Source organism: Chelmon rostratus, chromosome 6 (assembly GCF_017976325.1).
Source record: "Chelmon rostratus isolate fCheRos1 chromosome 6, fCheRos1.pri, whole genome shotgun sequence".
In the NCBI taxonomy this organism is placed as follows: domain Eukaryota; kingdom Metazoa; phylum Chordata; class Actinopteri; order Chaetodontiformes; family Chaetodontidae; genus Chelmon; species Chelmon rostratus.
In genome coordinates, this window is record NC_055663.1 from 25,328,940 (window position 1) to 25,473,118 (window position 144,179).

Genomic DNA, 144,179 nt, shown 5'->3' on the forward strand with positions numbered 1-144,179 from the left:
CTGATCCTCGACCCTCACCTGCCCCTGATTGACTTTTTGATTTTGATCCCTTCAAATGGTCGATCATTTTCCTGCCAGTCGTCATGTGTCCATCCAAATGTTGCACAGATTTTAACAGAGTTTCCATCTAAAGAAAAGGTGAGGAAGGTCACCGTCTCCTCATCGCTCCACACGGATCTGACGCTTAGATCACATGTTTAATCTACATCAATATTTATTATTTAAAGGTCCAGTGTGTAGTATTACAGTGTGACATCTAGTGGTTAGTTTGCAAATTGCAACCACCTTCACCCTCCTTTTCCAAGCGCGAAGGAGAAGAGTCAGCTTCTGCAGAAACATGGCGGTGCAACATGGACCTGCTCCCTCTATAGATATAAAGAGCTCAATCTAAGGTAACTAACACACAAGTTCAGGTCTACACTGATGAAAGCTAACGTTTTAAAGATTAAAAATGGAAATCAAATAAAAGCTGAAGTAAGATGGAAATCTATGAATAAAAACAAAGTGACTGTGCAGCTTTTCGTCCTCTCATCACGTGTTTGTTTGAGTCAGTGTGAAGTGAAGCTGTGAAGCTGTTTGTCATCATGTTGGATGATCTGAGTCACAGAGTCCAGCAGCTGTTAGTTTAAAATGACATGATGTCTTCAGTCAGAGCTGCTGTCCTGCTGAGAGCACACACACACACACACACACACACACACACGCACATGCATGCATGCACATACACACACAGAGGCATTGTTGTGCAATTATGTAGCTCCTCTTCAGGGCTTCAGTAAATCACTCCAGTATGATCGATGGCTGCATCCTCACTGTGTTTGCTATGCAGACACACACACACACACACACACACACACACACAAACATGTTCATACTCCCATACTTGTGAGGACCCTCATAGTCCATTAAGATGATTTCTTAAACAGTAAATGAGGACCTTGGTTTCTGTAATCAGGCTCAGGGATCAAGGAAACCTGGTTCCTGCAGTTTATGGATGTCTGGGTTTCTTGAATCTGCTTTCTGTCTGTTTGCATGTGCAGGACCAAACACTGCAGGAAGGGAAAGACAGCTGAGTGATGAGTGACGGGAGAGATTTTCCTATTTAAAATGATTCCACACAAAGTATTTTAAACTGAAACTAACAAAAACATTAATAAAATCAGGGCCGATGCAGCGGCGTCTGTCACCGCTGTAGTTAGAATAAGACAGTTGTGCTTCAATCAGGTCAGGAGTTGAAGTCTGATCACTGGCCTGGGATCAGTGCATGTAGTCAAAAAATTGGTCCTCACAATGATAGCAGAACACCCCCCCCAACACACACACACACACACACACACACACACAGCTTGGCGGTCTGATCCTGGATGAGCGGTTTGTCTCGGAGATCTGAGGACGGCTGCCGTCCAGACGGCCGCTCAGCATCCAAACACACAACAACAACGAGTCACTGTGATGTCACAGAGCGACCTTTGACCTTTACATCTCAGATCGGCGGTTCAGAATGAACGCAAATAAAAAGCTCCGGGCCTGCAGACGCTCCGCAGGGCGAACTTAACCCACAGAATATGATTATCAGTGGTAAAACTACGACTGCTGACATCACACAGTCACCGCCACAAAGGTCACGAGACTTTAAGCTGTGACGTTTAATATTCCAGTGGGTTGCCATAGTGATAGACATAAGATAAGATAAGATAAGATAAGATAAGATAAGTAAAGGTAAGATAGACTTTATTAATCCCCGGCCGGGGAAATTTGGGTATTACAGCAGCAGGTAATGGCAGTTGGAAAAAATAGCAACAGAAATAGAGAAATACAAAATACAAAATAAAAGCTGACTATATATATGTACATTTATACAAAGGACTATATAAAAGAAAAATATATACATATATATATTGCCGCCAAGAACTATGAGAAGAATTACTATAAAAATATACTGACAAAAATACTATAGAATTCCATAGATTTTACACAAATTGCACAACTGTGGATCAGGTAACTACAACATTTATGATATTGCACAATAATGAATACATATTTGTCCCATTAGAATACCAGTATGTATTGATAGGTAGAGTACTCAATGAGAGTGAATAGAGAAAGTAATTATTGTAGGACAGTTTGTGTATGATAAATCACACATCAGTGCAAAAAACAGTCAGAATATGGACTCAGTGCTACATTAAGCACCGCTGGAGTTGAACTCTCTGACAGCTGTTGTTATGAAGGACCTGTGGTAGCGTTCCTTCTTACAGGGTGGATGCAGCAGTCTGTTATTGAAGGAGCTGCTGAGGGCCCCCACTGTGTCGTGCTGTGTCATCCTCCTCTCACCTACACCCTCAGTGGTGTCCAGAAGGCAGTCCAAGACAGAGCCTCTCCTGACCAGTTTATTGAGTCTCTTTCTGTCCCTCTCAGAGCTTCCACAGCCCCAGCAGACCACTGTGTAAAAGACTGCAGATGCAACCACAGAGTCATAAAAAGTTTCTAGTAATGTCCTACATACTCACAGACCTCAGTCTTCTCAGGAGATGGAGACGACTTTGGTCCTTCCTGAACAGGGCATCATGGTGGTGGACCAGTCTAGTTTATTGTTTAGGTGTACACCCAGGTATTTGTACTCCTCCACGATCTCGATGTCCAGACCCTGGATGCACACCGGTGTAGTCTGTGGTTCTCTCCTGCTGAAGTCTATCACCATCTCCTTGGTCTTGATGGCGTTCATGTGCAGGTGGTTTAGTCCACACCAGTCGACAAAGTTAGCGATGACTTTCCTGTATTCAAAAAAGGTTCCCCTGTGATACACATCCAACGATGGCTGTATCGTCGGAGAACTTCTGGAGGTGGCAGCTGGTTGTGTTGTGTTTGAAGTCCGATGTGTAGAGGGTGAAGAGGAAAGGAAAACATGACCCTCACTGTGTTCCCAGTGCTCTCCAGGTGGGAAGGGGAGAGATGGAGCAGGTAGATGATAGCGTCTTCAACACCAATGCCTGGTCGGTATGTGAACTGTTGGGGGTCCAGCTCGCTGCTCACCATGTGACGGAGGTGGTAAAGTATAATCCTCTCCAGAGTCTTCATCAGGTGGGAAGTTAAGGCTACCAGCCTGAAGTGGTTGGGCTCCCTGGGATGCACAGTCTTTGGCACTGGAACCACACATGAAGTTTTCCACAGAGCAGGAACTCTCTCCAGACTGAGGCCCATGTTGAAGATGTGCTGAACGACCCCACAGAGCTGATCTGCACAGTCCCTGATCAGTCTGGAGCTGATGCCATCCGGGCCAGTAGCCTTCGTCGCCTTTGTCCTCCTGAGCTCCTTCCAAATATGTTTGTTTCTCACTATCAAATAATACTTAGAAACATTTAACTCCTTCCTGTAAAGGGTCTCGAGAACACAGATGACTTCTGTTTGAGTGTGACTGAGGAGGGAAACCTTGTCGTAAAGGTTGGCTGATCACGGTTGTTGTTGCTTGGACTGATTAGCGACTGTTGTTCTTTTATAATTCCAGTAACCGTTTGTCAACGTGTTATTTTTGTGTTTCCTCTCTGTTGCTGAAGACGAGCGGCATCCCTGAAGCCTTCCCGCTCCGACACACACGGCATGCTGGGACGCTGGCCGGTTTCATTCCACTGAATCTGCCTGAACTGGCGTTTAATTAAGTGACGAGGAAGCTTCCCAGACCCCCGGCAGGTTTCAGTTCGTACAGTTTTCTGTGGCTTTGTTAGAGGTGGAGTCTCCGACTGCATAAACTGTGTTTTTAAAACCTTCCCATTAACTTCACATCAACTTAGCGAAGAGGCAGACGGACGAATCAAAGGAGAGACAGAGGACGAGAGAGAGCGAGATAAGCTGTTGATGGGAGAGAGAGAGAGAGAGAGAGAGAGAGAGAGCGCTCTGTGCAGAACACTGTAATTATGTCTTCTTGTCCCTCGATCGCCCGCTGAGAGGAGCGTTTAGTGGAAAGAGATGAATCAGCGTTTCCTTTGAGGAGAAAAATAACAGCTCGATAAGGAGACCGCACAAAAAAAACAAGAAAACAAAAACCATTTAACCCCCCCCCACACACACAGATATACACGCACACGCACACACACATACACAAACACACACACACGCACACAAACACACACACACAAACACACACAGACACACACACAGACACACACACACACACACAAACACACACACACACACACAAACACACAGATATACATACACACACACACAGACAAACACACACACACACTCACACACAGACACACAAACACACAGCTATACACACACACACAAACGCACACACACATACACAAACACACACACACAGACAAACACACACACACAGACAAAGTCACACAGACAAACACAGACACACAAACACACACGCATCCACAAACACACACACACACACTCACACACACAAGCACACACGCGCACACACACATGCACACACACACACACACATTGGGAAGATAAACAGCCACCTTTGAATTTAAACGCTGCCTTGATGGAGCTCTGATGGAGCTGTGATGGAGCTCTGATGGAGCTGTGATGGAGCTGTGATGGAGCTGTGATGGATTTCTGGTGGAGCTGTGATGGAGCTGCGATGGAGCTCTGATGGAGCTGTGATGGATTTCTGATGGAGCTGTGATGGAGCTGTGATGGAGCTCTGATGGAGCTGTGATGGATTTCTGGTGGAGCTGTGATGGAGCTGTGATGGAGCTCTGATGGAGCTGTGATGGAGCTGTGATGGATAACAATGCAGATAAAGGTTGAGCACCTTCTACAATACATGTTCTGTCTGTCTGCAGATATCTTCCATATATTTACATAGATGTAGATGTTCTAGAACGTTTTTCTCATCTTTCATCTCTTGTATGTTTTTATTCTGTTGAATTCTATTCTATTGAACTGAATGTCATTCATTTACATCTCTTTAATGCACAAGCCTGATTCCATAAAGCTGAGAGGCTGTGGAAAACATCAATAAAACAGAATGTGATGACACTCTAGGTGATAATATCATGACCGAGCCTCGAAAGGTTCAGTCGTTCACAAGCAAACGCAGTTCAATTGTCATTCTGGTTTTATTTAGGTTTTAAACGGCTATAATCTGGGTTGTATAATTGCTGAAGTACAATACAATACAATACAATACAACAATACAAACAAGACAGACGTGTAAAACAAAGAGACTCAGTCTGGATGCTGTCAAGGTGCTTATATTTAACCAGGAAAGTTCCACAAAGACATTAAAAATCTCTTCTAAAGTGTTTTTTCTCAACGCTGTGTCTCCATTTTAACAATTTCCTGTTACCTCTAACGATCACATAGATTTATGTTATAACTCTGAACTCTTCGTTCCTGAGAATCGTGTTCTGTCATTTTGACTGATGGCTCTAAATTCTACATTACCCATCGGCCTCAGCCTGCAGTTGCCACGGAGAAAAAGTGAATCAGAGGCTCCAATCAGAGCTGCAGCAAATTAAAAATGCCTCATTCATGACTTCATCCAAAACTGACTCCAATCAAAGTCAACTGATTAAAGCCGCAGAATATGAAACCTTTAGCTTCTTCACACACAATTTTAAATCAGCTGAAATGCACCTTGGGAGTCGTAGTTAATGTTTACATTGGAGTTTTTATGCCTGCAATGTCGTAACTTATGTATACAGATATTTTCTGACACAGTTGATTTTTTTTGTGTTTTGTACTCACAACTCGACCAATGGAACAGTCGTTAAAGTCTGAATCCCAAGTCCAACACATCTCTAGAAGTCAGCATGTGGTTCTCCTCCGACTCCTCTCGTCTCCTCTAAAGTGTTAATATGCTTGAAGTTCAGGGACTTGCCATGTGAACACCACTTTGCTGCAAGCGGCCATGTTTTCCCAAGTAGATGCACTGAATATCGGCTCAAGAGATATTTACTTCTGACTTCCAGCAGCATAATTACACTGAACAACGTGGCTGACGAGAGGCGTCCATGTTTGTTTGCATTTACAGACACTTCCTTTTTATCAAGCACCAAGTTTTCCAGCCGTAACTACAAACGAAACGACATTTACGAAGCAGTAACATTAATGTGACATCAGATATCCACGGTGTGAGCGGACCTCAGCGCTCACAGCGGCCTGAGGTCACCTCCTGACCCTCCTCATCCTTCGGTCCGAGCCGAGCGAGCTGAGGCGGCAGGAACACGGCTGAACGGGCCATTAACCGCCGTCTCACCACGCCACGCTACAGTATGCCGCCGCTGATTTATGACACTGCAGCGGGCTGGTGAGGGGGAGCGGTAAATCAGAATAAATGGATGTGGCGGTGGTGTGTGTGTGTGCGTGTGTGCGCGCGTGTGTGTGTGTGTGTGTGTGTGGGTGCTTGAGGAGGAGGCACACACTGCTGCGAGGACGACAAAACCAAACATCTCAGCGTGGTCTCACCTGCAGCCAGACACTCACCCAGGAAGACATGAATATGTATGAACACACACACACCAACACAGTGTGGTGTGTGTGTTGGGGGGGGCGGTACTGAGGCTGAATGCTATCATTAGTGTTGGAGGGGGTGAGCGTTAAGTAGCAGCTATATAAATGCAAATGCCTCATCGTTCCCTTGCCGTGTCTCTTCGCCGTGCTGCGTCTGGGTTCACTTCAGCCATGCTTCCTCCTCCTCCTCCTCCTCCTCACCTTCTTCTTCCACGGGATTCCTGCCGCTGACACGACTCTCCTGCTTTAAAAAAACAAAGCAGACTCCTGATATCACTGGCTGCAGAATAAAGGATCTTTGAACAGATCATTGATTCCTCCCTCTGCACTAGCGCGCTGTATGAATGTGTTTGTCCGTGGTGTTTACTGATGTTCTTTGCTGCTGTGTAATTATTCCCATCAGGAGAACAGCCTCTGAGTTCTCTAATAACACCATCAGGGTCTGCAGCAGTACAGCGCGGAGCAAATTAAAAGCCTAATTAACACCGGAAAGGCCTTCGTCTCTGTGATTCTGAGCAAAACACTGATGCAACTTCAAGTATGGATTTTTTTTTGGATTTCATGCAGCAGCAGTGGTGCAAAGGAACCCTGTACTTCACTCATGTACTGTGTTTTAGCAATAATTTTGATTTATTTTTACTTCTACTTTGTATTTGACAGCTTTCATCACTGGTTAGTTTGCAGGTTCAGATTTCACATGAAAGAACAAAAGACATAAAAATGTAATGTTTTGTTTAAGATTTAGTTTAAAGCGTCTTTCAGACTCGATGGCACTTTAACATGTTGACATAAAGGCTGCAGCAGCGGCACAACACAAAGAGAGAGGAAAGTGTGTCTGACATCACCGTAATAAATCTCCATCTTCATTTCTTATGCACAAAGAAAAAAAAAATCATTTGAGGACATTACGAAACACTTTGAAAGAGCCCAATTTAGATGTGTAAAGCAGCAAAATTCAGGGCTGAAAAATGAAATGCCAAAAACTGCAGCTCCTCAAATGGCCACGCTTCAAAAGTGAGTAAATCCCCATAGACCCCCATATTAAAATGTTTAACTTAACAGCAGATATAAACATGTTCAGAGCCTGGTACAAAAAAAACTGTTCTGGTCTCTGTAACTAAATTCTTTGTTCATGACAAATGACTCTTCAGAAAGGTGTGGCCATGTCACATGTCACATGTCACATGTTGCAAAGACTACAGCCATGTTTTATACAGTCTATGGGTGCAACCAGAGAAAAAAAGGTTACAAAAGAATCTGGAAAAACTCCAGTAATATTCAGTGGTGATGACGTATTTAGAACCAGAAGAAGTACCAGACTGTACAAGTACTCTGTTACAAGTGCTGCATTCAATGCTTTACTAAAGTAAAAGTATTAGCAACAGAAAGTCAGAAAAATATCAAAAATAAATGTAGCCATTAGGCAGAATGGCCCTTTTCACTGTGATGCTAATGTATCATACAGTATATTATTCTTTTATTATTACTATGATTTGAAGCATCCTGGTTATGTTTCGGCAGGGAGATGATCAGAAACCTGGACACTGTTAGCGTCATGTTTACATGGCGAGTATTTTGCTTTTGATACTTCAGATCATTGTACCGCTCACTCTTCTGTACTTACAGTTAACGTAGGAATAAGATGAGATGGAAAAGACGTCTGTGAAGATTCTCAGTCAGTCATCCAGGTCATTTTATCCAAGGAGGGTTGAATCTGGGTCAACTGGACTCGATTGTAGACACTTGGAAACGTTTCGCTTCTCATCCAAAGAGCTTGTTGAAGAAGAGGAGCTCCTTAAAGGCTTCTGTCAAAACGTTTTCAAGTATCGTCGAGTCCGGTTGGCCTAAATTCAACCCTCCTTCAAAGAAAAACGTTTTCTTCCTGGAAAAAAGAACCTTTTTTCCAGTGAACATTTATTTCTGGCATGAATAACCATAGTTGTGCTGTGAAATGATAATTTATTAACCGTCCTCTATTTAAGTTTTATTTCCTTCACAGGGACACATCAGGGTCTGAGAATAACAATGGCTCCAAGAGAAAGAGCTTCAATAGCTCATTTGAAATATTTTTTGATTTAAAAAAGATGAAAGGATAAAAAGACGGCAGATACTCACACTGTTACTGTGTTTTTTTACACGTCACATGTTCATTTGACTGCTGTGGCCTCCGGGCTTCCATAGACGATGTATCTGATTGAATCTGTGCGTGTAAAACTGTGATTTAGTGTTGTTATGTTGTTATCATTCACCCGTGCAAACCTTCACCAACACTGTTACTGACACTGAATACTTTTAATTCAATTTAAATTCAGCTCTTGACCCTGCAACCCCCCCCCCCCCCCCCCCCCCCCCCCCCCCAGGATCAGTACTGAATTCTGGATCTCCAAATCCTAATTAGCTCCTTGTGGCCTGAGGCTGATCTGTCCTCCAGATCGGAGTGAAAGCTGTTAAGTTTGGGAGAAATCATGCTGACAGACAGACAGCAGTTTAACCTCACAGAGGTGATGAAATTTCCCTGAAATGACCAAAATATCCTAAAAACCAGGAAAAATAGGCTTTTAATTTCTAATGCTGCAGTCTGATTGGATGGATTTTAATAATTGAATCAGGACCAGGCTCAGATGTGGTCTTACTTAAATAACCAATTATTTTGTCATCCATCTGAAGCAGAATTCAGATTTTGTTGAAAAGGCCTCTTAGATCTGCTGGTTCTGCCTTTAGCTGCTCCAGAGTCCAGGTTCAAGTCTGGAGTGATTGTGCTGTTCTGGTTCTGCAGCTCGAGAACTGTCTTCCAGTTAGTGTTTGGTCTGTTGACGCCGTCTCTGCTTTTAAAACAGGCCTTAAAACACACCTGTGACTCACCTTTTGTTGACATTTTTGGTTTTGAGTGAAATGTCTCAGCTGCTGACTGGATTGTCATGAAATGATCGTGTGCGCCTCAGGTTGAACTGCAAAAATCACCAGGACAGGAATTTGGTTTATGACCAAAAACCTGCAGAACTAATGACGTTCCCAACAGCCCTGCTGGACTTTGTCTTAAATGCTTATTAGCGAACGTTAGCATGCTAATGCGCTAAACTACAATGATGAAAATAATAAAAAAAATATTAAAAATTATATATATGCTAGCTCAGCCTTTGTGAACATGTTAGCATGCTGATGTTAGCATTTAGCTCAAAGTACCGTTCACATTGGCAGTAGACTGTTTTTTTTAATCTATTTTATGTTTTAAATCTAGTTCAGTAGTTTTCATGCACATGTATATATTTTCAAATTGTGTTTTTTCTAACCCACCTCAGCAACATTTTTCTCAGCTGACAGATACGTTAATTAATGTTTCCTCATTATGTTAATATAAAACTTCATCCAGACAGAGTTGATTAGTTTTATAAAAAGTTTTCTTTTATGCTGTTGTTTTTATGTGTGAAGGACTTTTTCTGCTATCTCTCAGCAATGAGAAGTGTTCTCCATTATTATTACTTTACTACTACTAATAATAATACTATTATTATTATTATGAATTTGTGTAGGAGAGGTTTACTGGGCTTCACAGTATATGTGTTAAGAGTATCTTTAACATTAAATCCACTTTAAGTGAGACCATTATATGTACGATCACTTTATTACACCGACAATTGAGCCTGATTCCATTTAGACCCTCCAAAAGTCTGTGGACCCCAGTGAATCAGGTTTTAGCCTCTAGCTGTCCAGAGAAATTTTTTTTTTTTAAAGTGCAATAACTTTTAATTTAGCCACTCAAACAAGACCACAGTTAAACAACATCTTCATTGAATTCCTATAACAGGAGGCCCTTTAAATGCTGCTGGAGCTGCTGTGTAATTAGTCAAGTGAATTGAGATCAATTGAATGGGAGAGGTGCTCCCGCAGCCTTTAACAGCGATGAGGAGAATAAAGACAGGGGTGGAAGGTGTGTTGAAGGCCCCTCAGTAGACCCAAGTCCAGACTGTTGCACATAAAATCCAAACGAGCCTGAAGGACGTTTTTTACAGGGATTAGCAGGACTTCAGAAGCCGGTTGTCTCAGGTGCTGCTGTGATATCTAATTACACAGATAAAGCAGCAGCGTGAGCCATAAAAGAGTGATCCAGTGTGATCCCAGCTCAGAGGAGCGGCATTGTCCTGCAGATCAATGGTCACGTTTAAAGCTTTGCTCTTACACAGCTCAATAAGAAACGCACGGCCGAGCCGAGGCCGCGGGTCAGCCCCCGGATCGATACCGCCGTTAAACGCTGATTAATATGCTGATTTGTCTTCACGGCTGAGGAAGATGAAGGACGGCAGCAGCAGGAGCGACGATAGGACCACTTACAAAAACACTGGAGGGATGTGAATGTGGCACCGAAGCAGCTGTTTCTTTTTTCTATCAGGCTGATCTGCCTCCTCTTCATTAGTCTGAGGCCTCAGCTACGCTTGTTGCTGCTGCTGCTGTGTGTGTGTGTGTGTGTGTGTGTGTGTGTTTGTGCGTATGTGTTGAATGGACATTGATTCCTCCTCGGAGGAGGATAAATAGTGCCACGCTTTGGAGTTCAGTCTCCATTATCCATCCAGCTGAGCAGAGGACTGTTTTTTCTTCTATCTTTGGAAGCTCTACTTCCTCCTCCTCCCTCTTGATATTGTCTGGTGAATCTGGACCTGCAGCCAGTCACAGTCCATGTGGTTATACTGTATGAAGTCTGTTTGTTGTACATGTTGAACTAGTTTGTCATGTTTGTCCACAGCTGCTGTCTGTGTCCTTGTTGTCAGAAAGGTCGTGTTTTGTCTGTCAGAATTCAGCAACTCAATCAATTATTTTAGTATTTAATCACTGGATGTCGATGACCCGTAGAGAAGAAGTCACTGTAACTTTCCTGTTTGGGTAGTTTATTCGACCGATAGTCGAACCTCGGATTCAGGAGGAACAATGTGGTTTTCGTCCTGGTCGTGGAACACTGGACCAGCTCTACATCCTCCGCGGGTGCTCGAGGGTTCGTGGGAGTTTGCCCAACCAGTCCACATGTGTTTTGAGGACTTGGAGAAGGCATTCGACCTTGTCCCTCGTGGCATTCTGTGGGAGGTGCTTCGGGAGTATGGAGACCGGGATCCTTTACTACGGGCCGCTGGTCTCTGTATGACCGTAGCAGAGCTTGGTTCGCATTGCCGGCTGTAAGTCGGACTTGTTCCCAGTGCATGTTGGACTCCGGCAGGGCTGCCCTTTGTCACCGGTTCTGTTCATTATTTTTATGGACAGAATTTCTAGGTGCAGTCAAGGGCCGGAGGGAGTCTGGTTTGGGGACCACAAGATCTCATCTCTGCTTTTTGCGGATGATGTTGTCCTGTTGGCTTCTTCGAACCAGGACCTCCAGCATGTGTTGGGGAGGTTTGCAGCCGAGTGCAAGGGGCTGGGATGAGAATCAGCACCTCCAAGTCCGAGGACATGGTTCTCGACCGGAAGAGGGTTGGTTGTCCCCTCTGGGTTGGAGGAGAGCTCCTGACTCAAGTGGAGGAGTTTAAGTATCTTGGGGTCTTGTTCACGAGTGAGGGAAGGATGGAGCGTGAGATTGACAGGTGGATCGGTGCGGCGGCTGCAGTAATGCGGTCGTTGTACCGGTCCATCGTGGTGAAGAAGGAGCTGAGCCGAAAGGCAAAGCTCTCGATTTACCAGTCAGTCTATGTTCCTGCCCTCACCTATGGTCATGAACTTTGGGTCATGACCGAAAGAGTTGGAGATAAGTGGGAGAAAATGGATGGATGGATAGTTTATTTAGTGAGTTGTGAGTCGGTTTGTTATTTTGGCCTAAACGCTCCCTGATGTAACATCCAAGAATCTAAATCTATTAATAAACAATTGAAATACTGAACAAATTGACTAGTGCATAAAAAAATATAGTACTTATTTATTCTCTGTAATTTTAGTTAAGATGTATCAGCAGTGAGGATAGTGAATATTTGGAAAAAGTAAAAAAATAAATTAAAATGAAGAACCAGCACATCACTAAATAAGAAAAGATGCAAATCATCCCTCTGTCTCCAGCTCACACATGCTAACGGTGCAGCTAACTAGCATTAGCCTGTGTGAAGCGAGGACCCGTCCCAGCTCTCTGTGGTTTTATTGACCCAGTAAAACTGTCTCGGGGTGCGCAGGGTTGCCAGTTTTAGTGCACACTCCGCCGCTGTGTGCTGCCTTGCCCACAGGCTCTTTGGCACTGTGGTAAGTGGGTCTGAAAGCCATCTGCTCTGTTCAGCTTCAGCCTGCAGAGCTGCTGCAGAGTGAGCTGCACAGAGGAAACGCTGCGTGATGATGGTGATTGTTTACTGGAATAATCCGTCCTCTCTGGTCTTGTTGTTCCTTCCACACTTTGCTCCACCCACCTCCACCTGCACCTCATCCCATCGTCAGTTTAGTTCGTTTTAGTCCAGCTTTCACTTCGGTCTCTCAGTTTCTGTTCATTTTTGTTTCTGACGCCGTCTCCTCCGCCCGATTCCACCTGCTCCACCCTGTTTGTGACAGAATGATGTGTAACATTTTCAAAGCCTGTTGTAGAAGCTGTTGGATTATTTTGTGCTTTTCTCTATTTTATTCAGTTTTTGCGAACACTGTAAGTCCTGTTTAAGACCCGTTTAAGATTTATAGGCAGAATATAAACTGTTATTAAATGTCTTTATTAACGTATTTCTCAACATCTATAACTCGGAGACGTACATTATGAAACACTTTGAACGTCCTTAAAGCTGCATTCAACCACATTATTGTGTGTTCATTCATTTATTTATCAAATGTTTGTTGTCTGAGGTCTGAATGCAGCTCAGAGGAGACAGGAAGTGTTTCAGAGCATCAGAAAACGAAACCTGACAGAGCGACACTGATGTTCTGTCTCATTCTAAAGTTGTTTTAATCATCATTTCATGTATAAATGAATTACAACAGATGTAATATCAACAGATTTCATGTGTCTCCTCTCTGCAGGTCTGACTATGAGGTGGAGTTCGATAGATACCCTGATGACCACTACAACAGGTACTGAACAGCTGTCGTCCTTTGTTCCATCTCCCATTTCATCTCTTAAAGTTCGGCTGCTAATGCCGGCTCCAGTGAGCACGAGTCTTAAGTCTTGGTCCTGATTGGTTCACACTGCGTGCTATAAGTTTCTGACAGTTGGGAGAGGTCATGTGACCTGACATCCACCACAGGTATCAGACTAAAAAGACGACCTTCGGCATTCGCTCGCAGCAGCTCCTCTGGAGTCTGATGCTTCAGTTATCACGATGATCAAGTGGCGTATTAAATAATGAATATTATTTACGTTCATCACAAATAATTAGTAAACCAGGCATCGCACTGATGGTCGTGTTACATCCCAACATCACAGAAAACTAAAAACTCCAGAAAACAGCGAGAAAGAGAAAAGTTGTGGAGTTTAAATGAGTGCAGAGCAATTTGTAACGGGAAATAAGAAATAACACAAAACTCTTTAAACTGAATTAAATTTGCTCTGATGCAGAAAATAAATAAGCAAATAAACCTTTTTTTAACTAAATTACTTTCAATTAAAATAACCCTGATGCAGAAAATGGGAATTGAGCTGTGTGTGTGTGTGTGTGTGTGTGTGTACTGCTCAATCAGTTTTTGATTTGTTTTATTTTATTTTATTAATATTTATTTGTTTTTATTTTTCAAAGCTTACAATGACCTGGATGAATGAGAATATTCACAGGTATTTTTCATTTAACTTTCTTCATTCTCTCGCTCTTGTTTTTACCACTCTAACATTCAGATGACGGCACTGATGGAGTGATTTAACAGATGAGAGAGAGGGAAAGAGAGAGAGAGAGCGAGGGCGCAAAGACAGGAGAATGAGAGGGAGATAAAAAAGAGGGATGGACTGTAGGAAAGAGGAGAAACATGAAGGTAAAGTGAGGTAGAATGAACAAGGAGGTGAAACGAAAGCAGAGTGACATGAAGTTTCCATCCAGGACTGTTGTGTAAATATGTGCAGTTCAGCTCCACGAACAGCAGGTGGCGCCGAGCCCAGCAAACAGGTTTCAGCCAGTGGATGGAGAGTGTGTGTGTTTGTCTGTGTGTGTGTGTGTCTGTGTGTGTGTGTATGTAGAAGTGTGTATGTGTGTCTACGTGTGTATGTCTGTGTGTATGTCTATAGGTGTGTGTGTTTGTGTGTGTGTGTGTCTACGTGTGTTTGTGTATCTGTGTGTGTGTATGTTTGTGTGTGTGTCTGTGTGTATGTGTCTGTCTTTCTGTATCTGCTTGTGTGTGTGTATCTGTGTGTGTGTGTGTGTGTCTGTCTGTCGTTGTGCGTCTGCGTGTGTGTCTGTGTATCTGCGTGTGTGTGTGTTTGTGTGTCTGCTTATGTATGTGTGTGTGTCTGTCTTTGTGTATCTGTGTCTGTGTGTTTGTCTGTGTGTGTGTGTCTGTGTTTGTGTGTCTGTGTTTGTGTGTCTGTGTGTGTGTATGATGGAGACACAGGGACAGTGTGTTGTCCTCCCCCCTCAGTGCTGCTGTCCATGAACCTTGACGTGTCCTTTCTGTAGCAGACCCACTGCAGCTTCTCCTGCTGCTCAGATAGATGATGTGGACTCTGCTGGACTCTGCTGGACTCTGCTGGACTGAAGGTTTCAGGGGCTGAAACATGTATTCACAGCAGCTGATGCTCTCTTTCAGTGGGTGTTACCTCAGAACAGCGTTGCATTATGGGTGGCTCGTAGCTTCAGAGCAGTTAGGTCAGCGAGCTGCTGGCCTGACGATGATGATGTTCGACGATGCAGCAGAAACATATCGTCTTCTTTTTTTACCCATAATGCAACTGAGAGGCAGTCTGAGTTTCAGGTGTGTAATGCTAGAAGCCACCAACAGACCTGTTTCACTTTCAGACTCATCGTCTTCAACCGACTCAAGTGACATCACCTGAGGACATTTATCAGACTCGGTGCAGCTCCCTCTGGAGACGAAAAGGCTTTTACTTGTTTCACACAACTTTTGAAGTGAGTTCAACTTTGAAGGAGGAGAAACTTTCTGCCACCGCCAGACCTGAACTTTAAAGACAAGCACATGGTCCTGAAATGATGCGTCTGGCTGAAGCAGACTCAGGTGTGGAAGTGTCAGTTTGGTTCTGCAGGTACCGGTTCAGGCATTTATTTATCAAAACGCCGCAGTTCCAGGTAATTCTTCTCAGCAGCAGCACATTCTGCTCACACAGGAGTGAGAAAATCGTCTGGAAACACAGTTTTACAGGAGTTCTGCTGCTTATTCGCAGCCTGTGAAACAGCCTGACAGCACCGAAGGTGACACGACTCAGGAGGACTCGGCAAATTCTCGACAAGGCAGAAACAACCACAAACACTCGGCCGTTTGTCGGGGGAAATGTGCCACCACGCCGGTTTAGTGCGAAAGAGCTGACAGTTCAGTGAAAGCAGGCGTCGAGCTGGTTGGAAATCATTTCCTCCGTCTCAGCCTGTAAATCCTCCTCCATCAGCTGCTCCGAGCTCACCTGAGCTGCTCGCTGCCTGCAGCTCAAACCGACTCCTCTTCCTCTGAGCAGACGAAGGCTCTCAGTCAGGCTTTTTGGATAAACCGTCAGCTGCTTTCCAGAAGTATTCCACATTTCTCTTTTTTAAATGAAGTGAAAGTGTTTGTCTCTACAGCAGGAAACGATTTTAATACTTGTTCCATTTTTCCTCAAGTTGAACCTCGAGACTCTTCTGCTCATCATCATCATCATCATCACCATCATCATCATCATCATCATCATCATGAACATGACGCCACAGCTTGGTGAGGTTCGTGGTTTGGTTAGAAGAAGTACGTTAGTCACATACGTGAATGTTGTGTATGCGATAGTCTGCGTTGACTGTTGGTTCCACGTGGGACACAACCGTCGTCTCCTGGGTGACCCCCTGTGTTTTACTCACCCCTCCCCCGCTGCGTCTCATCCGGATGCTTCATTGAGCTTCTTATGATGAAACGTTGGTATACGATGACCTGAGAATGAGGGTCTGGGAGACAAACGGCGAACTTCAGGTACCTGTGAGGTGTGAAATACAACGCCGGGAGTCCAGTTTGACTGAACAGACAGCGGTTTCCAACACTCTGAGACAGGATTTTATAACTTCATATCACCGCTGTGAAAGTGAAACAAGGCGATTCTGACGCACGCCGACCTTCCTTCCTCGCTTGACTTTCCCAGATAAAGGTTAAAAAGAATAAACGGCTGAGTAAAATGCAAAAAACTGGAAGCAGCATTGGACTGACAGCGCCTGGCCGCCCCGCCACGGGCCGCAAACACAGTTCACTGCAGGCAGCCAAGGACAGGTGGAGGAGGAGGAGGTGGAGGAGGAGGATAACTGTATGTTAGCTGTAGAATAAGAGACAAAGGATGAAAGGGAGGAGCAGAGGAGAGGGAGAACAGCAGACGAGTGGAGGGAGAAAGAGGCTGACAGCATGAAAAACGAGTGTGTTGGCAGGCGGCAGCCGCTCAGATAAACGCTCCACTCAGTTTCCATCCACGCTCCACCCTCTGTTCACTCGTCTGCATCATCCCTTTTGTCTTTTCAACACTCGTTTCCTCACACAAGCCCTCATTTCACACCCAACAGAGAGTCCCGCGTGATGCATTTGTCGAGTGCAGCTCTGATCCTGGTTCAGTTGCTGCAGGACAAGAGTCAGATTCTGGTCTATTGCCAAGCAGGTTTTCACACAGAAAACAAAAAAATGCTTCAAAAGTCAAGAGGCATACATCTAAAATAGAAATTTCCAACAAAAACATGAAAAAATATATAATAATATGTGAAATGTATCTGTTTTAAAATGAAAAGAGCTGCACTGTGTTTAAAATGGAGGCTGGAGTGTGCAAATGTTCACAGTGTGAAGAAAAACTAGTAATCCAAAGTCAGACGTGGCGACTTTAATGTGTTTAATGTACATTTTTCTGACTCTACAGCACCTTCGGTCAGAGCATGTGATCACGTAAAGAATGACTATCCTCTTCAGAAAAGGTCATCAAAGACGTTTCTTTACGTGAAAGCCCTCTAGTGGCCGCAGGAATTATGACTCCTGCACATGAGACATCGGATTCTGTTTCCTGTTTGGTAAAAACAGTCAACATTGATTTCTTTTAATCATAACCACAACCGATCCCTAACCTTAACCAAGTCAATCAATACAACAATGGTTCCTTAGACCTAACCGAGTAGATCTGGGCCTAAACTTAACCAACCTGCAACCATCTCTGCAAGCTTTATTTTGAAAGTCCAACTGGAAATTGACTATTTATTATCGCTGGATCGGTGGAATGAGAAGCTGTTCGTTTCATGTCTATTTGAGGCAAAACGTGGCGCTGACACGGTGGACCGGCGGGTCTGTCTATGACACGGGGTACCAAGTTGTAGTTCTAGTCTTTGTCAGCTGCTTTACGATGAATTCACGTGAAGTCATCATGAACTCATGAAAATAATAAAGTTGTAAACTGCTGTCGTGATGAATAATGAGCGTAAACCTGCAGCAGCCAATGAGAGCGAGCTGACCGGGATGTTGTTGTTACTCACCTCCACCTGTCGCTGCAACATGTGCAAACCACGCTGACTCCGCCCTCTCAGCCATGACTTCATCCACAGGTTCTTTCTCTCTCTTTTTTTTTGGTGCAAAACATCGCTACACAAGTGCAGCCAGTTTGTTTGTTTTCAGTGAGGCGGTGCAACATGCTGCACCCTTACAGGAGTAGATATAAAGAGTCTGTAGATGTAAAGAGGTGAGCTAATGAAAACCCAACAGTTCATGTTTTCACCTGATTATACACTCATGAAAACATGAAAATTACTGTCGATCCAGCTTCTACACACCTTTAAATCTGCAATCCCCCACATTTTAAAGTCAAATCCTCCCGTGTGCGTCCTCCAGGTCGTGGAGTCTGTGATGCTGCGGGAGCAGTGCACTGTGGGATTAGACCATGTCAGATGCTATTTGGTGCAAAACACCTCAACAGATGTAACAGAATGTTTGACCCCTCCAGCCAGCAGAGGGACGGTATCTCACGCAAACCGCCGGCTCTGAATGTGTGTGAGTGTAACTCCGCAGCCGAGCCGCCTCGCTCTTTGTGACGGATGTAAAGCTGCCGAGCCGGCCGTGTCAACACTGCCGTCCTGTAAATATTTATAGGTGTTTATCTGCTGGCCTGCGGATTATCAGCTTAGCAAGGTACAGTAGCCCCCGCCGCCAACACACACTCATTCACACACTCACCGGTTATCCTGATGTGTTGAGACTGCAGGGACAAACACAGCAGGAGGTCTGTGTGTGTGTGTGTGTGTGTGTGTGTGTGCTGATCATACCCCCCCCCCCCCCCCCCCCCCCCCCCCCACCACATGAAAAAGTTGCTGATCGTATGTTAATCCTCTGCTGTGCTGCTGTATTTCTGTGCCGCTGCAGTAAACACTTTGTGTCACACTGACAGAGCAGCACAGCTCAAAGTGTTTCACAGGAGGTCATAAAAATAAGAATAGTGAACTCTATACGACGGAGATAAAAATAAAGTCTCCGTAAGGAAAGTCAGATCTCTCAGGCGCCGTCAGACCTGCAGGCTGGAAGTTTGTCACTAATGAGAAAACCCTCCTGTTCTGTTTGTACGAGGAGTTTTCTGTATTTTTGGCTTGTTTTCTCCTCAGCCTTCCTTTTACCTTCTACTGAGCTTGAACACTTTTAAATTTTAATAATTTTCTTGTTTGACACGAAGTGCATGCTGACAGGAAGCGCCGTATCTCCGCATCGCTGATCAGAATCCCACGATGTCTTGTGGAGCGATTCGGTCACGTCTCAAAGTAAATGGATGGAAGTGAATGGCAGCTCTTCATCATAAGGTTTTCCATTTCTTCAGAGTTGTTCTGTTGACCTCAGCTGTATTAACTCAGCTCAACAGTGGTGGAAGAGGTATTCAGATCCTGTACCTCAGTAAAACTACAAATACCACACTGTGCAAAACTACTAAGTAGAAAAAGTACTTAAAGTAAAATGTTGCTGTCAGTGTTTCTCTATCATATCTGATGTTTGTGGATTAATATTCCTGCTGCATTAATGTAGATGCTGCATTTTACTGCTGTAGATGTTTCAGGTTGAGCTCATTTGAACTACTTTATTTACTGTTGGCTGGTTTAATCTACAGCGACGCATCATATTCCATACGGTCATCATATGTAGCCTGGCTGTGCTGTGAGAACCTTGTATCTCAGAAAAACAGCCTGTTTTCAGCTTTGTGACGATGCATTTTCAGCTGATCCAAGAGGCTTTTTAAACAGTTTATTTAGCTGAAGAAGAGAATTTTCTCAAGACATGAAGGAAAACTTCATCCTTCAGTGTAGCACAAACATTCAACACATTTGGAGATACAAGCTTTTCACTGGACAGGCAGGCAAAACCGTAATCTGAAAAGTAACTAAAGCTGTCAGACAAATGTAGTGAAGTAAAAAGTACATTTACCAGTAAGATGAGTAGAAGTATTAACACGCATAAATGGAAACACTCAAGTAAAATACTAGTACACTGAATTTGCACTAAATTCGAGATATTTGTACACATGTCAGCTACATTCAAAGTACAAATATGAGCTACGTAGCTGAGCCCACGTGTTCTGACTGGCAGTCCAGTTTTATTCGGTGACAACTGTGACTGAATCCAGATTCGATCAAGCTCGTCAAAGTGCCCACAGAGGAACCCGCGGCCTTTCATCCCCCGAGCATTGTTCCGCTTCCTCGGGCCTCTGACAGGAAATGTATTCTCCCGCGCCGCTAAAGCAGCTTTGAAATGAATTGAGTGGGTTGCGTGCAGGTGTGTGCTTGTGCATGTTTGTTTGTGTGTTTGTGTGAAAGCGATGGAGTGCGTTCATGTTTCTCCGTGCAGTCAACCCTCCTCCAGCTGTAGATGGCTGCTGTGATAGACGGCAGAGGTTGACAGGAAGAGGAAAGGCTGCTCGTCGTCCTCCCCGTCGCCTCCTCTATCGCTCTCTGCATCAAATTGGAGCTGTCAGTCAGCACTCTCTATCAGACCGCAACAACCGCCGGAGGAAACATGGCGCCGGCGAGCGACGACGCCTGTTAGGAAGAGGAGCGAACGTTGAAGGGAGGGAACGTGGGATTATTTGATGAAACGAAATCAGTTGCATGTTTTTATAAGATAAATTGCTCCGTCCTTCATAAGTTTCAGCTCACCTCGAGCCAGGGAACAGCTGTGCTGCAGGTTTAAGACCAAATTCACTTTCAGTTGACTTTCAGCCGCAGCTACATCATAATAGGAGAGCTTTCATTCTCAATTAATTTCCTTATAGATCATTTTAATAGTTTTCTAAGAATTAAGGGGTGTTTTTTTCTAGGTTAGCAGGTTAGTGGATGAAGCAGAGAGAACGTCCTTCAGGCAGAGGAGCTGCGTTTAAACGAGTCTTTAAAGGACGAGGCTGCATTATTTCTTTGTGTTTTGGACTGTGGGCGAACAAAACCAGCAGTCACCAGACATTAGACAAGTAATTAGACAAACTGATAATTATATTTGCTGCACTAATATCCATCATCACAGATAAGGCTGTGACTTGGCAGTGAGGTGAGAAATACAGTACATTTGTGGCATTTCCCATAATTAAAGGTTATATCTGGGTTTTGAAATGAGCTGAATGTCACGTGTCTTCGGGTCAAAAAGCAGGTTTGTGGGAAACGCAGGAAATCGTTGACAGAGAAGAAGTCCGAGGGGAAGCGGGTTTAATAAAAAGTCAATTACAACAGCTCATTACGAAACAGTTCTGCTGCTGGTGTGACTAAAGAGGAGCGAGTGGAGCTCTCACACTGCTGCTAATCAAACTAATGGAGGAGGAAGTTTAATACGCACGTGTGCAACCCTCACAGCAGCAACGTGGACGCGATCCAATTACATCAGACTAAAGGCTCGAATGTTAACGAGCAGCCAGAGTCTCTGAGTAAACAGACAGGTCATCCTTCACCTCCGGACCCTCGCATTCATCTTCCTACACGGCATCAGTGCTGCCACAAACACTCACTACAGCACCAGATGTGGATTCATCCGCCGCTGAAAATAGTCCCAACAAAAGCTCTGTTTCCTGCTGTTTGAGTAACTTTTGTTACAGCTGTAAAAAATTATTGATCCTTTTTTAAAAAAAAATGAAACTATATACCGTGTGTGTGAGGTGTTTTTAAAGATTTACATCTTCAGGAGGAACCAATGAGCTTGGAGCCACAGACAGGAAGTCAGACAGTGTTGAGAGACGGACCAACACATTGTTGGAATTTAATAAAAATATAGAAAAACACCAGAGAGTGAGTAATTCAGGTGACAGCATGTCTTGTGGTGGGTAAATTTTATAGCTTTAACATTTAAAAGTAAAGAAAATGTCAGTTTTCATGAATGTTTCAGCTCCGGGAGGCAAAAGCTTTCTTTGTATTTTCTCCTCAACTGGTTTATTTGTTTTATTATTCTCTAAATCACCTCACAGACTCGTCCCACAGACTCAGCTGCTCTTCAGTTTGTTACCAACATAAAGATTAAATCTGTTCGTGACATAAATTACCCTCCACTTCATTACTGCAATAATACAGTAATAAAACGGTCATGACAGCAGCGAGCAGCAGAACAGCGCGGCCTCAGGCAGTGGTGCTTCATGGGACTGTCTGTGCTCTGTGTGTGTGTGTTTTGCAGGGTGTTTGACTACCAGCGTGTCCCCTCGTCAGTCCCGGTGGATCCCAGCCCTGTCAAACGGCCCCGCCCTTCGTCTTCCTCCTCCTCTTCCTCTTCCGCAGCAGCTCTGAGGATGAAGAGCGGCAGAGCATCCAGCAGGAGCACGAACACACACGCCTCCTCCTCCTCCTCCTCCTCCGGCAGCAAACGTAAGCGAGATGCTGTGCTCACATATTTGTGTTACCCTGGTTACCCCCCAGCTAACGTGTCCCTGAACGTCTCTGGAGGACACGTTTCATCTGCTGGACCAGCAGCAGAGCTGAGGACGGTCGGCCGTCTGTCCACCGACGTTCGTAGGAAACATGAAGTCACTTGTAACAAGCAGCACTTTATATTTCAACTGAATGAAATGAAAAATGTTCACAGTGAAGTGGTGGAAGAAGTATTAATATCCTTAACTTGTGTAAAAGTGTGTAAAAATACGCCATCGGCCGGAAAAGCTCTGCATGAAAAATACTACTTCCAGAAGGTACAACTTAAGTAAAAGTACGGAGCAGCAAAATGTACTTAAAGCGTCACCTGCAGCAACACCTCACAGCCTCCGCAGTGATGGAGGTCAGTGAGGAAAAGCAGCTGAACCTTATAACGAACATCAACGACACAAAACGTACAGTTATTGAAGCCTCTTGACTACATTCATGATGCTCTTCGTCTCCTCTCAGAAGTAGTTTCCTGTCAGAAATCACATCCACCAGCGTGTGAATCGTGTGTTTTTATCTTCTAACGTGTGATGTTTGACACGTTTCATCTCCGCAGAGCCAGATTTCGAAGGACGGCCGTGATTTATTCAGATTTTTCTCTTGTGCGTTTTCTTTGTCCGAAGCGTTGTGTCATGACCCGAGCTGTGTTTTGTTGAAGATTCCCCTTGTGTGTCGTCTTTGTCTGTTTTTTGTCACGTCCTGTTTTATTTTGAAGGTTCATGTTATGTTTCTTGGTTTGCTTTGCTTCCTGTGTTTTCCCGCCCTTGTGATTGTCTGATGTGTTTTACCTGTGTGTCATCAGTGATCCTGCCTTGTGTCTATAAGTCAGTGTCTTCCCCCCAGTCTTCGTCAGGTCGTTGTCTGCGTCTCCTTGCTCTTTAGAAATCTTGCCCCATGCCACGTTGTTTGTCAGTGTGCTCCTTGTGTTGTCTTTGTTTGTGTCCGTGTCACCTTTCTTGTGAGTGTTTTTCTTGGTGTTGTCTTTGTTCTTGTCTTTGCTGCGTTCTTGTAAATGTTCATGTCCAGCGTCTTTAGTATTGTCTATGTTCCCTAGCCATGTCACAGTCCCTGTAAGTGTACTTCTAGTATCGTCTTTGTCAAGCCATGTTTCTTGTTAGTGTTTTTCTCGTGTCGTCTCAGTCCATTCCATGCTACGTTCGATGTGTTTGTTCAGTGTATCCTTGTGTTGTCCTGTCTTTAGCGCATTTATCCTAGAGAGTGTTTTTCTTTCATAGTTCCCTGAGTTTTGGTTTCTAGTTTCCTTTAGTTAAATAAATTTGTTAAATTGAACCACCACCCCCTTGTGTGTCTGCATCTGGGTTCAACCCATATCTCCCTTAAATCCCCACCTCCCTGTCATATTGAAGCGTGATTTGTGATCGCTGAACCAAAGCGCCACATCCGCGATCGCTGCGGTTACAACAACAGCAAGTACTCAGATATCTAGATGTTGCACCTCCTGCGACTGTGGCACAAACAGTTCAGACAGTCGTGTGGGTTTGAATATTAAAAAGCTTTTAACCGGCGAGGGCAGAGACTACGACACCCTGCTGATGGCAGAGGTCGACACGCAGGGGTGTTTAACGACGCAACCCTCTCCAATTAAAGGCTTTTAAATCTCAAACCCACTCAGGAGCCTCGACCTGGGTATTCACATCCGTGGCCCTGATATTTGGCTTTTTTTAAATCTTTAAATCTGACACGAGCTCCTGCGGAAACCTGGAGCGCTCGGAGGCTCGTCCCCGCTCGCGTTATCTCCCGCCTGTGTGATGGCTCGTCTCAGCGGTGGGGCCCCGGGGTGCTGGAGGGAGGCGAGGGGAGGGCGCGCCAGATGGTCTCTTCATTAAAGGCTTCTGTACCACAGGGCTCTCCTTCCTGCCATAACCCAGCTGAGCCTATCAGCACTCGCAATTAGACTGAGTTAATAGTGCGTGGCAAATAAGAATTGTTTATACTAGTTTATTACAAGCCTTAATAGTTTTTACTTCGCCCCATCACAAGAAAATGAGATTGCCTTTGCAAGCTTCCGAGGTCGAAAAGCTTTGAGGAGTGAAGTAGTTTTCAGGGTCGTTTGGCGAGCTGTCGGCGGCGCCGGCGGTCCATTACAGAGCACAGCGAGGGCGAAGGCTCGTGCAGAGGAAGGAGGTGGGAGTGCAGCCCTGAGAGTTATTGATGGTGCAGGGCTACAGACTTGATGACTGCAGGGGTCACTGGATGACATTTGCATCTGCATGGAGCTGTAAAGCCAGAGTCTGGGCCAAGCCGTCTTCGCCAGACTGCGACACCCGTTTCTGCATGGAGCTGCCTTTGTGTACTGTGGCGTCGCCATGTTGAAACAGGAAGTGGACAAACACAAACAGTCTATAATATATGGTCAAGTTTCCCTGCAGTGGAGCAGACAGGTGTCCACATACTTTTGGCAACGTAGTGTTTCACTCACTTATGTTCCGCTCATATTGTCCCCATTTGCCTCCGTCTGTCTGTCTGTCTGTCTGTCTGCAGTGAAGATGGCGGAGCTCCTTGCTATAAAGAGGGAGCTGACGGTGATCAAGGTTCAGATCGACGGCCTGTTGGACTGCGTGGACAAGATGGACGGACAGAGGAAGGACTGCTCAGGTAGGGACAACAAGCAGCCGGACAGCTTCCTGTCCGTCACGACCTTTAGCTGTCACCTGTGCTAAAGCCAGACCTGCAGCCTGCAGGGTCAGAAAGACCTGAGACACAGTTTGACTTATAAGATAAGATAAGATAAGATAAAACATTACAGCAGCATGTGTAGCAGCGGGATGACAAATAGCAGCAGAGATAGAGAACATTTGAAAAAAACAAGATAAAAAGTAGACTATGTACATATTATACAAGCAAAAAGAAATTTGACTATATAAAAGAAAAATAAGGTATGTAGAAAAAAATATATAAAAAATATGTAAAAAGTATTTATTGCCCCAATAGCTGTGGAAAACAAACAATCTAAGCTGTGTAGGAGCCGTATTGTGTCACTGGTGGATTATTTGTCTCTTGATTTGCTTGGGCTGGTTGCCACGGTGATGCACAGGGCTTGGGTCACGTGGGCACTGGGGATGATTGCCGTAGGTGATATAGGGAGCTGGTTTACCTGCACGGTGGAGGAGAGAGAGGAGTGTAGGTAGCCGCAATTTTTGTTGACCGCCTTTGTTCAGTTTATTGTTTTGTTACATGTTCGCCACCAGTGCACGTTTACCATCCGTCAGGCGTGTGTAACCTGAAAGCCGCTGAAGTAGCTGTGATGTTCTGATGTTTTGAAGTATTGAATGATTGAAAGTTTCCTGGACTCAGCGTGCTTATGAACCAGCAGCAGCGCGTCACACACAAACACACAGGACCTCGTCCTCTGAAACGACTTTAATGACAGGCAAGTCGTTACAAACTGCCTTCAGATTAAAAATAATAATAAATAGTGTTACTGCTATTGCACAGAAAATAAAAATATACAAAACAGTAAAAGATATGTAATATTGCACAAAATGTAAACGGAAAATGTAATATTGTACAAATAGTGTGGACATGACACATCAACACAGTCTTCTGTTAAGTGATGCTGGAGTTATGAAGACCTATCTCGGGTTCCCACAGTTCTCAGGACGAATCTGAATTCAAGCGTCCAGCGTTACAGAGCGAAGACCTGCGTTAGGTTCACTGCACAGTGTTTAGAGGATCTATTCATCCTTTGTTGGGAATTTATACATTTTATGTGCGATCCAGAACCACTCAGGACGGACAAAGAGGTAACTTCAGATCACTAACCTGGAAGTCTGCAAGGGTTTTGGTCTGAAAATCAGCAAATCAACATCGACCTGATAAAATAACAGTTTCAACTCTTGTCTGATACCACGCTGTCAAAAGGTCCTGCATTGAAGTGCAATCATCAAAAAGTACTTCAAGTATTACAGTATAAGTACTGAGTGCAGTAAAACCTCCCTGAGACTGTTTTGTTCTATCTGATCTCATCAGATTATTGTGACTCAGTCGTTCATGTCAAAGCAGGATTTTACTGTTGGAGCTGGTTGAGCTTCATTCCAACAAATTATTCTTTTTATTCTGGATCAATCTGCTGATTATTTCCACCATTAATCGATCAATCGTTGGGTTTGGAAACATCGTGAAAATAGTGAGAAATGTGGTGACCATGAGGCCAAAGTGACGCCTTCACAGTGTTTGTTTAGTCCGACCAACAGTCCAAAGCTCCACATTATTACAAACACATTCAGATCATTCAGAGGAAAAGCAGCAAATCAAACATCTGAAGCTGAAACATCAAAGGATTTTACAGCAAAAATCACTGAAACCATCATCAATAGATGATCATTAATTTTCTGTCAATCCACTGATTGATTAATGGTTTCAGTTGTTCTTGTATTAAATGTAAAGTAGCTCAATTTAAAACAGAACATCAGATTTTCTAAACTCTTCATCTGTTTTGTGTGTGACAGTAAAAGTGATGGCATGTCTGACTGACATGTAGTGGAGCAGAAGAGGTGTGAAAGTATGTCAAATATGTAGTTAAGTAGTTGAGTAAATGTGCTTAGTTACTTTCCAGCACAGTGAGGATGTGGGCTGACGATGATGTCGCGCAGCAGAAGCTTCCAGATGTCAGTTTTATTAAAAAGAACAATATCAGCTTTGATCCAGCAGAGACCGACTGGAGACCGAACTCTGAACTGGAGTTCATTACTGCGGCTCGCGTGCGAGGGACTGCTGAAGCGGAGCGAGCCGGTTTGTTTACCATCAGATGTGATCCGCTATCTGTGAGTAATGGTTCAATGACAAAACCGCCGCCAGCCGAGCGGGGATTATGACAGCGAGGTAAACAGCGATAAACGGCGGCCTCATAACCTTTCAGAAGCTCCCCTTCAGCGCTCAGCAGCTATCATGCTGTCCGCCAACTGTGTGTGTGGATATGTGTGTGTGTGTGTATGTGCGTGTGTGTGTGTGCGCGTGTGTGTGTGCGTGTGTGTGTGTGTGTGCTCTACTTTGGAAGAAGCAAAGATGAGGAAATGATCCAAAGTGACACGTTGACAGTCTTCACTTCTTCAGGTGATTTGAAATATAAAAACTTGGTGATGAAGACGAGGCAGTGAATGATGAAACCCTTCATGTACATTTACTCCAGGTCTGTACTTAAGTACAAATTTGAGGTACTTCTACATCATTTACAATTATTAGCTTTAGTTACTGATTACTTTACAAGATGAGATTATTAAACACAAAACACATGAAGGCTTCATGATGTTTTGTTATAAATTGAGTACAGCTGAAACAATCGATTAATCAATTAGTTGATTGGCAGCTATTTCGATAATGTAATCATATCATGTATTACAGTAGAACATTCTCAGGGGACATTTTACTGCACTCAGTACTTTTACTTTTAATACTTGAAGTACATTTTCCTGATTTTTTTTATGAATTACTTTTTTATTACTGAGTATTTTGACATTGTGGTTTTAGTACTTCAGACCTCCTCCGTGCCTGATCCAGGACACCATCAGATCTCTGTCTCATAAGAAAACATGGTTTTTCAGGGGACATCTTTGCCTTTATTGAGATGGAGACAGTGAAAGACCGACAGGAAGAGGACAACAAGCTACGATTATAAGGTCAATGTCTTAAACTGCTGCAGAGATCTGCAGACCTCTACGAGACGCAGTCCTGTTTAATACGGATAACATGAAGGAACATGTCCAGGTGAGACGTCAGGAGAGACCGAGACCGAGGAAAGACATGAGATAACACAGAGTCCTGCAGTCCTGTAGTCCTGTAGTCCTGCGGTCCTGTAGTCCTGTGGTCCTGCAGCCCTGCGGTCCTGTAGTCCTGTAGTCCTGCAGTCCTGCAGTCCTGTAGTCCTGCAGTCCTGTAGTCCTGTGGTCCTGCAGCCCTGCGGTCCTGCAGTCCTGTAGTCCTGCAGTCCTGTAGTCCTGTAGTCCTGCGGTCCTGCAGCCCTGCAGTCCTGAAGTCCTGTAGTCCTGTGGTCCTGCAGGCCTGTAGTCCTGTAGTCCTGTAGTCCTGCAGGCCTGTAGTCCTGTAGTCCTGTAGTCCTGCAATCAAAACCTGCAGGGTAAAATCCAACTTTCTGTGTGTGTGCGTGTGTGTGTGTGTGTTCGTGTGTGTCAGAGTGTCCTCAGAGCAGGGAGCCCAGTGTGTCTCCTCACCGAGGTTCAGTCAGCAGTCTGGAGAGAGAAAGTCCTGAACCAGGAGAGGCCAGCGAGGACGAACCGCTGCACTACCAGCACTACTACCCCCACAGCTACCCCCACAGGGTAAATATACACCACTACTACCCTCATGGGGTAAATATACACCACAACTACCCTCAAAGGGTAAATATACACCACTAATACCCTAATGGGGTAAATATACACCACAACTACCCTAACAGGGTAAATATACACCACTACTACCCCCACAGGGTAAATATACACCACTAATACCCCCACAGAGTAAATATACACCACTAATACCCCAACAACTACTCACAGGATACAGAGCCACCTCTTCTACCTTTCAAACATCCACACATACCCCACATGAGGCAAACGACAACCTCAACATCTGCCCCCCTGCTCTGAGCTCCACCACAGAGGATGATGTGATACTGCCCTCTTGTGGATAATCTATTATTAACAACAATATTTGGACTGATGAACAATCCAAACCTCAAACACGTGACACTGATAGAAAACCAGACTTGAATGAAGAACCAGTGAAACTGGAATAAATAACTTCAGTGATCAGAATAGTTCCAGATTGATTTCCTGTTGATCGACTAATCGATGAATTCATTGATTGACTGTTTTTTTTTAATGTTGTTTGTTTTACTGGTAGAAATAAGAAATGACTGAAACAGCTTTCTAAAAAGAGGAGGGACAAATTGATGTAACTGTCACTCTGTACCTGCCTCAGTCCACCCCCTCACCTGTCTGTGCAGCCACGTCCAACACCTCAGGCGACGGATTCAACCCCGCTCCACACCGCACAGTGGCCCAAACACAATTTGCATAATCTGTGGGGAGCGATGTGTTTCCCGTCGCCTCGCAGGTCTTTTTATTCAGCAGCTCATCGGTGTGAAGCAGATCAGCCTCTCGGAGAAACGAAACGCTTTCAGTGTTCCTGTTTCTTCACAGGGAAACATAATGATATAGAATTAGCCTGCAGGCTTCGTACCTGCCTGACGGAGCAAAGCCGCCTCATTAATCTGAGCGCAGGCAGAGAACAGACCGGCCCTTAATCTGCTGCATTGTTCCTCTGACAGGAAGTGTGTCTGTGAATAAGAGAGAGTGTGTTAGTCGTTACTGTGTGTGTGTGTGTGTGTGTGTGTGTGTGTGTGTTAGTAACAACAGGGTTTTTATTGTGGACTGTGGGTACAGATGACTTGTGCAGAAGTGTGTGTGCAGAAGTGTGTGTTACACTCAGTGAAGGGGAGGCTGCATCGATGATGATGATGATGATGAAGAAGAGAAGCTTGTGTTAATGAGGGCTAACTGCAGGGTGCTTTCACTGACCCACCGTCTCTGTGTGTCCAGATAAAGCAGCATCAGTCCGATCTGGATGACGATCTGTGACGCTGCAGCTCAGGTACGCACTCTCACCAACCACACAGATGAGTTCAGATGATTCAGCCCATTAAAGGATGATGTTATATGTGTTATATTCTATTTTTTTTTTTGTTTTGCTTATTGTCAACACTTTGAATCCTAAATCCACTGGTTCCTGCTGTGAATCTTGTGCTCTGAATTATAGCATCTCATGCTCTGTGGCTGGAGTGTTAGAGGGTTGGTCGGTTCCCCGCTTTGCTCCAGACTGAAATCCAAAACCGTCAACATCTAACACATGCCAAGAAACTGGGTGCAGACATTCATGGTCCTCAGAGGATGAATGATGACTCCTCTTCCTCAGAGAATGAATGTTTCTTCCTCCTCTTGACATTTTTGTTTGATGATGAAGAAGATAGCTCAACAACTGTTAGATGGATTGTCGTGAACTTCGTGACGTTCGTGTCCCCTCGGGATGAATACCTGCAAAACTGATGACATTCCCATCAGCCTCAGCTGTGCGTTGTGTTCAGTGCTAATTAGCATACGTTAGAATGCGAACATGCTAAGATCTGATGTTCAACATTACCTTCAAAACATCAGCATGTTAGCATTTTTATTTTGAGCGTGTTAGCATGCTGACTCAGAGTCTTGTTGGGGACTATTTTCAGCAGAGGATGAATCCACATCCACTGCTTGGAGTGTTTCAGACTGTGTTCAGTGACACGAATCAGGCTTTGGATACACACACACAAACACACACAAAACATTTATTTCATTGTTGGTTTTGGTGTTTTTATGGGATTTGTTGACAAAAAGAAAATTATAGTCTGACCCTCATAACTTCTAACAAAGGTTTGAACTGATTCCAGTTTTCCAGGCAGCTGTTGGTTTCAGTTCATTTCAGTGTGCCATGAAATCCTCTTGACAAGACTTGAACTTGTCTTGAAACTTTGTCATTTGATTATGCAGCTGAGAGCTGAGACCATTTTTAACTCTGTGGTGCATTTAAGGAAGCTTGGACATTTGACATTTTATTTTTTTCTTTTGCATATGTGGAATTAAAAGGTAGCTGTTCAGCAGCTGACTGAAATCTCAGGTGTGGAGGTGTCCTTACATGCAACAACAGCAGTATTTCACGACATTTGTCGCTCGCAGCTGGATCACAATGTGACAATAGCATAACTATGATAAAGATAAATAAATGCAACAGACCTCCTGCAGAATGGTTTAAGTTGCTCTTCACGGAGCCGTGAAATGAAGTGAGTCCAATAGCCGCCTGGAGGGAGAAGCTGATGGTATGCTTTGGAGAACAACAGTAATGTAAAGTGCTCTTTACACAGTCTGAAGTTAATTAGATCAGAGTGGCAGAATCTGATGTTACGATGAAGACGGCGACACTTTCCCGCTGAGCTCTTCCTCTTTAATTACCACCTAACAGACTCGTGAAAACATCGGAACTTTTTGGTTTAACTTATTTTGGGGTAAATTATTTGATTTGTAAGCAGAAATGTGGATGTTCCCTGATGTCTGGTGGTGTTTGCTTCAGTGATGCAGGTGGATTCTGTTGTTAAAATGTCGTTCATGTTAAACCTAAAAGGAACAGTTTGTATTGATGGAAAGACTCTGACGTGTTTCTGACTACCTGGAGGTCATTTCAGTCTCTTCTTCTTTTCCAGATCTTTCCAGAAACAGAAGCTCCGATAGGTATCAGCTGGGATGGAAGATGCTTCGTGGAGATGTTGGCAACGTGAGCTGCAGTGGACTGACTCTCCTCCGCTCCTGGATTTGCCTCTTAATGATCGCCACTGATTTTTAGCCTGTTTTGTTCTCTCCAGTTCTGGTTTCCAGTCCACGTTGACGTGTTCCTGGTTTATCGCTGACTCTGTTCGGCCATTCTAACACACTGACAGACGGGACAACGTGGCTAAACGTCTGTGTCTTCATTAAGCATAATTCTGGTGTTTTTATAGTTTTTAGATGATTTCCTAAACTTCAGGCAGCCATTGATTTCATTTACAGTCATTTCAGAATGACTTAAAGATTAACTCAGAAACTTTCTGCCAACAAATAAACCATCAGAGCGAGCAATTTATTTCATTTTGTTTTGGCCTCTCTGTAGTGAAACTTAAAATGAATCGTGTGATGATGTAATTTCGACCCCATTCATCACCCTGACCTTGCCTCCCGTGTCGGGCTCCTCTCTGACTGATGTTAATGACGTGCAGCAGCTGGCAGCTCCTCGTCACACACTTTATCTCCACCAGGTGTGTTGTCGTTATGTGCAGCCAGATGTGTACAGGACGGCATCATGCGTCTGTGTTAAAGGCTCGGAGAGCGCGGCTTTATGACTGCGGGTGAATTACAGTTTAATTCACGCAGGAAATCAGTTATGAGGTGATGCATAAACAATTTCCTGTAATGGCCGTTATAAATCTCACATAGTGGTTGTAAATGGGGACGATTACATTTTTCCACCAGTGAGTCAGTTCAGTGGTTCGGGTTAGCTAACGGATCAGTTAGCTAACGGAGCAGCTTACTAGCATGAACAGGTGGTTGCTGTTAGCTAGCGGATCGGGTTAGCATGCAGTTCTGGTCCAGGCTCAGTGGGTTCATGTAAAGGCAGCAAACGTGTCATTTCCTGAACCTGACAAAAACAAACTAGAAAAGCATCTGGAATCGTGTGTTTCTCGCCTCGCTTGTTGTCAGAATAGCAGTGAATTTATTTGCACGTTTGTACAATAGCACAAGTTTTGTATGGATGTGTCCTTCCACCACAACCGTCCACGGTCAAACCACTTCCTGTTTTCCGCCATGCCGCCTCCGCCATGTTTGATGACTTTGTGTTTGTTTCACCGCTTTTCGTTTGGCGGGTTTTACGGAGACGTGTTGTCGAGTCTAACACGTAGAAACTTCTCCTCCAGCATGATTACCCAGCAGGACAGTGTGGACGACCGTGACTGTAAATATGTTTCCAGCTCACATGTAAAATATTTGTCAGTTTGAAAAATGAACAAATATTAATGTGTACAGTCGTTGAAACTTTAAAAAAAAAGTGTTTTAATAAGTATCCTGATGCAGCAGGTAACAGAATCGTTTGGCTTTGCTCTAGTTTCTGCTGCTTCTGTGTTCGTCCTCAGTGCTAAATGTCATCTGTTTCAGTGACTGTAGTAAAAGTATTTTTCATAATAACACGATTCTGTCTTAATGTGTGCAGTGATTAAATCTCTCTCTAAAGGGAGACTGGAGGTCAAAGGTCAGGTTTGGTAGAAATTTAACATCTTGCTCAAGGCTGTTCTTTTTGTTTTTTTAACACTCAGGTATCTATTAACCTTTTTTAACTGATGTTTATCAGCCAGGTCCTGCCGAACAGTGGTGTGATGATGGTGTAGGAAAAACTCAGCTGATACAAGCTTGAGTTAAAGAAAACTTCATTAACAAGCAGTATCAGATCAGGCTATCTGCAAGCTATATCTACCTCTTTGAGAGGTTTACGTCCTAAAAGCCCCTCTATAAACTTTATCACCTCTGGTTTCCCTTTCCTGATCTGACCCTGTGTGGCCCTGCATGGCCTCACATACCACAACTAAAAGTGGTCAACATTTAAAAATCTCACATATATTTGATATTTGATTGATCTGATCATGTACCTCACAACATTTTCACTCTTCGTGCGAAGCTAAGCTAACTTGCTGTTGGCTGCACCCTTATGTTCAAAACTAAATCTAAAGATATCTAAAGCAAATGAACACATTTCCCAACATGTCAAACTATTTCAATTTAAATTCCTGAGTTTTCTTCCAGCTCGCTGTGTTGGAACTGGACTGTAAACTGTGTTAGAGGAAGTAAACTGAATTTAGAGGCGCTGCTGGTGCTGTAAGAAACACTGGAAGTGTCTGAAGTCAGTAATGCTGGTCCGGCTGTGAGACCGGTCTGATACCTCATGATCAGTTTCAGAACAGTTGGAAAACGCTAACCACATGAACTGTTTGTTGTATGCTGACACTTAAGTTTTTCTATGACGAGCGTGTGATGAGGCTTTATATGATGTTATACTGTCCGTGTTTTAATGAAATCAGTCGAACCTTATCGCGTGCAAACAGTTTAATGAACCACAATCAAACAGCGGGTCACATGTTGTTGACTGAGGGGAAGCTGCTCTCTGCTGGTTTTAATGATTCATCGGAGCCTGGGCGACCTTTGACACCAGGCCTGTTTGCAGTGCATGCTGGGTAAGTGGCTCTCAGCTGTGGGCGTGTGCAGCGGCGGTACAACTGGTTGGACGAGGTTCGGGAACTGAATGAAGCTGCTGCAGCGGAGAGGTGCGTTCACACACAGGTGAGATACGAGGTTTCTTCACACTGATCTGCTTTAGTCTGTGTTTAAAGTATCTGCAGACTCCAGAACGTGGATTTAAACAGTTCAGCATGTGTTTGATCCACATTTTGTTCAGCCAGGATCATTTTTTAATCTGTTTCTGATCTGCTGAAGCTCAGAATTCTTTGTCTTTTTAACTTTCTGTCCTCTTTAATCTGCATGTTGTCAATTACTCCTCACAGTTTTCCTTCCCTCACAGTTTCTCAGCCTTTAGGTTGAGGTCCTTCTTGTGGTCTCTTGATTTGCACAGCAGGTCATCCTGTATGTGTGTGTGTGTGTGTTTACATTTTTAATATAAGCTACCTGTGCTGCCTCCTCTTGAAGTCTTCCAAACTGCCAGATTCACCTGCACACGACAGCTCGACGGCTCTGATCGGTGTTGATCGTGAGATTTTGGTAAAAACTGGAGGAGTCAAGGGTCAAATGGCTGAAAGTCCTGGTTTGTTTAACCAACAAGCTCAGAGCTTCAATCTGCTGCTCCACTATTGATTTTTCTTCAGTCTTGAAATAGATTGAACAGCTTCCTGCGACATGTTCCCAATACCTGTAACAAACTAATCTGATCTAATCTCATTCTAGATTAAACAGTCGTTTGGATCACGTTCTGTTTAACGTTGAGGCTGTTTCTCAGTCTGAGTCTCTTTTTGACTCATATTTCCTCAAAGACATCACGTTTATAGAGTGAAGATGTAGAACTGTGGATGGTGTGTATGTGGATGGTGTACTGATCCAGATTTACAGCTGCTGTTTCATTTGATGATGATGATGGGATTAGATCAACGGGCATTGCAACATTATCACAGGTGTTGGGGAATAGTCTGCAGTCTGTGCACGAGATAAATGTTGTATAAAGACTTCAGTTTCTCCACTGTGGAGTCAGACCTCTGCAGCTGCTCCTCAGCTCTGCTGCAGGATGGCAGAATAACCGAAATTGACCCAACTGTTGGCCGTCAAGCATTGTGGGTAATGTAGGCAGTAGGTATTCTGGATAATGAAGTCCTCAAAACTTAAATAATTATGTTTTACTGCCAGCCTCACGAAGCCAGACCACATTTGTGGGCTCAGTTTGGCAGTAAATGTTCACGTAAATCCACAGAGAACTGTTTGAGCATGGCGAGATACGGACTGGACCAATCACAGAACTGAACAATAATCTCATAAGAACTGATTAAACCAGGTGATACAGGTAAAATAAGGCCTGGCCCATTGCATGACACAGACTCATCAGGTTTTATCCAATCATCTTGTGGTTCCCCTTAAAGGGATTTAATAGCCAAAGAAAAAAAAACATGCTTTGGTTTTATCCCACAAGAGATTTCTGTGCTTCTTTTTCTTCTCTGAGCTCTCCTCACTGGTCTGGAGAAAGGTGATGTCACAGGCCTCTCTCCACCAATCAGGATTTAGAAATATTTGAATCAAAATGACAAATGACAGTTGTTGGGTTGTCGATCACTGTCACTCAGGTCTGAACAAACCACACCCTCCGTCCTGTTCAACTCAGCTAACCTTCAGATTTAAAACCAGGTTTTCAGGGACTTTAAGGATCCTTAAAAACTTAATTTGGCTTTACATGAAAAAATTGAGTTAACATACTTTAATTTATCTGAAACTTCTCAACGAGCAGCCCTCACCTCACTCTCCTCTCGGTGAAAGTGACCCAGACAGATTAATACTGGAGGTGGAAATGACTTCATCGTCATTTATTGTTCCACACTGAGTTGCCATGAAGCCCATTGAGACTGTGGCTGTAGCTGAAGGCCCCACAGGTAAAGCTGACCCGTCCACACCTGTCCAGCAGATCATGGCGGTGGCAGAGTCCAGCCCTCTGACCACTCACGTGCTGAACACCGGAGACGGCGTGCCGGCGGCCAGGATGGCCCTCAGTCTGCACCGACTGGACTCCAAGCTGCTGATCTGGAGCATGCTGAGTGTCGGGTAGGTTTCAAACATCAGAATCTGTTATTTTATACATGAGCTTTACACCTGTCCCTTTACGTTCATGTTTTTATTATTAAAACTTTCTATTTCTGTGGGGGTTTTTTTGGGGGGGGGGTTCTGCATTCACTTCAATGCAGTTTTAGTTTGGGCCAGCAAGTAACAGATCCAAAGATAGATCCGCTGTGGTTAAAGGGGGTCCACAGGTCAAGGAAACGACTCGGACTCCAAATTTTGCCTTAAAAAACAGCACAAGGTGGCACATATTTGTGATCAGCCTGCATGAGAATCTTCAAAGGTCAAAGGTGACGAAGAGGATGAAGAAACCGAAGGAAAAAAGAAAAAGTTTTTGTTTGTTAATGAGAGAAAACTAGAAGTTAATCATTTTAAGCAGTCAGACTTGTTCTGAGCTTTGATGAAACTTCGCAACTCAGCAGTTTGATGATTTTTAGGACGACAAATCAAGATGGCCGCTGCCCAGGACTCATCAGCCCACAAGCCTTCACCCCCGGCATGTACAAGCTGCGCTTTGAGACGGGCTCGTACTGGGAGGCTCTGGGTCAGACGTCTTTTTACCCGTATGTAGAGGTGAGCTTCAGGGTTCAGGAGGCTGCGCTGATCCGCGTCAGGACATCATTTACATACACAATATGCCCTCAATCATTCAGCTGATGGTCCTTGTACCTGGACCTATGGCAAACTACTTAATGCTGGATTGTCTTCTGAATAAAACTGGTTTAACTGTTTTTAATAAATAAACGGAGGAATAGGTGCTTGTTTTTACAGTTTTATGTTGCTATTATAGTTATAGGTTAAAATGATTGCAAACAAATCCTATGGAAAGACTGTTAGTTCGTACTGCAGTTGAGTTTCACTCAAAGAAGGCCAAACACTCACTGAAACAGAGGTAACTGTAGCTTTCAGCAAACGTCAGCAGTGTCATCCTGTCAGGTGTCCTGCAGCCTCACAGCAGCTGCTTATGAAAAGACTTTTGATGTGACCAGTGATCACCACTAGGTGTCGCCAAAACAGACTCCTCAGAGTAACACACCAGCATGTTTTAGTTGGAGAATATATGTATATATATAATATGAAATATGTTTGTTGTCATCAGTTTGGACACCGTTCATCATTCTCACCAAAGTCAGAATAATTTGGTTTGAATTATACTTTGTACAGATCAGTTTGTATTTGAGTCGTTGACTTGGGGTATGTGTGTGTGTGTGTGTGTGTGTGTGTGTGTGTGTGTGTGTGTGTGTGTGTGTGTCCAGGTTGTGTTTACCATCAGTGACCCTGAGCAGAGGTTCCACCTCCCTCTGCTGATGAGTCGGTTCTCTTACAGCACCTACAGAGGAAGCTGAGACCTCTGAGGACGACCAGCTTTTACCAGTGATGGAGACAGGTGTTTCTGTCGTCATAGAGATTTTATGACTTGGATTCATCCTGTCATATCTTGTCTTTGACCTCGTTGCAAAGTTTCTGTTACATTCTCTGACTATTGAGTTTCAAATACTTTGTTAATGTGAAGATGTTTTCCCCTATTGAAAGTTGCGTATTAAATGCATGTTAACAAGTATATCTCTTTAACTGGTATTTCGTGTTATTTCTTAAAACACTGCAAACCAAACTGTTTTTTCAGAATAAAATTTTAATTTACATATTCATGCAAAACACTAATTTGTCTACCTATGTCTGAGACTGATATGATTTTGGACTGTTGAATATCAGAATAGGGTAGAAAAATTGGTCGTTTTCCACTACTTTCTGAGATTTAATGAACCAATGATTCATTGATTTATCGAGGAAAATCGTCGGATTAATCTGTAATAAAAATAATTTACTTTTGAAGCAACAGTCATAGTAATGTGATGTATTGTCCAGTGACTTTTTACATTTTCTATTCTCCATTTTAGTCTTTATAAACTTGTATTTACTTTTATTCCTTTTCACAAACTGTTATATCTGTTCAATATTTTTACACTTTGGTCAGTTGTTAAACCGTATTTTTACATGTAGTATTAGAAATGTCTGAGGGAAAACGCACCGTCATGCCATGTTTTGGTAACAGTTACATGAGCTTAAGGCAAGCACTCGAGAAAATGCCTTTGTGTCTTAGCCAATCAGAGAGAAGGTGCGCTGTAAGGACCCAGGATCGCCTTTTCTGATGCCTGAATGTAATAAAGTAATTTTAAAAGAAATTTAAATTGTTTATTGTTGCCAAATCTGTAACATGTCTTTTTTGCATTATATTGACCTTTTATGACCTAAATCTTTTTTTAGAATTAATAAATCATTTTCTCCTTACAGTAATTTTCGGCAGGTATTTGCAGAGAGATCTTTCGGGTCTTTACATCATCCTCATTACATCCTCTCGTTGACATTTCACACCGTGGCTGTTATTCAATAACACTTGTAGGAGGTAGATGATGAAGTTCAGAGGAGGAAATTAAACAAAAAGCGTTGTGCGTGTTTTGGACTGAAAGACCGGGCTCGCGGTGCGGGGAGGATGTCTCAGGTCCTGAGGCTTCTCTCGGCGGCCGCCCTGCCTCTCTGCCGGGCTGGAGGAGCCCGGGTTCGGCTCTCCACGGTGACAGCAGGTCGGCTCTTCACAGCCGGTTACCGAAGCTCCGCTGCCCAGGTTAGTGAAGGTTTTCTGTTGTCTATAAAGTGCACGAGTCCTTCAATGACTTAAGACCCAGATTTCCTCTTCTCTTTGGGCTGGAAGTTAGATTTTAACGCAAATGTTTTTGTGTAGTGTAACAGATATCTCGCTAGCCTGAATACGTGCCAAATCCCTTCGAAAAACCATTCAGTTAGAATGTCGTCTGCTTAGTAACGAAACAGCATACCCCCGAAAACTCCATGTGAGACTTCATCTGCCTGATTAGAATCTACTTTTTAATTCGGGATAGATCCGATTTAGTCAATAACATCTGGTCAAGCATCCATATACTTTTTACTGTTTGGAGACAGTGCTCGCCAGTTAGCAGGCAGACTTTGGGAATTACACGGTTCAGATTTAAGATTAGAGCGAATTTTTCTGCTTCCGGTAAATGTATTCGGATCATTTTAAAATGTGCCCTTAATGTAGTCGAACTGTTTGCTAAAGTTTTTCTTGAGGTTCCTCTCAGAAAACAAGCTGACGACATTCTTCGTTTATGCTAGTTTGCTAACGTTAACCGCAGTTGAAGCTGTGGCTCGTTAAAGTAATAATATAGTTTGTGTACTTTACATAGTGGTGAGTGACTTAGCCTGAAAACTTAATTTGTAGCGATATCAATATCTCACTTTGCTTACGACATCAAGACAGTTTTTGTCTATATCAACTTAGAGTAGTCGATCATTACGCTCTTAAAGACCACAATGCAGTATGCAGTATTACTGTCTCTATAACACACATTTTTTATCATCATATTTATTCAAGCCTGTCTTAATACAATGGTCACCTGCCCATGTGACCATTCATATCACATGACCGTGAACGTCTCATCGGCAGCTGTAATTGTTCGTCTTGTCCATACAGGCCACATGTTTCCAGAATACACAGCTCATCCACTCAACAAAAAACAGCTGAAGTTCATGTGATGCTTCATGAGTTGAATTATTACATTTCTTCTTTCCACTTTACTGCAGCTCAGCTACACGATTTTTGGAAGATACACACTTTGGTTTGTGTAACTCAGACTGCTGAAGCCTCATATTAACTCCAGCTGAACTGAAGACTGGACTTAGTCCCCCGTGAATTTCACTGAATTTGCTTTAGGAACAGATCTTTTCATGGCCTGTGTGGACAGGAGGAATGAGCAAATAACTCTTTTAAAGCACATATGAGCATGTGACTATTGTGTAAAGATCAAATTGCAAAAAAAGTGACTCAGTCCTTGAATATCAGCACATTTATCACAGCATGAGATATCAGGTATTCAGATATGTTTTTGAAATACTGAATAGTTAAAACCATAAAAAACGTTGGCTCATACGTAGAACTGATTTTTAATTTTTTTTTACAATGTGTTTTTTTTTTCAACACCTTAGTAATCATTGTGATGTACACCACATGGACAGATGCATGTATGGCTGTGCACATGCTGCAGCATGTGATGACTGAACCTGTAAGTCCAAAATCACGGACATTAATCTGCTGTTAGATCAGCCTCCACTCCTCTGGGACAACTGTCCAGACTGTCAGATGGGGTTGAGGTCAGGACTCTGCAGAACAAACTTCCTGTATCGAGCTGCTGTTATCGGGGGTATTATCATGTTGAAACTGTAAAGGGTCAAACATAAACTGAAGAACAGACGTAGAACATGAACCAAGTTGTCCACATACTTTTGGCCATGTATTATATCAGCATCATGATCACTCTGAGCTTGTTTGGCCGTATTCATCCTCATCTTAATAATCCACCGCTCACAGAGTCTAACGTAGATCAGAACTGACAGGTCAGGAGTTTTAGATAAATGTGACCTTCAGCGTCAGAGTCGTGAGCTGGTTCTCAGCAGACCCTTCAGGTTGTTGGCGGCGGTGTGTATTCAGCCGTTCTGTGGTCTTTTCCAGAACGTCAGCCGGACTCCAGCGAACTTCCTGTCCTGTCGCAGATTCCAGGCAGCACAGCGACGGCTGTACTCCACTGAACCCAAAGGTGAGAGCTGCTGTGGCCGGGTCACAACCGGAAATAATATCCTGATAAATTCAGAATTTTGATTCTGGGATGGAAACCAGAGAGGAGACGCTGCTTCGTCTGACTGATGACATCATCTGTGAGTTTCAGATGGAAAAGGAGGAAAAGGAGGAGCAGGAGGAGGCAAAAGAGGAGGAGGAGGAGGAGGAAAAGACTGGTGGAGCCGAATGCAGAAGGTTTGTCAAAGTGTTCTGAACAACTACTTCCTGTTAACCTTTTCCTCTGTTCACATCCACCCTCACTGTTCTGCCTCTCAGTCTCTCTCTCTCTCACACACACACACACACACACACACACACACGTTCGTCTTCGTCATCGTCATCGTCATCATGTGGCTGTTTATTACAAGAAGCAGACGAGCTTTGTTTGTGTTTGCTGGAAAAACTGAAGAGTTGGGCTCAGCTCCACTCCGGTCTGTGGAGTCGATGGAGGAGGAGCAATCAGGTGGATGTGAGTTTTTCTCGGTGGAGGTTTGTGTGGATCCACGTTGTCGTTCTTTTTGTGGTTGTGAGCTGGTTTGGACTGAAGTGTTTTGGGGTTGTGGGGAAACAAGACTCTCACACACACACACACACACTTTCCAGTCTCTTCCAGTTTTCAGCTCAGTTACTTCACTTTTTGCTGTGTGACTTGTGGTTTAAATGGTTGTGTTGTTGTATTTTGTAGTTTTACAAAGCTTGAAATGACTTTTTGAATTAGTTGATTAATATTTAATGAGTGATGCTGCTGTTTGTCAAACATTATCGGCGTTAGTGAGTAAAAATAAAAATTTACGGAGCGAAAGCGTGCGTTAGAGAGGCTGTTTTGTACGGATATGAACACACATGTGCTTTGAGCTCAAACATTTTGAAGACTCCTCAGCTTTTGACAATGATACGTGAGCTCCAGTGTGTCACCTGACCGTCTGATCACCTGTAAATGTCCACCCGTGTCTCCGTTGGCCTTCAGGGCGACTTCCCCTGGGACGAGAAGGAGTTCCGTTACCTGGCGGTGATGGCGGCCGGCGTCGGCTCAGCTCTGCTCTACTTCTACTTCAGAGACAACGGCAGAGAGATCAGCTGGAAGGACCTCGTCCACCGTTACGTGGGCAGAGGACTGGTGAGCGCTGAGATCTGTACCATCGTGTGTCCTGTAGACCTGCTGCTGAGTTTTTTGGTAAAAAAGAAAGTAAATTTGAAAATGCATTTTTAAGCACTGACCGTCTCTCCTGTCCAGGTGGATCGGTTAGAGGTCGTCAACAAACAGTACGTCAGAGTCATCCTGGTGCCGGGAGCCGACGTTGATGCGGTGAGAGAACAGAAATGTCTCTAGAGATTCAGAGTTTGTTGATGCTCGGCTTACTTTTTAAATCGTCAGATCAGATAATGCAAAGGCACAGAACACAATCTGACGTAGCACAGAGCTTCTTCACAGGCTGACAAGGTGGAGGATGATGCTGCATCTCTTCATAACGCTCGTGTGAAACGTCGTGTTTGAGGTTAAAGCGTCGTGACCTCTCGTGTGACCCGCAGAGCTACGTTTGGTTCAACATCGGCAGCGTCGACACCTTCGAGAGGAACCTGGAGGCGGCGCACGTGGAGCTCGGCCTGGAGCCGTCGCACCGACCTGCCGTCGTCTACACCACCGAGAGCGACGGGTGGGTCGAATGCGCCCGCTTCTCTCATGTATCTACGACCAGACACCACCCGCTCCGCCCGTGATAACCTCCTCCTCTGTCCCCCCAGCTCTTTTCTGCTCAGCATGGTGCCCACCCTGCTGCTCTTCGGCTTCGTGCTCTTCACCCTGCGGCGGGGACCGATGGGAGGAGGCCCCGGCGGCGGGAGGGGCGGGCCCTTCAGCATGAGCGAGTCGACGGCGAAGATGATGAAGGACAATATTGAGGTGAAGTTCAAGGACGTCGCCGGCTGCGAGGAGGCCAAGCTGGAGATCCTCGAGTTCGTCAACTTCCTGAAGAACCCGCAACAGTACCAGGACCTCGGAGCCAAGATCCCCAAGGTCAGCACAGACACACACACACACACACACACGCGCACACATACACACTCTCACCTTAAAGCTGCTGCAGGTGAATTCAGGAGGAAAAAATCAGCCCGAAACAAAGAATAAAGCTCAAAAAGTCCATTCTCAAATGTTCATCAGATGCATCTATTTTAATTATTCTGGAGGAAATTTTATTTCATTAAAATAATTCTGTCTGAATTCTGGAGTTTTATACAAAAAAGACGTATTAACATGTTTTACGTTTTACAGTAAACAGAATTTAGATATCATCCTCTAAGTCTTCATCAGGTCTCTTGATTATTAGCTTCAAACTAGAACATCAATCAATTGATGTTCTAGTTTGAACACACACACTAGTTAATTAACACACACACACATTTAGTGGATATAAGTAAGACGAAAGACGAGGACTGAATGTTTGAAGAGAGAGTTTTTTTATTGCACAGTAAACCTGCTCAGTTCGTTTGTTGGTCCCACTTCTTCAAAACCAAATCAGAAATTAGATGTTATATTTAATTTAGAGATGCACGATAATTATCGGCCCGATTTATGACGTCATTCCGATAAGTCCGATATCATGATGAACAGCCCCGATAACATATGTGTTTTTGTCAGCACGGCAGTGCCTCGCTCCCACTATGAGACCCGAATGGCCTGCAGTGAATGCTGCGTTCAAGTGACGTTAGCATAATCAGACAAACTCTTTCTCACTGGGAAAAATCAAGAATACCCCCTCATGCCAGAAAACAACTTGTTAACTCGCTAGTTGCTGACTTGAATTAACATTCGCAGTATTTCTTCACGTTACACACAAAAAATAGAAACATGAACTTAAATAGGCCGAAAGAACGTCTGGCAAACGAGGGAACGGGGGGATGTACGTTACACCTTGAATGCAGCATGCGGTACAGCGTGCTTATGAAAACAGAGTTCAGACTTCTTCAAAGTTTCCAAAGGAGACAGTTCGCTGGTTATTCGTAACAAATGTTCCAAGCGAGTTCCACTAGGAGTGAGAAATGGCACATGTTGGAAAAGAAGCACTTCATTTGTTACTTTGATTACTTGGAGGCAGAGTTACAGAAACAGAAACTGAGCTGTTAGATCAAATGTAAAGAAGTTACAACCACTTCCTGTCAGTTTTCACTTCTGATAAACTGGAAATATTTCATGTTAAACCCTGTTACCGTGGTTACTCAGTGTGATCTGTGATGTCACAGTGTTGTCTGTGATGTCAGTGTGTGATGTCACAGTGTGATGTCACAGTGTGATGTCACAGTGTGATTTCACAGTGTGATTTCACAGTATGATGTCAGTGTGTGATGTCAGTGTGTGATGTCACCGTGTGATGTCACAGTGTGATGTCACCGTGTGATGTCACAGTGTGATGTCACCGTGTGATGTCACTTTGTGATGTCACAGTGTGATGTCACTTTGTGATGTCACAGTGTGATGTCACTTTGTGATGTCACTGTGTGATACTGATTAAAACATATTTTATTGATTTAAAATGAGCCTACTCTCGCCTGTCACCGCTCTCACTGCGCAGCGGCTCTGAAAGTAAACAGGTACGTTGCCTAGCAACCGCCTCTCACTGTGCGCAGGCCGGCAGGCAGGAAAACTTATTTCTTTACAGCTATTCAGCGAAATCATGTCAAATATCCCAGACCCGAGAGAGACGTAGCTGGAGACAGAGTTTGGTTTACCGCTGTTTTTTTGGACTGATGGATAAAAGTCCTGCATCAGCTGATTTCTGCTTTCAGCGTCAGACATTAAAAAAATCTGTCTCCAGTTTTGTCTCCACTCAGCAGTCTTTTAGCAGACCGATCGTCCATGCTGTGCTTCTCTTGGTGTTTTTTTCATGTCTGTCGGCTTCAATCTGGTCAATCTCTGCGTCCTCAAGTCTTTTGTGTCTTAATATCGCTCCTCTTGTCGGTCCAGCGTTGTTCTTTACTTTTCTCATCTTTTTTGCTGGGGACATCATTCTCCAGCTAAGTGTTTGGTCCTCTCCAAACAAATTAAAAATAATGTACGGAAAATGTTCCATATTTTGCCTCTCAAATCAGTTGGCGATGTGTTATTGAGCTTGGTACATTAAGGGATTGCCCCTTTAGTCTGACTGTTAGGAACACCGCTGAATTTTCGCGATTGACCAATCAGAATTGAGTATTTAAGAGTGCTGTCTTCTAACTTCTGTCAGTACGATATGCACTGTGCACTATTTTTGTTGTCATTGAGGAATTAGCTAATGGATAGTGGATAGGAGCCTTTAGGAGCTGAAAGTTATCGGTTATCGGTATCGGTTTTAAAAAACAGTTATCGTGCATCCCCAATTTAATTGTTTAATCGATCGTTGCATGTTGATGTTGAGAATAAAGGGACAAACTGATCAGATTTTGGTCAAAGTTCACTGTGACCTCACAAAACACATTTGAGGCCATAAATAAAGAATTTCTTCACTAATTATGACATTTTCACTCAAATGTCTCACACATAAAATGATGGAGTTTAAAGGTCAAAGGTCAGCTTCACTGTGACATCATCATGTTGTCCATTATTCTTCATAACTCAGGACCAGAAGGCAGATTGTCACCATATTTCACATTTGGTCTGATAATCTTGGGCATCCACCTTGAAACTGAGCTGATTGTATCTTCAATGTGTGTGAAGTTTCACAGTTTGTAGCTTCAGCGTCCATATTTGAAGCATCGTAGTCACCACGAGCTGATTGGTTGTGCTGATATTGATTTTCAGGTGATTGTTGTTGATCCATGTGATGAAGCTGTCTATCAGTCCTCTGTCCTCCTCTGGACGAACAGTCTCTTAGTGAAGACAGCATGTTTCTCTCTGGAACATGTTCATATAGTGAGCCACCATGAATAAAAACCAGATCCAGATCCAGAACGCAGACTTCAGAAGTCCAGAATCAAAGAATATCAGTTCACTGAACTTACAGAAGTTCTAATAATGCAAAATTCATAATCATGAAAAAACAAACTAATGAAACTGTTGAACTGCTTGTGTCTGGATTATACATGATGCTCATGGTCTCGTCGGTGTCTCAGGGTGCCGTCCTGTCCGGACCTCCTGGGACCGGGAAGACTCTGCTGGCTAAAGCCACAGCTGGAGAGGCCAACGTGCCCTTCATCACCGTCAACGGCTCTGAGTTCCTCGAGATGTTCGTGGGCGTCGGCCCCGCCAGGGTGAGCAAAGCTAAGCCAATCGGACGCCCGCCCGAGCCTCGACTCCGCCGAGGAGGATCAGACCGTTGACCGAGTTCTCTCCTCTGTAGGTCCGGGACATGTTCTCCATGGCGAGGAAGAACGCCCCGTGCATCCTCTTCATCGATGAGATCGACGCTGTGGGGAGGAAGAGGGGCGGAGGGAACTTTGGCGGTCAGAGCGAACAGGAGAACACCCTGAACCAGCTGCTGGTGGAGATGGACGGTGAGCTGCAGAGACGCTGAAGGCGTTTCATCTCTGAGGCTTCAGGTTTTCACCGCCGGGTTTTTCTCCTGCAGGTTTCAACACGGCCACGAACGTGGTGGTCCTGGCTGGAACCAACAGACCCGACATCCTGGACCCTGCACTGATGAGGCCGGGACGCTTCGACAGGCAGATCTACATAGGTAGAGTTCAATCATCGCTAATGATTTTATTAATTATCTGTTAATCTGATCATTTCTAGATTCCTCAGTTCTTTAAAACATCAGAAAATAGAGAAAGATATCGATCATATTTGTCTGGTCAGTTATCCAAAAAAACTCAAAGATATTTTATTAATTATAAACAATCAAATGTCAAAAATGATTTAAACGATTAACTGATTATCAGAAAAGCCTGCTGGTGATCATTTAATCCACCAGTTGTTGCTCTACGTCTTTACACTTTTTCTTGAACAGAATATTTATTTATACTTTGAATTGCATCATCATTGGTTCAGGGTTAATCCAACATAATTTCCTTTGAACAACTGTGACATTTCCGGGATGATCAGGATACCAAAATCTGACCAATTAAATGAAGCTTCTTTATCCAGTTGAGACGGCCATTTATCCACTAGCCGCTAATGCTAACTGTAGGTAATAATGTGGACGGGGGCGCCGCTGTCTGACGTCTGCTGCTCTGATCAATTATATTTCATATAGAAATCAATAGGTTTGTTTTCTTCTGCGTGTCATCAGAGACGAGTGATCGTCTTTCATTCTTCAGATCCAATAATTAAATGATCATTGATTGATTGATTGATTCTGTGTCTGAGCTCAAATCAGTGAACGTCACACTGTTTCACTCCTCTCAGGGCCTCCGGACATCAAAGGCAGGGCGTCCATCTTTAAAGTCCACCTGCGGCCAATCAAGCTGGACCCTGAAATGGACAAAGACATCCTCGCCAGGAAGATGGCCGCCGCCACGCCGGGATTCACCGGTAAGTTACAGCCGTCGGTTTGATTTGAGCGACAGCAGAGAAACTAACAAACATCTGTGGAGCAAACTGAGAACAGCTGAGCGACTTCTGTCCGTCAGAAAGTGAAAACGTGTTTTTCTCTGAATGATTCAGGAGCCGACATCGCGAACGTCTGTAACGAGGCGGCGCTGATCGCTGCCAGACACCTGAACGCATCCGTCAACGCCAAACACTTCGAACAGGCCATCGACCGGGTGATCGGAGGTCAGCGATCATCCACATGTCACCACGTTGACGTTAAAAGTTTTTCTGCTTCACGGTTTCTCGTTAAAGCCTTTAAAACTTTAAAACAATGAGAAACAGGAAAAACCACTTCGCTGACTCTCAGTCCTGATGTGTGTTCAGGTCTGGAGAAGAAGACTCAGGTCCTGCAGCCCACAGAGAAGAAGACTGTAGCGTATCACGAGGCCGGGCACGCCATCGTGGGCTGGTTCCTGCAGCACGCCGACCCCCTGCTGAAGGTATGCCTTCGCCTGTAGCTGCTGACACACACACACGAACTCTGTCTGTAACTGCTAACACACACACTCTGTAGCTGCTAACACACACACACAGACACTCTGTCTGTAGCTGCTAACACACACACTCTGTAGCTGCTAACACACACACACAGACACTCTGTCTGTAGCTGCTAACACACACACTCTGTAACTGCTAACACACACACACACTCTGTCTGTAGCTGCTAACACACTGTGTGTGTGTTCAGGTCTGAATTATTGACGGTTTCAAACTTGATGTCAGAGTGAACATTTGATTATCAGGACAAAATGAGTCTGTATTGAAAACAAAGATTTAATTCATCGTCATGGAAACGCTCAAAATACATTCAAACTGCAATTAAAACTATTTTAATTGGAGCTTTAAAATACTGATAATAAATGATGAAAAGTCTAAAAAAGAACAACTGCAGTAACAGAAATATGGAATAATTAACATGATGATAAATATACTAATAATAACTTTTCCAGCATAAAACTCATCATTTTCAAACAAAATGAAAATAAACTTAATAAACATTTGATAAAAACATTACCAACAAAACCAGCAAGAGTAAAAGCCTCTGTGTGTCTGTGTCCAGGTGTCCATCATCCCGCGGGGGAAGGGTCTGGGCTATGCTCAGTACCTGCCCAGAGAGCAGTACCTGTACAGCAGAGAGCAGCTGTTCGACAGGATGTGCATGATGCTGGGGGGCCGCGTGGCCGAGCAGGTCTTCTTCAGCAGGATCACCACCGGCGCTCAGGACGACCTGAAGAAGGTGACGCAGTCCGCCTACGCTCAGGTACGACCACGCACCTGTTGGGGCTGCCGGTCCTGTTTGATTCTCGACGGCTTCTTGTGTCGTGACTCCTGCTTTCCCGGCGCCTCCCTCAGGTGGTGCAGTTTGGGATGAGTGAGAAGGTGGGGCAGGTGTCGTTCGACCTGCCCCGGCAGGGTGAGATGGTGATGGAGAAGCCGTACAGCGAGGCCACGGCCGAGCTCATCGACGAGGAGGTCCGAGAGCTGGTGGAGCGAGCGTACGAGAGAACCATGCGGCTGATCGAGGAAAAGAAGGAGCTGGTGGAGATGGTGAGACTCTCTGATGGTTCTGGTTCTGGTTCAGGTCTACTGGTCCTTTATTGGCCGTCAAAAGTCAAAGCGTTCCAGAAACTGTGAAGGAAAAAACAATATATTATAAAAATATACAAAAACTCTCAAACGTGAGTTTTACCTCCACAAAATTCCTGGATGTCAGACGTGTTTTTCAGGACAAGAGTCAGAAAATTCTTTTTTTTTTTTGTCCTCAGGTAGGGAAGCGTCTCCTGGAGAAGGAGGTCCTGGACAAGGCTGACATGCTGGAGCTGCTGGGCCCGCGGCCGTTCGAGGAGAAGTCGACGTACGAGGAGTTCGTGGAGGGAACGGGGAGCTTCGAGGAGGACACGAGCCTGCCGGAGGGCCTCCGAGACTGGAACCAGGAGAGAGGAGGGGAGGCCGAGGAGGCGGGCCCGACTCAGGACAAACAGCAGGCGGTGTAGAGACGCTTCCCGTCACCGCTGACGCTGACCACAGAGTCCGGCAGCTGTCAGAGGACGCTTTGATCAGTTAGTTCCACTTTCCAGATCACTTCAGCTCAGGTTCATAATTCAAACGCTCAAACCATCAGGTGTCATCCAGCTCGTCTCCTCGTGGATTTCATTTAGAGACGTGTGGACATTCAGCTTCTGTCTGTCTCAGATGGATCAACACAAGAAGGTGGAAACAAGAAGGAATCATTAAGGAGTTTGAGTCATTTCAGATCATAAAAGTCATTTGAGGGAAGTTCGGTTCCTGCTGAGAACCAGGATCTCGGGCTACATGTAGAATTTTATCACTTTGAGTTTGTCAGTGTTCGGACAGGAAGTCGCTCCAGCCTTAAACAGGAGACCAACAAACAGCAAACTGTTCTAATGTTCCTGACTGAGTGTGAACTTTCTATTTATTTCATAAAGAAGGCGTTTTACTCCCTGACTGAGGTCCGGCTTCCTGACGAAGTCGATGCAGTCTGAAGAACTTTAGAAGCTTAAAACATTTTTACAGGTTGAAATATTTTGAGAATTGATGTGAAGTTACTTTTGTTTCCTGTCGCTGTTTTTGCATCATTTCAACGTCCCTGCAGGCGTTTGAACACCACGGTGACTCTGATGACACTGATGCTGTAGTAAGATGATTGTACACATTTTGTAAGATACTGACTGACAAGAAACTGCTACGTCACCACTGACCGACAAGAAACTGCTGCGTCACCACTGACCGACAGGAAACTGCTGCGTCACCACTGACCGACAGGAAACTGCTGCGTCACCACTGACCGACAGGAAACTGCTGCTGTAAAGGAAAAATCCTCCACAAACATTCAAAGTTGTGATGTCAGGCTGCGTCTTCAGTCCCTGAAAAACCTTCTTCTGGGTTAAAATGCGGATCACAAACCAAACTCAGGTTATTTAATGTTCATTTAAAACAGAGAAAATTAGGAAAATGTGAGGATTGAAAGTTTTCGCTCATTCGACTGTTTCCAGATCAAAATTAAAGATTAAAACCTCAAAGTAAGACTCGCTGCCCCCACATGAAGGCTTCATTCATCAGTAATAATTCAACAACAGTAACTGAAGATGACTAAACGAGAACACATGGACGAGAATAAAAAGTACAAACATTAAGATTTTTGTGTAAAGCCGAAAAGAAAAATTTAAAATTCTTTCAAAGTTTCTTATTGTCAAACTGGTATGACATTGGAGTTAAATTGAACACATATAATTTACATACATTTAGTCACTTTAGACTCTTCAGGGCACATTTAATAATAAAATCAAAGGTTTGTACTATTAATTACTTTCCATCTTAAACTGTGACAAAATTTATCAATAATAATATCTGCAGTGGGAATTTTTTCTGTTCACATTATTACAGTTATCCAGCAGGTGGCGTCCTCACTGCACTGCTGTGAATCTGAACCTGCAGTGTGTTGAACGCTTCGACTGACTAATGAACAGACTTAATGTTAAAAAGCTGCTAAATCTGAATGGATTTAAGGTTTTCCTGCTGAAGCCCCGCCCTCCTGTGACCTCACACCTTATGACAGAAATTATAATAATTATTATAGAAATATTTACCTTTAATCTTGCTAAAGTGAAACAAATCTCATAATAAAGGAATCGTGAACATTAAATGTTCCAGAACAGCCTCCTTTGTTGAAGAAATTTGGGAAACAAACCAAACAAACAAATGTTTAATTTACTCTGGAAGTTTAAAAAGCTAATCCAGAAGCTAATTTTCTTTTTTTAATTTCTGTATTTACTTTTTGAATTTGTTTATCTGGAGGCTTGATTACCTCAGTTTGTTGTTTTCACTGGAGTCGTGCTTCCTGACTTTCTACAACGTTAGGAGGACACACAAGCAGGAGCAATGATTAAAAACAGCAGAATTTCCCTTTAATTAATAAACTCCACTGGTTTATCTTCTCACTTGGCAGCAGTGATGCACAGGTGTACTCCAGGACACTGTGACATCACTGTTGGGCGTGGTTACAGGTGCAACAGAGCAAATAATGACAACATAAACATAAAATAATCTCACTAAATGTAGGATTAAGCAAAAAAATAGCTCAAATTTACTTGTAATCTGACTCTGACATGGGAGGAGGAGGTGGTTGTCGGGGCAACCGGTGGAAGATAAGAGACTGAGACTCACCTGAGGTCACGGTGTCCCCAGCAGCACATCGAACTCTTTGAAACGACCACACCTGTCCTCGTGTACGAGCCTCCGTCTCTGCTGCATCAAGGTGTTCCGTTGAGAAGTTTTCGGCCTGTAAATTTGATTTGCTGGCAGAAATTTTCAGCAACTGTTTGAAATGACAAAGTGAATAAAAAAAAACAAACGTACCAACATGCAGAAGTGAAAAAAAGTCACATTTATTGACGTTTTTGGGCAGTTTTCACACCTTTTTAACCCACTGAAATCAGACTTCAGGTGGCATCTTAACAACATGTCACACAAAAACCACATGCACACCTTTTTCCATATTAACTGTGTTTATAAAGGGAGACTGTAAACGCCTCACACAGACCTCAGACCAGCTCAGACGGCTTTCCAGAGACTCTGTAGCTGCAGGTGAAATGAAGGTGATGATGTGACCTGAGAGGAAAACAATGGTTTGTTTGCCAGTGTCACTGATTGTGTTGTTATTTGTCAGTCGTTCTGTAAATGTCACTCAGAGGCGACTTTATAAACTTGAATTTAAATTATTGGTGAGCGATGAATTTGTTTGGTTTTTTTTTTGGCTCCATCAGCCAATAGAAATGTGTTTGGGAGTGAAAGTGTTGCTACATGACAGGACAGCAGCTCTGCCTTTAGCTGCAGTTTAACCATCTGAAACAAATCTTGTTTTACTGACTTACAGCTCAAAACATGTTGAAAACTGGGCTGAATTTAAAACATAACAATCATATAATTATTGATCCAGTTCAAGTTCAGCCTTTTCATCTTTTGACCTGGAAATGACCAAAACAATTCTCACTGGACATTTTCCTGATGACTTCCTGTGTAACATGTGACTCCTTCTTACCTGCCGTTAGCGCTCTGTTTGTATCACAGGTGTCAGCGTCACCTGCTGCACAGGTTCGCCTGAAACCTCTGTAAACCACTGCAAGTCTAAATCTTCTGAATCTGAGATAAACCTGATGTGTTTTTACCAAACAATCAAGACCAAAAACGAAGAGTAATCAGGTGTTTTTGAAACCTGGGCCCTGTTTTTACACATTTTGTTGCAAGAAGTTCTGGAATTAGCTCAGTGGATCATCAGGTACGACCAGTAAAAGCGCTTGTTTTGCCGCTGACGGCTCAGGTTGTCACTGTGTTTAATAGACGGACCTTTTTGTTAAACAACCGTTACAACGTCTGTTCAAAGCCACCAGACTCCATTAACAAAAACAGTAATTTTACCACACGGGAGTTTCTGTTCTATCGCTCGGATCGGGTAGTAAAAATGTGAAAACAGGCTCAGGTTCCACTTTATCTGCATGTAAATATTCGTGACACCACGTGATGAACATCTGGTCCATTTATATTTGGCCACTGTATTTCCTGTTGACCTTTGACCTCTCAAACAGCTGAGAACGCCAGTGTTTAAAGCTGAAATCAACCCTATTTTTTCATTTGAATGTAAAACTCTACTTGTATACAACGTTTCTGTATCAAAAAGCTACAAAGATGCTACATTCTTCGAGTGCAATGGCAACATTTCTCCACAAGCTGCGCTGTTCGCATCTGTCCGGCAGACTCGCTCCTCCTGCGGCGACGTCAGAGTTTTCATCGCCGTTGTCGTGATTTCAGGAGGAGGAATTAGATTCAGTCTTTAAAAAAATTAAATAGCCCTTTAATCTCCTCTGCAGGCCGAGCCGAAGCTCGTCTGAACGACGGGAAAGAAAATCTGAGATGTCCCGTTGTCTCTCGTGGAAAGTAAAAAAAAAAACAACAAAAAAACAACATCCTTTGGCTACCTGTTCGTCATATGTTCGAATCCTCGCCGCCGCCTCCTCAGAGCCTCCTGATTGGTGGCTTTTTTACGTCCAGCGGTGGAGCAGCGACGACGTGAGCAGAGAGGCCGAGAAGAGAGAGAGCGACAGGGAGATGGCCGCCGCCCCCCCGCAGTCCTTCGCATCTTCCTGTTGGAGAATTCCAACACTTTTAGTAAACGTGTTTCTTTATTGATTATTAATGTGCAGCAGATCTTTAATTAAAGTGTTAATTCATGATTGATCAGATTTAACGTGTCCGTGCAGGATATTGTTGCAGCAGCCCTTCTTCAGTCCGTCACTAATTAATTCATTAATTATGAATTAGTTGCACCATTAAAACTTAAACATCTCAGCTAACAAAGACTGAAGTCAGTAAATGTGTCAACAGGATGTTTAGCATCATGATGCTAAAGAGACCTTCGTTCATGTCGGTAAACTAGCTCCCTAACAGTTACACCTGTTACTGACGGTGGAGGAAAGTAACTAAAGTACATTTACTTAGAGCTGAAGTTACTTTTTAAAATCAGATTTTATAAACGAACCGTGATGAGTTTCTGATTCGTTGTTACAGAATAAACTAGTAAAAGTTTGACTTTAAAATACTGTTCATGTAATAATATGAGAGTAATAAAGTATAGACAGTATCCAATCTCATAATGAGTACTTTTACTTTGCATACTTTAAGTACATTTTGTTGCAGATACTTCTGTAGCACTGCGTTGAGTGGAATCCTGCTGGTTACCGTGTGGAGATATTGCTGCTGTGCAGGAATCGGTTTTAATTCATTGATGAATCCCACAGAAATCTGCTCTGGGATCAGTTTGAACAGGTGTAACTGCCTGCTGGTATCACAGCCTCAGCACTCACCTTTGGGTGGTAGGCGTGGCAGGACTCCGGACGCCGCCGCACCTTCTGGGATTTCATCCTGTTGCACTTCACTGTGGCGTTATGTTCACTGTCGTTAAGGAAAACACACCACTTAGCTTAGCATCGTCTGGTTCTGATACTAAAATGAGCCTTTTTCATGACCTGACTTTGAGGAATTTAAGCAGCTTCTGCTCAAAAACTCATCAAAAGTTAGAACTCAGCAAGAGCAGAAAATGACAGTTTCCATCAGGAACTATTTGATCAAGTCCAGACGACATCTGAGCAGACGTGACAGAAAGTTTTGAGGTTTGACTCCTGATGATAAGAGACAGAAGCATCAGAAACTCTCAGCTGCAGCCGCTCGAGATGAAGCAGCGTCTGCACTGCAGCTACTGTGGCCAGCAGGGGGCGCCGCTGCTGCTCTCATGAAGGATATATTTGATCTCTTTGGGCTCCAGCAGGATGGGTCCATACTGACGAGAACAGTCACAGTCGGCCTGAGTCACAACCAGAACCAGGTTACTGTCGGGAATCTGCTGCACCACAAACATCCTGAAACACAACGCAAACAAGTTCCAGCTTATCAATCAATCAATCAATCAATCAGTATACAACCACTCCCTCAGTACTAACCGTGTTACCTCTGACATATCATCATTAACAACGAAGGAGCCAATTTACAGGTAATTAACAATCAATCAGCTCGTCGTTTAATCATCTCTGGTTTTTAACTTTGGGAGAAATTCCACCCAAAAACTGAATCTCTTGTTAATGTTGTCGAGCTCAGTTTTAATGTGTAAGTCTCACCTTCACGTCAACTTTTTAATTAAAGAACAGATTTTCACTTTTTTACAAGTACTCAGATCTTGTACTAGTACATGAAGTTGTACTACAGAGTAGAAATACTCGAGTAAAAGTCCTGCATTCAGAATTTTACTTCAGTAAAAACACAAAAGTATTAGCATCAAATATACTGAAGGAAAAGTACTGATAGTGCCAAATTTCACAATAACATATATTAAATGACTGTATTATAACGAATGATGCTTGAATATGTTCTTCAGTTTCGTGGTGCAGCTGGTAAAGGTGGAGGTTTTTAGTAGTATCTGCTGGGAAGCTTGTGTATTTTTAAAGGTTACTGGTTAGATTTCAGATAAAACAGAACATTAGTTTAGAAATATAATTCACTGTGACTGAAAAACTAGTTATTAAAATAAGCATGTTATTGCACCACTAATAATACTCCTGTAATATGTGAATGATACACAGAACACTCTGAATAATACTCTTACATTAGTACATTTTGCTGGCAATACTACAATAAAAACTTGAATGCATTACTTTTACTTGTAGTGGAGTATTTATAATGTGGTATTTGTACTTAAGTAAGACTTCCTCCACCACTGGGTGGTGTGTGTGTGTGTGTGTGTGTGTGTCGTACTTCTGGCAGCGTCCACACTTGATGAGGCTGTTTGCTTCTCTGACAGACGAGTCGTACATGAAGCCGGGATACGCCGTGTCGCAGGGCTGCAGAGCCTCCACCTTCTTCTGCTTATGACCTGACACGCACACGCAGAGACAGACAGACAGACACACAGACACACACACACACATTATTACACTCCTAATTTTCCAAACTCACACTGATCCAGTGAATAAAGACGACCATCAAGATGTCCTCAGTGTGGACAGATCTTTCTGTCTCTGTGAGGACATTTCCTCTTTACACACACACACACACACACACACACACACACACACACACACACACTGTACTCACTTGTATGATAACCAGCCTTGGCTGAATGGATGAAGATGGATGATGATGAAGACACAGAGAGCACCCAGATGATGGGGACGATGATGATGAGGATGGAGATGATGATGAAGATGTGGCCGCCGTTTTGAAACAGAAAATGAGATACATGAGTGATGAAGAAGACGGGAAGACCACCTGTGTGTCAGCACCGTCAGACCTGACTCTGTGTTTTTTATTTCACTGATTCTGTTTATTGATCTTCATCCTGATCTGCTGCTGTTTCATTGGATGTTTCAGTGTCTCGGCCTGTTTGCCACCTGTCAGGTGTGTTCAGGCTCCGGAGGACTGAACCCTCAGTCACATGTCTGATGAAATGCATCACTGCTGAGATGATTCATCACATAATAACAACACAATAAACAAAAAGCAAGACGACTGATGAAGAATAAAATCCCTGAGTGTTTACTCTCCAGTCAACGATGCATTCAAAGACACCTGGGAGTTTACAGCACTCAGGCACAGAGCTAAATGCTAACATGTTAACAGTGACATGCTTACATGCTGATGTGTAGCAGGTATAATAAACACCATGTCCACAAGCTCTGTTTAGCATGCTAGCATGCTAACATTTGCTAATAAGCAATGAAAGCAGTCCAGCAGAGGCTGCTGGGAACGTCATTAGTTTTAGATTTGACCATAAATTAAAGCGTTGGACAATGAAAAGTCAGAGGATCATTATTACAATTCAGCCTGAGGTGAACATGAACGTCTGGATGAATAAAATATTTAATAAAAACACATTTCATAATGACTCAGTGACCGACAGGCTCGTTTGACCTTCGCGTCGTTCTGCGGTGACTTCAGTCTGATGAGCATCAGAATTTCTTACCGTCCACAAAATAATCAGAGTGCCAGAGACCGCAGAGATTAAAGTCCAGCAGGAACCTGAGGAGACACAAACACCTCGTTAAAGACAAAAAGCACATTTAACAAACGACCCAAAGTCCACAGAAGCACTGAGCTGGACTTCATGACCCCAGTTACACCTGGATTTAAAATGTGATGTGCATCAACAAACACATGTTAATGTGACGTTTAAATGCAATCTGTACAACATGCTGGGATCCACACACAACATAACTGACACAGATTTTATATTATTAGTTGCTGTTCAAATTTAAAGAGCGAGCAGTCAAGAATGCTGAAAGGGAGACAGATTATACAACCCTGATCCCAAAGAAGTCTGTAAAACATCAATAAAACCAGAATCAGTCATTTCTAATCAAACTGTGTTTCCTGACAGCAGTTTCCTGAAGTGTTCCTGAGTCCAGGTATTAATCTCTTTATCCAATCATGTGTTCACAAAGTGTTGAACCTCGCTCCATCCTCGCTGTGAACCACTGAGCCTTTCAATCATGATACTATCACCTGTTACGAATCAACCTGTTTACCTGTGGAATGATCCAAACAGGTGTTTTTGGAGTGTTCCACATCTTTCCCAGACTTTAGTTGCTCCTGTTTCAACTTGTTTGAAACGTGTTGCTGCATCAGATTCAGAATAAACAGATATTTACAAAAATCAATGAAGCTGATGAGCTCAAACATTAAATTTCTTGACTTTGTGCTGTTTCCAGGTGAGTTTATGTCAGAAATGATCAGCAGGTGATCACATCCTGTTTGTTTTCCACAGCGTTCAGACCTTTTGGATTCAGGTTTGTATAAAACTGTTCACGTGCTGCAGCTCAAACGTCTCAGCAGCTCTGTGCTGTGAACAGTCAGCCAAGAACTGATCTCTAATCTGTTTCATTTCTTTAAACCAGGTGGTGAATTTCATTTCACTTTCAGACTCTTTGTTTGATTTATGCTTATTAAAAAACGTTGAATTCAGCACTTTGGCTCATTAATATCAAATATATTCACAGAATATATTTCACATCCATTTAAGGTTTGAAACAGGCAAAGATCCAGAAGTCTCACTGCTCTGAAACACGACCTGCAGCTTCCTGCACACGTTCAGTTCACTGACACTGACTGAATCTGAATAACGACCACGTGAGCGTCACAAACAGATCGACTCCAGAACTGAACGAGCACTGGTCAATTTCACTCGTATTTATACCTCATCTCACCTTAAAAAAAGCTGCTTTTTCTTTGCATCTCACCTTCAGCTGTGCTCACTGGTGTTTAAAAAGTTGTTAAATTTCCATCTTAAAATGAAATGCATGAGAACAGCAGCCGACACTTACATGAGCGCGTTGGAGAAGAACCATCTCATCAACGCTGCGATGCTGTAAAACGGCTGCAGGAGAAAAACGAAGAAGTTAATGCGAGAAACACCGAAGCAGAACGAGTTCAAACACAGTTAGACAAACTGAGCTTCTCTGGTTCTTAACAATGTTCAGATGGAAGAACTATTCAGATCCTTCACTGCAGTAAAAGTACTAATACCGCTCTATGAGAATACTTCACTACAAGTAAAAGGCCTGCATTCATAATTTGACTAAAGTTTCAAGTATCATCAGTTAAATGTACTTCAAGTACTTCGAGTCAAAGTGTTGGTGTATCAGTAAAATGTTGCTGTCAGTGTTTCTCTATCATATCTGATGTTTGTGGATTAATATTCCTGCTGCATTAATGCTGCATTTTACTGATGTAGATGTTTCAGCTTGAGCTCATTTGAACTACTTTATATCCTGTTGGCTGGTTTAATCTACAGCGACGCATCATATTCTATAAGATCATCATATGTTTGTCCTGTGAGAACCTCGTATCTCAGAAAAACAGCCTGTTTTCAGCTCTGTGACGATGCATTTTCAGCTGATCCAAGAGGCTTTTTAAACAGTTTATTTAGCTGAAGAAGGAGAATTTTCTCAAGACATGAAGGAAAACTTCATCCTTCTGTTCATCGCAAACATTCAACATCAACACATCTGGAGATACAAGCTTTTCACTCGACAAGCAGGCAAAACTGTAATCTGAAAAGTAACTAAAGCTGTCAGATAAATGTAGTGGAGTAAAAAGTGCAGTATTTCCCTCTGAGATGTGGTGGGCTAGAAGTATAAAGAGGCATAATGAAGTACAGTTCAGCTGCGTCTCCTCTTCAGGCCACTAACAGGAACTAAAGGCAGAGCAGTAACTGACAGCAGTACTCACACTGAGCAGAGGGCGGGCGCTGCTGGCGTGATGGTGGCTGTTCTTACACATCGCCTGGTAGTCAAACAGCGACACTCTGCACACAAACATTCAGAGACTTCAGTAACATCAGCTGACAGAAAAAGCAACAGAATCATCAGAGTAACTTCCTGATGGTTGTACTGAACGCGTTTCAAAACACCTTCCCGACATCTTAATTAAAAATGTAAAGAACTTTTATGTTTGTTGGTCGTACTTTTTGTACATTCCCATCTTGATCAGCGACGCCATGACGGACCCGTCCACCTCGCCGAAGAAACGACCCACCTGGAAAAGACCACATGGATGAAGTGTGACTGTTCTTCCAGTTCAGCAACATAAACAGACAGACCGCTGGACAGACAGACAGACGGACGGACGGACAGACAGACGGCTGGCTGGACGGACGGACAGACAGACAGGCAGGCAGGCAGACAGACAGACAGTGAGTCAGACAGACAGGCAGGCAGACAGACAGACGGACAGACAGACAGACAGGCAGGCAGGCAGGCAGGCAGGCAGGCAGGCAGACAGACAGACAGACAGGCAGGCAGGCAGGCAGGCAGGCAGACAGACAGACAGACAGGCAGACGGACAGACAGACAGACAGGCAGACAGACGTCATAAACAACACTGGTTAGAACAAATAATCTGCGTTGTGTTGTTGTTAATTTAAACACAGTGTTGTTTCATCTCTGCTGCTCCAGTCGGTCAATCAAAACAAAAACAAAGATGTAGTTTGATGATGTCGTGAAGCAGCGTGGGATCATGGGAGTTGTAGTCTTCACTGATATAATAATCTCGTCAACATGTGCAATAATTCAATGGTGCAATACTCTGTTTATTATTCATACTGCAATATTCTACTACTACTACTACAATTATTACTACTATATATATTATGACATTATTACTATTGTTATTGTTATAGTAATGATTAGCATTTCATATTGTTTATTATTTATGGTTGATCTTTATTGTAACATATTTTTACATATTTCACCTGACCCAGTTTCCCCTCTGAGACGAACAAAGTTTTCTGATTCTGACTGAACAAACTGCTGATGAAGCTCTTATGCGACTCAGGCAGAAATCATGTTCGTATTTTCATTCACGTTATTCATGTTTAATCACCGTTGTCAACGAATCATGCGATGTTTCCCGTATCGCCACCAATGGGAAGTGAACCGTTACGTTGAATAAAAATATTTCTCTGGGTCTGAACATTGTTGGAAACTTTCCTACCAACAGCAAAGACTAAAAACCAAACAGATGGATGCAGAGAAAAAACAAGGAGGAAACACCGGGAGGTTCCAGCAGGCGTGAAGCAGATGGTGTGAAGTGTTAAACAGTGATTTAAAGTCGTTTCCGTGTTGCAGCGTGTCAGCAGCAGAGTCTCTGAATTATTCAGAGCGTTTTTGTCTCAGCGGCTCAGTTCACGTTTACAAGCTGCCCCCCGCCCACTCCTCATCTCCGTCTGGACGGGATTCAGCCAGCAGCCTCAGAGGACTCGCAGGTTGCTGAGCGTTAGCAGTCAGATGCTGCTCACGCTGAAACTTGAGCCCCGTTTACCTGACAGCAGCAGTAAACCTGCTGGAGCAAACAAAAAACTACAAACGGCAGCGAAACACAGGTTCTGCTTTCAGTCTGTAGGAAGCTTACAATGTCAGCAAGGTACCATGTTAGCATGGTAGATATCTGAATGTTGCACAAATGCTAAGCATTAGCATCTTGCTATGCTAACATGATAATATACTAAATATTATATTCTCAACTTTATTAGTCGAGCCTCGAGGCCGAGCTCAGACTGATGAAATTTTAACTCGGGCTTTAACATGCATGCTATCATGCTAACTGCACGAACCTTTGCTATAATGTCTGTGTGTAGATGATCTATGTAAATTTCTATTTTAAAGCATATGTTAAATTATTTTGATGGTGTACATGTTTGTTAAAATCTGGCGATCCAGTTACAAGCAGCGGGTTGGTGGTTTCATGTTAGATTTAAACTGGGGTGCCGTTAATTTCACACATAGTCGATTTAAAATGTGTTAACAACTAAGAAAAGTTGAGAAGCCTAGAGCGGATCCTGACAACACAGGCTAGCATGCTGTAAGCATGTTAGCATGCAATGCTAGCATCCAGCCAAGAGCACAGCTGAGCTGAAGTACAGTTGAGTCTGAGATGTCCTGAATGGCCATCGTACAGAGGACACAACCTTTTATATACTCACTAGTAACAGCAATATCAACAGTAACACTCTTATTAAAGACTGTAAGAAGGCTGAAGTTGTCTTTCCTCTTTTTGTCCCTCCGGTCATTTAGTTTCCTGCTGTGACTGACATTAATTTCAGGACCTTATTGGACATAAGAGGTGGTGTTTATCAGTCTGAGCCCTGAGGATGAACAGTGGAGTCCTGCAGCAGCGTCTCAGACGGGATCATTGATCAAACAGACATTTCCTCTGCATGCAGCCAACGCCACCAATAACCAGCCCCGCGTTCTGCACCGTCACCCTGCTCACCACACTTCCTCACTCTGACCTATTTCTTTTAGTCAGCACTGACTTAATTTCTCCACTGATTAAATATTTACGGTGCCCTGCAACGCACTACGATCTGCACCTTCACACCACAGCAGCTTTTACACTGGGGAGGTTTCTGGGTGTTTCCACAAACTTCCTGTAAAGTCCAGAGCTCAGCAAAACAGCGAGGAGGCACTTTATCATAATATCTGCTTAGTAAGGCCACTGGGAACGCAGGAGACATGCAAATAATGAAAAATGAGCTCCTACAGTAAATGATTCTTGCTTTAAGGTTGCTTTATACCCGAGCATTTTGCTGCTGTCTGTAGAGGCTCGATTTCATGACAAATCTCACCACTAACATTTGCTGGTGTTAAAAGTTACAGTCATTTACAAAGAAAAGGAAATTAAATAAAGACTTTCAGGTGATTAAGCGCTCCCCTCTGGCGGCCATATTGGATTTGGCTAGTTGGTTCCTCAATGTTATTGCTCAGATATGATAAATTTCCAGGAACTAATCATTTGCTAATCGCCTTAAGAACTGGTCTTTGTTGCAACTTTGCATTTGCTTTTGCTTAAAGTTTAACTGAGTTGCCAGTTTATTAGGTACACCAAGCTGAAACTAATGCAGCCCTGGAATAACTCCTCACGTCATGAAGGTGTTAAAGTTCTGTTGTTCTTCACACTGTTTTAGAGACGTGTTGATTGAACATAACGGTCACTTTGGAACCTGTAGTTTGTGTTTCTGTTAGTCGTCCCTCAGTGATTTAAAGGACCAGTGTGAAGGATTTAGTGCCATCTAGTGGTGAAGTTGGAAACTTCATCCCTCCCTCTCCGTGTAGGAGAATCCACGGTGGCTGTGAAACTGGTGTGAAATGCAAAAGTCTCTCTCTAGAGTCAGCGTTTGGTTTGTCCACTTTGGATTACTGTAAAAACATGGCAGACTGTGAAAGAGGACCTGCTCAATCTGAGGTAACTACAACACAATTCTTATTTTCAGGTGATTCTACATTCATGAAAACATACAAACAACAAAGCGAAACATCAGATTCATTCTCTATTATCAGAGTTTCCCTGCTCACCATCTGTCACACTGTGTGGTTTTGCATTATATTTAAGAGATGAGCTGTTTGGTGTTTCTTGCAGAGTAGAGTTACATCTTCAGATCAAAGACATTCAGATATTAAAGATAAAATCATTTCAGAACAAGAAGAAAACACCTGACATATTATCACCTTATAAAGTTCTAAGTTGTGAACTTTGGCGTTCAGCAGACACGAGCAACGTCATCCTACAGGGCTTGTGTTTGTCCTCCTGATGAAATCCAATATTCAGCCTTCTTTTAGCTCTGATTTCAGTCTCTAACGACTCCTGAGAAAAATATCTGCGTCTTTAGCTAATCTGCGTCTGACTGCTGCTTGAAGCCGAGCAGGCCGAGCTCGGTGGGTTCCTCAGAGCCTCACTGGTTTCACCGCCAGCTAACACATTTACAGAAATGTTGATTAATGTGTGTTGTTATAAATGACCTAAACTGACTCTCGTCTAGTTCAGAGTAGAAACTAAAGCTAAAGACAAGACGTCATATAGACTCTCACTAGCATCAAACGTCTACCTGATCAGCCTGTTGGACACAACCTGCTTCAGCTCTGTCTGGTCACACTCACACATTATTATATAACAGATAATTCTACAGTGCTCCTCTGTCACCAGCCCTGCATTAGCAAGAGACCGTGGACTTCACATATACATTCATCCAGCTGCACTCAGGCTGAGGTCCATTTGACCCTGACAGCCTCACAGATGTCACGGGATGACAGCTAAAGCTCATCTGGCCTGAGCACAGCCGGCTGCTGCTGCACAGCTGGCAGCCTTACGGACGCTGAGAGCATCCTGCAACACAAACACCACAGGTAACGAGTCCTGAACCAAACAACAGCAGCTGAAGCTGCAGAGAGATTAAACAACTGACACAGAAGTAAACATGTCGGCCGAAGAGAGGATGTGGGGCATGGACAGGGTGTGGCTGCTCATCTGAATGTGTGTGTGTGTGTGTGTGTGTGTGTGTGTTTATGGCTGCATGGTGGGCTCTGGATTAATCCTCTGTAATATGGCTCTTAACAGGCTGAGTTAATCCGGAGCTAACGAGCAGCTGTCAGATGGACAGCAGGCTCACAGTCTGCACACATGAAAACACTTCAAAGTCCTTCAACACATATCTGCAATGTAAGGAAATGAAATCACACGAAAAGGAAACCAAATATTCTTGCATTCATGTGAAATAAGTAGAAACTTTGAGACACTAAGTCAGTGAATAATGTCCAGAGAGAAACATGCTGTCTCCACTTTGTCCAGAGGACTGATGGAGAGCTTCATCACATGGTGCAACAACAATCACCTGAAGATCAACATCAGCACAACCAATCAGCTGCTTCAAATACGGCCGCTGCTGCAGAGAGGCTACAGACTGTAAAACGTGGAGGCTTCACACACATGTTGAACCTGCAGCTCAGAAAATCTTTACAAGCAGCTCAGTTTCAAGATCAGAGTCACAAATTCAGCATCTGACCAAATGTGAAATATGGTCACAACCTGCCTTCTGCTCCTCAGTTATGCTGCTCATTAATGGACCGAAAAGAGTTTCTGCACAACATTATGACGTCACAGTGAAGCTGACCTTTGACCTTCTGGATATAAAATGTCATCACGTCAACATTTTATCCTCTGAGACATTTGTGTGAACTTTTGTTGTAATTAGCATCTGAATTCTGGTCCCAGTGACCACTGACCACCAAAATCTAATCAGTTCTTCCTCGAGTCCACATGAACGTTGGAAGAATTCCCTCGAGGTGTTTTTGAGATATCGGGTTGAGGATGAAACGGATGTAATGTAATGCCTCTGGCTGCAGCTGTTTCCGGCGTGGAGGCATAAAAACACATCGATGATGAAAACAGTCGATAGCTGCAGCTATAACTGGCTTAACCAAAGTATTTTTAGCTTTATCGTAACAATGAATCAATGATTTCTTAATTATATACCATGAAAATGGTCCATGGCTACATCACTGACAGTAACACCATACATAAATAAGAGCAGCTGACATTCGAAGAAACACAAATCATTGCTGAAATCCACAGACTGCACTCAGTTGCTGAACGAGGGGGGAACGAGAGCAATAACATGCATCGACTCGACGTTTATTCACCTTCACTTCGAGACTGGCACATCATGGCTACCGTACCGCCAGTACTTGATCGTCTCTCTGCTGCTTTGGCCGTTAGCAAATGAGAAATGGTGCAAAGCAGCCGACAAGTGTTGCACTCAAGACTTATAATCAAATCCTTCATGTCATTCAAAGGAGATCAAACTAAAGGATGTATTCAGTCATCAATGAACAACCGACATTTTCAAATGCTGCTTGGAACTCAAAACAGTCTCATCGTAAAGTCAAACTAACTCTTTGAAGACTTTGAACTACCGGAGGGACCGGGCAGCTCGCGGCGGCCTGGCTAAGCTTCACCCACGTCAGATGATCACAGATTAAGACCAAAAAACTGTCCCCTCAAATCCTGTGAGCCATCCAGATGTTGTTTATGAGCACATCTAAAAAGTCACCTCCAGACTCTCGCTGCACGTCCACGACACGAAGCTCATCCCAACCGCTAAAGATTTAACTTCCTGACCCCAAGCAGGTCGAACCAAGCAGGCCAGACAAGACTTAAAGCGTCTGATCAGCAGACTTTCTCATGTTTTCAAATCTTTTCCCCTTCAGACAGATCAGAGCCAGCTCAGGTCAAGGATCTTACCTCGCTCCTCTCTTTGGACAGCAGGATGAAGCCGTTGTTGTCGACCAGGAAACAGTTCAGATCCTGAACAGGAAGCAGGAAGAAGAAGTGTGTGTTTAGGGTTTTTCAACACGGAGGACTGCTGTGTGGCGATGAGCAGACAGAGCAGGCGGGATACTTACAACACTCTCACAGCTGAGAGGACACACGCCTTCGATGTTTGAACACTGCGGGAGACAGAGAAGAGGCAGGGTCAAAGGTCATCAGAAGGAGCTGCTGCACTGTCCAGAGTTTGACAGATAAACCATGAGCTGTCATGTTCACATTTAACAAGTGTTAAAAGGCAGCGAAAAACAGGTTCAACTCTGCTTTCAGTCTGTAGGAAGCTTACAATGTCAGCAAGGTACAATGTTAGCACGGTAGATATCTAAATGTTGCACAAATGCTAAACATTAGCATCTTGCTATGCTAACATGATAATATACTAAATATTATATTCTTAACTTTATCAGTCGAGCCTACGTAAAGAGAACCTGTCCGAAGCTTAAAGGATAACTTTTGGTTTTTACAACCTGGACCTTATTTGTAGCATTAAATACGACCATTTACTCACCCAGACAGCTTTGGTGGCTATTCCCCTCTGAGTCGGCGGTGGCATGTTATCAACATCCGGCGTCTCTAAACAACTACCTCTGACGTGGATGATGTCATTACCGAACGCCGGACGCTGCGAGCAGCCAGCCACAACACGGCTGACTCTGAATAACCAACCATAGCTGTGCCAAACTACAGCTAAACTAGCCGACCACCAGCTCAGAGGGGAATAGCACCAGCATATCATAACAAAATATTGGAATATGAACGAGTTTCGCCTCAGATTATGCGTTATATAGAGGCTGCGCATGGATGCCCCGAGTACTTGCATTATACGGATATATGCGCCGCTCCACTTCTTCAAAACGACTCCAAATGCCACCAAAGTTGTCTGGGTGAGTAAATGGTCGTATTTAATGCTGCAAATAAGGTCCAGGTTGTAAAAAACAAAAGTTATCCTTTAAGTAACCTGATGTTAATAAAACACAAAAGATTTAAATCAATGATCAATAATCAGGGTTTACTTACGTCTGTGTCGCTGGGCTGGAAGCAGCAGGGTGGAGAAAAAACACAGTGAATATGAATCAAACAAATATTTCAACATCATAACAATGTTTTCAAAATGACTTCCTGTTTGGTGCAGTTAACTTTTCACTGTCAACAAAAACAGCAAAAATCAAACCCAATGTTTGAAAGGAGGATTCTGTTTTGTGCTGTTGGTCAAAATCGAGTCTTTCACCATTTTCAGTTTGGTTCTATTTTACAGTCAAGACACAAAACTGGGTTTAAAGATTTAACTCAAACAGCCACAGAGACGCTGAGCTTCTATAAAATGTGTTTGTTTTTCATGGTAGATCTGTAATAAATGATGGCCAACAGCTTTGGTTTCTTCGGGCAGGGAAACAGATGCAACAGGCCACAGAGACAGACGATAAATACACTGAAGTCCTGTTTCAGGATGAACCTCCAGCGAACAGATAAAATCCTCCAAAACACAAAGCCTTACATAAAGCCCGGACACCGTCAGTCAGATGAGCAGCTGATGTCGGCGGTGGACACGTTACAGCAGCTCGTCACAGCTGTCAGATGAGATCTCATTAATAACGTTATCTGCACCATCAACCTCTGCAGGACATCTGCACACGTTGAGCTGCTGCTCTGCTTCACTGAGCTGCAGGAGACGCTCGCAAGGTCAAAGACCTGCAGAGAGCGACCGAACGCTGGCCGCCGTCTGTCATATCAGGGGACACGTTTTATAACAGGATTAAAAGTCTGCAGCCAAACTCGGATCCCGGAGGCTGCAATACTCGCTGCACGCCACGAAACAAAACTGCTGGTGGATACAAATGGAGAGTCTTCTGTTATCGGATCCCGACCACCAGCAGCGTGTAAGTCAAGTTTATCTCAAGGAGGACGTCAAAGCTCAAGTTGGTGCCTGAATCTAAAGTGTTTATGGTCATTTTATGACATTTCAGACTCAGCTTAACTTCCATCAGTCTGAGGAGAATCAATCAGGCGAACGAGCAGTAAATCTACTCTGAGCTTTCATGTTAAAGTTCAGTTCTGATGACCTGAATATTTGTGTTCTTGACCTGCAGCAAACCATCCTGACAGCGCTGATCTGTGACGGAAGGAAGAGCCTCAGAGTCCAAAACGGAGGACAAACAAGAGGTCCACAGTTCATCCTCAGACAGGACCAAGCCAGTTAGCCTGGTGGGCTATTGTGACTGGCCTACGCTAGCATGTTAGCAGTTAGCATGTCAGCACCACAGTAGCTCTCCTGCTGCATGCTGCATCCGTAGTCAACATAACTGATGCAGATTTTTGTTTTTAGCAATCATAAAATACAGGATTGTTAAAATGTAAAGAGCAAACAGGCAAGAAGGCTGAAAGAGAAACAGGCCACTAATTACTGATTAGAAAACCCAGATTCCAAACAAGTCTGGACTCTGTAAAACATAATCCAGAATCAATCATTTTCAATCAAACTGCTCCCTGAGAAGTTTCCTGAACTGTTCCTGAGTCCAGGTATTAGTCTCCTTTATCAATCATGTGTTGAACCTCGCTCCATCCTCGCTGTGAACCACTGAGCCTTTCCAAGCTAACATTTAGCATGTACATGTAACATGTTTGAGCATGTTAGCATTACTTAAGGTGCCATGGTATTTTGTTGAGCATTAGATGCCTTTAAATATATAAATTTAATTCTCAGTTTCTCAGATATAAAATAATGAAAAGTCTTCTTTGCGTGAGAATAACTGAAGCACGTAAGAAACGTTCGTCTTTACTTTGGTCTCTGAAGGGTCTCGTCCAGTTGCTTTACATCTTAATGGAACCTTATTCTGTGCACATTCCACTTTCATCTTAATATGAAAAGTCCAGGAGACTTAATGAACACAATTAATGGGCTCTGGTCCCTACTGAAGGAAATGGTAAATTGAAAAAATGACCTCTGAATCCAGAGGATTATTATTGGACGGTCAGAGCGAAATTCATTTGTTCGTCCTTGGAAACTTGGTGCAGCTTTAAACTTGGTGACACACTTCATATTTTCATGCTCGGTCGCTAACGAGTTAGCTCCTGTCCGACTGCAGATCATGCTGAAACTCTGCGTGGAGCAGTTAATACACAACACACACACAACAGGAAGCAACACAGCTAATGTGATAATGTGCTTCCTTCATTTTGGCCTCTCCGGCTCTCTGTAGCCTAAAGCTCAGCTCACAGTCAGGCCTTTCAAACCAAAACCTGCAACAGCTAATAGTTTAACGAGGCACTGAGCAGCGTGAAGAGCAGCAGCTAACGAGGACGCTCGTAACTCTGGGAATTAAGAGATATAATTAAATTGTCCTCCAGATCCTAACTCAATGTCACTGCTGAATTTGTGCTATTAGTGGTTTACAGTTGGTCAAGGACTCGACTTTGCACGTTAAAGTTAACTAAAGTTAAACTGTATACGAAAGCGCCACATAAATTGATCTCGCCCGCCCAATCACCCGCTCTCAAGCAAATCCATCAATCTCTGCAACAACACTGAAATGAAGCCGATTCAGTCCAACATTACGCTGCTCTGTAAAACTCTGGTGTGACCGAGCACTTAAACGCAACAACCTCAAAGTTTATGTCCCCAGCTGATTTTCACAGCAGGTAAACCGTGGAGTCTTTGACCTACAGGTGGCAGCAGAGCGCACCAAGAGATGCGCTGAATGTAAACAGAAACGTTGTTTACAAGAAAACGCAGTTAAAACCTTTTATTTTCTGTTTTCCACATCAATTCCTCTGGATTCTGAGTTTAATCCCGTGGTGGATGAACAAAATTTCAACAAATTCAATAAGAAAATACTCAAAATTGATCTGAAACAAATCTTCGACAGTCGGGTCAGTGTGTCAGATGGAGGCCACTCCCACGTTTCCTCGTTCCTCCTCGTTTACAACACTTCTCCAGAAACTACCGACAGAATATCTGAGTCTGCACATAAAAGTCCTCAACCAACTCACGTCTGTACCTGTGGTATAACATGTTTATGTCACAGTGGTCGGGTTGACGGTAAAGAGTTTGTTATCAGTCAGTTACAGTGAAGGTTAGTATCAGAGAAGGTTAGTGTCAGAGAGATAAACACAAGTCAATGAAAAGTCCCCATAAACGACATCAGGCAACATGTGTGAGAGTGAGTCCGGTCACCTGCTTGGCGATGGCCCAGAACTTCTTTTCCAGCCAATCCAAGGAGAACTGCACCCCGATAGCTAAAAATAGAAAACACACAGACACACACACACACACATACACACATTAAAGACAGATGCAGGACAAGATGGAGTCTGCAGAGGCGAAGCTGCACAGTTTGCTGTGTTTGTGGAGGAAAGGAGGACAGGAAATCAATTCGACCCTGCGTTCACCTCTGCGGTGTCCTGACGCTAATGAAGGGATGTAAACACTGATGAGCCGGATGGTGTGCGTGCTCCCTGCAGACTTCGTAATGACGCCCTCAGTCCCTCAGTGATGCACCGAAGCAGCTTTATTACTCTGATGTCCACACGTACACGAGCATTTCTTAAAAACCCCTACCAAACATGTCCGCTGTTTTTTTCCCATGAAATCTACGATTTAAAAGAAACTTGACCCCTCCCCTGAGCGACAACTGTCCAATCAGAGCTCAGCAACTCTGTATCAATAAAGTGTCTTTTTCACCTTTTTAAAACCAAACATAAAAGAGCCTCGATGTAAAGAAACAGAATAAACAGAGCATTTATCTGCTTTAATACAAGCTGCTAATGTTAGTATGTCTGGGTGACTAACCTACCTGCAGCACTAACCTTAGTGCTTCTTCCAGAGTTAGCATATCATTAGCAATCTATATTATTATTATAATTAAAAAACTTCTGGACTGGCTGCTGCTTTAGCAGAGTTTAAGCTAACATTAACATCTGTCTTTCTCTTATTGGATTTGGGAAAGTGAAGAATATGGTTTGAAAATATGAACAATAAAGCTTAAATTGAGCCTTTGTTTTTCTACAGTTAGCATCTTTATTGACAAGCTTCCAGCTTACAACTCGGTCACAGTGTTAAATTTAAGTGCGCCGTATCAAGAACATTTTGTGTCAACGATGAATATTGGCAGATATATCGTTATTGGATTTTTAGCTCTCAAACAGCCTCAAACCTCCAAAGTCCCTTTACGATCAGGCTGCAATTTAGACTTTTCTTGCTAATGCTACCTGATTAGCACATTTTAGGTACATTAGAGAGAAAATGACACAGTCCGCCTGCTGAAACCCAAAGATCCAGTTTGATCCAGTGAGCGTCCACAGCTGCCCGTCAGGAGCCACCACAGCGTTACAGGACCAGGGAGGCTCGTTTCCACTCACAACAACATAATAACTACAACTGTTTTTGTCACTTTGATAATGAAAACTCTTCTTCACACAGACAGCTGGTCTGCAGCCACACACACACACACACACACACAGATGAGTGATTCGAGGCGACATGTCGAGCCTCTTGTGTACTGGTGTTATTGGAAAAGCAGAGCAGCTGTAAAACCTTTATTTCAGGTCATTTCTGGCTATTGAGCTTCTAGTTATTGAACTTTTCCTCCGACGATGCATCACAGGAAACAACGGCTGTCTGTTCAGAGCATGTAGGAATTTAGCTGTGACCAAGTCAACGAGATTAACTTCCTGATGTCATTGTAAGAGTCCTCTCATCCTTAAGTCTGAAATATTACATTTGCTTTATTGGCAAATTAAATGTTCTCTTTATTCTTCTAAGATCAGTCTGAACTGGAAGTTATTATTGATGGATGACAGCATGTTTGCAGAGGAGAGTCGATCAGCTTCTACATTGTGCAGCAGCATCATCAATAATCACATAGTTTATTATTGATTACTGTTCAATTCCACGCTCTGAAGACAGTCTGTCTCCTCGGGGATGTTTGTGTGTGTGAGCAGGGGAGTTTTGTGTTTCTCTGTGTCAAGGGTTCAGCACTTGCTTGATGCTGAGGGTAGTGAGAATCCCTGTTTGCAGGCTGAGGAGCTGAACCATGTTCTGAACTGGGTCCGCGTGCTCAGTGTGAAGCCGCAGGGTTGTAGCAGAGGGGAGAAATGTGACGCTGCATTTCACAGAGTTGTGACCTTTGTGTCCTTTAAACCTCTTAAAGCGTCACACGCCTCCACTCTTTAAAATAGCGTCCCTGCAGACTCAGTGGTCTGCGGCTTTGCCTCGCTGTTTGATTTGGCTTCTCTGTTTTTTTTTTCCTCTTTTCCTGTCAGCGGCGTCCTTATCGCCGCCCTTCAGCGCTGCAGCTGCACTGTTCCTGCTGCACACTGCAGTCTCAACAAGGACGAGTCCACGACGGGACAAAGCTGTTCAGCATCAATAACTCACAGATATTTAACAGTGACAGAGTCTTTCTGGATGGTTCGTGGGGAGAAAATGAGAGAATCTGCAGCAGCTGCATTATAACGTTTATCTTATTTAACTATCGACACAACTTCTCTCGTGCAACTGCAAACATGAGTGAAACGTGTGAGCACCTCAAACGTTCTGGTACGACTTTCCTCTCGCACTGTTTATACGTTTTGGGTGGTTTTTTAAATCATATTTCCTCTCTCTGCCTTCACAGGTCTGTTGCTGATTAACATGCTGTTTGATTCTTCATACTTCTCATTGTCTCGGTTGTTACCTGCAGTTGTTCTTTCTGGCTCCTGCCGCAATTTTGCTGCAACCAGCCAACTTCACCACAGTGATTAATGCTTTTAAATCCAGTTTTATCTCATCTGAAACACCACAGTGATGCAACACACACAGACTGAGCTTGACTTCCTCCTGGCTGATGCTGCTGCAGCTTGGACTCCGATGATACACACATCTGTTTTTCCCGATGATTAAGCAACACTCATCATTTCTGGTTTTTAGTGAGAAATACTCAGATCGGCTAAAATGCAGCAGATACGTTGGAACTTATTTTATGAATTTTATGTCTTAATGCATCCAAAACTTATTAAAGGTCCTGCTGTGAGAACATTCTGCTGGCCAGAGTCTATGAGTTCATTATTCGGGTGTTAAAATTGAACAAAAAGGAAAAACACAGGATGGGTTTAGCTATAAGACGAAGTGTTCATGTTGTCTTCAGAGCTGTACAACTTGAATACAGTTCAGTTTGGATGAAGTCTGAAGATTATCAGAAGAGTGTTTGGTGCCGTTAAAGGAAGAGTTGAACATTTTGTGAAATACGTTCATTTGCTTTCTTTCCAAAACTGAGATGAGAAGATGGATGTCAATCTGTGTGTGAAGTACAGAGCTCTGGTAAGGGTGTGGCTAGCCTAGCTTAGCATGAAGACTGGAAGCAGGGGGAAACCGCTAGCCTGGCTCTGCCCAAGTTCAATATTTCACCTATCAGCACCTCTGCAGCTCACTAATTAACAGATTTAAGTCGACCTGTAAAAGTGTAAAAACAACAACTTGTGAAAGCAAAACGTTTAATTTAAAGAACTTAAAGAACTGCATCCTTTAAAAAAAGCCCTCCACAGATTCATTACTGCACTCCTGCAACACTGTCGGATTCACGATGGACAGCTTTTTAAAAATATATTAAAATCGAGACAGCGGAATGAGAGACATTGAACCCACATTACCCACAATGCAACTCCACCACCAACAGCCCAGTGGGAGATTTGGGGTGATGCTAATAGCAGCTAATGTAGCCTGCAGCGTCGAGCCTGCAGCAGAGATGATGGCGAGCTCACGTCAAACTGATTCATTTCAGCTCCGACTTGAATTTGGCACAAAATATCTCACAAGTGTGATCAACACTCTAACAGGAGCTGAGATTCTGCTACAGAAATGTTGTTTGCTAATGAAAGCCAATAAAAAAGTCATCCAGCTGAACGATGTCTCCGTCTCTCAGTTAGTCAATTTAATCTAATTCACTTCTGGAGACTTCACTGGAATAAACACTGTGAAGACGATATTTCCAAAGTATCTAAAAAATAAACTCAATACAGTTCTCACCGACAGAGGAAATGTTTACATAACCGATAAATTTAAGGAGAAACATTTAGAAATCTCATGAAATCTCCAGATAAACAGTTAAAGTCAGAGCAGTCTGAAAAGTAAACGCTAATCAATTCTAATGATGGCTGCGGAGGATTAAATCATGCTGAGGGTTATTTAGGGATGTTTGTGCATCAGCACAGCAACACATTGTGCTTCTATTTATGCTGCAACTAGAATCTGGTTTCTACTTTCATCCAGTGTTTTTGGAGTCAGAAATAAAAAAAAAAAAATAAAGCTGGTGACATTTTACATTTGTGTTAATGTCTGTGAATCTTATGAAAAGACAAACCCACGTTGAATCAGTTGGGAGCCACAGAGCTCCACTACAGACACTCAACCATCAGTGAGCCTCGCTGTCGCTGCTCTGGTCACCATGAACACACACACTGTAGTTTATTCTGACTCAGTCCCACACACACACACTCACTACAGCACCAAATGTGGATTCATCCGCCGCTGACAGTAGTCCCAGAAGAGTGCACTGTTTCCTCCCGCTTCGCTGATTAAAAACTACAGTGAGCACGAGCCTTTTTGAAAATAAAACTCTGTATTTTAAAAAAACTGCACAGCAGGAAGAAAGTTCAGCTGCATCGACCTCTTGAACCTCTGACCAACATCACAGCTGACTTAGTTACTAGCTATTGAGTCATCGTCCACCACCTCAGAGTCGGAAAAATATTCACCCATTTTGTAAAAAATAACAGTCGCAAACTATAGCTATACTAGCCGACCGCCGCAGAGTTAGCCGTGTTGTGGCTGGCTGCTCGCAGCGCGTGGCGTTCGGAAATGACATCATCCACGTCAGAGGTAGTTGCCTATAGACGCTGGATGGTGATAACATGCCACCACAGGCTGAGAGGGGAATAGCACCAGCATATCATAACAAAATATTGGAATATGAACGAGTTTTGCCGCAGATTATGAGTTATATAGAGGCTGCGCATGGGTGCCCCGAGTACTCGCATTATATGGATATAAGCGCCTCTCCTCTGGGGGTAATTTCTTCAAAACGACTCCAAATGCCACCAAAGTTGCTTGGGTGAGTAAATGGTCGTATTTTATGCTACAAATAAGGTCCAGGTTGTAAAAAACGAAAGTTATCCTTTAAATCACCTTCCTTCGCCATTCTGATGCTCGGTTTGAACTGCAGCAGATGGTCTTAACCATGTCTACATGCCTAAATGCATTGAGTTGCTGCCATGTGATTGGCTGATTATTACTTAACTAGCAGTTGGACAGGTGTACCTGAAGTGATCTGTATGTGAAATAGTTACAATTAGCTCCACCATTAATACTTAACACTCATATAAGACCGAGTTTAGATTTTGTCAAAAAACAAAAAGCAAAAGCACATTCACACCTTTGGAAGCTGTAGTGGAACAGTCACACCACAGGGTGGCAGCAAACATGGTGAGGCTACGCATGTTCCACTGGGGGTGGAGTCACACAGGTAGCTCCACCCTGACTTCCAGCCTGCAGTGTGAGGTGCTCCACTTTATCCTCTGATAAATTAACTGTCTTAGTCTCTCACAGGCATCTCTGTGTGTGCAGTACTGCACAGAAATACTACACATTACTACAGTCGCTCTCTCTCTCTCTCCCCATTCATTCAAAGCTCAGCCTGCAGCAGCAACACACTCTGCTGTTACTATTTCTGTCAAACTCTGCTTTAATGCACATCACACACACAGACATACACACACACACACACACACACACACACACACCATTAGTGGCAGCTCAGCAGTAGCATCTCTCTCTCTCTCTCTCTCTCTCTCTCTCTCTCTCTCTCTCTCTAAAACACACACAGAGGCTCGCTCGTCCTCAGTCGGCGGGCTGTGTGTGTGTTGGACAGAGCTCTGAGATGATCGGAGCTGAGACAGCAGCGATGTGGATGAAGAAGAGGAGGATGACGACGAGCGCCGTTTGATCTGGAATAAAAACTCCAGTCCAGCTTCTGTTTCTGGTTTGAAGACGGTCTCATATTCTGGTTCTAACAGGGAATCAAGCTGCTGGCGTATTAAGAAGAGACCAGTTTCTGTCCTTGAAGACAAGTCCGGTTTCTGGGCTCAGATCTGAAACACAAATCCAGATTCAGCTTTTAAGAAAGAAGAGCTTCGGCCCATGTTTGGTTGAGATTTTCAGCTTCCTTTCTGGTCGCTGCAGATCAAGGAAAAGAAGAGCACTTTCTTCTTCTTCCTCTGTTTGGAGGCTGAAGCAGCAGAGCAGATGGTGAGCGGCCGATGTGTGTGTGTGTGTGTGTGTGTGTGTGCGTGCGTGCGTGCGTGTGTGCATACTGAATGTACAGTAAAGTGCATGTGCCTTTGAAAGTGAGAAAGAGTGTGTGTCCTGTATGTGTGTGCATGCACTCTATGGCCAGAAATAAGTGGACACTCCTGTGCACATAGTTGAGTGTACTTCTGGTCGGTTTTCCTCAGGGAAATCTTCACGCTACAGTATTTGGCTAATGATTACTCTCCTTTTTCACATTTAATTTGTTAATGATTTAATCTACAAAATGTCATTTTCAAACAGCTCAAGATGATGATGCTCAAATGTCTTTCTTTGTCTGACCACAGTTGCTTAAAAAATAACTTAAGTTAAACCTGCAGTGCAGAACTTTTTTCTCCCCCTTCAGGCAGAGAGAGTAATTACACAAACACTGGTGGCATGCTTATGACGACATCGTCTCTGATGTATTGCTTGGTGCTAAAGCCTCCATCGCTATGTTGTGATGTGCACATTTAAAAACTCCAGCATTCTGCTTTTCATGGCGGTGGCTGAATCTTAGAAGGGTCTGAATGTAACAGGCGATCAGTCAGTTCAAAAGTCTCGCACTGCAGGTTTAACCAATTATCAAAGTAAGTTCCCAGATAGTTTTCTGTCAATCAACTAATTTCAACGACTACTACAATGTTTTGGACAGGACAGTCTGTCAGCAGTTGGTGTTTTTCTCTTTTCTCTTTCAACATGATAATGCTCCCACGCACAAAGTTACATAAAGAAATGGTTCTCCAGTTTGGTGTGGAAGAACTAGAGCGGCCTGCACAGAGCCCTGACCTCCACCCCACCCAACACCTTCGGCCTGAACTGGTACACCCACTGTGAGACAGAACTGACCACCAACATCAGTGCTGGACATCACTGATGTTCTGGTGTGTTGTGCGAGCAGCACATTAATACCTACAGTTGTAGAATAACATGTATGGGTGGATTCTTCTGCTGTCCACATACTTTTGGCCATGTAATGTACATGTGCTTATCTTTGCTTTTAATAGAGAGAGAGTCTAAAAGCATGTGGGAGTGAGCTTGTGTGTGTGCTCCGGCGTGCAGTGTTTTGTTTGTGTGTGTGTGTGTGTGTGTGTTGCTCGTTGTTTACTTGCTTTCTCGCTCGTCCTGCCTCAGTGTTGATGCGGCAGTGTGTTTGTGCTCTCGGCCTTTTGGACCGAATGCTCAGCCGCCTCGTTCTCAGGCTGTTCGGAGGAAAAGTGCAGCCACAGGGGGGGTGGGTGGGGGGAGGGCTGCCTGTCAGAGGCCATTAAGCAGCCAGTGGGACGCCACGTTAGAGGCCAGAAAACTGGAGCGATGCACTGCAGATGAAGCAGGGAACATCGCATCGGCAGGACTTCAATGACAAAATCCAAACAGCAGAGTTTTAAATCAGGATAATAATCCACCACTTCTCCACACGTGCAGTTGGCTGTTCTGCTGCTTTTTAGTGACACAGTGGAACTAAGAGGGCTGCTGGTTTGAATCCCTGGACCGTCAACCATGAAAAGTGTTATAAAATACTTTCCAGATCTCTCTGAAGGGACGTTCGGTCAAAAAGGGGTGGAGCTGAGGTGACGGAGGCAAACATCCACCACCACTAAGAGTAATATAAGATATCAGACACGCGACAACATGAGAATGAGCCCCACAGTCTACAAACCAAAGAGCCACAGCTATACAAACTCAAGTGGCTGCAAAACAAAATGGGTCGCAGTCCCACTAACGCTGTTTGGTTTCAGGTGGCTAACGTAGCATTGAGCTCACCTGAACACCTCCTCCTGGTTTTGCTGTCTGTCAGCTAGCTTACGTACAGCAACGTATGCTAATGTTTACATAATAATGGTGCATGAGGAAAAGCAGATGTGGTAACAATGATGGATAGCTAAGGCAGTGAATGAGCACACAATCAATCAGATTGATTGGAGATGAAATGATCAGTTCAGAGTAAAAAAAAAAGAGACCAGAAATCTTCTGTTAAATTCAGCAGCAGCTGTTCACGGCCACAGCTGGACCAACAATGGCTGCCGGCGAGTGCCATGCTATCATCGTCATCTCGAGTAGCTTCGCTGGTTATGAGCTGATCAGCGAACATGTGAAGCACGTATTGTGTATTTACTGCAGGTCTTGTGGGGGTGCTTTAAATGAAAGTGGCAGCAGCAGATGTGTGATGATGACACAACAGTAAAAACAGAAAACAGAGAGCGAGGACGGTAGCGGCGGCGGCAGCGGGGGGGGGGGGGGGGGGGGTTCTATTGGACCAGTTGTTCTGACACCATCTGGACTCCTGAACAGGCCCGCTCGGGGGTTTTAATCTGCTGCGTGGGTGGTGTTTAATCTGGTTGATGGTGCTTTTGACAAGCTGTTTCAATGGCTGTTGAGGGGGGGGGGGTCTTTGATCAGCAGAGCATGAAAAATGTTTGGTTGTACTGTAATAAATGAACACGTGCTTCTTCGGACTGCACGTAAACAAACGTGCACTTTTCAGTTTCAAACGGGCCTCCTGCCAGAAAATCTAATGAGCCAGTGAGGTTGACTTTGTATGGCAGTTCTTTGTTAAGACAAGTTGCTTAATTTGTTTTATTTAGTTTAATAAATTAAGATAAAGAGTCAACAGTCATGCTAGCGACTGTGCGGCAGTCCTTTGAGCTAATGCTAACATCAGCATTCTAACATGCTCAGAATGACAACGTTGATATGCTCATGTTTAAGTTTTACCATGTTCGGAATCTTAGTTTAGCATGTCAGCATGCTAACATTTGCTAATTAGCACTAAACACTAGCTGCTAAGACTGATGGTCATCAGTTTTGCAGGTCATAAACCAAACCGTTGGCACTAGATGAAAACTCATGAATATCTTAGCAATTTTGTAGATGCTGAGATATTTCACTGGGAAAGTAAAATTTAAACCTGCTGGTGGCGCTACAGGAAAAGACAGGAGATCAGCAAAGTCACCAAGATCCTCTGGAGCAACAAATTTAACAGCAATCAGGGTTCGTATCAGCACCAATCAAAAGCTTTAAACCAGACGTAGCCCTCATGAGTAGGCTGCTAATCCTCCACCATCTTTAAATTCTATTTATTTTTCTAAAACATAAAATGTAAACTCCTGAAAAAGTTCACTTTATAAGTTACTGTAGGACAAATGCACGACGCAGCACAATATATACAAAAGACACGAGTCTATGATTTTCCCCGGCCTACAAAGGTTGGTAGACTGTACGTCACAGATAAACCTGCCGGGTGGAGTTTGAGTTTAGGTGAATCTGACGTCCTCGATCTACACGCAGCAGCGTCTACGCTCTCTGTGAAGTCCTTTAAAGTCACAAGTCCAAAGAACGAGACGCCGAGTAGTGCAGAGAGGAGGCGACACTCAGGCAAACGGTGAGATGGTGAAGAGCAGAAAAGCAGCAACCTGAGCTCTTGATAAACACAAGATGACATACCAACCCCTATGTTTGCTTTTGTTCTGGTGCTCGGCTCGCAGCTGCATGCTTCGTGTTCGAGCGCGAGCGTGCAGCGGTGGGTGCGCCGAGTGTTTTCAGGTCTTTAGACGAAGACATCGCAGTGGGCTTTGTGTTTTTATCGTTCGGCTCCATCTGTAGGATTTATATAAGGCGAGATCAAGTTTTTCTGTAAATCCTTCTCCCCGTTTTCAGAATGTGCAACATGATTCAACGTCCATCTGTTGTTACAGCCATCAGACGGCGAAAAGGGTCAGAGGTCACCTTCTCCATAAGATATTCTAGGGTCTGATAAAGGCCCCGCTCATCCTCTTACAGGCTTCTGTAGTAGACCTAATGTGACTGGCAGCTGTCATCCGACGTCTGATCGGAGTTACTGTGGTTTCTTTCATTGCATGTTGGTATATTAACCTACATAATATAACCGAGGCTGGACCTGATTATGTAACCAGCCAACACGTCCTCATACGTTAAACACAAGAAAGTTTGGCCTGAAACAGCATCTGAAACTGTCTGAAACAGTTTTGCTGTGATTGTACGTGTTTGCAGCTCTGACTGATCTTCTTCTTTATGTCTCTATGCTTTGGGACAGTTTGTCTCTGAAACTTTGCAATCAAGTAAAACCATTTTCAGCTCTTCTGCTTTCCACTCATCTCATCTTCACTGCTGATGTTCAGGTTGCAAAATTTGCTTTGATTCAGTCCGGGCAGACTCCCGGTAAAGATTCTAAGAAGATTGCCTCTGTGGTTAAAAGAGAAAGTTGTAGGCACTGATTAGAAAATGGCTATACAGTGAGGATGAACCTGGGCTAAACTTGGTTGGAAAGTGAAAGCTACTTTAGCTGTCTACATTATACTGAATATAACTTAATTTAATACGACACACAACCAACCTATCCAATCACACACTCGCACATAGACACAAATAGCATCTTTAAAAGGGTCCAAAATTAAAATATTTCTGTGAAGAGACACATAAATGGTGTGCAGATCTGCACAGAGAAAGGTGTTGTGGGTAACTACTGTAGTTAGCAGAGGCTCGAGGAGAAGCCTGACACTCGTACCAACCGAGTCTCAACAACACTGGTCCAGCACATCAAACGAGCTGATTTGTTGATCCTTGGAAATGGATGTATTAGAATTATATGTGAACTCCACAGGTCCAAAAGAAAACAGCCACACAAACCTCCCTGAGCGACGCCAGCGCATGTTTAAGCCGTTATTTGGCAACGATGATGAGGAGGTTTGCAGGCAGGAGATTGATGCAAACTGCCTTTCACATCCGTGGTCCACATTTGCATGACCACTCATCATCCTGCACATTTGCATGACTGCAAGAGGTCACGTCAGGAAATATAAATGTAGGTCGTTAAAAGCTTTTAAACATCCGTTGCTGTCATTTCTCTGGTGATAAAAGTCTAGACCTGCAGACAACCTGAGCATCAGCACTTAGTCCACATCATCCTACATCCATCATGCATTTGTAGACGATCTGCTTGTGACTGGGAGGGAACTAAGGCTCCAGTTCTGTTTGGTCTCTTGATATGAAGTGACGTCAAATATTCCATGTCACATTTGTGTCACGTTTGCCTCCTCGCGTGTCTCCTCCCATTATTGCTCGTCTACCTGCACTGTAATTCCTCCTGTTTTGTAATGTCAGTAGTGGCTTGAAGGCACCTTCCTGCGTCACGCAGACCCCAGCAGAGTGACTCGTATCTTTGTGCCAACGTAACAAAAGAGGGACCTGCAACAAAAGAAAGACCTTGAGGCAGCGTTTCTCTGGCTCATCATAGCAGCTACAGATGGATGATGGAGTGACAGCACTTTTCTTTTCCTCTACAGCTTTATCTCTCTCGCACACTTCCTCCCCTGCATATCCGAGTTCCCGAAATTGGCCCCGATATCAGGAGGAAAATGAGTGAATTAAAAGCGAACAAATCATCAAAAAAAATCCAAGCATTTTTCTTGATTGTATGTGTGAAACAATGCTGACGCTGTACTGTTTCTGCAGCGTACAGGAATTGTTAGTGGGCGTTGAGAAGACAGAAGTTGGCATTGACTTTTCCTCCGGTGTTGGTGTTGCTGGATGAAAACACAGAGGATTATTTCACTTCATCATGAAGCTCCTTGTGTGTTCACTGAGCGAGCGAGAGGCAGAGAATGAAAAGGATTGAGGACAAGCGACATGCTGTGAATTACAGCACAACTCCGGCCTGCAATGCCAATATACTGTGAATCGGCTCTACCAGAGACTAAGCTGTTGATGTTTTTTAATCAGTGCACATGAAATATTCCACTTAATCTTGTATATTGAGTTACACTCTTCATGGTGGCTGAGAGGTTTGAGAAACAGGTTCACGTGAAGAAAATCCTCAGTTTAAATCCTCGGACCAGATGTGAAGTGCGAAGCGTGAAGGAGTAGATTTTTTCCTTCGCTAACAACGAGATGAATGAAAATCAAGGCTGAAAGAGAGCAAAGTAAATCTAAACAAAGCTCACAAAGGATTATCCTTCACAGTACAGTAGCGAAGGAAGGAAGCAAAGCTTTATTTAAAACACATGGTTACAAAGTGCTTCACACACAGGACTAGATAAAAATGAATTAACATTTAAAGTATGAATACAATTTTAATGTAAAACAGAGCACGAGGACAGACAGACCAGGCAAAAGTGGAAGGAGTCATTTCAGCCGTCCAGGTTCATTTTCTCATTTCAGTGTTCGGGGCTGGCAGTTGAGCACTTCAGGGCTCGGACCAACGTGAAACTCTCCTGGTTTTAATAACCAGTGCAAACACAACTGTGTTAGAAAATAAAAAATATATTTGTTTTTCATAAGAAGTCAAATGTACAAGCCTGTGGAATCTCAGATCTTAAAATTCGGCAGCGTCTTTCCTCTGGCGAGCTGAAGCTGAAGATCACATTTTTTAGAAACTGGTAAAATGTTCGGGAGTTTAAATCAGTCCACTGTCAGATTCTGCACCTCTGACTCGTGTTTTTACTAAAGCTAAACGATAAATGAACGAGGCTGATATATTGGCCAGTGGTACCTTTTGCAGATATATCAGCGCTGATTAGTTGAAATGGATGAAATAAGCCAATACATATATCTAGCTGATTCTTTAAACTCTAAAATACTGAAATTGGCATCAGGTCTCAAAGATCTGCTTGGTTATAGTCTTCTGTGTTTATGTTCAGGAACACTGAGGATATAATTTAGAGGGAGGGAAATACCAGATGCGTTTTCACATCATAGCTCCACGTCTCCTGAAGTAATGTCTCCATTCTTTGTTTTCCAGGACGTTCTCCTCAGCTGAATGTTGGTATGAACCAGCAAAGAGCGAAGACAGCTGGGTGAGAGCTTAAATCTGCAGCAGAGTCCATGTGACAGACATGAAGAACCTGGACCAGTATGGACGAAGTCACCTGGAGAGTCTGGGTGAGTCTGGACAAATTCTTCACCTTGTAGAAAATTCACTGATGCGTCTGGTTGAGAGGTGGAACATATGGTGACACCCCACAGGTGTTGAGGTGTTGAAGTAGACCTTTTTCTGAAGGTTTAGCTCTGCTTTCCTTTATTTTCAGTTTAGTTGTTGGTGGTGCAGTGTCGTTGTGACTAATCTCTCAATAGAGTTTGTAGAAAAATCTCAGTGATCAAGATTTTTTGGGGAGATGTGAACTGTTGAAAATAGATATTCTAAGACAGAACACTCAAATTCCAGTTTTGTATCTTGTAACTTTTGTGTTTGAGTTCTGCCAAAGAATCAGAGGTTTGGTCACAAGAGACAAAAATCTACCAACTTCAAGGAAAAGCCACAGTCAGGCAAACAGAAGGGAGCTCAGGTTGATGGACCAGTGGCAGACGAACATTGGTCAGTGGTCAGGTGTCAGTGCCGGATGACGGTTGAATAAAAATGTGTACAGTGTTGAGTTCTGGCAGTAAATGATGTTGTCCTGTTTGTTTCTCACGTCTTGCAGTCCGTGCAGCCCTGTCCAGTCTGGTGTTGGTCCTACTGGAACTGCTGGGCTCGGTCCAAGGCTGTCCAGGTGTCTGCAGCTGCTACGGTAACACCACTGACTGCTCCGCTGTTGGCCTTCTCTCTCTGACACCCATCCTCGCACTTCTGGACCAGGACGCTCTCATCCTCCGCTTACCCCAGAATAACCTCTCCTCTTTGGGCACGACTGAGCTGTCCAACCTCAGCAGCCTAGAGCTCCTGGACCTTTCCCAGAACCACTTTTCCACCCTGCAGCCTGGAGCTTTCTCAGGTCTGGGCGGCCTGCATTGGCTCAACCTCTCTACTAACTACCTCGGGGTGCGTCTGGCAACCTCTGACCCCAACAACAGCACAGAGGTCCTCCAGGGCTTGAATGGAAGTCAAGGGGGCACTGGCCTTAGCAAGGATGTTTTCAAGGGGCTGTGGCGACTGCGAGGCCTTGACCTGTCCTCCAACGGCCTTCTGTGGCTGCCCAGGGGCTTGCTGGATGCGCTTCCGAGACTCGCTTGGCTTTCCCTGGCCAGCAACCGGCTGGTGGCTCTGGACAGAGTCACCTTTGAGCCCCTGGTGGGGCTACAGCAGCTCCAGCTGGCGGGGAATCCCTGGGAGTGTGACTGCAAGCTGAGGGACTTCAAGAACTGGATGGAGTGGTTGATTTACAGGGGTGAGCAGAGCTGTTAGCAGGACTCTCCAAATCTCAAACACTGGGAAGTTGATAGTTTTGGCAGTCGGCTTGCAGTGCTTTAAGACCTTTTTTAATCACTTTGTATTTTCAGTCTGTACTTCAAAAGCTGTCTAATCGAAGCAATTAATCTCCGCTCTGCAGGATGGATGTACGCTGAGCAAAGACATCTAAGAATATAATGACCTCCATCTCTCTCAATCCTCCCGTCTCTCCCTGTTTCTGTCCTCCCGCTTCCCTCTACCTCATCTTTCTCTCCCTGTTCTCCCCCCTCTTTTTTGTTTCCCCTCTGTCTGTTTTATAGATGGGCAGGTAGACGCGATGCAGTGCAGTCTCCCGGGGGATTTGAAGGGCAGGGACATCCGCAGCGTGCCAGCAGAGATGTTCAGCTACTGCCTGCAGAGTCCGACCAAGGAGGGTGCGTCAGGTTACGCCACCCGGCCTCCCTGCCCGCCCGGCCGGGTCAGCAGCACAGAGGAATGTGTTCGCCAGCGCTACAGACCCGTCAGTGTCCGCCGAGCACACGGCACGCAGATAGTTGCGGGCGTGATTTGTGGCACAGTGTGTGTCATGATGGTGGTTGCGGCGACTTACGGCTGCGTCTACGCCTCACTGATGGCGCGGTACCAGAGGGAGATGAAGAACCGCGGCCAGCCTCTGATGGCCGAGTCCGGAGCCGAGACAGACCAGGAGGACGGACAAATGTCATCTCCCACCTCGCCTGAAGAGACGCCGCCCAAAGAGACCTGCGGCATTGTGCACGGGTATCGAATCAGCAGCTTCTGACCCACTGATCATTACTGATTTTAGAGCCTTTCAGGACGCTCTGGCTGCTTCTGCTCCTCGGCTCTCATCATTGATGAGACAGCGTCTGGAGAGAGAAACCCTGCAGCTCTGTGATTGTGCTAAAAAATCTCTGGGCGGGGACTGATTGTGCAGCTAATGGACCGGACTAGATTCAGTGAAACTGGAATGCTGCAGCACTTCTTTTAATGTATGGATGCTCTGTGAATTGTTATTCCCTGCGCTGCATCTCTCAGCCAGCTTTTAAACTCCTCTGAAGCTGCTGTTTGGCACATCTGCACCTTGACTTCCCTTCATCTGTGTTTTGTTTCTTTTGAAGAAATATGAACCCCCCCCCTTTTTGTTCAAGCTCTCTGTCTTTGTATCTGAGCCCAACAAGCACAAGCTCCAAAAGTACAAATGTCTGTGAATCTGTGAAAAGTGACATTTTTCCTGTTGTTTTCTGCACAAACTCTCGTCTGTTTCTTGATCAGTTGTGTATATTTTATCTTTAAACACCCCCACTTTGAGAAGTAGTTCTTTGTACCTCTGTTAGGTGAATGCCTTGTTGAATTCCCTCCAAATAACAGACACTTTAAACCATGTCAGAGTCCTGCTGCTGTCAGGGAAATGCTGCTTTAAGCGTCATCACTGAGGTAAACTGCATTCAAACAATACTAGAGCTGTACTGCCACCTAGAGGGCAAGCTTTGAGCTACAACGGCTTTCAATCCAGCACAAACAAACTCTCAAGCTCTGTGACAAACATGCATTTACTCCCAGCATAGTAAAGTATGAGATATTGGCAGAAAATGTGTGAGGCTGTTAGCCCACATATACTGTAACCTCCATGTGTTTCCATTTATTTGTCCATATTGTCTGTGATAAGCACATGAAACATGAAATACAACTCAAGGACTGTTAATCATGCTGAAGATAATAAACTCTATATTTATCTAAAGTGGATTTTTTCTTCTACCTCAAAAACACCACAGAATGAGACAGCACAGTTCATGTGACGACAGATTTGGTCCTTGCCACAAATCCCAAACCAGATGATCCAACAGCAGCCACGAAACCACGTTCATGAAACCATAAAAAACAGGCAGACTCACAACAACATGATGAACGTCAGCAGCTCTCTGGACTTCCAGACATTCCAATCTATTGATCAGGTACGGGATATTTTTCAGAACAAACCAGATAAAACTGACAATGCCATCCATTCCTTTCCGTTCCTGTTTCAGGCCTTTTTTCATTCTATTCTTCTTATATCCTCAAACATCTTGACTGATTTGCCATCACAGTATCAACACACTGTACCTCTGAGGTTTCATGAGCAAACAAGATCATCATAGTTATTTGATAAACGCAGCATCTGCTGTGTGTAGGTAATCACTAACTGAGAGTCCTTCACCTCTGACACTACGATTGCCATTTAATGAACGTTTGTGAAAGGAAACATCTGCTGTAGCTTCTACTGACAGGCTGTTGAAGTGAAGCATTACAAAACACAAAATGTAACCTGGTCACAGATTCACACCTGAACTTTCTTCTACTGTTCGTCAGACTCAGGCTGCAGCTGATATTCCGGCTCTCCTGGAGCTGTACTCTGATTTGACGAATGTTTTGATGCTCATGTTGTTTAGATTGGCTTGTTTTTGACACCTTCTTTTAAATTGTATTTTTTGCTCAACAAAGATCACACAGTAGGGACGAATGGATTATCTAAATAAAACTGATGATGAGTTCATTTAAGTTTTTACTAAAATGCTCACTTGTCCATCCTGAGCTGATAAGTTTCCTGCTACAGGAGCTGCTGTAGCGACAGCGTTAGCTGCAGGTCTGCTGGTTCCTACTGAATCAGCCTCCTGCAGCGCAGTCCACTGTCACAACAATCACTTCTCAGGCCTTGTTATCTTCTATGTGTCTCCCAACAGTTTTACATAGAAGAAAACAGCAAATCAATAATAGAAGTTGCTAATAAACAGCCACAAGTTATCCGAGACGTCATCAGAGAAACTCCACTGCCCACTTTGAAAGATGTCACAGCTTGAATGAGTGTATTAAATGAGAGCTGCAGCAGAGGGACTCACCTCCAGCCATGGCCGTCTTTCCTCCAGACGACACCGTCGCTGCTGTCGTCGCTACGACGAACTTCACTCCTGTGGACAGAAGAGTTCACTCAGAATCAGCTGATTCCAGTTAAATAAAAGAAATCAACATTAAGGGCTGAAGATAGACCTTTGTCATTGACGGGGAAGTAGTAGAAGCTTCCAGGAGTGTTTTCCACGGCCAGGCGGTACCACAGAGGGAAGTGATCGATGGTGAACAGGTTGTCTTTATCAGCCGGAGTCAGAAACTTTCTGTCGGGCGGAAATTCAACTTTTACTTTGAAACCTTGTGCAGAAATTAGCTTGTGAATGAATTAATCCAGCCTGGAAAACTGCAGTACTTGATTAGTTGATTGGTGCACTATGATCAGTTCACGAAGCTCAGGTGAACACACCTGCTGTGAACTGTTTGTATTGATCAGCTGGACTGAATGAATGAACGGCAGGGACGCTCATGTTCGGCAGACGTGCTGCTTTTTGTCTTTGATGTTTCTGTTTCTTTTTGCTTCTTTTCTCTGTAAACTGTGATCACCGCCTGGTCTGAGTCTTACTTTGCCACTCTGGTCTCCACTCCTGCATATCTCATGATCCTCATCAGGCCGGCACGAGTACCGAGGAAGACCGTCTCAACCCCTGGCTCCACCCTGCATGCACACGCACACACACACACAAACACACATCATTTAATGATTTGACTGTATTTGTAATAATGTGGAGCTTTGGACTGTTGGTCGGACTAAACAAACACTGTGAAGGCGTCACTTTGGCCTCATCGTCACCACATTTCTCACTATTTTCACAATGTTTCCAAACCAAACGATTGATCGATTATTGGAGGAAATAATCAGCAGATTGATCCAGAATGAAAAGAATCATTAGTTGCAGTCTGATACAAAATAGAGTCAAATGAAGCTCAACCAGCTCCAACAGTAAAATCCTGCTTTGACATGAACGACTGAGTCACAATAATCTGATGAGACCAGATAGAACAGCAGAACAGTCAGAGGGACGTTTCACTGCACTCAGTACTTTGACTTTAATACCTGAAGTACATTTTCCTGATTATACTTAAATACCTTTGCTTCAGTAACTTTTTCAATGCAGGACTTTCACTCAAAACAGAGTATTCTTACAGTTTGGTATTAGTACTTTTATTTAAATAAAGAATCTGAATACTTCTTCAACCACTGGTCAGAAATAAAAATCTGCAGAATGATGCCTCAGAACTGTTTCTTGTATCTTTGATATAAAACTGATGTTTCGTGTCTTTTTGGGTGAACTGGCCCTTTAATGTTTCACATAATCATATGATAAAATGTAAATGTCACAAATATCTCAGGTCTCACCTGTCGTTCAGCATCAGGGCGTTCCAGTAGGCCTCTAGCGGAGCCGTTACCACGGCGTCAAACAGCGTCTGCTGCAGCAACACCTCGTCACCTAGGCAACAGAGAACTTCTTAAATAACGTGGTGTCCAAGACAGATTCTGATTTTGTCTTTTTCCAGAAACTGTTTCATCAACATATTATCAGCCATTAAAAAGGAGTTAACACAGACAGATGGAGGAGAAACTTTGTAGTTCATTATTTTAGTGTAACAGTCCTACACTCAAGGTCGGGCTCCTTCCCCAGCAGGTAGCGGATGGCAGCCTGAAGCTGAGAGTATTTTCGGTGGCCGGGGTCGATGTCCGTCTCACAGTAAGTCCTGAGGACGACAGGTTGATTAAAGCAGGATAAACAGCTACAGAAACCTGCCGACATGCTGCTGGGAGCTCAGCGTCTTCAGCTGATTCTAGATCTGACATACGAGAAGGTTTATGGAGAGAGAAAGACATTAATCATATAAATCCTGACTTTTACCTTATACATGAGGCTCTAATCCTCTTTCATTCCCTCACTTTGACTCTGATAACACATAAATGACTGATAGATCTGCTCTCGTTACGGACCAATCCCCACTCACCTTGTAATCTACGGTACAATAACAGCACATTATTTGTCATTTTCTGATCTACTGCACTCATTCTCTGTGCCGTCTCTGCACATATAAACTGATTAAAGGTCAAACTGCTGTATGGTGATGAAATCTACTGTCTGAATATAAAATGAATAATATAGAATATATAAGTTCATGTTTCCATACCACTCTGTGGCGATGCTGAGGTCTGGAGAGGTGAGATCATGCAGGCCTGCAGAGGGAGTACAAACACTTTAGGGAGTATTTCACCGCTGCATAAAGGAGGTCTTTTCATAAAACTGGACAGTCTATTTTAGAAATGGGTGCTACATGATGAGAGAAAACAGAAAAAAAGGGGCTTCAGTGTTCCCTTTTGTTCCAAAGGTAGAAAACCTACGACAGCCAGAATGCAGTTGGGTGGTGTTTGGTTTTGACCAGATCCAAACAATAATGGCCTGATGAGAAACGTTCTTATGTTACAGCTAAACAGCTAAACTGGAAACACGTCAGGTGAGAACAAAGCAGTGCAGCAACAGAATCTTTTATTCATCTTCAAACATGAGGGTATTCCTGGGAATCCCATATCCCAGATCTAAACCTGAGTCTGTGCTGCAGGGGATTGTGGGAAAACGTACCTTCCTCTACAGACACATTTCCCATGAACATCAGCCTTCCGTGACCCCTCGTCAGCACCATGCCGAAGCTGCAGAGACCCAGAGAAGAGACATGAGAGAGTGAAACATCTGACTGGACTACTTCTTTATACAGCATGCAGTGCAACATGCTGCCCTCTAGTGGTTAAACCACACAGATACAACTGGACAGAGAGATTGGTCAAATGCACTGTGGAGGGACGACGGTAGAGACCAGCGGATACTGTATTTTTGAGGCTGATGACACATATATATATATATATATATATATACACACACACACACACACACACACACACCATATATATCTTTTTAAACAAGATGTTAGCTGAGGGGAACATTTATACCACTTGTTACTAAACAAACCAAGCTGCATGTGATTTTACTGACACAAAAAATGATATAAAATACTTTACAGGTTGTTTTGCTGTTTGAATGCATCATGCTAATCTGCATCTTCAATTCTGCTTCACTTCAAAAGATGAGCGGCTCATATTTTACTGTCTACGAGAGACATATTCTTTTATCTTAGAATATGGACAGAAAACCTCAGAGTTACAGTTCTATGTTCTAGATTTGTACAAACCAAGAAACAAACCATCTGTGAGAAAATACAAAAACTCAGAAAGTAGTCAACTATGGATCTTTTTTGTGTCTATATTCTCTTTAGTCAGATGCTTAAAAGGACAGTTTGACAAAAATTGACTCAGTTCACTGAAACGAGGCACAGATGGAATACAAACATCCGTTTAGCTCCTTCAAAAGCACCTTTAAAGAATGTTTAAAAGGCTTGAAACAGCAGATTTACCTGAAAGGTGTCTCATCAATATTTGTGTAGAAGTAGTCATTGATGAGGTACAGAGGTCGTTTCTGTTGGAGAAGGAACCACGTTACAATCAGTCGGTCACTGTAGAACATTTTAATGGTTCGGTCACAAATCGTAGTTAATCAGACATCCAGGAAACAGCTGAAGCTGCTTTTTGTGTTTGTGTTCATTCAGTCTGATCAGGTGGATTTGATCTAACGTTACTGTGACTCATACAAGTTTGATCTTTAGATCTGGTGTCTACCAAAAAGCCTGCCTCACCTGTTAGCCTGAACTGGTAGCTCGCTGGCTAGCCGGCAGTTTAACCTAACAAGTGCTGATGGTAAAGATGATATGCAAATGCTAGCCTCTGGTAGCTACTTTAACTAGTGTGCAACATGTGACAGTGACAGCTAAACAGTTAGCTAACAGAGATCAGTGCTCATAACGTGTTCAGACAAACTGACATTTTAAAGGCTCAACTGACTGGTCACACAAACTGTTACCAATCAAATGAAGACCAATCAGGTATCAGGTTCTTCTTATTCCCAGAAATAAACAGCTGGCAATCAGCATTTACAAAGCATCACTGCCATCTACAAGACTGGAGGGAAACTACAGATCTGTCCTATTCCACACCGTACACTAAAAAGCAGGGGTCACCAACCCGGTGCCCGTGGGCACCAGGTCGCCCGCAGCATCCACATCAGTCGCCCGTAAGTCAGTTCTAAAAATAGCGCTAATCACAAATTAGCTCTGTCTAAAATTTTATTTAATTGTGTGAAACGAATACATAAAAACGTAAAAAAAATGTATATCATAAAAAAAGTTTAATATACGAACTCTGACGTAGTGGGGTGGGAGGTCAGTCTAGTGCGCATGACAAACCAGCTTTGCTGAGATGAGCTCGTGAGCGCTGCAAAGATGAGGAGACGAACGCGTTTTCTCCCCACAAAAACATGGCAGAAAAAAGGAAGAAAACTGATCATTTTCACAGTGAATGGGAGGAAGAGTTCTTTTTTACTAACGTGAAAGAAGTGTATTATCAAAGTGGTAGCCCTTTTCATTACTCAGTGCCCTTGAAGTAGCTCTTAGTTTCAAAAAGGTTGGTGACCCCTACTATAAAGTCTACATTATGAGCTCTTGTGCATTGGTGGACAGTAACAAAGTACTTTTACTCATGTTCTGTACTTGGAACAAACCAGGAACTTTAATGACATCACTTCCTGTGCGGTACAGGCGGAACGATGCAGATGCCTAACAGATACATGTGACTGGTGATGAAAACTCCAACGTTTATTTACAGTTATTCTTCTTTTTTAAACTCCAGGATTGTTACCATACCAACGTTATGTGAAAACCAAAACTGTGTGAGATAGATGGACTGATGGAGCGACTCACCCCTTTATCCACTGATGCTCTGATGTTCAGACTGATGCTGCCAGTCTCTCCCTTCACCATGGCTGTTCTCAGCTAGAGGATGTGACGAAATGAACAACTTTAATACAGAAGCGATAGTGGCTCTTAGAAGAATTATAAGAAAGGACTGCGACCTGTCCTCTGTTTGACTATTCCACCTCACAGCACAGACAACATCATTACTCTTTCGCTTCACCCTGTTAACAGGGTCAACGTCAGCCAGCATCAGCTCAGACCAGACAAAACAATTCTGACACGCTCGTCTTTCGATGTCTTTAAAAGTAGATTACAATATGTGGAAGGTTTCATTCCAACACTGTTCATTCACTTCTCCACATGCTAGTCGAGATTCATCTGCTGATACATGAAAAATCATTTATAAATCAAACCTCAGATAATGTGTGTGTGTGTGTGTGTGTGTGTGTGTGTGTTTACCTTCTCCTCTGTATCCTCCCACTCCACCTCAGACAGATCCACACTGTTGTAGTTTGGCTTCGGCTTCAGTTTCTTTCCATCTTTATACTGCAGGACAGAGGACACACTGTTACTGCGTGTGTGTGTGTGTGAGAGTAGTGAAATACTGTATAACTGTCCTTATAAATACTTAATACCGCTTCCCCTCAGTGTACCCTTCAGGACATCTGCACTGTAATAGTGCTTCTTTAAATAGAGAATTGGAAAATCAGAGCTGCTGCAGCTCTTGAGCTAAATATGTTTTCTGCAGCGATGAAACAGAACTCACCAGAGGTCGAAGGTCAGGGTGAGCCAGGATGTAACCGTTGTTGGTGATGAGGAAGGCGTAGCCGTGAGCTCCCAGCTGCGAGGAAGGAGCGCATGGAACATTTCAAGCTTTTACTGTGAAATCTGTCGTCTCACCTTTGGTTTGGTTTCCTACAGGCCTGAGCTCACCATGTATCTGGGCGCCAACTTCATCACCTCCATCAGCGGGATGTCGGAGCCAACCACACCCAGCAGGATCCCATGGGACAGCTGGAGAGACAGACATCAGAGTACTGCTTTACTACAGACAGCTCAGTGTAATTATTGTGATGTGAAGCCCAATTTAAAAGGTAAACTTCTACAGCTTTCTGCTCCTGTATGAATACAAAATGCTCTGTGTTTTTTGTTCTCTGCTTCTTTTTTTCAGAAATGACATTTTTTCCACAGCTGAGACATCAAAGAATAAAATGAGAGCAAAACATGAGACCAGAGACAAAAAGGAACGTGTCTGAAGCGTTTTTCATGTATGACTGTTGAAGATCGTTCAGAAACTGCAGCTCCAGAGAGAAATCCTCTCTGACTGCGTCACAGTTTACACAGCTTGTTAGCATGCTAACATGCATGTAAGCAGTCTGTATTATAGCATGCTAACTGTTAGTAAATCAGAGTGTTTGCTCTCTCAATTGGGTTCATGTGGCAGATTGTACACAGTGTACAAGTACACACTGTACTTCATTCGTAGAAGAACGAGCTTTTGAGCGGACACTGACCGTTTCCTTCTTCTTGCTGAAGACCGGCATGGCCACTGAGGTCATCAGCAGCAGACTCTGAGCTTTGGTGGTGAAGAGCTGAGACACAGTGAAACATCAGCACACTGTTGTTATTTTCATTAACACACTCCGTCAAACATAAGCGATGGATCACGGAAACGTTTTTTAAAGGTTGACGGACATTTGAAATGACGGCCAACAACATTACTCTCGACCAGGAGAACTGACCACATGTGCAAACATCACTCGGATTAAACAGAGCTAAGTGGGCAAAATAACGGGCCCAATTTACAACCTCATCCAGTCCAAAAACCAGGATCCTACAGTGGCCTTGTGAGGCTTCGAGGCAGATTTTGTCCTGGTGTTCTCGTTATTTTGATTATATTCCTTTAAATGTTCAATATAAAGCTTATTCTTTGTCTGTTCACATATTCTACTGTATATATAATGCACATCACATTATACATAATGCATATCTTTCTTATGTATAGAGATGAAATCTTATATTTATTGTGACACTATGTGCAGCCTGCCAGTTCTGAGGTTGAACTCCAGGTGGCACTGTAGTGCTGCTGCAGTACCCTGATGGTAAAAGTACAACAATCACTTCAGTCTAAACTGGTGGTTCTCAACGTGAGGCCCAGGACACTCATAGAGGTCCTGAAATAATTTGGAGTGAGTCAATAATATGTGTTAATTTGTGTCTGATAAAGTAAATGAAATGTGAAGAGAGAGTCGTTTGTACTGCCTCCATCATTCTTTATGATGTCTCCTTTTTAACTCTCAAATGAATGAAAGTAAAACCATGAGCAGAAACATTCATTTCAGTAATAAAAGCACGTATTTGAGGACTGTGAGGGAGTCTGAAGCCAAACGGGTTGAAAACCATCCTGTTCTACATGTTAACTCCTGCAGGAACTCTGTGAGTCCACACACGAAGAACAGACTGTTTAACTTCTTCTTCTTCTTTACCTCTTTGGTGTTGGGAAGCTGCCAGAGCAATGGAGGGAAAGGCCCAGAGGATCATGGGGGAATGAGCAAAAACACATGGAAGAAGCAGACAGACAGATGAAGGTGAAGTGAAGATGATGATGATGATGACCACTGTTTGTATGTGGACTTAAAGGAGAAGTTCAAAGGGTTTCATGACATCTGATACTTAATAATATAATATATAATTATAATAAATAATGAACTGCTCCTTTAGGCTCTCTGATTGGTCAGCTCGGCTCACCACAGTGTCCATGTAGGCCTCTGTCCAGATGATGTCATGATCGTGGTTGATGACCATTGGTCGGCTGAGCACGTGCAGGTACTCCATGACGTTCTCCTGCACATCGGCCAGTGTGGAGATGTGTGTGTAGTAACCTGAAAAAACACACAGAAACACACAGTATGTAACCCTAACCCTAACCCAGGTGAACACACACACACGCACACGCACGCACACACACACACACACACACACACACACACACGCACACGCCTGACCTTTGTTGTTGCAGGCGATCCACTTGGTGTTCTGGGCGAAGGTCATCTCTCTGCCGATCAGGTAGGTGAAGACTCGCACCTGAACAGAGAAACACACCTGTTGACACCTGTCTGTGTGTGCTGTGGTACGATTTGGCGATCTGCTATGGTTGAATGTTTTCTCCTGGCTTTAAATTGTTTTCCATATATTTTTTTTTGGGGGGGGGGCAAACAGGAAACTATGATTTCTTTCTTTCATAACTGCAGTTTGATTGAAAACTGACGATAACTGATCAGAAAATTGTGCATATTCTTGTCTTTGTTGCTTGACATCCTCCCTCAGGTGGATGTCAAGCAACTTTACAAACATCTAAATCCGCTCCTCTACCACTACAAGGTATTGTCATACTCTTTGCCATATTTTTATTATATTACTGCTGAGCAAAACACTTTTTCTATTTTCTCTTAAACTTACTGTACATAGGATACCTTATTATTAACTTTTTTTTTAATCTAAATTCTATTTGTTGTTGCCTATTTGCACAGTTACATTGTTCTTACTTGCACCTTCAAATGCAGCCCCCCCCTCCATTGTGTGTTCTGAAGAGCTTCTGTAACAGTAAATTTCTCCATTGTGAAATTAATGAAGTCTTATCTAGCTATCTAAATTACTGTTAGTTTTGTATCTTAGTGGCGAGCTGCCATTTTTGTGACACTCCTTCTTCTCTGTTTATGTTAGCATGGAGTAACTGCAGGTTTATTATTATTTCATGTTGTGAGTCAGTTTGTTATTATGGCCTGAACTCTCCCTTATGTTACATCTAAGCTTTTATATAACTGTTGTCTTTCGCTAAAGCCACTAATTATGACATCTTTATGTAATTTTGGTCTCTTTTTTTAAACTGCAACCAGATATACTCTGTTATTATTAAAGCTTTTTACAAGATGCAGCAACAAGGAAACCCTGTGCTCCCGACTTCCCTCCAGTCTCACTGACCTGTTTTACCTGTTCGACCTTCGATGGTCTTTTTGTTGCTGTGCTGACAGCTGTTACTGTTTGCAGTGTCATCAGAGAAGAATCTGTCACATGTAGCCATGTTGGCGAGGGATTCATCCACACTGAGCTGTAAGCTGCCGTTTAACCATGAAATTAACTGGGTATGTAATAACTGCACTTCATGCAAACACAAACACACAGCCAGGCTCATACTAAAGATTAATTCACTGGAGAAAGGAAGCAGATTTTTCAGAGAGATCCTGGTGGACGCGAGGGGGGTCAGGTCTTGGTGTCTGGGCCTCAGGCCTGGTCCTCACCCTGCGCTCAGGCCAGTTGAACTCCTCAAACACTGACTCAAAGTCCTCCATGGCTCCGTCTGTGATCAGCATGATGGCCTGGTTACACATGCTGCCCTGACCGTTCGCCCTCGCCTACAGATGCACACACACACACACACACACACACACACACACACGCACACACACACGCACACACACACGCACACACACATGCACACACACACACACACAGAGTTTATACAGAGCAGCAGCTTCTCATGACTTCAGTCCACTTGAGTTCGAACACAGTGTGAACCAGCTGTGAGAGAGCACAGTGACTGTTAAGCTCTCTCTGCATCACACTCAGTTCAGCATTTTAGTCCTGCAAGCCTGAATTTTTAGAATTTATTCTTAGAGTTGGTGTTCAGGACTGGATTACCGAGGAGGCAAAGCAGGGCCAGGCATAGGGCCCCAGAACTCCAGGGGCCCGAAAACCTCTCAAGCTAAACACTTTGTTACCTCCTGCAGGAGGTAACAAATTGTGTAAAAACTTTACAAAAGTAATCACACAGAGCTTTGAAGTTTACTTCTATTAATAATCGCATTCTAAAGACGACAGCATTTAGCCACCCACGCATTTATTATTTCACTGAACACTTCTCAGCCTTCGATCATTGAAGGACACAAACCTCATTAAGGATTTTGAAGGATTCCTTCATCGCGTTTTTGATCTTCGCTTCTCCTTTAACATGGAGGTTCTCCACCAGCTGCTTAAAGTGCTGAAAGAGACAGACAGAGAGACAACAGACAGAGAGAGAGACAACAGACAGAGAGAGACAACAGACAGAGAGAGAGAGAGAGACAGAGAGAGACAGACAGACAGAGAGAGACAACAGACAGAGAGAGAGAGAGAGACAGAGAGAGACAGACAGACAGAGAGACAGACAGAGAGACAACAGACAGAGATAGACAACAGAGAGAGACAGACAGAGAGAGACAACAGACAGAGAGAGACAACAGAGAGAGACACAGAGAGAGACAGACAGAGAGAGACAACAGACAGAGAGAGAGACAACAGACAGAGACAACAGACAGAGACAACAGACAGAGAGAGAGAGAGACAGAGAGAGACAGACAGACAGAGAGACAGACAGAGAGACAACAGACAGAGAGAGACAGACAGACAGAGAGAGACAGACAGACAGAGAGAGAAAGAGACAACAGACAAACAGACAGAGAGACAGACAGACAGAGAGAGAGACAGACAGACAGACAGACAGAGAGACAACAGACAGACAGACAGACAGACAGACAACAGACAGACAGAGACACAGACAGACAGAGAGACAACAGACAGAGAGACAGACAAAGAGACAGACAACACACAGAGAGACAGACAGAGAGAGAGACAGGCAGAGAGAGAGACAACAGACAGAGAGAGAAAGACACACAGACAGACGGATTGACAGACAGATAGAGAGACAGACAGACAGAGACAGAGACACAGAGAGACAGAGAGACACTGTTATTGTCAACAGATTGTATTGTAATGTCATGAAGATGTTTTATTTGTCCAGGTTTTAATATATTTGTCTTCCACACAGAGTCCGAGGAGGTGGATGGAATTTCAGAAAGTTCAGATAAATATCATTTCTGAAATTCAGCTGCAGTGTGTCTGTCCAGAAATGTCCTGGCTGCTCTGGACAATCACAGAGCTCATTGTGACAGTCATTATTGGGACTGTTGACACCATCGTTTAACCCACTCAAAATTCCCTTAAGACCCTAAAACAAACACTGAACCCTCACATAAACATTTAAAGACAAAATGTCCTCACGGTCCAGAGATGTCTTCACTGTAAAGGTCTAAAACTCACACTGGTCCTCACAACGATAAGAGATCTGCATAGAAACACACACACAGAGCTCCAGGTGGACTCGATCTGGTTTCTGATGCCACTCAGGGAAGAAGGCCAAGAGCTTGATCTGATGATGACGTTGAGGGTATTCCTGAGTGTGTGTGTGTGTGTGTGTGTGTGTGTGTGTGTGTGTGTGTGTGTGTGTGTGTGTGTGTGTGTGTTGGCTGCTAAGATGCCTCGTCAGCTCTTTAAGCCTCCATGAAGCAGATAATGGTCTTACCTCTCTGTTGTCCAAGTCAGCCTGGACCAGAGTTCCTTTAAAGCACGGCTCCACGTAGCGAACATAGTCCGTGTACTGCACACAGAAGGAGACAGAGTCAGACCCAGACCAGCAACAGACCAGAACCAGGACAGAACCTCCCAGTGCATGTGGTGCAGTGGTGGAGTCAAGAGCTGCAACTAATCGTTATTTTCACTGTCGATAATTTTCTCAGTTAATCGATCAGTGATTTGGTCTGTAAAGACCAAGATGACGTCCTCAAACGTCTCGTTTTGTCAGCTCCATGTCCTGCTTTGACATGAACGACTGAGTCACAATAATCTGATGAGATCAGACAGAACAGCAGAACAGTCACAGGGTACTTTTACTTTACTTGAAGTACATTTTCCTGATTATTGTTGGATATTTTTACTGAACTAATGCATTGCTTTTACAGTGTGGTATTAGTACTTTTACTAAAGTAAAGATCTGAATACTAACAATTGTTTAGCTCGTTGAAGTGTGTGTGTGTGTGTGTTATCTCACAGCGATGACGTTGACGAAGTCGTTCTCTCCCAGCGTGTCCAGGATGGTGTTAATGGTGTGTTTGGCGATGGTCATCTTCAGTCCCTTCATGCTGCCGCTGATATCCACCATGATGATGATGTCTTTGGGAGACGTGGCTGCCTGGATGTACCTGAACGCAGCATAACAGACGCTCGCTGATCATTTCTTCATAAAACTGGACAGGATTTATTCATGGTTCACTTTTTACTGCAGTTTTCAAACAGAGCAGACACTGACAGACCTCACTCACATTACAAATACCGTCAGATATTTAAATTAACTAGGAGACTAAGACACAATTCAGGAAGCTAGAAAATGTGTAAAAGTTATTGGATAAAAAGCCTCCAATAAAAGGCTGCCGGCCTCTCAGGTCAGCAGCTGTCAGCAGAACTTGATTTGAAATGAATAATGATATAATAAAATAAAGATGACCTCCAATGAAACTATGAATAATATATATTTTTTAAAGGCTCATATCTATCCTATGCATTTACTCATACTGTTATTAATCACATTTCTGATATAAACGAGTAAAAACGTGTCACTGTGCGTTGCAGTTTCTCCCAGCAGATGCATCTCCCAGCTCAGCTGCAGTAATGCGTCACGACGAGGCGTTCAGGGACATATGCAGCGCTCTGGTATTATTTAGAAATGCATGAACAGTCACATATGGTGCCATGTGGGCTGCAGTGACCCGGCTAAGGAGCAGCTTATCGTCTTTTCCAGAGGATCAGGACTCTGGCTGGCCGCTGCTCAGCCGACACACAGCCAGCAGCACGGCTGAATCTCAGCCTTGCGCAGGGATTTCCTACCTTTCTGTATTGTACTCATTTCTCCTCTTATATGGCAAACAGACACGTTATGTCACAGAATCCCAACATTAATTCTAACTGCTGTATTTTACTATCAGACTGAATTTGATGTCTTTTTTTTTTACTTCATGCCCATAATGTCTAAACTGAAGCTTCTTCGGTGGTGTTGGGAGCTCTGGAATCAGGCTCATGGCACTAAAATATAAACAGACCAATTCACAGTATCATCCAGTTGCTCACAGCCTCTTTTGTTCTTGGACTTAATGTTCCTGTTTCCGGTTCTGTTGGCCGGTTAACACCTTTATCAACAGACTAAACTTAGCAACCCATCGGTCTCCGTGTTTACGGCAGCGGAGATAAGTACTGAAGATCATTTCTATCTGTAAACTAACAGAGTTTAATAGATTCCTTCAAAGTTATCAGGATTCGTCCTCTGCACACCAACAATATCTACGTGAAATTTCAAAACCATCCATCCAATACATGTTGAGACATTTCCGTCTTTACCAACGTGACGGACTGACTGACCGCGTCGCTGTGTTATCGTTTACAGGTGAGAGTGTTGGCCCGAACTGACCAGTTTCTGTTCCTGCAGTCAAAAGCTGCCACACCGTTAGAGTCCGGAGTCCATTTAATACCTGCAGAGACACATGGAGTCATGTCACTCATGGTTGGACTCATATCAAAAATAAATATCAACAGTTTGACAAAACACAACCAAATTTAGAATAAAACTCAAACGTTCTTTAAAGTCCGACTGAAACTGAAGCTGTTCAACTTATCGTTAACATCATCGAAGTAAACACTTTCATATGTCGTCAGAATTTCTTTTCAACATCATTTTGGGTCAAAACTGACAACTCAAATGTTCACATCTATAAAATGCAGTGCATTGCATTGTGGGATTGTTAGCGTAAACCACTTTTTCGCTCCCTTGTGAAATTTTTGATGGAAATATAAAGAGGATAAATTAGTGCACTCAGTATTCAGACACTCAAAACAAAATAGCAGACAATGAACGTTGCGTCCACTGTCCGCTGCGTTCACTGTCCGCCGCGGAAAGTAAAGACGGACAGATTTTGGACACAGCTCATATCTGGAGATGAGGAGGAGACGTCAGCAGTAGCTTCCTGCCTCAGTGAGACCGTCTGTCGGTCTGTCATCACCGCTGAATGCAAATCAAACACTTTGATTGGCTCTCCATCCACATACACTGACAACAAACAGTACTCTCATTGGCTAATGCAAAGACACCATCATGAAACAAAACAAGTTTGCTTTAGATTCTAATTTTTTCTCAAAGGAGAACAGAGGGATCAGCAGGACTTTAAATTTGTATTTGCGAACAAAAATCAGCTCTTCTCGTGAAAGAATTAGGAATAACTATTTCAGATGCCGATTGGTTGAATATTTGGAAAACTCAACAATCTACTACATCCCCACGTGCTTGGAGAGAACATTGTTGGAAGAATGTCATTAGATTTTTTATTACACCCACTGTTAGGAGTAAGCATTTGTCTACACAACAACCATGTTGGAGACAATGTGGAGTAGTGAATGCAAATCATTCATATATATTTTGGTTTTGTATTGGAATTTCGCAATTTTGGGGAGATGTTCACATGACTATTGTCAAGATTTTGGGCTGTGATATATCTAAATCGTGCACAATGTTGTATTTTGGTTGTTTTACAGCTAATACTATATTGAGGGAAGATAAATACTTGTTAAAAATTATGTTGGCAGCCTGTAAAAAGGCCGTTACGAGGAAATGGCTTAAAACTGAACCACCAACACAAGAGGAATGGCTGGAAATTGTGGCGGAAAATACAACATGGAACAATTAACCTACAGAATAAGAACTCAAGAGGAAAAATGTCGAGAGAAATGGGAGAAATGGACATTGTTTACATATCAATGACAAGCCGAGAGGACGAACTGATGAACTTATTAAAGAAATTGACTGATTTTGTGGAGACAGAGCAATCCAGACCCTTTTATATGTTTTTGGTTTTATGTGTTTGTAAGTTTACACCTGAAAATTAATAAAAAAAAAAAAAAAAGAAAAGAAAAAAATAAAAATAAAAAATGAGCTCTTCTCCCAAAGATGAATCTTGACCTCACCGGGGTAGATTCTGAAGAAACCGGTGGAGCTCCCAAAGTACTGCCAGGTGAGCGTCGGATCCTTCTGGAAGTTGCTGATGAAGACGTCGTTTAACGCCTCAGAGTTGTAGATGGCATTGAGGATGTTGGGATCTGCACACAGAAACACTCAGAGTCAAACCAGAAGGCAAAGCTGAACCTCACAGGAGCTGACGTGCACTGAGGAAACAGTGCGAGTGGACGCTGCTAACAAACACACGGTGCCGTCGACCTCTGACCTTTGTTGTAGACGTTGGTGGGAACCTGGATGTCGCTCTGCTGCGTGTTCACCAGCAGGTTGTTGAAGTGTTCGTTCTCCTCCAGGGGAAACTCTCCGCCCAGCTCCACGCTGTTGCCGTCCTCGTCCGCCGTGTTGATCAGCATGGAGTTGTAGTAATCAAACTGACAGGAGACAGGAAGACGACATCCTTTTAGAATAAGATGCTGACTTTTAGAGCCAGAATAACCAGTCAGGTTGAAGTTTCCATCTACGTCTGTCCACACTCAAAATATCTGCAGTGAAGACTTTGAAGGAGTTTAATTAAAGGTTTTCAGTGTATGTTGGTGAAATGGACGTTCTCACTCTATTAACATGTATGTTTCCAGTGAATAATGTCCAGAGAGAAACATGCTGTCTACCCTTAGAGACTATTTGTCCAGAGGACTGACAGAGAGCTTCACCACATGGTGCAACGACAATCACCTGAAGATCAATATCAGCAAAACCAATCAGCTTGTGGTGACTACGATGCTTTAAATATGGACGCCTGAGTCATGGTGAAGAATAATGGACAGAAAAGAGCTTCTGCACAACACAATGATGTCACAGTGAAGCTGACCTTTGACCTTTTGGATAGAAAACAGCATAACTTCATCATTTTATCCTCTGAGACATTTGTGTGAACTTTTGTCATAATCAGAGTGTGAATTCTTGAGTTATGGCCAAAAATGTGTTGTGTCACAGTGACCTTTGACCTTTGACTACCAGAATCTAATCTGTTCATCCTCAAGTCAGTTTTAAAACTCAGTTTGATGTATTTTGTGTGATGCAAAATAACAACATACACTAAATTCTTGACATTTCATAGGTTATTACATAATAATCATTTAATAATCATAACCACAATTTGAAATAAAGGTGAAAAAGGAAAATCAGCTGCTTCAGGACACAGTTTGCTTGAATGCAGGCAGCTTGCTGTTAATAAGCTCCAACTACTATTTGATTGTTGATTTCTAGAAACAGCTCAGAAAATCTGTGTTTGTGTCACAAAGATGAGCTGAGAGCAGCATCACACAGATTCTACAGTAACACATGAACAAACTTCCTGTGCTCCAGCGTGCTACGCTCATGCTTTTATTTCCTGTGTGTCGTTTCTGTGCTGCAGTGTCGACCCAGTTTCCTCACAGGATCAGTGAAGTTTGACCTGATCTCAATTCAGGTGTGAGCCGAAGCTTTAAAGCTTCAGCCTGCTGCAGCGTCCACTGCTGACTGGCCGGCAGTTACCTCTGAGCTACACGCAGCTAGCATGCTAACGTTAGCATTCCACTGAGCCAAAGCACACCTGAGGCTGATAAATCACATCTTTGACCAATTAAACTGTTGATGGATTATCAGACGTTTACAAGTTTAATTTCTCTGCATGTTTTTCAGGTTTCAGTGTGAACTAAAAGGAATAAAAACAGCTGCCTGAACTATAACTCAAACACATCTGCACCAACCTCTAAAGAAGCGTTGAATTCGTGGTACAGATCAGCGTCCTCTGCAGACTCTGCTAACCTCTGGGACAAGAAACAGACGAGAAGAAAGAGAGAACACAAAAATCTGGATGAGTCACACTGAGTGAAATGGAGAATAAACACAAAGCGTACCACGTGAAGGATAATCTGTCCGAGTGGACTGTTAACATCCTTTAATACAGCGGTTCCCAACCTGTTTTAGGATTGTGAACCCGTAAAATGAAGTAATGTCTGATTCATCATCATCTCAGGTTATGTAAGAGCAAGAGCTGTGAGCAGCCAGAGCAGCTAAACCCTGAAAACCTTCACAGACTGTTGCATCTGAATGTTCAGTACTTTAAAGCAGAGTGAGTATAACAGCTGAATGTTGTGTTCTGTGGCGCTGGAGGAGAAAACAAGCCTGAAGATGAGTTTGAAAGATGTGGGTGTTTGGGACAAAGGAGCTAAAATGACACCACTGAGTTGCATTATGGGAAATGCAGGCTCCAGTGTGTAGGAAACTGCTGCTTCAGTGTTGATCATCTCTGTCTGTCACTCCACAGAAGTGTAACACTTTACTGGATTTAATATAAGCGGCTGTTTTATAGACGGGTCTGAGCAACACGTTTAGGTTGAAGAAGCCTTGGTGTGCTCACCTTCACAGACTTCATCTTGCTTCCCAACATTCGCTCGATTTCATCAGAGTAATCTTTCACCAGGTCGCCTCCGTCCAGCTCCACAATCTTAATGATGGGCTCCACATCCTTCAGTTTCTGAGAGGACACAAAACAGATTTTAAACGCCTTCAAGGAAACTAGACGTTTCCATGAAGAGGAGCCGAGTTCAACTTCTCCCCCAGAGGACCAAATGTCATTCATCTTCCATTATCAACATTATGACAAATGTCAATATTTGTTTTCTATATTTCTCATGAGCTGTGAATGATCCAAACAGGTGGAGCGTTCCACATCTTTCCCACTTTTTAGTTGCTCCTGTCACAACTTGTTTGAAACGTGTTGCTGCATCAAACTCAGAATAAGCAGAAATTACAAAAAAAGCTGATGAGCTCGAACAGTAAATATATTGACTTTGTGCTGTTTTCACTTTAAATCAAACAGGATCCGTACGTGATCACATTCTGTTGTATTTGTCGGCGTCTTTGTGGAAACAGGGTTATAGACTTTCAGTCACTGAATGGATGTCACGTTGTTATGTTTTTGATATTGTTAAGCTTTTGCCGTTTTAGAGCCATTTTAATTGTTTTTCTGTTTGTTGCTGTTTATCTGCAACGGTTTTGCTTCAGTTTGCATTGTAGGTTACATCTGTCTATTATTTCATACGTGGAGTCATTTCAGTCATTTAGTTTATTGATTTTAAACTGTTGTTCGTTTTTATTGTCAGAAGACTAAAGACCACTGTGTGGATCCAAATAAAGATTAAAGATCTTTAATAAATACAGAAAACTCACTGTCATTAAATTGGGTGATGTGATTTGTTAGATCACTTGTCTTGTTTGTGGCATGGATCCAGGCAGTGATCCTGATCTGATTTGCTTTATTTTGGATGTTTCCAAATAGTGACTGAAGCAGGTGAAGCAGCGACACTGATCCCATGCTGCTGGCAGATCACGTTGTTTTGAACAGACTGAATCAGCTGCTGGATGCGGGGAAGCATGTTGGTTCGTACAGCTCGACTCTCTGAGGTAATCGGGTCACTTTCTCTGGATCAAGAAGCTGGAGGTGGATCAGCCAGCTGAGCGAGGAGGCACAGCCCAGCCTGCTTATTTACACTCTGAATCACTCGATTAAGTCATTCGCTAATTCCAATTAGTCCAAGCAACCCACTCACTGAGGTGAATACATGAGCAACAAAAGCCAAACATTTAGTGAAACCTCAGTGGGCGTCTCCTGTCTTTGATCTGCATCCATTCACCCAGAAAACAGGCTGACGAAGCTGGACCGTAGCTGCTGACTGCTGGTTTATAGAAATACAAATTTCAAAATAAAAGACTCTGCAGAAACAGACTGTAACATGGCTGCTGTACATGTTGGGCCACACGTGTTTCTGATGGGATGCTTTGAAGCCTCAAGAAATTGGACTTGACTGTAAAGAATCACTGCTGCGTCCGTCTTCAGGGGGAGTTTAAACATGCAGACGTGGCCTCAAACAGAAGAAACAGCTGCTCAGTTCTGTTACAACACACAGACGCTTCCACTCAGTGAAATTTCACTCAGTTTGGGAAGAGAGCATGTTTGTCTAGTTGACATTCAAGGGCCTGAAAACCTATTTTCTTAATCAATTTCTTACTGTGATTGTCTCTCGACGTTAGAAGAGTTTAGGGACGTTCTGAATTGCTTAACAGTCTGATTCGTATATTTAACTCAAAGCTGATTAATGTCTGACATGCTGAAACATCAGCTGCTAATACTAAATTTGACACACCTTATTTTTTAATGAGCTACTTGATCAATTTTTTTACGTCTTGCATCACGATGACAAAAGAGAAGTCGTCTCACTCTGCTTCCAGCTGCAGAGAGAAGTTCAACCCTGTCTTCATGTTACTCACTGAATCAACATTAATCGGTGATAGCTGGTATGAACCGCTGCTGAAGTGATGCCAGCGTTGGATAAAAGGAGAAGCTGCCACCTGGATGTTTTGTACTTTATTTGCCTCATTTTAGCCGATAAAATTATTAAAAATATGTTAGTGTTCTTCTCACAAACGCTCTCATCCACAACAAGAGGAAACATGAAAACAAAAGCGTTGAACCAGAGTCAGAAGATACCGCGATGAGTTATAATAGGGTGGATTTCCTTTCCTCGCTAACGTCTGGCTGGTTTGCTCTAACTACAGGAGGTGGTTGTGTTTTTGAAAGCAGACAAACTGCAGACTGCCTGTGATAAATCTAAATCTGACAGATAAATGGATGAATGTCTAAAATCAGAACAGGCCACAAATCCTGACGGCGGTAAAGAGGGCTCGGTCCTCAATCTGGGCATTACCATGATCCCTGTGTGCGTGTGTGTGTGTGTGTGTGTGTGTGTCTGCTGCCTGACAAACACAAATACACTGACGCACACAAACGCTATCACACACACATACTGCTCTCGGGAAAGTTTCCCCACCAAAAAGTTTTAACACCGGAAAAGGCAGCTATTTTTCGTATTACTATTTTTTGCATAACTGCATGAAGTCCTAAAAGCCGCTGGAGCATGTGTAGGCAAGCTGAGGGGGGCTGCCATCCCCCTTTTCAGCAAAATGACCAAAATGCCTCCCCTTGTTAAGATGCCACCCCCCCATCTCCATGCCGTTGCAGCACAGAGTTCAGGAGCAGAGGGCTTCGTTCCTGACCATGAATCTGAAATATCAGCAGTCTACCTGTTTCAAATTGAATTCTGGGAAATGTAGGAAACCACTACCTGAAAACAGAATTATACTTTCTGTGTCTACACAGCTGTGAAGCATGTGGACCACTCGCAGGAAGCTGTGAACACTTGTGGCTTCACTCAGAGAACAACATGCTCTGTATATATTTGCACTCTTCCCTCCTTTGTACTGCATCTGCTGCAAAAACCTGTTTCACTGATTCTGACTTCATTTACCTTCTGCAGCAGTAGAGAGCCGGAGTATTTGACGGTGGAGTCTCGAAGCTGAACGGAGAACACGGACGCCCACTGCTGCACCCTGAAACACAGACAGCACAATATGAATGTACAGGGTACAAGAAATATATGAATAATTAAAATTTAATTAGCATCTGTGCACCACCCAAAAAAAAGGACGGCAAAGGTGTGAAGAACAAGCAGAAACATAGAGACTATAAAGTCGTTTTAGCGTTTGTTTGAACGTGATTGGATGAAATGCTTCAAGGTTAAATTGTAAAGCTATATGCTCTTATCGTATTTATAAAAGTAGTGATGGTGGTAGTAGGGATGTTAACTTTGACTCACAATTTAATAACAGTATATTTGCATACAGGTAGCAGCACTAGCATCAAACTAACAAACATAAACGTGTGTAAACGGTCTGTATGTTAGTTGGGTTACTTTACTTTTACTTTTACTTTACTTTTGGCTGCCTGTTGCCGTGGTGACGCCGTGCATCAGTGGTGGGTTATGGCAGAAAAAGGCTGTTAAATATGACAGTGATGAAAGAGATTTAGATAATCTGTTCTTCATGTGGGTCACAGCAGAGAGCTGCAGGTGTCTGCTCAGCACACACTCACAACAACACAGAACAGAAACACAACAGACACACACACATATACACGGGCACACGCAAGCATGGACAAACACACACACATGCATGCACACACTCACACACACGCACGCACGCACGCAAACACACACACACACACGCAAGCATGCACAAACACACACACATGCATGCACACACACACACGCACGCACACACACACACTCACAGCAACACAGAACAGAAACACAACAGACACACACACACACACACACACAGACACACACACACACGCACGCACACACACACACACACGCAAACACACACACACACACACACTCACAGCAACACAGACCAGAAACACAACACACACACACACACACACACACACACACACACACACACACACACACACACGGCTGCAGGTGTCTGCTCAGCACACACTCACAAAGAGAACAGAAACACAACAGTCCTCGGTGTGAGGCCCTTTTAGTTGCCTGTTCAGAATCTTGGTTCCTCATGTTTAAAGTATTGTGTGTATTGTGTGTGGTTAATAAAGTTGTACTGAATTGACCTGAACTGAGTGAAACACCTGCACACTGTCTCACTTGCAGCACTGCAGCATATTAATTTAGTCGTTAACAATGTATTTCTATCTTACCAGACGGGGACATGAAGTCGACACAGTGAGACGAATGTGATTTTGATGGGAGCTGCACATCGAGCTTAAACATAGCTTTGTATACAGCGTGAATACTGTACATACAAAAAAACCCCACATATTTAAATGTACCAGCTTACCATAATGGTACGATTATAAGCCCATGATTAAGATATCAGTATTAGACTAAACACAGAGCGCTGTGGAGAGCTCTGATTGGACGATGGGGCGGAAACAAAGGAGCGCCTCCTCCATCTGCAGGTTTGGGTTCAGGTTTGTCACATTTGAGCTTTTTGGGTGTGACACGAGGACAAAAGCAAAGCATAGACTGTCCCCATCAGGACTCAGCCCGGTTACATAAAAGCTTCATAAAATGGACTGAAGGTAAAATGTTTTCACAACCAGAAATATGATGTTGCATTTAAGATCATTTTCCATTTTTGCTAACAAAGATCAAAATGTTCAGAATATTTGGGTCCAGGTGGTGAAAAATTACACATACAGGACGAAGACAGTGTGAAGTCTCTCTCTCTCTCACACACACACACACACACATACACATATACACTGCCAATTTACAGCACTGAAGCAGGACAGCGTGTGCATGTTTGTGCTTACTCAGCAGATAAACAGCGGCAGAGTTTATTGATCCATCTGTTCTGGACATTAATCCTTTCAGTGCGCGCGCACACACACACGCACACAAACACATGCACACACACACGTCTAAAAATACATTGTAGGTTTTTCCAGGTTTAATTATATTCACATAGGAAACTCTGTTTGGTCTATTCATAACTGTGCCAGTAAACATCAGCTCTCTAATTATATTCACATAGGAAACTCTGTTTGGTCTATTCATAACTGTGCCAGTAAACATCAGCTCTCAGTCAAAAGCAGAACTTTCACTTACAAAATTAATTTCTTAGTTGTACAAAAACACAAAAACCTGTTCAGAAACAACAAAAACTTCCTTTTTTCTTTTCTCCATTTCTCCCATTAATGTTCCCCAAAAACGAGCTGTGATTTGTGACTCAGAGCTGCTGTTTTAGCTGCAGCACAGGATTTACATAATAACAGGAATTACTTGCTTTAGGACGTGGCAGGGTTATAGTTTTTGTATTGTTCTAAATACCTGGAGGATAATTACAACAGTCTCTCATTGGCCATGTCGGTGCTTGATGCAAAACTAATGATTCATAGAGAGAGTGAAGTCTGGCTTCATCTGCAGGTCACATTTACACGTTTTATCTGTTGCTCCATTAAACTGTAAGACATTCAATCGAAGGCTGATAAACTCAGAATCAAACCTCTTGTCACAGTTCCAGATCTCCAACCGTCTGTCACCAATTTTAACTGCAAATGTCTAAAAAATTCAATCGTCCATCGAGATCACCTCCAAAACCTAATCAGCTGATCCTGATCCATCTGAGGCTGATCTGCCAGATCTGACTGGACACACACAGACGGACAGAACACAGCCATCATCTAATTTTGTAAGTTACAACCAACAGAAAGAAGGTCAAACAGTCAGTAGTGCAGACGGCGACCTGCAGTGACATAATGAAAAAACAAATAACCACCTGAATCTACAAATGTGTGTCAGACAGAAGGTTAGAGAGGCAGCGTCGAAGGTGAAAGCCACAAAAACAACTCAAATATCTTCTCTTCTTTTTACAGTGCAACTGGTTTCTGCTTGGAACACATTTAACCTGCTTTTTAGCCCCAGCTGACCAGGAACGAGTCTGAATTGTGGATTTGATGGTCGCTGCACTCACAAGACAACTCAATGCTGTTATCGGTCTGAACGCAGTGCAAAAATAAAAAGCAGGCTCAAAGCGACCCACATGTGCCAACCCATGTGGTTCAGATTGGGTCCGCTTGGTCAAGGTCACCACTGGCTGCAGTCAAGGTTAAAAAAGACAGGAACAAACAGCAGTCTCCTTTGTTAAGGTTACTTGATTTGGTGACCCGAACATCCAACAAATGTCCTCCTGTTGCTGTAGTTTAATGACGTAACTCCTGACAAACACATTATATCATATTCACAAAACTACCGGAGGTCCTGCGTTTAAATTCCACTTCCACAGAAACTAAAACCAGTCATTTGCTCTTTGTACGATTTCTGTGCGAACCAGGTGACAAGGTGGCGGTCTCTGTCCGGGCCTGCAGTGGTCAGTCGGGTGGTGAATGTGGGTCAGGGTAGAAGGTGACCGGGCTGACAGGGGGGGGGGGGGTGGCCACACAGATGGTGCATGAGGGCGTGTGTGCTGCAGGGAGCTGCTGCTGCTGCTTTACTCTAACGCTGCCTGACAGGGTCATGCTAATCAACGTATTAGTATGAGCGACTACAACAGGAAGGAGACAACAATACTAACCGGACAGTCTGACAGGTGAATTCTGGGAAGTGAAGTTTAAAATGTGGATGAAAGAACTGGGATGGATTTTTTTTAAAGAATATAATTTGATTGAGATTCTGGTGATATTTCTCACACAAAGTTGCTTTAATGAAACGTTGATTAGCTCGGAGTCTCTATCAATGTCTTAATTAACTCTAAACTTCTTCTTCTTCTCACAAATGTATTGCACATTTTTCTGGTTCTTTTGACTTTTTAAATGTGTTTTTTTAATTTTTTTTTAGGTTTAAAGATAGTGATGTTTGAAGTTCAGTTCCTCTGGGTTAATGAGTTTACTTTGTGTTTACAGTCTGACTAAAAACAGCTGTTTCAGTGTAATATTCCCTTTCCCTCTGAATAAAGTGTGTGGATATTTTATTGTGTCTCACTCTGTGACAGGTTTTTTTCTTTCTGGAAAGTGAGGACGTTTGATTTCTGTCTGAGGGTGAAGACTTGGTGTTTGGAATACAGTTTAACTTGAAGTTAGGGCTGAAGATGCAGCTGCCTTCATTAATGTTAAATTTTAACATTGAGCAGATATGAGCTGATTTAAAGCAGCTGTAACCCCAGCAGGAATAATTTCTCAGTGTGTTTTCATGAACATCCAGAGGGAATAAGTTTGTCAGCTGACTGCAGTTTTCCCTCAGGATTTGCATGGAAACACAGTGCACTCTGGGAGTTTGTTGTGTGAGGCTTAATTTATCTTAATCAGGACGGCTTTCTACGAGCTTTACATCCACACACACTGACGGTCACACTAGGAGGTGCCCAGTACAATGCTTTGCTCAAAGGCACATCAACAGCAGAAGCTCTACCTGGCTCACATTAATGGGACTGTTAACAACAACCTTTGTTTTTTTCCATATGAGGCTGCATTATGGACCAACTGCTGCATAAAGGAACAAGATCTCAAAACTGTCCACATGAGCTGTTGGAGGTTTAGCTGTCAACAATTCATTGGATCAATTTAAAGTCAAACCTAAATCACTTTTAGTTGTTGCTTTTTCATTCATTCTCATGATTAAACCAGAAGAAAAAGGTCTGAATATAATATCAGAAATACTCCTTTACTGCCTCAGCTGCTGTGTTTCATTGACTTCATCTGGCAGGCTGAGCACCGGCAGGGCAACGACAGACTCGTGCTGTAGCATTAGCTTACAGGCCATGGGCAGACAGTGTGTTTTTAGTGGTGGTGAAGGTAACCACACCAGCATCAAAATGGACAAAAAGTGACTTTTGTGGTATGTTTACATCCTGTTTAATGTGCTGCATCTGAGCAGCTAGCTTAACTGGCTCTCTCTGCCATAAACGGACGTTAGCAGTGCACTTTTCAACAGCGAATGTTAGCTCGGTGGCTCGTTAATCAAGCTAAGGTGATGTGTTTATCTCTAGATGGAGGAAAATGAAATATCTATATTAGCACACAATTAATTCCCATATTCAGCTGTCAAGATTTACCACAAAAACAACAATAAAAATTTGCGGTGAATTGATTCCACTTCCAGACTTTAAAGTTTAGAGTTTAAAACTTTAAACCTTAGTGACCTGCACGTCATTACAAACTCATGTCGTGCAGCCAAGCGCTGTTCAAACCAACAGAAATTTATTATAAATTCTTGAGGTGATCACAATGTTTCTTAAGATACCAGATGTGTGTCTAATGTTGAGATGTATCTAAACTGATGCATGTTGACATGTAGAATATAATGTACATGACCGATGAAAAGATGCGGTCTTAAAAAATACCCTTTGAGCTTCAGCATACTTAAGGGTGAAACATGAGCACATTAAGGGGTTAAATCAATTTAATCACTAAAAGTTAAAAGTTCAGCTTTTTGAAAAAAAAAACCCTGAGCATCCGTGTGCGATTGTACATGTGATATTTTTTCTCCTGCAGGAGATGGAAGCTGAGAGCTCATCCAGCAGAAAAAGTGAAGGATACTTACGTCTCCGGTGGGATCTTCATCTGCCCCTGAGCTGTAATCCACAGGCAGAAAAATCCCAGAATCCCCAGGAGCCTCCTCATTCCCGGTGTCCTGCCCTCCATCCTGCTTTCAACTCCCAACATCAGGCTCCTCGCAGCTCGGACTTTAAAATACTGGAGGCAGTTTCACAAAGTGGGATCAGCTCTGAGCGTTCAAGAGGATCGTTAAGAGTTTGTAGGAAACGGCTTCCTCATGTTGGCTAAAGCAAGCAGAAGACAGCGACCACAGCGGTGGGCTTTGGACCCTCAATGATTTCCGTCATGCCTGGATAAACCGGCGCTGCTGAAGGCATCTTCTCACCGCTTCCTGTTGTAGCTTCTCATCCTCTTTAAAGACACTTCCAGAAGATCTTTGGCGACTTTAACTGAGGTAAAATCTAGTTTTGGTACAAGAAGAAGAAACTCTTGGTCCTTCTCACAGACGCCATTGGAATAACCTGACAGAAAGAAGTTTCCTCTGCACCTGATTCAGGCTCTACAAGGTTTTTCCAGGTGCTTCTAGGTTGTTCCTCATGAAACCAGGACTAAAAAATTCTCTGCTTTGTACATATTTAGGCAGACATATCAGCCGGCAGTCTGCAGCAGATTTTGCAGCCGTTCGCCTCCACCGTCACCCAATTTGCAACGTAATCCACTTGGATTAAAACTCCTCTTCCCCATGGAGCGAGCGAGAGAGCGAGAGAGAGAGAGGGGAGGGGGAGTGAGGGGAGGGATTGGAGCAGGGGATTGGACAAGAGCTCTGTTTTATCTAAGAGGATTAGAGCGATTTCTGGAGACAGACTCACCTACGACCAATCAGAGAAGCCGGGGCAAAAGAAACCCTGAGGTTCAGTTTGGCTGAAAGAGAGAGAGGGCGAGCCGCCAAGAGTGACATGATGCCCCGACACACACACACACACGCACATGCACACGCACACACACAGAGCTGCAGGTGTCTGCTCAGCACAAACTCACAATAACACAGAACAGAAACACAACACACACACACGCACATATGCGCGCGCACACACACAGAGCTGCAGGTGTCTGCTCAGCACACACTCACAATAGCAGAGAACAGAAACACAACACACACACACACACACACACACACACACACACACACACACACACACACACACAGATGAATCATCTGCGTACATGTTAATTAAACCTCACTGAGACCTGTGGGGGGATTCGACCTCTGTGTCGGACTCGTCTGAACCTCAGAGGACCGGCAGCTCTGGGGTCAGTGCCTGGCTCAAGGGCAGCGGTGTGTTAGTTTGTGAGGAAACAAAATAACAAATAGAAAACCCCAGCGTCATATGAAGCCATGAGGCTGAAACACACACACATACTGAACACACACACACATTTCCAGATTTCAGTGTATACTCTGGATCGGATCGGCCGGGACTTTATTCTAATCTGATAAAAACTAATTAGAGTCAAAGCTGTTGCCCAGTACAGCTCACCATCATCTCTGCTCCTCATCCTCATCATAATCAGCAGCAGAGAAACGGATCTGACCGGCGACAGCGTCCTCTGCAGAAACACCACAGCAATGATCATTCATTCAGCTGCAGCAATGTGACTTCATTTACATGTGGTAATGATGTCTGTAGTCTCTCAGGGAAAAGACAGAATTACTTCAGGTCTTCCACCAACAGTCAATGCTGGTTCCTCTTAACCAAGACCTTTCACTCGCCTAAACTCGTGTGAAAGACGAGACTGGCAGACATCGGTATGAATATTTTAACAATAAAATAAATAATACCAGAAACCTAACACACTGTACAGAAATAAACTAAATCTCCCCTCCAGAGGTCCAATCGCCCGTGATCAAGCAGCCACTCAGTACAGTCTGATTGGCCACTTCCCGTATTCACCAGCTCTGGTTTAGAGAAACATCTGCTCAGGCCTGACGAGACGTCCCTCCAGCAGCAAACAGCAACTACAGCACTGCCAAAAACACGGTCAATAATTAAATACACAACTATTTAGCCTTTAAACTATAAAGAAACCTAAGATGAGCCCAGAAAGGCTTGGCACAGGCAATGCTTCAGTTACCAATTAATCAATTAATCGATGGACAAATAATTAACCTGCAACTATTTCGATCACTGATTAATCATTTAAGTCCTTTTTCTAAGATTTGAAGGTTTCAGCCTCTCATCTGGGAGAACTCGTCCGACGCTATAATGCACTGAACAGACGTTTTTTCAGACGTTTAATGGAGAAAATTATTGATAGATTAATTGAGAAAAGAAGATGCAGATTAATCAATAGTGAAATCATTAGCAGAGATCAGAGAAGACAAAGATGATGATGAAGATGACGCTTTAGTGAAACTTGATTGATCAGACTCTGGAAACTGTTTGTCTATGTGGTGAAAAAACACAAAGGTCATAAGCACACAGATCAGATGAGGGCTGTACTGCAGGTCCACACAGTCCAGTTAGTTGTTTTCTGGACCTTTAAGTAGAAACTTGACTGACTACAAAGTCTCTTTCTGGAGCTGGACTCACCCTGGAAACCGTCTTTCACCATCATTGAAGTGGAAGTAGAAACTCGTGAAGTATGTTGGAGGACGTTCACGCTTTTAGCTTGTAACAACATTAAACTACTATCTCTTATTTTGAAGTTTAATATTTGGTTGGTTCTAAAAAAGAAAATGTTATCATGACTCAACCTGAGGCCTTGAAAGTAGAAAAGTAAAGCAATGTGTTCAGTAAAGTGTGGAGTACTTACAGGCAGTGAGAGGCGTCACAAAGTGAAAATGATCATGTTTGGTCCCTTTATATTGATTTTGAATCAAATACAAGATTAATTCAGAAGTCATAAATAATTTGACCTTCTGATTTACAGGAAATGTGAAATTTAAAGCCTCTTACAGTCAGTTTGAGTGCAGCTCCTCAAACGCTGTCTGCCTCCCTTGATTTGTAAAGTTATAAGAAGTCGTAGACCCTACAAGTTATTGATAACCTGAAGTCCAGATCCATCTCATTACAGCACCTGTCAGAACTCCAGGTGCTCCTCATACTTCACATTCATTCACTCACTCTTCACTGGAAGTCATCAGGTGCTCAGGTGTTAAACTCTCACTGAACTCAAAGTGCAGGTCGGCTGGCAGCAGTTTGGTGGTTTCACAGTTCATTAATTATTGATCAGAGTCACAAGAATAACCACAGAGTGATCAATAGATCAGAGAGTCAGGGAAGAGCTGATCCTTCACGGCTGCAACAGACATCACATCCACACTGCTTATGATAATCATGTTTCCATGCAGCCCCTCACAAAGCACTTCATTCTAGATACTAAAACTGATCGATCAGTTCCAAACCTAAATCAAACCCAATGTGACAATCTTTGTGTTTGTTTTCTTGAATAAAACTCTACAAAATAAATCATCTTAATAGAAGGGATGACAGTAATTAGTGGATTATTACAACTCTCAACACTCTCACAGCCCTATTGTTCAAACTCTGAGCCTGCAGAGAAAACCTCGCACAACTAATGATTCAACAGCTCCCTCTAGTGTTTACAGACACAACATACAACTGTTATCTGCAGTTACACACACATGCAGCTGCTTGACGACTCCAACTTAAACCTGAAAACAAACTCTGAACCCTCAAACAAAAGATGTCAGGACCAAACAAAATGTTTTCACTTTGCAAATGTTCTCAGTTTCAAAATCAACATCAGAAAGACGGGCGCACACACACTAACACACACACACAAACAGTCCAGTACATCATCATCATCATCACTTCTCTGTATCAACACAAACTGAGTGTGTAAGCTGGTCAGACTGCATTAGGTGTTCTCTGACAGATGATGGATTTGGTTCCTGGTATAACTGAAGAATCTCACTTGTCATTATATAAATATATATTTAAATGACTGCAGGGTTTTTGAAGAAGAACAGAATAAGAATGAAGTTGTCAGCGCTCTCTGGTGGACAAACTGTGTCATTTAACATGTTTGAAATTTCTCTTATTACCTGTTTTTGTAACTTATTGGCTGATACATGTGATATCTGTGTCGAGTGACATAAATATACATATTCTATTGAAATGTATAGAAAACAGCGAATCAAAAGCAGTTCTCTGTATTAAATTTTTAATTTCATTAAGTCACTTGCTTCTGCCAGCTGCTGTTCAAACATCGAGAATAAACTTTAAACCACAACTTTTATGCCAACATGGACGAGAAGTTCTTTAAGTGTCCAAAGTAAAATAAGAACTGAAAACCTAAAATTCTGCGACCACATGAAGCTTGATCGAAGGCTTCAGAACAGCTTCTTATTGGACCTTGTTTCTATCCAAAACACTTCAATCAACAGGGAACTGAGGATAACGTTTCTTATTCTTTCAGTTCTTGATTAGTATGAATGAGAATCTCAGTGTAAAAGATGTTTTTTATTCACATTATTTACATTGTGGATTCTCACTGAAGGCATCAAAACTATGAATGAACACATGTGGAGTTATGTGCTTAACAAAAAAAGGTGAAATAACTGAAAACACGTTTTATATTTTAGTTTCTTCAAAATAGCCACCGTTTGCTCTGATTACTGCTTTGCACACTCTTGGCATTCTCTCGATACCTCTCCAACATGTAGTCACCTGAAATGGCTTTCCAACAGCCTTGAAGGAGTTCCCAGAGGTGTTTAGCACTTGTTGGCCCCTTTGCCTTCACTTTGTGGTCCAGCTCACCCCAAACCATCTCGATTGGGTTCAGGTCCGGTGACTGTGAAGGCCAGGTCATCTGCCGCAGCACGCCATCACTCTCCTTCTTGGTCAGATAGCCCTCACACAGCCTGGAGGTGTGTTTGGGGTCATTGTCCTGTTCAAAAATAAATGATCGTCCAACTAAAAGCAAACCGAATGGGATGGGATGGCATGTCGCTGCAGGATGCTGTGGTGGCCATGCTGGTTCAGTGTGCCTTCAATTTGTAATAAATCCTTAAGAGTGTTACCAGCAAAACACCATCACACCTCCTCCACGCTTCACAGTAAGAAACAGGCATGTGGAATCTTTTCTGTGTCTCAAAAAGACACAGCGGTTGGAACCAAAGATCTCAAATTTGGACTCATCAGACAAAAGCACAGATTTCCACTGGTCTAATGTCCATTCCTTGTGTTTCTGGGCCCAAACAAATCTCTTCTGCTTGTTGCCTCTCCTTAGCAGTGGTTTCCTAGCAGCTATTTGACCATGAAGGCCTGATTCATGCAGTCTCCTCTTAACAGTTGTTCTAGAGATGGGTCTGCTGCTAGAACTCTGTGTGGCATTCTTCTGGTCTGGTCTCTGATCTGAGCTGCTGTTAACTTGTGATTTCTGAGGCTGGTGACTCGGATGAACTTATCCTCAGAAGCAGAGGTGACTCTTGGTCTTTCTTTCCTGGGTCGGTCGTCATGTGTGCCAGTCTCGTTGTAGCGCTTGATGGTTTTTGCGACTCCACTTGGGGGCACATTTAAAATTTTTGCAATTTTCTGGACTGACTGATGGCCACTGATGGCCACTCGTTTTTCTTTAGCTGATTGGTTCTTGCCATAATAGGAATTTTAACAGTCGTCCAATAGGGCTGTCGGCTGTGTATTAACCTGACTTCTGCACAACACAACTAATGGTCCCAACCCCATTGATAAAGCAAGAAATTCCTCTAATTAACCCTGATAAGGCACACCCGTGAAGTGAAAGCCATTTCAGGTGACTACCTCTTGAAGCTCATCGAGAGAATGCCAAGAGTGGGCAAAGCAGTAATCAGAGCAAACATTGAACACAGATATTGAATTGTGGGAATTGGCATACAAGGAATAACAACTGTTAAATCTGCCTGTTTCTTTACCCTGAAGAAACTGGAATATAAAACATGTTTTCAGTTATTTCACGTTTTTTTGTTAAGCACATAACTCGGCATGTGTTAATTCATAGTTTTGATGCCTTCTGTTAGAATCTACAATGTAAATAGTCATGAAAATAAAGAAAACGCATTGAATGAGAAGGTTTGTCCAAACCTTTGGCCTGTACTGTATATCACATGTGAAAACATCTTATTGACATGTGCTACTGGCATGAATGTCAGGAATATGCTGCGTATATGCAACCAGAAGTCCCAGGCTGGATGTTATTGTGCATGTTGTGATGTAAGAAGCTGCATATATATATACTGCAAATACCGAAGAAGAACTACTTTAAATGTGTACGTAACATGTATATATTGCATTCTTTCTTCAGAGGTTTTCCTCCTGATCAGAACAGAAGTTATGAAACAGAAATAAAAAAAGATAAGTGCAGCGAAGTGACGGATCAGGTTTTAAGACCCAAACTGCTTTCATCATTTTATGATCCTGGTCATGAAGTTCAGTCGTCCTTCACCCACAGACTGAATCTTCACACCAGCACATTCTTCACTTAGACTTCCCAGAACTGTGTGTGTGTGTGTGTGTGTGTGTGTGTGTGTGTGTGTGTGTTGTAACGTGCTGATGAGGTGGGTTCCAGGTACACGGGGTGTCATGGAGGATCTGGTGACAGTGTGGTCTCAGTGTCAGAGCTGTGAGTAAATCACACACTTAGAGTGCTTCTCTGACACACCCGCTCACACACACACAGACACGCACACATGTGCACACACACACACATTGAACACAGATATTGAATTGTGGGAATTGGCATACAAGGAATAACAACTGTTAAATCTGCCTGTTTCTTTACCCTGATTGGTTGAAAACTCCTCCCTCTGATTCTCTTCTGACTTTCAAACTGGAGAAACATGGCAGCTGAAACTTTACTCTGAGCTCACTCTCAGGTTGTGTGTTTGTATCTTCTGCACATGCTCAGTACAGCCCTCTCTTCCTCCCCCCAGCAGCAGTTGTACATAACAGTGACACCAGAGTTGTGTGACATGTAGTGTGACATGCCGGTCACCGAACCGGAGCGTCATCGGGGATCCTCTTGACACCTACCACGGGGTCAGAGGTCAGGTGGTGTCCATAGCAGCATTCCAGTTACATAACCTCCCGGCGCTGACGCTTGATTTTTTCAGAAAGTCAGGCGAAAGAAATGCTGAATGAGAGAACTACAGGAGCCAGTGGACCAGAGGCTGGACAGGAAGTGATCTCTTAAAACCGCAGGTGAAGAAGGGAGGAGAACCCGCCTATAGAACTTGTTCCTCGGGACCTGAGTCTGCAAGCCAGAGGTAAGAGTGGTGGGCTGTCAGGGGGGAGGTCTGTCAAGTCCTTTGCTGCCCCCAAAAGGACAAAACAAGTTGCAATTACTTTAACTTAAAGGCAACAGTTTGTTTTCCAAGTTGACAGTAGAGAGAGGCTCTCATTTCTGAACAATCAGCTGATCAGCTGGGGGTGATCAAGTAAATGGGGAAATCTTCCCACAGCTTATTAGCTGTGGCACCACCCAGTGTCATTGACCTCCTCTGAAGAGGAACGGTTAGCAGACTGTTAAACAAAAAAGTTCATGCGTGATGTAAAATAAGTCTGCAGCAGGAGCAGCACATGCAGAGCCGTCAGTGAGACCCTCTGAGCTTCAGTGTTGATGCGGTTTCTTCTTCTCTGCTGCACTTTGGGTGTTTTAAACAGCGGATTTTCATTCCTACATCTCTACACAGCAAACAGCTGCTGAGCTATCAAAGACCAGTCCATCATCTTCAGCCTCGTGTTAACACACCACCACACTCATGACCACTGCTCTGTGTGTGTGTGTCTGTGTGTGTGTGTGTGTGTGTGTGTGTGTGTGTGTGTGTGTTTCATCCCTCTGATATGGAGGGCTTAGCCGGCCCGGAGCACAACAATGGTCGTATTGAGGAGGACGTTGCCCCGCGTGGCCTGGCGTGGATGGAGGGTTATGGAGGGGTTTTGGGGGGTTGATGGGGATGTTTTTGGGGGTGTTGTTATGTGGAGAGACCCTGAGCCCTGCAGCTGTCGCCTGGCACGCTCCAGCCTCGGGGAGAACCAACAGCTCACGTCATTGCCAAGTGTCCTGCTGTGGCCGATGGCGGGGGCCTCTGTCATCGTGGGGCATCTGGAGGGGTAAGGTGGGAGTGTGTGTGTGGGGGGGGGACCACCACCACAACACCAGTCGACCTCCTCGCAGCCGCCCTGTTTCCTCCCTCCCTCCTGGGCTGCATGTCACCCAGCTGCTTCACTCTCTGATGCCCCGTTAAGATGGAACGTGTCACAGTTTGAGCGTCAAGCCGTTTACATCGCTCACACACGATCTGTCGTCCAATCAGAGCATCAAAACCAGCAGCTGCCAATCACTTTCACCAACTCCTCAAACAGCTAGTTTACAGGAAATACTTTGCATTCTCTGTAACTACAGTCAAACGAGCTACTTTCTCCACCTTTAAACAGCCTATAGGAACAATGTGAGATGTTTCTCCAGCTGAAGATTCTCTCGTCATACACAGAGTCAGCTTTGGAGGTAAAAGCACTTGATTTTGGAAGGTGTCACATAATAAAAACAAAACAAAACCATCAAGTGGTAAAAGGCATCCACGTCTGAGGTTTTGAATTTGGGAAGATGGAGAGGATGACTTACGTGAACGGAGACTGGGACCAGTTTATCTATTGATAATGTTGGAATGGATTTAAAATCTCATAATCATGATTAATAAATTATTAACCTATTTTCTCAAATAACAGTTCATGCTGAGGGGGTTTGACACAAACAGAAACTAGGTTGTATAGGTCGGTATCTACAGCAGTACTGCAGCTGCATTCAGTATTAATCCATCTTAAGGGTCTACAGCCGTGTTAGTGACTCTCTGACGTTCTACTTCAACACATCAATGCAAATGAAAAACAAACTACAGCTCAGGAACCAACACATTGCACATATTTTGACCAGATGATGGCGCTAAAGAAAAGTCAGAGGATCATCAAAGCATCGAGGCTAGCAGGGCTAAAACCATTACTGCAGGTAGCACAGACATTAAAGAAAGAATGAGAAAATAGAGAACAGCCTTATCTGTGGATTCAAATATAAATGCTTAAATATGAACGAGAAGTGAATGTGATAAAAGAACACGAGTAAAGTGAAGATACGTTAGAGTAAACATGCAGGATGAGTAAAACATGAGCTGTGCTCCACTGTAGACTTCATCCTGTCCAGACTGGTTCCTGACTAGATTTACCCTGCACACACACACTCACACACACACACACAGACACACACAGACACACACTCACACTCACACACACACACACACACACAGCAGTGGTCATGAGCATGGTGCTGTGCAACACACACAGCTTTACTGGGGTTTTGGATAAAAATAACTGGGGAGTCAAGTTGGTGCAAATTTATTTATAGGACAAATTTCACACAGTGACTCAACACAGTGAGTTGAGCCAGCCTCAATAAACAGACGATCAATAAGTATAAGAAATACAAGAAATACTTTCATAATGTTTGGCTAATATATAACAAAACAGGAGAACTGTATGAAACCATGACTTGACTTCGTCTTTTTGAAACATTACTTATGAATGTGAACGGATCTCCCATCTTCTCTCACAGAAGATTATAACAATTAAAGCAGTGTTGGAACACACTCTTATCAAAGTTGTCAAGTATCAAACATTTTGTTTGATCACACCTTCAACGACATTCAAAGATTGTTTAAGATCCAACCAAAGGAGGAGGGACGGGTGTTTTTAATTTCATCTGTATTACCATATCAAAAGAACATCCTCAATTTTACTTAATGTGGAAACACAAGACTCTTCAGGAATATGCAACATTCATATAGGTCTGTGCTATGACAACCAGTTTGAATTATTGCTGTTTTCTTTCTCAGAAACCATGTTTTGTTTGTCGTTTTGGCATGGCAGACAGATATAAATACTACACTACCAATGAGCCCATGTCGCTACGGAGAAGAAGTCATTCAGGGGTACAAATTAGCAATCTGAAAAGTAGATGCTGCTGATCTTAATGTCAGTTTTCTCAACACTGTCGCTTTGACCCATTGTTAAAGGCGCACATCACAGAACATCAAGCTCAGTAATTGGATGTTTCTTGTTGAACGGTACCTTGGGAGTCGTGGTTAACTCATACCCCAAAGTTCTCATGTACCCCTTTGACTTTTTTCAGAAAGAAGCAGATATTTTCTAGTGCAGCTGTTCATCTTTTGTGCTGGTGATTCAATCTGAAGAGTTTCATGCTGACCCAGCCAACTGTGAGTCAAAACGGTCTGAGAAAAATAAAGTGGGACTTTGAGTTCTGGAACCAGGCGATCCAAAGCAGCTCCTCACACCTGGACACTCAAGAGGCGCCTCTTATCCAGAGCATTGTGATCGTTCATTGTTTCCTCAATCATCATAAAAGCAGCACAAAAAGTCAAATCAATAAAAACTAAACACAACATGCATTACAGAGCAAAGTCACTGATGAAGAAGAAAATATCTCCCTCCATAAAAGGCTTCTGCAGTAGTGCTGCTTCGCTGGGGTCTTTTGCACATGCTCCTCGGCTTACTGGCTGATCCCTCCACATATTACGTCACTCCAATCCATATCGTGTTGCTCAAAAGTTGAAGTATTCATGGTGACATCTGTTTAATTAAAAATCCAGGCCTGATCGATCTCTGCCAAACCACAAGTGCAGAGGTTTAAAGTGCTGCCCTCCTCCTCCCTCTGCTTCACTTCTTGTCCTCTGTTCTTCCTGAGGAGCAGCGCTCAGCTCACAGTTGGTTTATTATTTATCTGCCGGCGTTGGGCCAACAGTTGCTGTTCTGCCTCTTTTCCTATCTAAAGCCCTGTGCCGCCACCTGGGGCTGTCACTTCACCCCACCGCCGCCGCCGCCGCTGCTGCCTCAGAGCTCAGAAAACCATTTCGCCCTGAAAACAGGCTGGATCTGGTTCAAATGGGCAGCAGGTTTCAGGAGGAAGTCAAAACATTCAAACTGTAGTTTTGTCTCATTCAGGTCTGACATCAAGTTTCCTTTGTAGGTTCCTTGATTTAGGCATGAAATAAGTCTCATAGTTAAACTGGACATCCCAAAAAGCCTGACCTCACCTCAGTTCATACTGGATATCCATACTGGACCGTGTGGTGCTTTCACACCAGAAATTAAGAACATCATGATATCTAGATCATCAGTTCTTACTGTGTCGTTTAATCATAAAGGTGATTTCTCCTCATCTCTGATCGAGCCATTGAGAAAAAAATATTGTCAGATGGTCCATTTAGACGCTCTTCTGGAACTTTCAATCATGTCACATGATCTTCCTCAGCAGGAAAAGTTTGGCAAGTTGTCACAGATTTGTGGATGTTAAAATTCTCATTTTTTGAGCACTTTAAGGACTTCTCGTCCATAATGGCCTAAAAACTAAGATACACGTACAAGTTTAGGTGGCTGAACTCATGAAGGTCCCTTTGCTAGAAGTCCTGGTGAAGGTGGGTGTGTTGGAAAAGCCACCATAAAATAAACAACAAGGAAAAGATCAGAAACTTTGAATGTCAGATTCAATCACACAACGACAAGAATCAGGGGAAGGTTTGCGAGCCTCGGGCAGCATGCTGGATCTTTCCATCACTGGTTGCTCAAACTTAAGCAGAACATAAAATCAGAGTTGGCAGAACCTCTGTTCTGCTGGTCTGGATATGAGGACTTGTTGGGACAGAAAAGGTCGTTCCAGCTCTGACGATCTGATGAGTTTCAACATCCATAACTGCAGCAGTTGTTCGTCTGTTAAACCTCAAGCATCATCACAGAGACGCCAACACCTCTTCACTCAGTCTACCTGATCCTCATATCCACCTCTTCTCTCAGTAAAGCCCTCAAACAGACTCGCAGTAAAGATCGGGGCCCTCCATCAAACCGAGGCCGCTCGCCCACCTCCTCCCTGTGTGGTCACTCATAAACGCAACCCGCAACGCTGCCACTTGCCTTGTGTGTAAAAACACCTCATTAAAGAGCCTGTTACCTTCGGATGGCGTGGCGCTCCGAGAAAACAACGCCTCAGAAACACACACACGTACACACACAGATGGTTTTCCACTTCTGAGGTGAGTTCTCGATAAACAAATCCACACAAAAACGAAGAGCGTTCACTGCTGATCGACCCCCTGATGCAGTTTCATTCACCTGTTAAAGGAGGGGAGGGCTCGTGTTGTGTTACCGTCAGGTCACAAACTGTCTTCTTCTTCACTGAAGACGGTGAAAATGTTTTCATTTTAATGGAGGCCATACGAGTGTGGAGCTTTAAAAGATACCAGATCACTCCATCATGTTGTGCACGTCAACCGACACAAATCAGCTAATGTCCTGTGGCTTTGAACATTAAATGGCTGAAGTTTCTAACCACATGCTGCTCCTCTTCCTCTGTGTTTTTACAGCAGGTAGAACACAGACTCATCCAAACTGAATCACAGGTCAGCTACTCGTGGCAGCGTTCACAGGTGATGAGTCATTTTCACTGTTAAAATGTTTCTTGTGTTCGTCAGACCGCCTGAATGTTAAAACCAGATACTGAATGACTCTTCAGCAATGTTGAATGTTTGGCACGCAGATGTCTGCAGCAGAAAGGTCTGTGAACTCAGTCACACTTGTGTCTTATGAATAGTTAACAGGAATCAGTCTTGTATTCACAGTCCTGTCTACACATTTATAATAGTCAAGATGATCAGTTTTTGACACCAAAATACCAAATCTGACCAAACTGAATCATATCTGCCATCACTGTGAAGGAATCAACTCTTAATTAAATATAAGGTTTTATAGGTTAAGTGAGGAAGTTGATGTACATAAATTGTGATCTTAAGAACCTACCAAATTAACCAATTTGCTGTACTGTAAATGAGGCCTACGCCTCCATGTATTTCTGAATTAAAATGAAGGTTGAATGAATGAATTCATGAATGTGGGTCTTCTCTCGACAGAATTGGCTTGATTTGTTCAAACGGCCAAAAACTAGACATCTCGATCCAGAAACCATGATCCAGTTAATCCAGACAATCCACAGACCTTGTTGTGAACAGTTTGATGTAGGAACTATTTTCCAAACTACACCTGCCAGCTGTATCACCAGTACAGCTGACATGTAGCGGTGTAGCTGCCCACTGGCTGACATTTAGACAATCAGCAATAAACGCACAACCTCCTTGAGAAAAACACACAGAATAAATATCACATAGAATTAATCTGTAGCTCTTTAACACCCCATTAAAATCAGTAAATGTAAATAAAAACAAATCCTCGATATCTATTCCTTCTTGTGATACAGTTAATGACTGAATGCTCAATGATGAAATCATCAGAGATTTGCCATGCTTTCAACACACACTTTGCTGCAGCTGGGCATCACTTTGACAGGGTGTACCCTGGATTTGCTCTTAACAGTCAGCCGTCGGCCCTCCTTAAACCACACCTCTCAGTTCACCCGACAGGCCTTTGCTTCCTCTGCTGTTGGGGAGGCACGTCAAGCTATTGATTGCAGGAGAGCAACTGGCGAGGATAAACTAGAGCCTTAATTTTTAAAGCTCTGTGCCCTATTCATTGATGAACAAACTACATGTCTATTTAATCTCTCCATTTCCACTGGAATTATCCCTCAGATCTGGAACTAAGCACATGCAGTCCAACTGCATAATGGTGCTGACAAAAACAATTGTAATAAAATGTTAAATCCACACCAGTCTGGTTTCAGAGCTGATCACAGAACCGTCACTGCCGTTTATTTGGTAATAAATGATACTGTATCTGCTGTTGACAAAGGGAATAACTGTGCTAGCCTCTTTGCAGATTCAACATCAGCATCTGATGCTGTTGATCATGCTATGCTCCAACAGAGGTTATGTGATGTTGGTTTTGATTCTAAGTCCTCTAAATGGTTTCAGGACAACCTGTCTCATAGATAGCGAAGTCTGATTTGGGGAAATGATCATTCTGTACTTTTACCACTGTCTAAGTCCACACGGTTCAATACTGGGTCCTGTCGTCACAGTTTATTTCAATCACATGAATTACATTCTCTATAACAAACTGCAACATCGAGCTTTAAACAGATGATAGAGTTTGTATTGCTTTGATATTACTGAGCAGTCAGCCACTGAAACAAGCCTTTGGCAAACTGAAAGATGCATTTTTTTTAATCTAATCTAATCTGTTCGTATTATTCTGTTTTAACTGCACTCTAGCTCATTAGAAATGAGAGCATGCCACTGATGATTCTTCAAGGTGTAAATAAAGGTTGGATGAATGACAAAAGGGGAAATGAACCACTAACCCTGACGCTGACGGAAGAAAGTCTGACTCAACGTTGACCTTTTCCCTGAAAAGGTCAGAGGTCAATGCCAGCAGAACAAACCGAGCTCCAGACCAGCTTTAAACCTCTGGCACGGCCGAGGCCTCCCGCTATGCCCCTTCAAACTATCAATAAAAGGATTCCAACTTGGCACGGCGCTCAGATTCTGCAGATTGAGCTGACGATTAACACACAAGAGGCTCTCAGAGCGGCAGAAATCCCTGCTCTGCCGTGCGGTGTCCTGTTACTCAGCACGATTTTCAGGGGTTTTAGCGTCTTCCTGTGGAAATCAATATATTCTCTGTGGTAAAAATGATTCAGGGTGAAGGTCTGACCAAAGCGAATCCTGAGCTCTGCGAGCGCCCGCTGCTGCTGCTGCTGAAAGGCCATACTTCAAAGTGCTCATCCACAGACCTTCAGATTAACCCCCGAACCCCTCAGCCAGCAGGCAGCCAGGGTACTTTACCATTACAGTTCAGATCCGATATTATGAGTGATTTGTCAGAAGGTGTAAAATTAATCCTGCAGAGGAAGCAAAGTCAATGCAGCCACTAAAAAAGATGAAAAGATAAAGATAAAATTGACAGAGGATGATAGGGATTTCCTTTATGCTTCCCTCACTTCAGAGATGACTGTTTAGGTCAAGACTGCCATCCAGAAACTGACCGTTTAAAGTTCTGTACTGTGTTGTGACAATATTTTCTCGCATATTTTTAATGTTTCAAGGATAAACAGGATTAGAAAATCATCTCACACTTTGTCATGTAAAGAGAGACAGAGTTTTAACTGGGACGTCCTAATGTTCCAGCAGTCTGAGGTTCATGCATCGTAACTATAAAGTCTCCAAGGTGAAGACCGTTTTGGACAACAGCTGCAACGATTAATCAATTAATCGATTTGTCGCCAGCTATCAAATCAATCGTCAACTACTTTGATTATCGATAAATTGGTTTGAGTCATTTTTGAAGAAAGAAAATCTACCTCTATGACGGTAAACTGATTATCTTTGGCTTGTGGACAAAACAAGACCATTGGGGACAACATCTTGAGCTTTGGGAATGACCGACGGATGTTTTTCACCATTTCTGACATTTTATAGACCAAACAATCAATCAGTGAATCAAGAAATGGTAAGATTAATTCAATTCAATCATGCAAATCTGTACCGTTTTTTTATGTCTTCTCCTAATGTGAGACATCCAATAAAGACAATACAGAATGGTGACTGGATGAAAGACGCAGCTCTGGTGTCTTTGGGTTTCGATCGACAGCAATGTGGCTGCACATCAAACTTCAGTGGTTTGAATCATTACTGTTCAGTTGGATCTCATTTTATTAGTTGAATCACTTTTTTTAACTGCGCACAGAGAAAACAGACCTTTAAAAACCAGGTCGTGTCTCAAATGAACTCACTACAAAACCAACTGTACTGAAAACAGAGAGGTGGGATGGAAACAGACCGCAGCGTGACTTGTTTCTGTTGGCTGGCCTGACGGAATTAGCTCCGGGGCTAAATGTTAGCAAAGTCGCCTTAACTAGCCAGACCCTGGTAAAAGCTGTTCGGCTGACGACGCTGATACCAGCCGGGCTGAAGAGACATTCTGTGCTGTTATAACTGAACCAGGACGACCACTTTTTACTTCCCACTGTTCAGGAATCTGATGTTTTTACATCGTCACAGACGATGTAAAAACATCGTAGTATATCGTGGAAATGTAGTGTAACTGCAGAGTAATACACCTCTACTAAATGCAGTTAAGGTGAATATATCAGTAATAATGTGACAATCAGAAAACAGACATGTTGTCTAATTATTCCATGACAGAAGGGATTTTATCTGGATCACAGAATAATGATGTAACATGAAACTCAAGCTGTTGGAAGTTAGATTAAAACAAAACGACATCCATGTTGTCACAGACCTTCATTAACAGCTTGAACCTGGTTTATTTGTCAGATCATCCTGATTAGACATGTTTTTTAACAGTAATCCTGTATGCACAATATGTCAGGACTGTAATCTAGACATGATTGAACTTATGTAGCCCAATTGTAAACGGCTGATGATTTCTGGTACAAAAAGAATTAACTATATATAGAAAATATGTTAATGTAGAGATCTTGAGAGAGTCCTCTCTGTCAGCTACCTGGACAAGTCCCGTCTAATCAGTTTGGTCAAAAGATGAAAGCGAAGTTCCAGAGAGACAGTAAAAGCCCTGATCCTGGTCCAGGACCTGGAGGACCTCTGACTGCACGGGGTTAACATGTCCCAGGAGAGACACACACATACAGACACACAGCACCGGCCTAATCCCCCCAAAGCAGCAGCTTTAGTGTAATTCACGCCGCAGCTGTCCACTGCTGGAAGAATCGAGAAATTGTCCTGCACATGTTCAGCTGCAGGAACAAATGTCACGGAGCACGGCAAATGAAAAAACAAGATGGACTCCTGAACCGCGCACACACACACACGCACACACACACACACATTTACACAGAGTATAAACATGCACATGCTAGTCATGGCATGATGTGTTGTCAGGGAGGAGGGCAGGTGGAGGCTGCCAGAGGTTTTATAACAGAGAGAGCAGTGTGTGTGTGTGTGTGTGTGTGTGTGTGTGTGTGTGTGTGTGTGTGTGTGTGTGTGTGTGTCAGTGTGTGCGCATGCGTGTGTGTGTGTGTGTGTGTGTGTGTGTGCTGATGAAAATAAGTTATTTCCAATCACATTACTGGATCTAAATTGATTGCACATATTTGAACAACTTAACCGTGTAGACTGTAACTGGGCAGTGAGGCGGCACAGTCTGCATCCTGGCACCGGTGCACCACATGTGAGGCACCTCTGGCTCATGTACAGCTGCTGGTTTGACTCACTCTTGGGATGACTTGGACTGAGAATCAGTTTCAGTTAGCAGTATAGTTGGGTGACATAGCACAGATCACAATAGAAACATTTCCTCAATAAGAAGCACCATCATTCAATAAAACACACGGTCTCAAACACCAGCAACCAGACTCATCAGCTGGAGCAAGCAGCGAGACTCTCAGACGAACACCAGTGCAAGAACCTTTTCCATGTCTGTCTGCTTTCTGCAGCACTGAAACACATCACACACGCTGTTACAGAAAATGAAGGATTCAAACTGATAAACATAACTGACCTAAGATGTGCCAAACGTTTCACACTGCAAGAATGATGGATTCATATCAACTAGACTCAATATTTTTGTTGGTATATATGTGATAATATGTTTTGTAGTATACTTTTATTTCAACAGATTAGCAGTTTGTAGCTCATAAAATTCTTCCTCCTTTCTATTTTACTTTAAATGCTAATGTCAGCATGCTAACCTGTTCGCAATGTCAATGCTTACATGCTGATGTTTAGCGGCTGTAAAGTTTCCCGTTTTCACCATCTTAGATTAGCATGTCAGTATGCTCGTTAACATTTGCTCGTTAACAGTAAACACAAAGTAGGCTGATGGGAGAAACCACAAATGTCAACCTCATGGTGGCACTAGAGGAAAAGTCAGAGGATCCTTACAGTCAGAATCATTTGGCAAAAATTAATGCACAAAAAGTTATGGTAATACATCAAGTAGCTGAGATGTTTCAGTCTGGATCTCAGCGGTGGACCAATTAAAAATGACCATCATCTGAATCTTGCTAGCAGAACGTTAGCTTTCTGGCTCATAGCTGAGAGGACTAGAAATATCTCCCATCGCCAAGTCGTATCAAAGGTTAGTCCCATCTACTGTAGTAGTAGTGAACAACATTGTCATGAGAACCTTATGGGGAGGCAATGATTGTATTAGTCAATTGTTACCATGGAAACAGAGTTATGGCTAGTGAAAAACTCTAGATTTTGACAGCAAAACATTAAAATCTAAATTAATAGTCCTTTTTTTTTGTTCTTTGGTAAGTGACCATGGTATAAGCTGGATAATGGCGTTCCTGACAACACCTTGTCGCACCTTGTCGGTTGCATCAGTGTTTTACTATTACTTGTATATATGATGATTTTGGATTTATGTTACTGCTGCATAAATGTGCATGTTGCATGTTTAACATTGAGCTCATTTTAATTACTTGACATACTGTAGTACGTAGTTAACTGTACACTCATCATGTGTTTGTAGTGTTGTTGTCGTGTTGGAACCACATACAGTGTCCAAAATTAACTTTCTGACTCACCGTCAGAGGGAAATCATTTCAATATATTGATCAAAGGTTAAACCATCCAAGTCTGAATACAAATCAAGAAGTCTTGATCTCAAAATTCAACTCAAGTATTTGCTATTAAATGTACTTAAGGATCAAAAATAAAAGTAAATTTGAAGGTTTTGTAAACCTTTTGGGTGTTTAAAAATTTTAATCAACTTATTATCAGACTCCTCAATCTCTATCACAGGCAGCAGATCAGAGGCAAGCGACAGCTCAGTGGAGAAGCTGATGACAGTTACCAGTGCTGCACGAAGCAGGAGCGCTCAAGATGTTCCATTTCACAGCACATACAAACATATGTCTGTCAGTGTGTGTGTGTGTGTGTGTGTGTGTGTGTGTGTGTGTGAGTGTGTGTGTGTGTCAAACTCCAACCCAGACAGCAGAGGACAGAAGCAGCACGCCACTAAATGAGACCAAAACACGGTGGAGGCTCTCAGCATAGTTTTTATTACGTGACTATTTTGGTACCAACATTTACCCGCCAGCGTGCCGGATAGTCTTTCGAGATTTACTGGCCAAACGGAAAATCCACCTGCTTAATTTGAGACCCTGACCACGAATCTCTAAACAGTCAACATTTCATGAGCTCAGAAAAACAGCCTGTTTTCAGCTTTGTGACGATGCATTTCCCAGCTGATCCAAGAGGCTTTTAAAACAGTTTAATTAGCTGAAGAAGGACGAGAATTTTCTCAAGACATGAAGGAAAACTTCATCCTTCAGTTTATCAAAAACACTCACATTCAAAATCGAGACATTTGGAGAGAAAAACAGTTTTCACTGGAGAAAAAACACGAAAACTGCAAGCTGAAAAGTAGCTAAAGCTGTTGGAAGTACCTTGAATTGAAGTACACTATCTGAGTAAATGTACTTCATTACATTCCATCACTGTCCAGAGGTCAGAGGTTGGAACACTCTGAAAACACAAATCTTTCCATCAGCTTCAATTTATGATAGACAAACAAAATCTCAGGTAGGAAGTCGGGCTGTGTTGATAACTGCACAGCTGCAACACTGCAGTCATGTGACCACACAACAGGGTTGAGCTCACTTCTTCATGGCCGGTCAGGAACGCAGCCTCTGATTGGTTGGACAGCAGGGATATGTTGCTTTTTCCTCGCGGTAAGGAAAAGTCCATTCCCTCACAGCCCTACTAAGAAGGTTTTATACTCGGTTACTTCACGCCTCTGAATGACGCCGCAGGTGCTGAAAGCAGAATGAGCGAATTAAAAAAACATCCCAGCTGGCCGCAGCGCTTCAGCTCCGGTCACGTCTCGTCATATTTTTGGCTCAGGAGCGACTCTGTGGACGTCCGTGTTAAAAGAGATCGTACGGACTGTTAAGATGAAAAGGAGATTCGATGAGAGCCTCTAAATTATGAATCATGACCATGATGGAGGTAAAAAGTTACTGTTGGCTGTAAGTCAGATCCCAGCAGCCAGAGAACAAAGTACCTGAGAAATGAGATTCTCACGGTGCCCTCAAACTTTTTCAATTCAACTCAAACTAAGTTAAAAAAACTGCACTTAGAGTAAGAGCAGTCATCAAGGAAACATTCACTTTGTACAGCTGGGGAAGAATTCATCCTTTAGAGATTCACTTCAGCCTCTAATGGTTGATGGTGGTACACAGAATGTCTGACTAGCAAATAAAAGTACAGCTGACTGCAGATCAGACCCCAGAGGAACAGTGATGAGACGTTCAGGTGTCTCCGCTGAGACAGGATTCTTTAAATTTAGACGGAACATTTTCTCCTCGTGGCTCAGACTGATAAACCCAGAGTGAAGCCTGCAGTGTGTGTGTGTGTGTGTGTGTGTGTGTGTGTGTGAGTGTGTATCATACATTCCCAGCATGTCCCTGGTCTTACTGAGCATTAGTGAACACATTTACCAACATGCCAGAAGACTCAGGAACCAGAGCTGCAGTGTTCACCTCCTCCTCAGGGGGGAAACACTCCGCTGACAGAGTCTCTGTGGATTTAAAGTGTGATGATACTGAAGTCTAAAGACTAAATAAAGATTCTTGTGAACATTTAGAAATGTTTCTCTTGTGTCCTAATCAAGCTTTTAGATGGGAGACAAACATCCTCTCCGTGACCAGTACTGACAGGACAGTTGTGTATCTCGTACATCGGGATTGGAACCGCCAACCTCCGGGCCTGGAGGACCATTTGATCAAAGACAAAACTGCAACTGCTTTTCTTCTGTGATAAAGAAATGCAGAGGTTAGTGCCATGTATGTGTTGAATAATTTAGCATGGCCACAGACGCCGCCAAGGGGGTCAAATGCTAACCTTTAACATTCCTTTTTTATGTTCCGCTATGTTCATTAAGTTCCTTTTTACAGTTATTTATTGATTTACATTGTCCAGTACTGGACACATGTTCCACCAGCCTCTTCATTTTAATCCAGTTATCCAGGTTATGTGAGCAGCAGCTTCCTCCTTTGAAGTGAGTAATTGCAACATAATGTTTTAATGTAATTTTCTTTTTGTTAAATGGATTTTATAAAAGTTGCGTAAAAAGAAGTACTGTTAAGGAACCAGTATCAAAGTCAAAGTCCTGGCAGCGGGACCAGTACTGAAGATTTCTGAACCATTTGTTTTGATTATCAGTGTTTTCTGTTTTGTGTATTTAGAGTCAAATTTAGACTCAGTTTCATAAAATGAAAGCACCATAAATCTGTTTAGTTAAAAGCGGTGGCAAAAGGAGCAGTTTTAAAAATGGCCACAGCTGGAATTTACCTCAGCTCCAACAGAAACTGAGCAGTGAGCAGCATCATGGCTAAAAGCTGTTTCACCATGTTTGGTTTGACCTCTGATCATCTCTAGGTGATCAGTCCCTGGAGCTCTGAGAGATCTACCTCAGCTAACATATCTGCACTATGACACTGAGTGACTTTTAGTGGCTCTCCTCTTAGTGTTTGTTAGTTTTCTAGCAGCGTTTTGAATGACTTGCAGCTGTCTGATGGTCTTACTGGGGGGGGGTTACTAAGAAGTGTATTCCAGTTCACAGCAGACAAAAGTGTTGATCTTTTCTGAATGTCATCTGGACACAAAGCTTGTCATTTCAGATTTGTTTTAAGATGACAGAATGATGATTTGTCACCGGTTTGATGTGAGCACTGAAATTGAAATCCTCATCAAGATTTTTAACGTTGGTTTTATTTTTTAGTGCTTTAAAATCAAAGTGGGCACGAAGCTCCAGCCTTCCTTTTTTAATGGCAAAATGGATTATTTCAGTCATTAACTGAAGGAAATTGTGTTGCATCCAGTTGTTTATATTCTCAAGGCACAGACACATAGAGTCTATAGGGCCACAGTCATTTGGTGGAAGCACTAAACTGATCTGGGCATTGTCTGCATAGCTATCATAAGCAACCTTGTAGTCATGGAGAATTTTGCAGAGAGGAAGCAAGTAAACGTTGAGTAGGAGGACCAAGAACCGACTGCAGTGGGGGATATAGCGGCAAATAAAAAAAAAGTAGGAGTATTACTACTATGTCCATTAGTAATGCTAAATAAATGGGACTGCCTACTCCTGCATAACTCAGAGCTGTACAGTAAAGATGGAGTTTCTCTTTGTAGATGTTCTCCATCTGCATTCCGCCTTCCTTCTCTCCTCTGACATGCTACTGCACTGCCATTTCTCTATGGAGCTTCCTGTTTGCTGTCTGCTGCTGTTTTAGTCTTAACAGGTGCATCTGCATCAAAAACTCTGAGTATTCTGGAATTAAAATGATTCAGTTAATCGCCTGCAGACACTGCTTTAATAATCTGATTTCTTCTTCCTGGTGTTAATCAGCTGTCTCAGGTGTCTCGGGCTGTATCTCCTGTATTTCTGCAGTTTAAAAGTAAAAAAGTAACTCCCACTCTGACAAAACAAACTGGGACAGGTTAAATATCAACACTTTTACCAACTGGACAAACTATTTGGGGTTTTTTTTGGAGACTGAAGTCTCTCAGTGCAACAACAAACAACACAAACTCAGCAGCATCCAGTTGAACAAGCAGCACATGAACGTCTCTGAGAAAGATGAGCTATGACGCTGTTAGTTGGCTCTGAGACGATCAGTCTGATACGATGCTCTCTCATTTTACACTTCAGGCATTTCGCTGACTCTCTTTACCCCAAAATGACTCGGCCCAGGAGGGCAGCAGCAGAATTATCAAAACACATGTCATGATGGATGAACGGTGGCGGATTTTATCCGACAGATATCTTACAGTATCTGGAGCAGATACAGTTTTAGCATCATTGCCTGCATCCTACAGTCCTCTGGCGGCCATGTTGGAAAACAACATGCCTATAATCTGACTTCATACCATCGACTTTTCAAATGTGACCAGCTGAAAGAATAACACAGCGAGAATGAGCGAGCTCTATGGAAGTTCACTAATGACAAAATCATTAAGGTAATAATTAAAGTACCTGCAAGAACCTGTGAGCAGTGGTTGTTTTTTTTCTGTGTGGTGCTGAACTTGAGGCCAAACAGTCCTTATTTCAGGTCACTTATTCACTCAGACAGCAGCTACTGCTAAAGCTTTAAAGCATGCAAACATAATGACCCTGTGTTTTAGATTAAGGGATGTTTACAGCCCAAGTGCTGGTATACAAATCATGTGAACACCTAATGGTTATATGGGAAATAAATTGCCCATCTTAAAAAATCATGGAGCCAAAAACAGAACACCACATTGATATTGTGCATGTACGAAAACTGTTTGTCCCAACTTAAGTTTGTCATGACGTTAATTGAGGGAAAACAAGTTTGGAGAATATAAATGTAAATCTCTACCAAAGTAGGGTTTTAAAACTGTATTGTTTTGGTAACAAATATTGAATCTATGCCAGCAATAATCAGCACCTTCTCCCGAATTTACCAAATACGATAAATTATATAATCTACAGTATTTCTTGGTTTTCGTCATTATTGTTCGTAAAGGTCTCTTATTTGCTGCCATCTTACTCTTCAGTATTTCTTCTTCTTTGTTTTTAATGTCTCTACTTCATGCATTGTTTTCAATGTGTACTTTTCATTTCTTGTACATCTTCTTGAATGGAAAGCTTTTATATGACAAAGTTTTTAGCATTAATCTCCCTCTCAAATGATTAGAAACAGAACGCAACAAACCAAGGGCTCAAACAGTTTTGATGTAAATCTGACGAGCCAATTGATTGTTGTTCAATTTGCTTTTGTGCAAACAAAAGTTTTGACATTATTAAACCTTTATAATGTCAAAAGAGAAAAAAAATCTCACTACATATTTCACACTAAAAATATAATTAAAACACAATCTTTCAGCCCAAAAAACTCAACGTACACCATTTGTGATTCTGAGCACTACAGTCTGAAATCAATAAATATTTTTGCCTCTCTGATTGTGCAGGATGGAGAAGTGTTGAAATAAAGACCTGTGGAATAAAGGTTGTAAATATTTTAGTGTTTCTCCGGCTACAGTTTTTTGATGACGCGGCTCTGGAACAGTGAAATGTTCTGTACACCCCTTCCTCTGTAGAGCTCTGCATACTCAACATGATCTTGTGGATTTATTAAACTAGTCCTGACGTCTTTTCAGACATACCCACAGAAAGGTCTCATACTCTGGGCACGGGCAGTCTGGACCTCAGTGACGCTCCAGACTAAAATAGTGTCATAAAGTCATCCATCAAACAAGTGGGCCAAGGGTCAGTAATAGCCGGCAGCCAAGGGAAACCAGAGAGATAAAACCGAGCACAGCGGGAACATCCCAGAATACTCCTGAATTCACACTCTACAATATTTAGACAGTAAAGTACTTTTCATTCTTTCCTTCCACACTTTCTATTTTCAGTTAATTTCTATAAAGGTCAACCTGCAGAGACTTCAAACTGGCAGCAGAAGATAATAAAACATTTACTCTTTGTCTATGTTACGTGCAACAGCAGCACTGTGTTTTTTGTGTCTCTTCTCCCCCTTCCCTGTGTTCTTTCCAGGTGATTACAGTACTAATACACACACCTGCGTGGGCTGGCCCTGCTTGCGATTGGTTCCTGCTGGCCTATCACAGAGGGGAAGACCTTTTAAAATGGAGGACGTTGCTGGCCCTTCTCGCTCTCTCGCCATTCTTGTGCTGATGTTGCATTTGTTTAGTTGTGTGGTGGTTTTTGGCTGTGGTGGGAGGTTACTTTTCTATTTGGGACTAGGTAAGTGGGTGCCCGATACATTTTTACACACACACAGGTGATTCCACTGTCTAAACTCACTAGGTATATTGGTTGTGCCACCCCTGTATTATTTTTGAGATGTTCCTTTGTTAGACAAGTCAGGTAGGCATTTTGTTTGTGTCTTAGTTTCGTTAGACAGTTCAGTCAGGCCTACTTTTGTTATATTTATTTCATTTGTTTCGGCACAATCACTTTGTCCCATCCTCCCCCACCTGAGTGTTTTTTTTGTTACAATAAACCACACTTTTTTTCACTTCCACTGTGACTTGTTCATTTCTTGATTGTCGTGTTGTCGTCTGCCTGGGCTGACCAGGTGGCCGTAAAACAATTGGGGGCTCGTCCGGGATACTTTTTTCCTGAGCTATGACAATCAGAATTGTTGAGTCAAAGTGGTTGTGTGATTGAGAGCAAGCATGAGCTTTAGTTTGCAGGACTTTATTGATGATCCTAGTTTTGAAAAACTTGATTCATGCCGCAAGGATGATTTGTTATGTATTGCAGCACACTTTAATATTCCTGTACAGAAGTATAGTGTTAAAAAGGAGATCAAAAATAAAGTTTTAGAGAAGCTAGTGGAGTTACAGGTCCTTACAGACCCTCTTGCTTCTGTTCAGGCAGAGGCTGAGGCTCCTCCAGAGGAAGTTTCTGTGGCCAGACCAAGTGCTTCCTCTGTGCCAGATGATGATGGGGGACAGCAGGTTGCACGGACCACACCTCATGTGGATAAGACTGTCCATGAGGGTCCTCCTGCAACCTTGCCTCGTTTTGAGCCTTTCTCCCCAGAAAGTCATGGGTTTAGTGGCGATGCCAAGTTAAAGGTTCGTTTAGCTCGCCTTCAACTAGAGGCACAGGAAAAGGAGAGCAGGCGGAAAGCAGATTATGACCTCCAACTGCAGGTTCGCAGGTTAGAAATAGAGGCTGATAAGGAAGTCAAGTTGCGGCAGCTTGAGGTAGAGGCCATGAGAATTTCCTCGTTGCAGGTGATGGCACACACATCTGAGAATTTGGCACCTTCACAAACAGTTTTCCACAAACAAAGTTTCGATGTTAGTAAGAATATTGCTCTGGTCCCAACATTTCGAGAAGCAGAGGTTGACTCTTATTTCAGTGCATTTGAAAGAATTGCAACTGCACTAGAGTGGCCAAAGGACATGTGGCCTGTCCTTCTTCAATGCAAGCTGGTCGGTAAAGCACAAGAGGTTGTGGCGTCTCTTTCCTTGGAGAATAGTTTAAAATATGATGTGCTGAAGGAGTCAATTTTGCGTGCCTATGAGCTTGTGCCAGAGGCTTACAGGCAGAAATTCAGAAATCACAAAAAGTCATGTGGTCAAACCTTTGTTGAATTTGCACGAGAAAAGGGGGTTCTTTTTGACAAGTGGTGCAGTGCTAATGATGTCAAGAACAGTTTTGAATCTCTTCGTGAGCTGATGTTATTAGAAGACTTTAAGAATGCTTTGCCTGAGAGGATGGTGGTTTTCTTAAACGAACAAAAAGTGACTACACTGTCTAGAGCAGCTGTCTTGGCTGATGAGTTTGTTTTAACACATAAAAATGTGTTCATGTCTTCTTCCCGTCCTGACAGAGTCACAATGTCTCGCCCCATGAGACCCGAATCTGGCCACGCTCCTTTTGAAAAGTCTAAGGTACCACAATCAACCCCTCGAGACACTCGTGAGTGTTTCTATTGTCACAAGAAGGGTCATGTCATCGCTGATTGTCCTTCTTTAAAGCGTAAGCAACAGTTTCCCTCTAGCTCCTCACAACCAAAAGCCATGGGTCTGATTAAGACTGTTTCACTTCCAGACACCGAAATGTCACAAGATGACGTGGAGGATGATGAACCTGATCCCTGTTTCAAACCCTTCATCTCAGAGGGCTTTGTTTCACTTACTGGAGATCCAGAAGATCAACAGTCTGTAACTGTCCTTAGGGATTCAGGGAGTGCCCAATCCCTTATTCTAGAGGGCATCTTGCCTTTATCATCTGAATCATCATGTCACTCAAGTACAGTAGTTCGTGGTGTTGAAATGGGTTTTGTACTTGCTCCTCTACACAAAATTCATCTTCAGTCTTCCCTGGTCAGTGGGTTGTTCAAAGTGGCTGTCCTTCCTGCTTTGCCCATTAAAGGTGTTGATTTCATTCTTGGCAATGACATAGCTGGAGACAAGGTTGTGCCAGTCCCCGAGGTAGTAGACAGTCCCGATCTAAACCTCGAGTCCGACAACACAACCCAGAAATGTGAAATCTTTCCTGCATGTGTGGTAACCAGAGCCCAGTCCAAGAAATATGGTGTTGACTTGTCTGATTCTTTCCTGGTTGTTGAGCAGGATCCTGATGCTGTGATGGAAGAGTCTGAAAGTTGGGTAAAGCTACCAAACGCTATCAAACCTGCAGATGCTGCATCCTCCTCTTCCAGTCCGGAGGTTATGAAACTACCAGCTACCCGAGATGAATTCATTGCAGCACAACAAGGTGATACCACACTTTCAAAATGTCATTCTTCTGTTCTCAGCCCTGTGGAGACCAAGATGAAGAAAGTTGCCTACATTTATGATGATGGCCTGTTGATGCGTCGCTGGGTTAACACTGCTTCGGAGGAAGATGCAAATTGGAGTGCACCTTACCAGGTTGTTGTGCCTAAGGCTTATCGTTCGCAGGTGCTGTCCTTAGCTCATGACCATCCATGGTCAGGACACATGGGGGTGACGAAAACCTACAACAGAGTCCTTAAACATTTCTTTTGGCCAGGACTCAAATCTGATGTTGTCCATCATTGTCGTACTTGTCATATATGTCAAGTTACAGGGAAGCCCAACCAGGTTATCCCCCCTGCACCTCTTTGCCCCATTCCAGTAACGGGAGAGCCATTTGAAAAAGTTATTGTTGATTGTGTGGGACCATTGCCCAAGACTAAGGCTGGAAATCAATTTCTACTAACAGTGATGTGTGCTTCCACCAGGTTTCCAGAGGCCATACCACTCCGGAAAATAACAGCTCCAGTTGTCACCAAGGCTTTGGTAAAGTTTTTCACAGTGTTTGGTCTGCCGAGAGTGGTTCGATCAGACCAAGGGACCAATTTCAAGTCTAAGGTGTTTGCCCAGGTGCTTAAAACTTTAGGCATTGAACATAAGACATCCAGTCCTTACCATCCCGAAAGCCAAGGAGCACTTGAGAGGTTTCACCAGACCATGAAATCCATGTTGCGCAAGCACTGCCTTGAGTCTCAGAAGGACTGGGATGAAGGTGTCCCATTCATTTTGTTTGCCGCTCGAGAGGCTGTACAAGAATCACTAGGTTTCAGTCCCGCTGAGCTAGTGTTTGGACATGAGGTCCGGGGTCCTTTGAAGGTCCTTAAAGAGCAGTTGATCACACCAGAAAAAGGGGTCACACATATTCCAGAATATGTTGCTAAGCTCAAGGATCGCCTCCAGCTAGCCTGTTCTTTGGCTAGAGAGGCCCTGACTTCTTCCCAGGTGAAGATGAAAAAACACTACGATCAGAGAGCGACAGCCCACTCATTTCGGCCAGGTGACAAAGTCCTGATTCTCTTGCCTGTTTCTGGTACTGCCCTCTCAACAAAATTTTCTGGTCCTTATGTTATAGAGAAAAAACTCAGTGACACAAACTATATCATCAAAACCCCTGATCGCAGGCGGCGGACCAGAGTGTGTCATGTCAACATGATGAAACAATACTGCTCCAGAGAAACCCGGAATGAGTCATCTACAGATCACAATGTACAGACTGCTGTCTCACCTGTGGCTTCCATCTCAAAGGTGAGCTCTCTTGATGAAGATGGTGATGATGAGTTGGTGATGCACAGTGCTACACCACAGGGGGCAAGACTCAGTAATACTGAAGTATTGTCCGATTTGTCCCACTATTTGTCTCATCTCTCTGATGACCAGCGTTGTGATGTTCAGAAGCTCATCGGTGATTTCCCTGATTTGTTCAATGACATTCCCTCACAAACGTCTGTTATTGCTCATGACATTGTTCTGACAAACCCAGCACCGATAAAACAGCATGCATACCGGGTCAATCCCACTAAGAGAGAAATCATGAGAAAAGAGGTTGACTATCTCCTACAGAATGGCTTTGCAGTCCAAAGTTCCAGTCCATGGAGTTCTCCTTGCCTTCTTGATACGAAGTCTGATGGAAGTCCAAGATTTTGTACTGACTTCCGCAAGGTAAATGCTGTCACTGTTCCTGATGCACATCCGCTACCACTTATTGATGACTGCATTGATGAAATCGGTCCGGCACACTTTGTCAGTAAACTTGACATGTTAAAGGGATACTGGCAGGTTCCTTTAACTCCGTGTGCCTCTGAGATTTCGGCTTTTGTGACTCCTGACAGTTTCCTCCAGTACACTGTAATGCCCTTTGGTCTGTGCAATGCACCTGCTACTTTTCAGAGGCTAGTGAGTAAAGTACTGGGAGGTGTTTCGAACTGCAGAGCATATCTGGATGACGTTGTGGTGTATTCAGATGACTGGCTTAGTCACATGACTACACTGAGGGAAGTCTTCACCCGTCTCTCCAGTGCTTCTCTTACTCTGAACCTTGCCAAATGTGAATTTGGAAAAGGCACTGTGCTTTATCTTGGCCAACAGGTTGGACGAGGACAGGTGCGTCCTGTGGATGCGAAGATCTCTGCCATCACAACGTTCCCCACTCCTACCACCAGAAGAGAGTTGCGTCGTTTCCTGGGGATGGCTGGCTACTATCGCCGGTTCTGCAGGAACTTCTCCTCTGTGGCCGCTCCACTGACCGCCTTAACCAGTCCTTCAAAACCATTCAGTTGGTCCAGTGAGTGTCAGCAATCTTTTGAAAGTCTGAAAAGTCTTCTGTGTTGCACTCCTGTTTTGTCCGCACCCGACTTCTCTTTGCCCTTCAAGCTGGAGGTTGATGCCAGTGCAGTCGGAGCTGGGGCTGTCCTTCTGCAAGAAGACCACCAGGGCATCGCTCATCCTGTGAGTTACTTTTCACGAAAGTTCAACAAACATCAACTCAAGTATTCTACCATCGAAAAAGAAGCTCTTGCCCTACTGTTTGCACTGCAGCATTTTGAGGTGTATCTCGGGTCCAGTGTGAAGCCTATCCAGGTTTTCACAGATCATAATCCTCTCGTGTTTCTCTCCAGGATGCAAAATCACAACCAACGTCTGATGCGTTGGTCCCTAATTGTTCAGAATTTCAACCTCACAATCCGTCATAAAAAGGGATCTGAGAATGTCCTGGCTGATGCCTTGTCACGTGCATTGTAGTTGTGTATGTAAGTGGTGTTGAATGCACCCTTGATCTTGTCTGCTCTTGGAAGCTAAGCAAGGGTAGGACTGGGTAGTAGTAGGATGGGGGACTGCCTGGGAATAGGCTTAGGTGCTGTAAGCTTGGTTCCAAACATTAATGTTTGGACTTATATGGGTGGGGGTGTTACGTGCAACAGCAGCACTGTGTTTTTTGTGTCTCTTCTCCCCCTTCCCTGTGTTCTTTCCAGGTGATTACAGTACTAATACACACACCTGCGTGGGCTGGCCCTGCTTGCGATTGGTTCCTGCTGGCCTATCACAGAGGGGAAGACCTTTTAAAATGGAGGACGTTGCTGGCCCTTCTCGCTCTCTCGCCATTCTTGTGCTGATGTTGCATTTGTTTAGTTGTGTGGTGGTTTTTGGCTGTGGTGGGAGGTTACTTTTCTATTTGGGACTAGGTAAGTGGGTGCCCGATACATTTTTACACACACACAGGTGATTCCACTGTCTAAACTCACTAGGTATATTGGTTGTGCCACCCCTGTATTATTTTTGAGATGTTCCTTTGTTAGACAAGTCAGGTAGGCATTTTGTTTGTGTCTTAGTTTCGTTAGACAGTTCAGTCAGGCCTACTTTTGTTATATTTATTTCATTTGTTTCGGCACAATCACTTTGTCCCATCCTCCCCCACCTGAGTGTTTTTTTTGTTACAATAAACCACACTTTTTTTCACTTCCACTGTGACTTGTTCATTTCTTGATTGTCGTGTTGTCGTCTGCCTGGGCTGACCAGGTGGCCGTAACAGTCTACATTTGATAGCATTGTGTGGAAACATGGTCGTACACACAGAACTCTTCTTGGTGGTGCATTCAAAAACACTCTGATTTCTGATAAATAATCAGAATAATTAAGTCCACACGGCGAAACCTCCCAATGCAAAAGACTGCTATCCCCATGATGTCACTCGGTTTATTTCAGTGTGCTATAATAATCATCTTACAGAGATTTTAATGCAGTGGTGGACAAGTACTATTTCTGGAGGTGTGTTCAAGGACACTCTGTCATCAGATATTTCCGGCTCCTGCTGAACACCAACCTTTACAGTCACAAAAGCATTTTCATTCATTCATTTTATCTTGTGAATGGAATGCTGTTCGCTAAACATCTCATCAAATTCATGGGATTTCTGCATTCGTTAGATGGCTGGTGGTATAAATGACAGGAAACATGGGACAGGAGGAGATGTTTTGTCTACATTCGTCTCTGACCATGTTTGAATGCACCACCAACAACAGTTTTGGGACTGGTCCCTGCACCTGCATCAACATGTTTGCTTCCATTGATCAGCTACCGCATCTGCAGGTTCATGTCATACAAATGTTAATGTCTTCAAATTACACGTTGTTTGTCTTATTACTTTATTTACAAGGATGTACAGAGAGAAAAGCTGCAAATCCTCACACTGAAGGACCTGGATCCACAGAATGTTTAGCATTTAGAAAAGACAATCGGCCTCTACACCCCTCTGCTATAACCAGTATTATTATTTTTCTGTTAATCAACACTACA

At 43.3% G+C, this 144,179-nt stretch overlaps 4 protein-coding genes across 4 annotated transcripts; 3 read left to right on the top strand and 1 right to left on the bottom strand.

Moving 5' to 3' along the window:
• Positions 1-34,269: 34,269 nt before the first annotated feature.
• On the top strand, positions 34,270-38,312 carry urahb (urate (5-hydroxyiso-) hydrolase b). The gene is made up of 4 exons (XM_041939671.1): positions 34,270-34,318; positions 36,156-36,292; positions 36,745-36,880; positions 37,564-38,312. Exons 2-4 carry the CDS (start codon positions 36,159-36,161, stop codon positions 37,651-37,653), a joined length of 360 nt encoding a protein of 119 aa, XP_041795605.1. The 5' UTR covers positions 34,270-34,318; positions 36,156-36,158; the 3' UTR covers positions 37,654-38,312.
• Positions 38,313-38,666: 354 nt separating this feature from the next.
• On the top strand, positions 38,667-52,190 carry afg3l1 (AFG3-like AAA ATPase 1). The gene is made up of 16 exons (XM_041939248.1): positions 38,667-38,930; positions 40,851-40,935; positions 41,065-41,150; positions 41,923-42,072; positions 42,190-42,261; positions 42,486-42,610; positions 42,699-42,969; positions 46,038-46,175; positions 46,265-46,418; positions 46,493-46,600; positions 47,272-47,397; positions 47,530-47,640; positions 47,782-47,897; positions 48,518-48,718; positions 48,811-49,005; positions 49,224-52,190. The coding sequence occupies exons 1-16, from the start codon at positions 38,799-38,801 to the stop codon at positions 49,449-49,451; spliced, it is 2,298 nt and encodes a 765-aa protein (XP_041795182.1). The 5' UTR covers positions 38,667-38,798; the 3' UTR covers positions 49,452-52,190.
• Positions 52,191-53,483: 1,293 nt separating this feature from the next.
• LOC121607580 (voltage-dependent calcium channel subunit alpha-2/delta-4-like) lies at positions 53,484-112,774 on the bottom strand. The gene is made up of 40 exons (XM_041938461.1): positions 112,644-112,774; positions 107,049-107,130; positions 104,102-104,218; positions 103,449-103,508; positions 101,969-102,131; positions 101,712-101,843; positions 100,165-100,225; positions 98,755-98,905; positions 98,230-98,304; positions 96,781-96,870; positions 96,131-96,244; positions 94,838-94,916; positions 94,581-94,714; positions 94,319-94,336; positions 93,347-93,424; positions 92,766-92,846; positions 92,599-92,673; positions 92,292-92,378; positions 91,839-91,910; positions 90,441-90,502; positions 89,615-89,682; positions 89,166-89,211; positions 88,630-88,727; positions 88,372-88,462; positions 87,577-87,669; positions 87,156-87,277; positions 87,008-87,076; positions 69,848-69,909; positions 66,694-66,708; positions 65,754-65,798; positions 65,593-65,655; positions 59,483-59,553; positions 59,248-59,323; positions 58,341-58,393; positions 56,984-57,039; positions 56,116-56,136; positions 55,777-55,894; positions 54,772-54,887; positions 54,336-54,418; positions 53,484-53,615 (listed from the first exon to the last, which is right to left on the bottom strand). The coding sequence occupies exons 1-40, from the start codon at positions 112,763-112,765 to the stop codon at positions 53,514-53,516; spliced, it is 3,321 nt and encodes a 1,106-aa protein (XP_041794395.1). The 5' UTR covers positions 112,766-112,774; the 3' UTR covers positions 53,484-53,513.
• Positions 82,843-84,915, top strand: LOC121607578 (leucine-rich repeat and transmembrane domain-containing protein 2-like). The gene is made up of 3 exons (XM_041938460.1): positions 82,843-82,888; positions 83,428-84,111; positions 84,434-84,915. Exons 1-3 carry the CDS (start codon positions 82,843-82,845, stop codon positions 84,913-84,915), a joined length of 1,212 nt encoding a protein of 403 aa, XP_041794394.1.
• Positions 112,775-144,179: the final 31,405 nt, after the last annotated feature.

What these genes read in the sequence shown, in the direction of transcription:
- urahb (XM_041939671.1), top strand. Translation starts at nt 36,159, where the DNA reads ATGGCGGTGGCAGAGTCCAGCCCTCTGACCACTCACGTGCTGAACACC. An exon ending in TGGAGCATGCTGAGTGTCGG is followed by an intron (nt 36,293 to 36,744) that starts GTAGGTTTCAAA and finishes GATGATTTTTAG; the next exon opens with GACGACAAATCAAGATGGCC. An exon ending in CTTTTTACCCGTATGTAGAG is followed by an intron (nt 36,881 to 37,563) that starts GTGAGCTTCAGG and finishes GTGTGTGTCCAG; the next exon opens with GTTGTGTTTACCATCAGTGA.
- afg3l1 (XM_041939248.1), top strand. Translation starts at nt 38,799, where the DNA reads ATGTCTCAGGTCCTGAGGCTTCTCTCGGCGGCCGCCCTGCCTCTCTGC. An exon ending in GGTGGAGCCGAATGCAGAAG is followed by an intron (nt 41,151 to 41,922) that starts GTTTGTCAAAGT and finishes GTTGGCCTTCAG; the next exon opens with GGCGACTTCCCCTGGGACGA. An exon ending in GCTGCTGGTGGAGATGGACG is followed by an intron (nt 46,419 to 46,492) that starts GTGAGCTGCAGA and finishes TTTCTCCTGCAG; the next exon opens with GTTTCAACACGGCCACGAAC.
- LOC121607578 (XM_041938460.1), top strand. Translation starts at nt 82,843, where the DNA reads ATGAAGAACCTGGACCAGTATGGACGAAGTCACCTGGAGAGTCTGG. An exon ending in AAGTCACCTGGAGAGTCTGG is followed by an intron (nt 82,889 to 83,427) that starts GTGAGTCTGGAC and finishes CACGTCTTGCAG; the next exon opens with TCCGTGCAGCCCTGTCCAGT. An exon ending in GGAGTGGTTGATTTACAGGG is followed by an intron (nt 84,112 to 84,433) that starts GTGAGCAGAGCT and finishes TCTGTTTTATAG; the next exon opens with ATGGGCAGGTAGACGCGATG.
- LOC121607580 (XM_041938461.1), bottom strand. Translation starts at nt 112,765, where the DNA reads ATGTTGGGAGTTGAAAGCAGGATGGAGGGCAGGACACCGGGAATGAGG. An exon ending in CCTTCAAAATCCTTAATGAG is followed by an intron (nt 96,245 to 96,780) that starts GTTTGTGTCCTT and finishes GTGCATCTGTAG; the next exon opens with GCGAGGGCGAACGGTCAGGG. An exon ending in CTCAGCATCGCCACAGAGTG is followed by an intron (nt 88,728 to 89,165) that starts GTATGGAAACAT and finishes TGTCGTCCTCAG; the next exon opens with GACTTACTGTGAGACGGACA.